We start from the raw sequence: 124318 nt of genomic DNA, 5'->3' as shown, positions 1-124318 counted from the left end.
AGCACAGTGCCTGGAGTGAATTAATGGATGGATGGAGGGATGGATGAATAAATACCGGAGGTTGACTAGAGATAAAGATGTGGCTGCCTTTCTGTGCGAATGTGAAGCTAAGGAAGTGGGTGAGATCTCAGAAGAGACTAGATATCTAAGGGAAAAGAAAAAAAAATGATGCACTTCCTTTTAAAATTGATAAAACAGACTCTGAGTATGTCTATGTAAAAATATATGCCTATGGACCAGATTTAGAAGGGAACATTTAAAAGTAAAAATAATCGTGTTGAAATGAATCGATTGGGGGTGACTTAAAAAAAAAAACCTTCAACATCTGTTACATTGTCTCTTCGATTAAAAACTCCTCTATGCAGACACAGACTCAGAAACTTGAGAGAATGCTGCCCAAGATCATTCCATGCAGAGAAAAAATCCACACTAGAAGCAGTAATATTTATAATGTGTGTTAAATAGCAAAAAGAAATCGGAGCAAGAGGCAAATTGTGAGGTGCAAGCCACTCCTTGGTATGAAAAGCTGTTGTAACTGTAGCAAAACTTGCTAATTACAAATTGGCCACATCAGTCGCTTTGGAATGCAGAAATTAATCACCAAAACGGCTCTCTTTTCGGTTGGGGTTTGTGGTTATTTTGAGTCGTCGGAAAGGGTTTCTCACTTTGCTCTCTGTGAGTTGTGGTGGTGCCACCTGCCGGTCAGAACTGGACACTGCCCTGGCATTGACTGAACCTTGAAAGCCCATCTCAGGCACCTCCTCTGAGCCCACTGTTCTGAGTTTTCTTTAGTGGGAAAGAACCAGGCAGCCAGTGACAACCAAAATTGGTCATTGAAATTCTACACTCACTTGCTCCATTGATCTTGGAAGTTCTTATCTTAGAATCTCCTCTGTTCTAGCACACCTCTCAAGCTTTGAGGGTGGCCTCTGATGCTGAACCTACCACCGGGACACCAAGTCCTGTGACTTCCCTTCCTCTACCTTCTGACTCTGTTTCCATCACCTGACCTGGTCCACACACCACCATCCTTACTGGGGAGCTCACCGATCATCCTGCCCCCTTCCAAGTCACTACAATGCAGCCAGAGTGGGCTCTCTGAAATACAAATCAAATCAGGGGGTCACAGAGGAGGCCCTTAGCATGCCCCATATGGCCCTCATGGCTGGCCCCTGCCAGCAACTCCAGCCTCAGCCCTTTCAACTCTTCTACTGCCAAGCCCTCAGCTACTCTTCTGGATGACTTGCAGCTTCCTGAATGACTGTACAATTCTCTTACCTCCAAGTTTTTGTGCATACTGCCCCTTTGGGCTAGAATGCCTCCTCTCCCTGCCTTCCCTGCCATCGCCTGCCTCCCGTCTGTCCTCCAAATCTCAACGCAGTGCCACCTCCACAAGGAAGCCTCCCATGATGCTCTGGTCCCTCCAATGTGTTCTCATAGCACCCCGGCAACTCCATCATTCCTGTTTTCGTAAGACCATGTATGAGCCATCTGCTTCCTTGTCCTTCTCCCCTTTAGACCACAAGTTCCTCAAGGACAGGGACCATGTTTTGTTTTCTTGGTTCCTCACACCTAGTCTAATGCCTGTGTGGATGAAATTTATTGCCTGCCATATCAGTAAGCAAAGGATGTTGCAGCCATCAAGCCATCACATTTTAGCTGCCCCAGTGGTGAGCCCTGAGGGAACTCAGGATGGAAACAAACAGGCTGCCCACTGCCAAGCCCTCAGGTACTGCCGTCACCCCCAACTGTGCACCCTGAAGGGGTTCAGGATGGAGAAAAGCTGGAGACTGGCCCCAGATAGCCGAGGTGCATTTCAAAGGAATGATTTCCGTGAGCCCAGACTCCTGCCTCTTCCCATACACAGAAAAGTGCTAAATTCCTTAACTTGCGATATCTGGTTTTCTTTAATTAACAGTCATCTTTTGATGTTCTGACAACCTGGTCTTTGTTGCAAAAACTCCCGTATATCCTGGCTCCCCCCCATTCCCTCAGAGTGATCTGAGAGTCCTATCTCCTGGGCTTGAAGTCCTCAGAATGTCCGCTGAATAAAACATAATTCTTCACTTTAAGTTGTGCATTTTTTTCAATCGACACCTCGTAATTAACGTTTAGCAACCAAATGACAGGCCGGCTTAAGGTCTGGTAGGAGGATAGAGACACCTGAAACTAACATAACATTGAACATCAATTACAGTCTCATAAAAAAGTTTTTTTAAAAAGCAGGTAAGGGCTTCCCTGGTGGTGCAGTGGTTGAGAGTCCGCCTGCCGATGCAGGGGACGCGGGTTCGTGCCCCGGTCCGGGAAGATCCCACGTGCCACACAGCGGCTGGACCCGTAAGCCATGGCCGCTGCGCCTGCGCGTCCGGAGCCTGTGCTCCCCAATGGGAGAGGCCACAACAGTGAGAGGCCCGTGTACCGCAAAAAAAAAAAAAAAAAAGAGGGTAAATGGAAACAAGGGAGAGAAAGTAGATGAGAAATGCTGGAAAGGGAAAGGAGGAAAGGGGATATCACTAAGAGACATTTATGCCAAAACATCCTATCTTTTCTTAAAATATTGCTCGCTCTCCACTTTTCTTAGGCATTGACAGTCATAGTATAGTAACCAGCTATAATTCTGTAATTTCTTTCTTATCTGTCTCCTTTCTTCCACACTCTCGGCCGTCACTCCTCTTTTCTCTTTGGTCATTCGCCCAATCAGTTTTACCAAACAATATTCATTTATGTGACTAATTTTTATTGAACACTGTGTGCAAGATTGGGAACTAGAGACAACGGTGATGGGTAGAAAAATGAGTTTTTACAAGTCAGTGTCCCTAAGAACTTTATAAACTCCCGTGGTGATAAAGCCTGACTCCAAATAATGCAATACCACATAACAAGTGCTTTCGGAGCACTGGACTCAGGGTGAAGGGAGTCCAGGAGAGAGAACTTGGGGATAGGCAGTCCAGGAAGCCTTCATAGAGGATATAGTATCTGAGTTGTCTTGAAGAGTAGCTGGCATTCTAATAGGTAGAACCAAGTTGAGGCCCCTCTAGACCAAATAGCAAGTTTTTAAAATGGAGAAAAGGGCCAACAATTCTTCTCTAATGTAGCAGTGCTCACATTTTAATGCACAAGAGAATTGCCTGGCGACCTGTTTAAAATGCAAGCTCCAGTGACCCAGAGATATTCAACTCATTAGGTTTGGGAAGGGCTCAGAAATATGCATTTTAAATAAGCAGCTGCAGGTAATTCTTAGTCTGGTCATCTTTGGACCAGGCTTTGAGAGACGATACTTACGGAATAATTGAGTCGTGGGGATTCTGGGATCTTCCCAATGTATCCTTGATTAGAGGAATCAGGATGTGAGTTGCTATGGGCAGGAGAGAACTTGGGACTCTTTCCCCAGTGCACTCCCCTGGGTCTTAAGCTGCCTGGGGCTGAGAAATGCCAGTAAAGCCCATGGGTGTGGTCGAGGTCTGGGCGGGTGGGCACTTCTTAGCACCCCATTGTAAATAAATTTAAAAATAAAAGCCCCGATAAGCAAGTGGACTCTGATCCTGACAGCTCTCTGTAGCAATGTCAGAGTCAAGTTCAAGGAGGGTGGCTCTTCTCTATTCCTTCTGTTTCAGTTTCCATGTGGCTCTTTCATTAGAATACGTTCAGTTCATTAAGGAGATGAAGTCAATTCCATTTTGGTCTGAGCTAAATTGCAAGTGATGTATCCAAAGGGTGGAAATGTCCCCACCGTTCCTATGCCTGCGAGAAAGATGCATTAGCGATTTTAATATCTCATATATATATATGTATATATATATATATATATATATTTGCATGTTGAAAAGAATCTTTATTTCAATAACTTGACACTTAAAAGCATAATAAAGGTGCAGTTCTATTATCAGTAGTTATTGATGAGAAACACAAAAGCATATGAACCCAAAATACTTGCTTGATCAATCTCAATAAAGTAGTTTCAATGTGGGAGTTGTTTGGCTACTATAGAGATTATAATTTTTTTTGAAATTTATTCTATTTTTTTAATATACAGCAGGTTCTTATTAGTAATGTATTTTTAACATATTAGTGTGTATATGTCAATCCCAGTCTCCCAGTTCATCCCACTCCCCCCACTGCTTTCCCCCCTTGGTGTCCATACATTTGTTCTCTACATCTGTGTCTCCATTTCTGCCTTGCAAACTGGTTTATCTGTACCATTTTTCTAGATTCCACATATATGCGTTAATATACGCTATTTGTTTTTCTCTTTCTGACTTATTTCACTCTGTATGAGAGTCTCTAGATCCATCCACATCTCAACAAATGACCCAATTTTGTTCCTTTTAATGGCTGAGTAATATTCCATTGTATAATGTACCACATCTTCTTTATACATTCATCTGTTGATGGGCATTTAGGTTGCTTCCATGACCTGGCTATTGTAAATAGTGCTGCAATAAACATTGGGGTGCATGTGTCTTTTTGAATTATGGTTTTCCCTGGGTATATGCCCAGTAGTGGGATTGCTGGGTCATATGGTAATAATATTTTTAGGTTTTTTTTTTTTTTTTTTTTTTTTGCGGTACGCAGGCCTCTCACTGTCGCGGCCTCTCCCGTTGCGGAGCACAGGCTCCGGACGCACAGGCTCAGCGGCCATGGCTCACGGGCCCAGCAGCTCCGCGGCATGTGGAATCTTCCCGGACCTGGGCACGAACCCCTGTCCCCTGCACCGGCAGATGGACTCTCAACCACTGCGCCACCAGGGAAGCCCCTCCAATATTGGTTTTATTATATATATTTTTAAAATTAGGTATTCTGCATATGAGACTCTCCCTCTCCTTCTCCCTCAAAATTTCCCATTAAAAAAATTTTTATTTGAGTCTCTGATGTCCTTTTGCTTTTTAATGTTTTCCTTTTAAAAAAAAGTTATTTACTTATTTATTTTTGGTTGTGTCAGGTCTTAGTTGTGACACGTGGGATTTTTCATTGTGGCACATGGGCTCTTTGTTGTGGCATGCAGGCTTAGTTACCTCGTGGCATGTGGGATCTTAATTCCCTGACCAGGGATCGAAGCCACCTCCCCTGCATTGGAAGGCTGATTCTTAACCACTGGACCACCAGGGAACTCCCTAATTTTTTTTTTTTTTACAAACTAAGTTTTAATTAGACAAATATTACATGAACCCATCCTCCCATGAAAGATGAAAATATTATATTTAAGACTAGCTGGCAGGGACTGAGCACTAATTTGGGGCCAGGAAAAGTCTAAGGGCTTTATGTACGTTATTTCATTTAGTCCCTACAATAACAATACGTGGTACATATTATGACTATGTCCGGATGGCGAAATTAAGTGTTTCCATAAGGAGGGGATAGGCAGCTGTGTCCAATGTTGCTAGAGGATGGGTAAGATGAAAACTGAGTCAACCACTGGATTTAGAGAGATGGAGATTGTGGGTGATATTGACGAGAACAGTCTCAATAGCTGGTGGGGTGAGAGTCTGATGGAGGAGATTAGAGAAAGAATTGGGGGGAAAGAGAAGTAAGGAATGTAAGGAAGTGCAGGCAGTAAGTACAGATAATTCTTTGTAAGAGTTTTGCTATAAAACAGAGCAAAGAGTAGGATTTGGGGAACCCTCCTACACTGTTGGTGGGAACGTACATTGGTGCCGCCACTATGGAGAACAGTATGGAGGTTCCTCAAAAAACTAAAAATAGGGACTTCGCTGGAGGCCCAGTAGTTAAGACTCCCTGCTTCCACTGCAGGGGGCCTGGGTTCGATCCCTGGTCAGGGAACTAAGATCCCACATGCTGCAGGGCATGGCCAGAAAATAAAAAACAACCTAAAAATAGAGTTGCCATATGATCCAGCAATCCCACTTATGGGATTACATATCCAGACAAAACAATATAATTCAAAAAGACACATGCACCCCTCTGTTCATAGCAGCACTATTCACAATAGCCAGGACATGGAAACAACCTAAATGTCCATTGACAGGTGAACGGATAAAGAAGATGTGGTACATATATACAATGGAATATTACTCAGCCATAGAAAGGAATGAAATAATGCCATTTGCATTTGTGTTGTGTTCTCTGTAAGATGTGGATACAATACCTACCTCATGGGGCTTCCATGAGAAACAGTTGAAATAATGTATGTGATGTGTAGCGCAGTGCTCAGCAAACTGTCCAATAAATAGTAGATATTAGTCTAAAGAAAGAAAATGGACTTAGAGATTATTATACTAAATGAAGTAAGTCAGAGAAAGACAAATACCATATCACTTATGTGTGGAATCTAAAATAGGACATAAATGAACTTATCTATGAAACAGAAACAGACTCACAGACATAGAGAACAGATTTGTGGTTGCCAAGGGGGAGGGGAGAGGGGGAGGGAAGGATGGGGAACTTGGGGTTAGCAGATGCAAACTATTATATATAGGGTGGATAAACAACAAGGTCCTACTGTATAGCACAGGGAACTGTATTCAATATCCTGCGATACACCATTATGGAAAAGAATATGGGGGCTTCCCTGGTGGCGCAGTGGTTAAAAATCCACCTGCCAATGCAGGGGACATGGGTTCAATCCTTGGTCCAGGAAGATCCCACATGCCCTGGAACAACTAAGCCCATGCGCCACAACTACTGAGCCCGCATGCCACAACTACTGAAGCCCACTCGCCTAGAGCCCGTGCTCTGCAACAAGAGAAGCCACTGCAATGAGAAGCCTGCACACTGCAATGTAGAGTAGCCCCCGCTCGCCGCAACTAGAGAAAGCCCACGCGCAGCAACGAAGACCCAACCCAGACAAAAAGAAAAGAAAAGAAAAAGAAAAGAATATGAAAAAGAATGTATATATATGTATAACTGAATCACTTTGCTGTACAGCAGAAGTTAACACAACATTGTAAATCAACTATACTTCGATAAAATAAAATTTTTAAAAAAGAGTGGGATTTGGATGGCCACGGAAGAGATTTTAAATATAGGACCTATTAGGGCATGCTTTGTGTGCTGAAAGGAACTATCTAGTAGAGAGGGAAACTTTAGGATACAGGAGAGAGAAGGGAACTGAGGGGCAAAGTCCTAGCAATTCGTCCATTTTCATGGACAAGTAGTGGCATAAGTGAAAACAGATGTAGGTGGGTGGATGGCAGTGGTGGTGGGCTGTTGCAGTCTTTCTACACTGACGGCTTCTGTTCTCTCAGTTAAATGCAAGGGGTTGACACCTGAGGTGGGGGCGGGGTGGGGGGGTGGGGGGGAAGAGTGCAGGAGGTTTTGTTTTTTGTTGTTGTTTTTTTTTTTTAGGAGGTTTGTTTTGATCAGAAGGTATGAAACTGAACTTTTGGACTGGGGGGATCAAGTGGATTTAGGTAACACTGCAGGTAGTGCTAAGGTCCCACTCCGATTTGTGAGTGTAAATTTAAAAGAGGCCACTCAGCCTGGTTGCCTGCTTTTAACAAGTTACATTCAGCTGCCTGGTTGCAGACATGGGGCAGGTGAAGAACCTGGTTTTGCCCGTTTGGGATTTGCCAGGCCAATACCACCAAAGAGGGGAGGGGTCGGGGTGTGGAGGGTGCATGCAAGGCACCAGATACAGTGATGGGTCTTGGAGTCTCAGCCAGGCAAAAAAGAAAGGGGGAAGGGAAGTGAGTATTTGTTGGGGACTGAGTTTCAGTTTGGAGAGATAAGCAAGTTCTTATCTTACCTTATGGATGGTGATGATGGTTGCATACTGCATTGTACACTTGAAAATGGTTAAAACAGTAAATTTATGTTATGTATGTATATTTAACCATAATGAAAAAAGAGAAAGAAAAAAGAGAAGAAAGGGAGAAATAAGTGTGAGAGTGTGTTTGTGTGTGTGTGCGTGTGTGTAAAAGCAGTAGGGTGAATAGACTAAAGCTTCCCTGGAGCCAAAGGATTGTTGGGGTGGGGAAACGAGAGAAAAAAGGAGCTGGGAAGATAGAAGATGGGGCTTAGACAATTGGACACTCGAAATGCGGATGGTCAGCCTGGCTGGTAGTGATGACAGGCTGTAGGGTCTGACCAAGGCAATGGGTGGCTGAGGTGGGGTGGAGGGAAAGATGGCTGGAAGTCAGGAGGGTAGCCAAGGGCCTGAAAGACAGGGGACTGGTTGGATTGTCTGTGCACGGTTCTCAATTCTGACCTTACGTTAGAATCTGCTAGCTGGGAGTTCCCTGATGGTCCAGTGGTTAACTCAGCACTTTCACTTCCGTGGCCCAGGCTCAATCCCTGGTCCCTAAGATCCTGCAAGCCTCACACAGAGCCACCAAAAGAAAAAAAAAAAGGAATCTGCTAGGGGGCTGTAAAAAAATATAATGAATATTTATAAACATTTACAAGTATGAATATTTAAAAATATTGAATAGTGGTTACCAGAGACTGAGGGGAGGGGGAGGGGAGAGTTTCCGTTTGGGAAGATGAAAAATGTTCTGGAGATGGATGGTGGTGATGGTTGCACCATGACGTGAATGTAGTTAATGCCACTGAACTGTACACTTTTAAAATTTTATTTATTTATTTATTTATTTATTTGGCTGCTCCGGGTCTTAGTTGCAGCACAAGGGATCTTCATTGCTGCATGCGGGATCTTTAGTTGTGGAATTCGGGATCTAGTTCCCCGACCAGGGATGGAACCCAGGCCCCCTGCACTGGGAGCGAGGAGTCTTACCCACTGGACCACCAGGGAAGTCCTAAAAAATACTATCTTGATACCTGTCCCCAACCCAGATAAATTAAAATCTCTGGGGTTGGGACTTCCCTGGTGGTGCGGTAGTTAAGAATCTCCCTGCTAATGCAGGCACACGGGTTCGAGCCCTGGTCGGGTAAGATCCCACATGCCGCGGAGCAACCGAGCCCATGCACCACAACTACTGAGCCTGCCCTCTAGAGCCCGTGAGCCACAACTACTGAGCCCGCACACCACAACTACTGAGCCTGTGTGCCGCAACTACTGAAGCCCACGCGCCTAGAGCCCGTGCTCTGCAACAAGAGAAGCCATTGCAAGGAGAAGCCCGTGCACCGCAGCGAAGAGTAGCCCCCACTCGCCACAACTAGAGAAAGCCTGTGGGCAGCAACAGAGACCCAACGCAGCCCCCCAAATTAATTAATTAATTAATTACATTAAATCTTTAAAAAAGAAAAGAAAAGAAAATCTCTGGTGTTTGGGCTCTAGACATGAGTATTTTAATAGGCTTTGGAATTGCTGAATTAGCATGTTGTCTTTCACTCATTCATATCACAAACACATTGAATGAGCATTATGAGGTTGGCCATGGGGGTTCTTTGGTGAATTTAAAAGGATAAGGTTCCTGCTCTCATGGAGCTTATGATCCGCGGGGAAAGGTAGACAACAAATCAGTCAACAAATAAATATGTAACAACAATTTCAGAAGCGTGTTTCAACCATCTAAGTGACTTTGGACTAGGATGACGTGTAGGAGATGGATGGAAAGGCTGTGGGATGGACAGACCTGAGACGTTCACTGCAGGGAGAAACCTCAGGCTGCAGACGGATTGTGGAGACACGTGGTTGCATCTTGCTGATGGGTTGAAAGTGAGAGGTGAGTGAGAGCGAGGAATGAGGGATGACACCCCAGCTTCCAGCTTGAGGTTGGGAGGACTGACCCAGGAGACACAGCGTATAAATAAACACAGGATTTAAGGCGAGAGAGGCAGTTCCAGGGCTAGCCTTTCTGTCACTGTAATTTCTGTTATGTGGTATCACCTGTTTGTGACTTAATTTCCTTACCAGGGAGAAACTGGGTAAAATAATACATCTCCAAACAGAGTTGTCGTGAAACTAGCAAATAAGCAAAATAAGATAATGCATCGTAAACGTGTTGCAAAATGTTTGAGTCATAACCTTTCAGACACACATCTCAGTTTTCCCCGTGTTCATTTTAACTCTCCCACATGGATCCATTTCCCATAGGTATTAAAAATGCATCAGCAGCGAAGACCCAACCCAGCCAAAAATAAATAAAATAAATAAACTTTCAAAATAAATAAATAATTGATTAAAACAAAAACGCATCAGGCCGTATCTTTTAGCTGCTGGCTCCTGAGTAGACCCACCTATACTACCAACCGTCCAACGATCTCAAGACAGTTTGTAGATTATCACCATTATTTTTCCTATAAAGTCTTAAGGCCTCTCTAGAGAGAAAACGCTCACTGCCACCCTGTGACCAGGCAGGCTGCACCCCTGGCCGGTGGACAAGTGTCTCATTCCAATGCAGGGTGATCACTGCCACGGTCGGAAGGTTGGGAACATTCAAACATTCAGGGCCTCTGTGTTTCACATGAAAGCATACTTCATGGTTTTGATTAGCAAGTGGGATGACTTCAACTTGCTTACGTTGCCAGCACTACCTGTCATCACCTCCACGGGGCAATTAGTGAGGAAAAGAAGGAAGGGGCCTCTCTTGTCACAAGGAGTCCAATATTTATAGGGGGATTCTTCCATAGGCTGGAAAATCGGGCAACTCCTGTGGTCATCACTAGAGGTCACTCGAGGGAAGCGCTACCTCGAGGTTGCGGAACTCACCGCAAAAGAATGCTGGCGTTTGGCTCCAAAAATGGATTCGACCTCGCTGCTGTCGGGACTCGTTGTTTCCGAGTGCCAGGAAATGCCGTTTGCCAGGTCCCGGCGATGAAACATGGAGGAAATATCCCGTTGCACCCTACGCAATGAAAACCCCAATTCCCTGGGATCAGAACACAAATCAGGAAGAAACAAGACTACCCTCCCCTCTCGCTCTCCTTAACCCCTAAATCTTTAACCGCACGTTTCAATTCTTTGTGGTTACCAGCAAACAGAAGTCATATTTCCCCATTTATTGAGTAAACCACAAAGCTGCATTTTCCCTGCCTTCTCGTGTGAAATATCTTTCGTCTCTGCTAGTCTATTCTTTCGGTTTTCTGGTTTTTGGTTTTTTAAAATTCTTTTGGTTTTATGACCCAAGGGCAGAGCGTTATGGAATGTATTCTCTCTTTCTCAAACTTTTTCAGATTTTGATAGCTTAGCGGCCAGGTTTCTGGTGTCCTCCCTTCTGGCAAGGATCCTCGGTGTCTGAACATTTTGTCTTAGGAGCCTCAATGAAATAATGCATGGAGTGTGTTGAAGTCAGAGCCTGGCCCCCAGTAAACTCTTAAGAAATGTTCACTGTTGTTATTATTACTGTTATCATGGCATCTGGACTGTGACACTAAGATAACTGTCAGGCCTGAGAGAAACAAGACTGGTTTCAGGGATTCAATGGAATCTCAAGGCCCCTCCCAAGGTGGCCAGACAACTTAAACCAGATTGTCACCGGGGAGGAAAAACCCTCCCTGGGCAGTTTGGCTACAGACGCAATTTACTGCCTGTGTTTTATATGACAATATAGCTGAGGGTTTAATTGGCAACTAGCAGAACGTCAACTCCATTACTCCTTTAACCCTTCTTGTTAATAGCAATACAATTAGGAAGAGAACGAACTTGTCCTGACTTCCAACTATGTTTCAGGCACTGTATGAGGCGCTTGGTACAAGTGATCTCATCTAACTAAGCTGCAGGGTCCTCAGCCATAATAACAGTAGGGTGTTGTGAGAAATCGTAATGTACATTTACCTGCTTTCTTAAGGTTCATTTTATTTGAAAATAGGATAGGATTGCTTGTAAATCAATTCTAATGCTTTTTGCTTTTCCAATTTTGCCTCATCCCCCCACCCCACCCCACCCCACTTCTTGTACTTCTTTTTTGTCCAGCTGAGTGTTTTATGAGACTTTACCTAGTCACAAAATCCCTGGAAGTTTACTAAGGCAATCTCTGTTCTTCTGCTCTGAGCTCCGAAATAATAAATCAACTTGTTTCACAGTGTTGCCAGCAGACTTTCTGGGTCTAGGAATCAACTCCGTCCCTCAGTCTTTGGCTCAACTCAAGAAATCAAACCTCCACTCTCTCCCAAATTAACGTGAATGTTTGGGCTTTAGGAAAATTAACACTCTACAAGCATCATTATGGGTTCAGATCAATATAAACACCAGAACTGCCTACAGACCAGAAGGGGGTGTCATTTATTCACTCACTCTGATGTTTAGGAATGTCAGATGGGGAAAATCTGCTTTATATAGCTGAGCTTATACACATGCAGACTGAAAATGAACCAGGCAAGCAGCTCCAAAGGCTTGGAGGATGCAGGGGAAGCGAAAAATGGAGTAAAAGATGCTATGTCAGGGGTCTTTCCTGATATTCTGAACAGAGAAAGTTCTGGCCTGGTTTGGAGGCCAAGAAAGGAGAGCATACAGACAGTCACAGCGGTAACTGAGAGGTTAGAAATTGAATGTAAATGGAAGATGAAAGAACCTGGATGGACTTTCATTAGTATTAAAGGGACAAAGGCTAACGAATGTCTTCAAGTCCAGGGAAGATGATCACTGCCATTTTCCTTCATGACTGGATACCACACAAATTTCAGCCTAGTGAATTCAGGTTAGACCCAAGTGGGAACTTTTTGATGTCGACTTAAGTGCCGGAATGTGTTACCGAGGTCGCAGAATCTCGTTCAGTTGGGTGATTCAATACCCATTTGCTCAACAGAAGATTGGAGACATATATATATACCTTGATTCCATATATATGCACAGATACCCCGTTAACAAATAACCCTGTTTATCCACTAAACAGGTGCATTTTGGGACTTGAGCAGGTTTAAATTTCCCCAGTGGATCCTGGATAAATATAAGATCTGTGCATTTTACAGAATAGAAACTGGACTCCAGCAGGCCAGGGGGAGAATGCAAGAAAGGATCCTTGGTTTCGGATCATTGTCTCCGCTAACCTGTCCTCTGGCCCCTCCAGCAGCTGAAGGCAAAGCTATGTGACCCCGAGGATCCCTGTCCGAGAGGAGAGCAGAGGACCTAAGCCCAAGGGGAATGTCGACAATGCGGGCTTGGCACATGGGGAATGTCGGGAATGAATCTGCAGTCCAGAGCTCAGATCTCACAGTGTGGCTTTGCCCTGCCCTGACGTCCTCCACCAAACATGAGGGGCTCTGCTTCGGGAGCTGTGAATCCTGCTTCTGAATCATATTGCTTTTCTGAGCCCATGTGTCTTATTATAGCTAGAAAGACTTCACCCAGTCTGGCTCAGGCTGCAGAGAACTAAATATGCTTTCAAAATACTCCCTCCACTTGGGGTCCAACACGACACACAGGCAGCTGTCTTTATTATATCAAAGTCTTCTGCCCTTCAAAACTCATTTCCCTCCAAAGTAATTTTTTTAAAATTGAAGTATAGTTGATTTACAATGTTGTGTTAGTTTCAGGTATAGAGCAAAGTGATTCAGATATATAGATAGATAGATCCACACACACACACACATACATATATATATTCTTTTTCAGCTTCTTTTCCATTGTACGTTATTACAAGATCTTGAATATAGTTCCCTGTGCTCTACAGTAGGTCCTTGTTGGTTATCTATTTTAGATACAGTAGCGTATATGTGTTAATTCCAAACTCCTAATTTATCCAAACACACACCCCTTCCCCCCTTTGGTAACCATAAGTTTGTTTTCTATGTCTGTGAGTCTATTTCAAAGTAATTTTTTCAATACTGAAAATTTCTGGGAGGATTCTCAGGAAATTGGTATATTAGTTGCCTAGAGAAGGGGAACTGGGAGGTAAGGGGTAGGAGGGAGACCTATTTTTCATCCCTCTTTGTCTCTTTTGCATTATTTATGTGCACGGATTACCTATTCCAAAATAAATACGGTAATTTTTTTTTTTTTCGGTACGCGGGCCTCTCACCGCTGTGGTCCCTCCCGTTGCGGAGCACAGGCTCCGGACGCGCAGGCTCAGCGGCCATGGCTCACGGGCCCAGCCGCTCCGCGGCACGTGGGAATCTTCCCGGACCGGGACACGAACCCGCGTCCCCTGAATCGTCAGACGGACTCTCAACCACTGCGCCACCAGGGAAGCCCAATAATTTTTTTTAAACATAAGATTTGTACAAATCTGTGTGGAATTTCACTTAGCTCCTTTTCTTCCAAATCACGTTTTTCCCCCTGTCTTACTCACCTCCCCATTTCACTAACAATCACAAGGACCACATCTACCTTTGACTGAACACTCGTTATGTCCTAGGCACCGGGCTCAGCATCTTCTGTTCATGATCTCATTATCTCACTTAACAAGCTAGGGAATTCCTTGGCGGTCCAGTGGTTGGGACTCTGCACCCTCACTGCTGGGGGCCCGGGTTCAATCCTTGGTCGGGGAACTAAGATCCCACAAGCTGTGTAGTGCCGCCAAAATCAACAACAACAGCAACCCCCCCCCCAAATCCCACAAGCCAATGAGAAGGTTCTCTTGTTACCCAAATTCTACAGATAAGGAAACTGAAGCTTCAAGAGAGGTACCACTTTGAGAGAGCCAGTAAGTATCAGATCTGCAATCCAAACTTGAGTTTATCTGACTGGGCCCCACTTGTAACCCTCACAGCCTGCTGTCTCAGTAACTGTAAGGATACTGATGTGTCAACTGTATCAAACATATTAGGAACTTTCTCACAAATTCCTTTGTCAACCAAACCCTTAAAAGGCGCAAAAGTGATGCAACATATATAATGCACATTCTCTGCACGAGAGCAAAGCTGGGTTCTCAGTACATGTGCCTTTTTATGTTAGAGGCACTGATTATTCTGCAGAATGACTGACTCTCTGGCTTATCCAAGTATGAAGCCTCTAATCCCCCAGGACCAAATCCTGAGCCAGGCCCCTCTCAGTGGGACACATCTTAGGCAGCATTCAAATGGAAAAGGGGACGCTTTGGGTTTGACTTAGAAGACACCACCAGTACATGCACCAGCCCTATTTCTGGCTAAAGGGGCAAAGCTCTCTCGGGCTCAGAGCAAAGCTGTGAGAATCTTAGAGGCCCCGTGAGAGGACAAGTCCCCGCATCACTGGTAGTTTCTATGGACACAAGAAGAAAGGTCAGGATTGTAATGAAAAATAACTAAGCATCCAGCAATTCGAGATGAGGCCGCAGAAGACCAGGTGGGCTAACAGCCGATAACATATCACACACTCTCACGGAGCCCCTGTCACCCAAAGATAGAGGAGTTTCATAAACGTCCATCAATTATTCCAAGTTTTTGTGTTGAAATCAAGTCAGGGATCTGTTCATCACCCTTAAATAAACCTGCCTTTATTCATGTAGCTTATTCACGTCTTTAGGGGGAGGATTTACAAAATACTTTATATACTTTGCAGTCTGGTGGTTAGGATTCCTCACTTCCACTGCAGGGGGCACGGGTTCCATCCCTGGCTGGGGAACTAAGATCCTGTACAGAAAACACCTTCACATGCATTATGTCATCTAATCACGATATTCACATATATTATCTCATTTGATCAAGCCAGGGTCCTTGTCTTTCTCTAGTCCCGGTCAGGTTCTGTCCAAGGTCGAGTATTTGGGGACATACACTTGATTTTAAATAATGAGAGTCACAGTGATTCAGTTTTAGCACCAGCACAAAAAGAGATTCTCCTACATTCCTTCTCAAAGTTTGCATTCATGATGCTCTTGAAATTAACCACTTGCAAGGGAGAGCAACCGCCGGAGTGAACCACGTGGCCAGGAAGCACAGGGGATGGAGACAGCCGGAGCCCCGAGACCCTCTTCTTTCCCAGCGCTCGCCCATCTCTGCCCGGCAAATCCCAGCACGATGCCATCCTCCAGATTATGCAGGACTGACTGCCTTCATTGCAATGATGTGACCCTGGGAATCTGACTCGCAATTAATAATTGACTTCTAGAAAAAAATCAGAGCTAAAGATGTGCTGTGCCTGATGGAATCTTTCCATGAGAAAGGGGACCTTCTCTTGGAGCAGTGTTTAAAATTTTTTAAAAATTTTCACTATTTCCCCCAAAAGGGAAAAAGTAAGTGAAATTCTCCTTCATGATGGAAATTAAATACTAAGAAATAAGATTGTGTTGGGTAGAGTTAAGTTTTGGAAGACCACAAACTCTTACAAAATTTCATTTTTTTCATCTTCCAAGAACCAATTTTTTTTTAACATCTTTATTGGAGTATAATTGCTTTACAATGGTGTGCTAGTTTCTGCTGTATAACAAAGTGAATCAGATATAAGTATGCAAATATCCCCATATCCCCTCCCTCTTGAGTCTCCCTCCCACCCTCTCTATCCCACCCTTCTAGGTGGTCACAGAGCACTGAGCTGATCTCCCTGTGCTATGCGGCTGCTTCCCACTAGCTATCTAGTTTACATTTGGTAGCGTATATATGTCAATGCTACTCTCTCACTTCGTCCCAGCTTACCCTTCCCCCTCCCCGTGTCCTCAAGTCCATTCTCTACATCTGCATCTTTATTCCTGTCCTGCCCCTAGGTTCTTCAGAACCTTGTAATAGCCAGGACATGGAGGCAACCTAAGTGTCCATCGACAGATGAATGGATAAAGAAGATGTGGTACATATATACAATGGAATATTACTCAGCCATAAAAGGAAACAAAATTGAGTTATTTGTAGTGAGGTGGATGGATGTAGAGTCTGTCATACAGAGTGAAGTAAGTCAGAAAGAGAAAAACAAATACCATATGCTAACATATATATATGGAATCTAAAAAAAAAAAAAAAAGAACAGATTATTTTTTTCCCCTCTAGGGGCAATACCGCCTCCACTGAGAATGCATTTCATAGAGGAAATTCACATTTTTACCATTTAGGAACATAATTTTTCTCCCCAGCTGGCCTCTTAAACATCATTCTTAACTTGGGAATTATGAGTTATATCCAGCAACTAATATTACAGTGCTGAATATAAAAATACAAAAATGTGTATCTTTTCTTATTTAAAGTTTTTTCCCTTTTTTTCCCATCAGGTAAATTTGGTCTTCATAACTTTTCAGTTTTTAAATCTGTGGACTACACATCCATAGCTTGAGCCGAATTGTTCCTCTGCGACCCTGGAATCGCCTGCTTATCGAGGATAAAGACAAATAAAACCCAGCTACATACCGTACCTTTAAGTTAAGCTGGGATTTTCCCTTCTAGTCCGGAAGCTGGAAGGGCACGTTCGAATGGGCTGGGATCCGGGGCGTGTGCGGGCGCACGCAGTAGGCATCTGCTCCTACACCTCGTGCCCCTTCCCCTCGCAAGCTCGGCTTACGCTCTCCGGCTGTGGGAAGGGTGTGATGAATGACAAGCTTAGGGCTTGTTTTCCGCTTCATCCCACAGCCCATTTATTATGGGATCCTGAGCAAAACCGCTTAGCCCGGTTGTCCTACATTTCTGCCTTTTAGGCTCTGTATACGATAAGATGTTACTGACTCTGCGGCCCATTTCACAGGGATGTCCTAGGTCATCAGTAAAAAGCTCTTTGAGGACCCAAAGGAGAGGTGGTGAGTGAGTTCAAGGGTTTACTATGAGGACTGCAAACAGACCTGAACTTCCGTCCAATAAAGACACTCGGGGACGGGCTTCCCTGGTGGCGCAGTGGTTGAGAATCCGCCTACCGATGCAGGGGACGCGGGTTCGTGCCCCGGTCCGGGAAGATCCCACATGCCGCAGAGCTGCTGGGCCCGTGAGCCATGGCCGCTGAGCCTGGGCGTCCGGAGCCTGTGCTCCGCAATGGGAGAGGCCACAACAGTGAGAGGCCCGCAAAAAAAAAAAAAAAAAAAAAGACACTCGGGGAATACTAAAGTTCCTTTGGTTCTGGACTGCACGCTCGCCACACCCATGATAACATCAAAACAAAAGCAAGGCAACAACCTGTGTTTGTTGGCCTTTACACCCCAGATGAACTGCTCAGCCATGGGGCTGTCTTCTCCTGAGCCCCGGAGTGCCTCCCTAGGAAGGGCACCTGTGTTTATGAGCTGACATTTTTTTTTTTTTTTTTTTTTTTTAAATTCAGGGCTGTGTTAGGTCTTTGTTTCTGTGCGAGGGCTTTCTCTAGTTGTGGTAAGCTCAGCAGACACCTGAATGGGAAGTCCCAGGTGTTGCCCTCAGGCAAATCCATCCTGCCGCTTCTTTAAGGCTGGCGGGTCTTGTGGATTGCATAGCTAACTTCCTTTCATCTGTGCATCCTGATCCGGAAGCTGGAACAAGCTCCCTGGGGAGAAAGACCCACCACTGCGAGTGGACGCAGCCTCGCTCCTAAGGGGCTGAAAGGTGGTCTGAGCCTGAGCTGAAGGGCTGGGGAAAACCTCAGCCGAACTTGATCTCTAAAATGACCAATTTTGGGGCTTCCCTGGTGGCGCAGTGGTTGAGAGTCCGCCTGCCGATGCAGGAGACACAGGTTCGTGCCCCGGTCCGGGAAGGTCCCACGTGCCGCGGAGCGGCTGGGCCCGTGGGCCATGGTCTCTGAGCCTGCGCGTCCGGAGCCTGTGCTCCGCAACGGGAGAGGCCACAACAGTGAGAGGCCCGCGTACCACACACACACACAAAAATATATATATATATATGTGTGTATATATATATATATATATATATATATATATATATAAAATGACCAATTTTTTTTGGAACAGGAATATTCTATTTCCAGGTATTGACAGCACCTCCAGACACTAACCTGTCACCTCTCAACTTTCTGCCTTTGATCAGAAAAAGCCATGGATGAGAAGATGGCAGGTGAGTGGATACAAACCCATTTCTCGCCTTAGAAAAGGAAGTGGGGAAGGACCTTAGGTAGGAATCTGCAGCTGGCAATAGTTTTTCCTCTGGGGGAATTTTGTCATTCTCAGGCCAACCCCTCACCGCTTGGGTTTTAGGTCACACAGAAGTGATCAGGCCCAAGGGTCTGGCAGGTGTCAGTTGTGCTAAGACCCTCAAGACTGATAGAGTTTAAGCCAAACTGACCATTTGGTTCAAGGTATTCATTTGCTACAGGAGGCTGTACAGCAAAGCATTTAAGGGCCTGGTCTCTGTATCCACATGACCCAGCAATTTCACTCCTAGGTGTCTATCTACTCAAGAAATGAAAACACACATCCACACAAAAATGAACACACATGTTCATAGCAACATTATTCATAATAGCCAAAGCGTGGAAATAACTCAAATGGCCGCCAACTGATGAATGGATAAACAAAATGTGGTCTATCCATACTAGAATATTACTCAGTAATTAAAAGGAATGGAGGGACTTCCCTGGTGGTGCAGTGGTTAAGACTCCATGCTCCCCGTGCAGGGGGCCCGGGTTTGATCCCTGGCCAGGGAACTAGATCCCACATGCATGCCGCAACTAAGAGTTCACATGCCACAACTAAGGAGCCCGCATACCGCAACTGAGACCCGGCACAAACAAATAAATAAATAAATATTAAAGAAGAAAAAAAGGAATGGAGTGCTGAGTGAAATAAGCCAGTCACAAAAGATCACAGGTTATGTGATTCCATTTATATGAAATGTCCAGAATAGACAAATCCATAAAGATAGAAAGTAGATTAGGGGTTACCTACGACTGGGGGAGGAGGTTGGGGACAAATGGAATTGAGTGCTAGGGGGTAACAGGGTTTCTTTTTGATAAGTTTTTTAAAAATTTATTTATTTTGTTTATTTATTTTTGACTGCGTTGGGTGTTCGTTGCCGCGTGCAGGCTCTCCTTAGTTGCGGCGAGCGGGGGCCACTCCTCATTGCGGTGCGCGGGCTTCTCACTGCAGTGGCATCTCTTGTTGCGGAGCACAGGCTCTAGGGTGCGCGGGCTTCAGTAGTTGTGGCATGCGGGCTCAGTAGCTGTGGTTCGCAGGCTCTAGAGCACAGGCTCAGCAGTTGTGGTGCGTGGGCTTAGTTGCTCTGCAGCATGTGGGATCTTCCCGGACCAGGGCTTGAACCCGTGTCCCCTGCGTTGGCAGGCGGATTCTTAACCACTGAGCTACCAGGGAAGGCCCAGGTTTTCTTTCTGAGGTGCTGAAAATGTTCTCTAATTGGTGTGGTGATGGTTGCACAACTCTGTGAATATACTAAAAGCCATTGAATGATACCCTTTAAATGGTTGAATTCCATGACATATAAATTACATCTCAATAAAGCTGTTTGAAAAAAAAAACCCAAAAAACTTGGCCTCTGGAGACAGACTGCCTTGCTAGAATCCTGCTCTATCACTTATTAGCTAGGTGATCTGATGGTAAGCTACTTGGACCCTCTGGGCCTCACTTTTCTCACCTCTGAAATGGGAATGATAGTATTTCTATCCTCATAGGGTTATTATGAGTTATATAGAGAACTTCAAACAATGCACAGTACATAGTAAACCCTATGCAAGGGTTAACTATTACTAATATTCTTATTAGTCACATGTGGCTCCCTGGACATCCCCTAGCTGGTTCTGAGACTCAAGAAGCTGTCAGAAGGATGCTTAGAAAGCATGAAGTCAGAAGCAGGTGGATATTCTTGTGGATACTTCATCAGACCTTGGAAAGCCCTTCATTCACTCATTTCTCAAAGTCATGACTATGTGCCAGGCACTGTTCTAAGTGCTGGGAAGGCAGTGATGACCAAAATAGATTCAATTTCCTGTTCAGATGAGGCATGTATCCTAGTGGAGGAGACTGACAATGAACAAATAAACAAGAAAATATAGCAGATAGAGATCAGTACTCCAAAAAAAAAATTAAAAAGCTAGTGGGATAGTGACTGGGAGCATGTTAAATTGGGGGTCAGGGGAGTCCCCTCAGAGAAAGGGACATTCTGATTATGAAAACCTCTTGGGGGGCTTCCCTGGTGGTGCAGTGGTTAAGAATCCGCCTGCCAATGCAGGGGACACGGGTTCGAGCCCTGGTCCAGAAAGATCCCACATGCTGCGGAGCGACTAAGCCAGTGCACCACAACTACTGAGCCCGCGCTCTGGAGCCCATGAGCCACAACTACTGAGCCCACGTGCCATGACTACTGAAGTCTGTGCGCCTAGACCCTGTGCTCCGCAACAAGAGAAGCCACCACAATGAGAAGCCCACGCACCACAACAAAGAGTGGCCCCCACTTGCTGCAACTAGAGAAAAGCCTGCGTGCAGCAATGAAGACCCAATGTAGCCAAAAATAAATATAAATAAGTAAATTTATAAAAGAAAACCTCTTGGGGAAGGGCATTCTGGGAACAGCAAGTGCAAAGGTCCTGAAGCAGGAACATACCAGGTGTGTTGGAGGAAAAGAAAGAAGGCCAGTGTGGCTGGAGCATGCTGAGCAGCAAGGTGGCAGTGGTAGGAAATAAATTGGAAATATAAGTAGGGGTCAGATTATGTAAGGTCTTGTAGGACATGTGTGACAGCCAGCCTCTAAGGTGGTCCCTGGTGATCACTGCTTCTTGGTATGAACTTCCTGTGTGGTCCCCCTCCACACTGAGTGGGGCTATCTTGTGTAACCTGTAGGCTATTGTAGAAATGATGGAGCATGACTTCCAAGGAGAGGTCACAAAAGACATTGGAGCTTCTGCCTTGTTCTGCCTTGGATCATTTGCTCTGGGGAGAAGCCAGCAGCCATGTCCTGAGGCCACTCATACAGCCCTATGGAGGGTCCATGTGATGAGGAGCTGAGGTCTCCTGCCAACAACCAGCATTAACTTACCAGACACATGAGTCAGGCACCTTGGGTCTTGTAGCCCCGGTCAAGCCTTCAGATGACTGGCCAGCATCTTGACTGCAACATCATGAGAGACCCCAGAGTCAGAATCATGCAGCCAAGCTTCTCCCATAGTGCCAACTCATAGAAACTGTCTGAGATAATAGATGCTTATTGTTTTCAAAATACCAAATTTGAGGGAAATTTGTTACACAGCAATAGATAACTAATACATCATAGTCAGGACATGAGATTTTAGTCTAAGTATGATGGAAAGCCATTCAAGGAGTTCAAGCAAGAGAGCAACATGTTGTGACTTACGTTGTAAAAAGATCCCTCTAGGGATTTCCCTCTTGGTCCAGTGGGTAAGACTCTGCGCTCGCAATGCAGGGGGTCTGGGTTTGATCCCTGGTCAGGGAACTAGATCCCTCATGCATGCTGCAACTAAGAAGTCCACATGCCACAACTAAAGAGCCCTCATGCCACAACGAAAATCCCGCATGCCACAACTAAGACCCAGCACAGCCTAAATAAATAAATATTAAAAAAAAAAAAAAGATCCCTCTAGCCACTGTGCAGAGACTGGATTGGTGCGGGCAGCCGGAGAAGAAACAGGGTCCTATCAATAATTAGGAGCTGTTGCAGTAGTACAGCAGGTGTTGATAGCGGCCTGAACCAGGGTGGTAAAGTTGGAAGTGAGAAGTAGACAGATTAGGGTTATAGTTTGGAGTTCGAGCCCATAAAGCTTGCTGATAATCAAATACAGAAAGCAAGGAAAGGGAAGGAATCAAAGGTGATAGGTTTTGGCTGGAGCAGCTGGGTATTTGCTAGTGCCACTTACTGCACGGTGGTGGTGGGGGGGACTGGAAGAAGGAAGCTGGTATAGGGAAGAGGCTATGAACTTGACTTTGGAGCCTTTATTATTTTTTTTTCCATAAATTTATTTGTTTATTTCTGGCTGCGTTGGGTCTGCGTTGCTACGCGCGGGCTTCTTTTGTTGCAGTGAGAGGGGGCTACTCTTTGTTGCGGTGCGCAGGCTTCTCATTGCGGTGGCTTCTCTTGTTGCAGAGCATGGGCTCTAGGCGTGCTGGCTTCAGTAGTTGCGGCTCGCGGGCTCTAGAGCGCAGGCTCAGTAGTTGTAGCACACGGGCTTAGTTGCTCCGCAACATGTGGGATCTTCCCGAACCAGGGCTTGAACCCGTGTCCCCTGCATTGCAGGCGGATTCTTAACCACTGCACCACCAGGGAAGTCCCTGGATGCTTTAAAATTGAGATGCCTATTAGACATCCAAGTGAAGGTGTCAAGTAAGTGAATCTGGGATTAAGAGTAGAGATTAAGATATAAGTGTGGGACTCATCAGCATGTCCCTGGTATTTAGGACCATAAGACAGAATTTGGCCACCTAGAGAGATACCCTAGCAGAGAAGAGAGGAGGCCCTCCCCACTCCAATATCTGGAGGCTGATCAGAGGAGGAGCTGGTAAGGGGGATTGAGAAGGAGTAACAAGTGAGGCGGGAGGTAAACCAGAGTGACCCAGAAGCCAGCAGAAAAATGTATTCTTCCGAGAGAGAGGAGAGGGCCAGGAGTAGCTGTTTATGTTCTGGGAAGCATGTCTGTTATCCTCTGCAGTCCTGACTGCTCACTAACAAAGAGCACTCTTCTGCAGGATGTTTTACTGTTTCTTTAATGGGCTCCACCCTGTTTGACTAATATGGCCCCTCTGTAGGTAAGCCAATGTTCTCTTGGTCTGGGTGGAAGCTGGCTGCGTTCTCCTGTGAGCATACCTACCAGAGTAGAGGACCCCTGTGACAGAGATGTAAATGTAGTTCAGATATCAGCAGGGGGCTTCCTTGGTCCTTTTAGATCTAGACAACATTAACTTGAACCCCATTCGAAAGAATTCTCTGCAGGGTCTTATGTTCTCATGACCCTTTCTGGTTCCCAGCTGAACTGGTTTACTTCAGGGATTCTCCCACAATCCCACTGGTGTACTTCCTGTTACCCATACACTTGTGCCTTAATTTTCACTAAAACACACACTCACACAGGCATCTGTATGAGTAGATCTCTCTGTTGACAGACTGGGGAGATGCAGTGGTTTACTCTGTAGAAACACAAGCAACTTAATTTAATTTAATTTATTTATTTATTGGCCTCACCATGCGGCTTGCAAGATCTTAGTTCCCCGAGCAGGGATTGAACCGGGCCCTCAGCAGTGAGAGCGCGGAGTCCTAACCACTGGACCGCCAGGAAAGTCCCGAAACACAAGCAACTTTAAATCCATACCAGGGTATGTTTTTTTTCCCTAAAAGCCCTCTGCCGTTTCCACAATTCAGGCTCCAACCTCCCTTCACATTGTTCAGCCTTCCTCTCTGCTCTTTCCTCTCTTTCTCATCCAGCTCCAATTTTGGTGTTCACTTGTTTCATGCAGAGCATTTAGGCTCATTCTCTCATTGTTTGGCCTTGCTGACCTAGGTCTTTCGGATCTCATCGTTCCTTAAAATATTTATCAAGTATTTTCCTAAACAAAGACAGTTTCCTTCCTTTTCGGGACTTTTGGTGTCACTGTAAGGACATGAATGTACATGTAAACAGTCACTCTGATAATCTGTGAGGAATTGTAAAGCAGTAAGGTGCTGTCCATGCTCTCAGAGAGCTTAAAAGTTAGTTAATGACATGATATTTACACCTAAAGTGCTAAGAAGCAGTGCAAAAAGGAGTCTAGAATGCCAGAGAAGCCTGGAGTTGGTGTTTGGGAAGTAAAGTGCTGGCGATGGTGCCTGGGGTTGGGGTTGGGGGTAAGGATGGTGGCTGCCCTGTCACCTGGCATCTGGACCACCTCCGATGGCTTCCTGTCTCCACCGGCTCCTCTTTCGAGTTCATCTTCTACAAATTCATCTTTCTTCCTCCCAAACCTGACCGTCTCATTTCCCTATTTAAAAGCTTGAGAGGAGGGAGCATTCTCCTTCTGCTTCAGGTAATTATAACTTTCATGGATTCTCAGAAAACGGACCCAACCTCCTCTAACAGGATTTTCTGCTGCAGCCCCTCCATGGAACGCACCAGACTCTCTGACCACAACAGGCAGAGTAGATCTGTCTCAATTCCCACCAATAAGCAGTGAAATATGCCTTTCACTCTGGAAGATTAAAATGGCTGCTTTGTGGCACACAGAAGACCTGGATGTCAGTGAACTGCTGTTATTTCTGGAAAGCAAACAACATAGAGGCCTCTCTTATGTGGAAACCCAAAGATCAGTAAGATGATACAATGATGGTTTTTCACCTAAGGCTACATGGGATTTCTCAGCCTTGGTACCACTGACGTTTTGGACCAGATAACTCTTTGTTTTGGGGGCTGTCCTGTGCCTTGTGGCTTGTTTAGCAACATTTCTGGCCTCTACACGTTAGATGCCAATAGCAGTCCCCAATGGTGACAACCAAAAATGTCTCCAGACATTGCTAAATGACCCTGGGGGTCACACCCAGTTGAGGAGATTGTTTTATATATATATACTTATACATATGTATATATATATATATATATATACATATACCTCTATCTATATTGGTATATTTGTATTTAAAGATATAGATATGTATATATCTATAATGTGTCTTTATCTATAGATACATATATATCTATATATGTATATATCTATAATGTATCTTTATCTATAGATACATATATATCTATATATATTAAATTATACCTCAATAAGAATATATACATATATGTATTTCTTACTGAGGTATAATTTAGATACACTAAAACATACAGATTTTAAGTGTATAGTTTGATGAGTTTTGATAGATAAACCTATGTAACTCTGTACTCTAATCCAGATATAGAACATTTGCTTCATTGCCCCCCAAATTTCCCTCATGCCCCTTTGAAGACGGTCCTCATCCACACCCCCACCCCTGTCCTAGATGTTCATATAAGTGGAATTGTATGGTATATAATCTTCTCTGTCTGACTTCTTGCCTTCACTGTAACGTCGGTGAAATTCATTTATATTGTGTATCGGTGGTTTGTTTATTTTACTGCTGCAGGCTGTTCCCTTTTGTGAACATTGCACCATTGTTTATCCGTTCTCCTGCTGATGGACATTTGAGTAGTCTCCCATTTGGAGCTACAGTAAGTCCCCTGCATACAAACCTTCACGTTGTTTGCAACTTTCAAAGATGCGAACATGCCCCTGTATGCCCGCTGTCGTACTGTACTACTGTACTTTTCAAGGTACTCTACTGTAAGATTAAAAATGTTTTATTTTTTCGGGCTTCCCTGGTGGCGCAGTGGTTGAGAATCCGCCTGCCGATGCAGGGGACACGGGTTCGTGCCCCGGTCCGGGAAGATCCCACATGCCGCGGAGCAACTGGGCCCGTGAGCCATGGCCGTTGAGCCTGCGCGTCCGGAGCCTGTGCTCCGCAACGGGAGAGGCCACAGCAGTGAGAGGCCCGCGTACCGCAAAAAAAAAAAAAAAAAAAGTTTTATTTTTTGTGTTTGTTTTTTATGTATTTTGCGTGTGAAAAGTGTTATAAACCTATAAACCTACAGTACAGTACTATATAGCCGATTGTGTTAGTTGGGTACCTAAGCTAGCTTTGCTGGATTTACGAAGAAATCGGATTTACGAATGCACTCTCAGAAAGGAACTTGTTCGTATGTAGGGGATTTACTGTATTACGAACCAAGCGTTTGTGTGGATACTCACCGTCATCCGGAGACTTAAGTCTCAGGAAGGTAATGCAGCCAGATGCTCATATTGTGTTGTAAAGTTGTGTCCCTGTTTCAGGATTGCTCTTCAGGAGGACAAACAAGTGTCAGAATTGCCTCATTCTCAGTATTTACAACAAAGTTTCCCCAGAGGATCTCTCGAGTGAGTCAAAGGGCTCAAGAGAAGGTCCTTGGCAGTGAGACGTCACTACGGCTTTCTGCAGATATTAGAGGAGCAGCTTCTCCTAAAAATATCACTCACAGCTTAAAGGCAAAAGGCTCTTGGCAGCTGAGGAAGGAACATAGGAGCTGCCCACTCAAGAATCAACATCCCAGATAATTTCACCTGGCCTCACATCCCAGTTATCCTCAGGCATGACCCCCAAATACCAGTCTGGGCCATTTCCTCCACTGCTACTTCCCTCCAAACCTTCCTCCTGTGTGATCTGAAGCCCTTGTTTCTTTGAGAAGAAAAATCTCTAACAGCCTCAGCATCTTCAAAGGATACTCCTGCTAACCCCTCCTTCACCCAGGGAGTGGCTTTCCCATGAAGAGGCCGCTTCTCCTGCAGCTCTTGACGGGAGGGGTAATTCTCCCAAACTCAAGTTGGGAAGGGAAGCAGCTGCGTGGTTTTCCTTGCTTTTGTGACTCCTTCCAGACCATTCTGGTTCCTTCCTCATGAAAACTCCCTCTCTCGAGGTGCATGCCATCTGGCAATCCTCTGTGACCCCACTTTTCATACTCTGCTCCAAGTTCTACCATGACCCTGTATGGACAACCCATCCAAGAGCTTAGATGTCAAGTTTTTTTTGTTGTTAATTGAGATATACTTGACAAATGACACTGTGTAAGTTTAAAGGGTACAACATGTTGATTTAATACATTTATATATTGCGATGATGATCACCATAGTGGCGTTACTTAATACCTCTATCAACTCACATAATTTTCATTTCTTTTTTTGTGTTGAGAACATTTAAGATCTTGTCTCTTAGAGAATTCCCTGGCGGTCCAGTGGTTAGGACTCTTCGCTTTCAGTGCCAAGGGCCTGGGTTCAACCTCTGGTTGGGGAACTAGGATCCTGCAAGCTGTGCAGCTCGGCCAAAAGAAAAAAAAAGGATCTAGTCTCTTAGCCATTTGAATTACATGACACAGTGTTGCTGGCTATGATCGCGGTGCTGTGCTTTCGATGTCTAGAACTCAACTACCTTGTAGTTGCAGGTCAGCTACTAAGTTTCCTGACCTCTTAGATGAAAAGAATCCCTAACATCATGTTATTTCAGCCCTTGACTCCCATGCCACTCCCCGGACTTTGTCATCATTTGAATAAGCAAAGAAACAAAAAAACACATATATTTAGGAGTTGAGACATATCAAGCTCCCACTTATCCTACAAGCCCCCCACTTATATCCACCCCACTCTGCTAACAGATTCAAGGTGTTGGCCATCAGATTCTGCAAGAGAAACGACTATGTTAAAACACACACACACATACACACAGTTCAAAATAACTTCTAATAAAGTCCAGAAGGTTGTAAAAGTTATCCAGAGAATTCAGGTGGGGGCTGAATCATATTCCCAAAGTCCAGACCAACATCATTCAGAGCCCTGCTGTATATACGATGATACTTATAGATGAGTGTAAGTGCAAAATGCATTAAATCAGGTGTTTGCTCAAATGTATGTTCTCAGTGAAGCCTTCTCTTGTCACCACGTCTCAAACTATCCCACCCCTTGGTGTTCTCCATACACCTCCCCAACCATTTTTCTGTATATCATTTACCATCATCTGACACACTATTTTACTTACTTGTGTTTTCATCTGTCAGCAACTCTCCCCCATGTCTCCAACTACAAGGGGAGCTCCGTGAGGGGAGGGATTTTTATCTACTTGTTCATTGCTATATCTGCCACCCACCCACCCAAAGCTTTGGGATTATTTCCTAAAGCTGTACTGCCATAAAAAGAGGTAATCAAGAGTTGATCCTTTTATGGTTATCACCTGCTGTCAGATTGCCCAGTACAGATATTATAACAATGTAGATTTCAATCAAAAAGTAATGTTTAGGGCTTCCCTGGTGGCGCAGTGGTTGAGAGTCCGCCTGCCGGTACAGGAGACACGGGTTCGTGCCCCGGTCCGGGAAGATCCCGCATGCCCCGGAGCGGCTGGGCCCGTGAGCCATGGCCGCTGCGCCTGCGCGTCCGGAGCCTGTGCTCCGCGACGGGAGAGGCCACAACAGTGAGAGGCCCGCGTACCGCAAAAAACAACAACAAGAAAAACCTGAAATCAGCCCTACTGAGTTACTTAGGTTTTCTGACTCACCTCTCATGTTTCCATCTAGGTGAAGTGAAGTCATAAATAAACAGGAGTGTTTTCTGGCTGATGTTTTGTTCAGTCCTTTGCTCTGAATTAGTCTTTCTGAAGCACCTGGAGCTGAACAGGTGCTTTGTCATTATAACTGACACTGTATGAGGTCAAGGATGTAGAAACCTAGGAGTCACCCTTCCTTCCCTCTTTCTCCCCAGACCTCAAGTCCAATCAATCACTAAGTTTTGCCTAGTTTACCTGCTGAAGATCTCTTAAGACGTCTACTCACCACCCAGGCAGCCAGCAGTTTAGCACAGGGACTCACATTACTACCAGGCTTCCTCTCTGGGCCTCTCAGAGCCGTTCTTGCTTCCTTATGGTCCATTGTCTACTCAGTAGCCAACCTGAGTATTTTTATAAACACCAATCAGATCGCAGATACTCTTTCACTTAAAACACTCCAATGGGGCTTCCCTGGTGGTGCAGTGGTTGAGAATCCGCCTGCCGATGCAGGAGACACGGGTTCGTGCCCTGGTCCGGGAAGATCCCACGTGCCGCGGAGCAACTAAGCCCGTGAGCCATGGCCGCTGGGCCTGTGTGTCCGGAGCCTGTGCTCCGCAACGGGAGAGGCCACAACAGTGAGAGGCCCGCATACCGCAAAAAAAAAAAAACACTCCAATGGCTTTTCCTTTTAAAAATTAATTAATTAATTTATGGCTGCGTTGGGTCTTCGTTGCTGCGCCCGGGCTTTCTCTAGTTGCGGCGAGCGGGGGCTGCTCTTTGTTGCCGCGTGCGGGCTTCTCATTGCGGTGGCTTCTCTTGTTGAGGAGCACAGGATCTAGGCACATGGGCTTCAGTAGCTGTGGCATGTGGGATCAGTAGCTGTGGCACATGGGCCCTAGAGCACAGGCTCAGTAGTTGTGGCTCTTGGGCTTAGTTGCTCCGCGGCATGTGGGATCTTCCCGGACCAGGGCTCGAACCCGTGTCCCCTGCATTGGCAGGTGGATTCTTAACCACTGCGCCACCAGGGAAGCCCACATTGGTCAGTCTTGAAGGAGTTTATTCCAGGCTGATTTAACAATATTTGAAACATGGTTCTAAGAGTCACACGACATTGAGTTTTTCAGCTACGTCTCTTAAATATTCCCCAGGGCCACAAAATATAATAAATGAAGCAGTGATTCTCTGTTGACTGTAGCATCTAAGGTGAAGTCATCAGGTGTTACTACACTGGCTAGTCTAACAGAGACATAACATCACTGACAGAGAGGGGTTTTTTTTTTTGGTTTTTTTTTTTGGCTCTTCTGTGAACCTGTGCCCCCTGCCGTGGAAGCATGGAGTCTTAACCACTGGACTGGCAGGGAAGTCCCCTTTTTTTCTAATTAATTTTTTATTAGGATTTCGTATTTTTACAGCAGTTTTAGGTTCACAGAGAGGGAGCTTCTTGCTTGTTGATTCGTTAACTATATGGCAGAGGAGTGTCACATAGACCAGACCATTTAGTATTGAAGGCCTCTTCTTCCTCCTCTTTCTTCCTCTCTTGCTTTCTTCTCCCCTTTTCCTTCTCTTTTCCCTCTACCGTTCCCCCTCCCTCTTTTCCCTCTACCGTTCCCCCTCCCTCTTTTGTTCTAAGGAGAGATGAGAACTCTGAATGTTTATATAGCTAGGGGAAAGGATCCAATGGACGGGAAGCAACTAAAGATGCTAGAGAGGATAACTGAGCACCAGCTCATTTATTCAACAAACATTTATCAGACACCTACTGTGTGCCAGGCACTCTGTTAATCAACGGTGACACAAAGATGAAGAAGACATTGTCCTTGGACACAAGGGGCTCACAGGAAGAGAAATGACATATAATTAGACAATGTTATTAACTACGTAAGGCCTAGGGATGGATATGTCCAGTATCAATACAGAATCATATACAAAGAAATGATAATTGGCATCCAAAAGTAATTGCAAAGCAACTTCAGATCTTATTGTAGTCTCTTGAGAAAAATGTCAAAGGGGGAATTACATAAATGATTTACGAGAAACCTTCCTAAAATCCTATTCTTCGTTTCTCCTTCCCTCCTCCTCTCTGCTAAGGGGGATTCTGTCTTTACCTGTTAGGTTCCCAGGTCATTCACTGTACAGTATCAGACTAACAGGGGAAAGGTATGCCACCTACTCCGCTAAGGCATTTCTCACTCTGCTCTAAAGCTTCTCTCTCTCCTCTCTCCAAACTTCCTCCAGCTGTTCCCTAACCCGCACCATCCTGGCTCTTCTCTCTTCACTTTCTCCTGCTCCCTTTTCAAACCCAACTGCTCTCATTTGCCGGTAACTCTGCATCCTGTCCGAAGTAAACCCAATCACTCAAGGCTTGCCTTTCTCAGTCCTACCTTTCCTCTATTCTTCTGATACTGTGCCATGATCTGGCAACCTAACAGGCACAGACAGAATCCAGGAGGAGAAAAAGAGACCTTGGATACTAATGTGTTACTAACATTATTTTGCTGTCAGAGATATAAAACAATGTGGTAAGTGAAATGATACAGTTATCTACAGAGCAGGGACAAGCCAATCTGATCTTAAAGGATGACTGGGAATTCGAAAGAAAGGAGAAGGGCATTTCAGGCACTGCAAACAGCATAAGCTAAGCCTCGAGATGCGAAATAGGCTGGGGTGAGGCAAGGGATTGAGGGTACAGATGGGGAAAGGAAGAGGAGTCTCTTCCCTGGAGGAATGTTGAAAGGGGAATAGGAGTAGATGAAGTGGGTGAGACATCTCCACTGGAAGGCCTTGGTCTTCCCATCAAGGTCATTTTGGTAAAAGGAGAGATAGGGAAAGCTCCAGAAAAGTGAAGAAGGATTGGTACAGTTGCCTGGGGTTACTAGACAACCAAGAAGACATGGCCATAGAGACCTCAGAGCCACAAAAAGTCTAGCCAGGGTGAATTTAGAATGGGTGTATCAGTATGTTTTGGATCGAGTGATTTGATTTACTTCTTAGGCAAAGTTTTTTTTTTTTTTTAATTTTTATTTTTTAGGCCATGCTGCGCAGCATGCTGGATCCTAGTTCCCTAACCAGGGATGGAACCTGTGCCCCCTGCAGTAGAAGCAAGGAGTCTTAACCACTGGAACGCCAGGCAAGTCCCATCTTAGGCAAAGTTTTATAGCTGGGGGGATTGACAGAGGGGATGGTCGATGCACAGTGAAGGACGGTGGCACAGCCTCTGAAACTGGTAGGCACTCAGTTCAAATTTGTTGAGTGATATTCATAAAACCCAACGGAGCAGAGAAACAAGTATGGCCAGAGGTGACTGGGGTACAAAGTGGAGCAGGGCAGGATGACTACGTTACACCTGCTAACCTTCCAAATGCAGCCATATACGCCTTCTGGGATGAAGTGGAAAGACATTAGATACAGGCAATTGACTAGTTCGGTTCAGCAAACATTTACTGGGTACCAGCCTCCAAATAAGGTGCTGTGTGGACTGCCAGGATAAGCCAGCTGCCTTCGGGTTGCTTGAAGTCTTACAAAGATAATTCTGCGCAAAGCATACTTTTGTAAAGGCAGTAGTGGAGACACAAAGAATAGCTCAGTGCTACAGAGTTTCAATGACTAAAAGTCAGGGAAGGCTTTTGGGCAGGTAGTGTTTGGGGTAGACCTTTAGGATGGGTGTGGATTTGAACATTGATTTTATTGGTAGGAAGGAAACTGCAAAGCACAGGGAAACTCTTGGGCAAAGAAGCAGAGGTGGGAGGGTCCCAGAGGCATTTAGGGGATGTGGTGAATCTATGTGGCTGCAGGAGTAGTTTGGTTTGTGGGGAGTTAAGCCTGGAAAGGTATGTCTGAGTCGATTTATGAGCGGCTTTGAATGTCAGGCAGAGAGATTTGGACTTTTTCTACTGGCGAAGATAAACAGCAGAAGATTTTTGTATGCAGGAAAGGGACATGATTCTACCAGTTTTAGACAACAGCTAAAACAGTTCAAACATACAAGATTAGGCACTAAAATGGCACCTTCTGGTCCAGCTGAAGAGAAAGAGAGATTTAATTACATAATCAAATTCATTAACAGGGAGAAGGGGCTCTTACTTCCCAGGACCAGCCATGACCTTCTTCCAGTTTTATAAACAGCCTAAAAAACAAAAAACCAACTCTCCAGACTTAGAACTCTGGGAAAACAGAAGTAAATACTGACACAGGCTTGCTCTGTTTTCCCAAGAGAGGTCTCCAAGGCGACTTCTCTAATTATCTAGAAAAAAAATTTTTTTAAACTTGTTTTTCCTTTTAGATTTCAGCCGAGCTGAGGAGAAAAACTGCAGTATTGCCTTAGATTCTCCAGCTTTGGTTTGGAGGCAGTATTGGTCCCAGAGGGACTCCCTCCAAGGTCTCTGAGCGAGGTGTCTTGAGGCATTTGTTCCCAGCAACAAGGAGGGAGCTTTGGAGACACAGGAGCTCTGCAAAGGGCTTATTTAAAAAGAAAGGCGGGGGGCGGGACGGCCCGTTGATCTTTTTAGGATAATTCCATAGGAAAACTAACCTAGGTGAAAGCCGTACCCTCGCCTCTGGTCAGGAACTTTGGATCAGAAAACGCTACGGCGTGACGTTCAAGGATGGACAGTGGTTGTGCGCTCTCCCGCCGGCATCACTTGGCATTTAATTCCGCCAGGCTCCCGGAGGGGAGGTTGTGACTACAGCCTAGTGCTCCGCTCAGCCAATAAGAAGCCACAAATCCTCGCCCGTCTCGGATTGCGACCAATCGACGCCCAGGACTTTAGCTAGCGAGCCGGCGACTCCGTTGTCCGAGAAAGGAGGCAAACCCCCTTGGAGTTGCCAGTAATGGGTATGGCTGCGGCCCCTGGAGGAGGGGACGCGAAGTGAGGAGGGGGCAGGGAGGGGAGAGGACGCAGGCGAGGAAGACTGGTCCCCGGGCCCCGGTAAGTACTAGAAGGCCCGTGGCCCGAAGCAAGGGGAGCAAAGGGGCGTGGGGCTCGGCCTTCCGCGACCTCGGGATTCTTGGGCGAGGGGAGGGGAGTCTGGGGTCTGCATCCAGGTAACGGTCTCGGGGGAATCCCTTCGGTGGTGGAGTCAAGGGACTGGCTCTTGCCTCCAGCTCTTGGCCATTTCCTTCCCCCAGGTGCTCACACTTGCCCTCGGCCCTGGCTTGGCCCTCTGGGGGTCCCGCGTCGGAAATCGAAGCCTCCCGCCAACAAAGACTCCCTGCCCCAGGATTGCGGTGCCTGGGCCCCGGCCCAGAAGGCTTCCAGCGCTGATGTTCAGTTTATTTATAGGTCTCTGGGAGTCCCCATCCCGGCCCCAATTCAGACGGTTGCCTCCCCTGCGCGCGCTCTCAGCTGCCGTCCGGGCCCTCGTGCTGACCACGTCCCCTGTGTCCAGGTGGATGGAGCCGGAGGGGCTTTTCAACCCTGAGCAGCGACGTTGCAGTTCGGAGCATGCCCTGCCTGCCCCCCCCAGCCCCCGCCCCCTTCCGCCTTTACGGAAAGTTGTTTAAAGACTTCTCAGAAGCAACCAGAGGAACATTACTTCCTACCCTATAAGCTGATCTCTCTGCTGTGCTCTCGTTCCTCGGCCGCTCACCGTTGAAGCCAGTTCTTAAAGTCCCTCGTGTGCTGCTGTGTGAGCCCCTGCCCGGTGCCAGTTACGAGGGAAACCCTGCTCTTTCATTGGTGTGTGACCACGGGCTGCACTTTGGCGTGTTCATTGATTTGGTCACGTGCTGCTACATCCCACCCTCTTTTTGTGTGTGTGTGGCTCCTGGGAAAGAAAAGGAGGGAGCTCTGTATCGAATCCCTTTTCCTTCTTGTGTGTGATTTTGTGTACTGGGGACGATGATAGTTTTCTCATGCTTTATCCAAGACCCTCACCTCAGCTGTAGTGACACAGTTCAGTTAAGCCTGGGTACTCTTAGAAGATGGAAGTCAGGAGGGAATTTTAACGTTTTATTTTACAGATGTGGAGACTAACTGTTGGGAGAGGCAAAGGGCCAAGGCCAGTGTCATCAAGGTCCCAGGACTGGAACTCTGAAGTCCAGATTCTTGAGTCCTTTATCCACTAGAGCCGGTTGTTTCCTAGGTGTGATCTGAGAAAACCAAGTTCCCTAACTTCTCTCAGCCTTTGCAGGGAGGTTTTGAGCATTAAATGATGGGGTCTAGGACTTACTAGGTTCTCAATATATTTTCGCATTTTTAAATTTTAAGTAACCAGCAGGTAGTTCACTGGCTGATTTCTTGCATTAATATTTATTGTGGTCTCTATTTGTGGGTGTAAATTAGTGGTTCTCAGGAAAGGCAGGGAGGGGCAGAGTCAGGACAAGTTAGCCCTTCCTCCCTTTGGGGGAACCACTGTAGTGTCATTAGAAGTGTTATGAATGAGAGTGGGATTGTGTTTAAGAATAGTGCAGAGACAGAAAAAGGTTAAGAAGCACTGAAGAAAGGAGAAATACCATGGTGGTATGTCTTTATGGTGACCTTGGTAAAAGAAGAGCTGATCTTAGTAATCCAACAAGGTCGTTTTAATTTTTTTTTAAATGGCACAAGTAAGGTTCATTTTCTAAAAAGTCAAATAAAAATGATCCATGGAGTTTAAGAAAAATAACTGTAAAGATCAGAAGACATCCGAACGTAGACTGTCCTTAATTGGAACTGCAACTGGGGGTAGATGTTGACATAAAATCCACATACTGTATGTACTCTGCAAGGCTTATCTCAACTGCCATGTCAGCTGTAACTTCCTTGCTCGCTGGTTTTTGTCAGAACGACAAACAGGGAAACTGGTGGAGACCATGGAGAAGTGCATTGGCCAGGGAGTTGGAGTACAGGCCATCCCCTTGGATAACCAGCCACCAAAGAATTGAGAGTTAACTGCCCTTGAACCCCTACCCTACCCCCCACTCCCACCCCTTGTTTGTGGTGACCCGACATCAGAAGATTAGTCCGGGAGAGCCAGGGCTGGGCGGTGAGATGGAAGAAAACAGAAAGCCCTTCACATTTCTATTTTGAGAAGTTGCTAGGGAGTGCCAGCTCCCAGTGCTGAAAATCAGCCTTTCGGAAAGCTTAACTCCTGCAGAACTCATGAGAAATGAAAGTCGCTATCCTCCGGTTCCTCCCACTGCTGCTTCCCCAGTGTTGGGCTCGGGAAACAATTTCTGTGGGGCGAGGGAGGAGCGCTATTGTAAATGTGACCTACACCCAAGGCTGGGCTTAACCTCACCTGAGTCGAGTCTGAGCTCTGAGAATAGCCCTTCTCAAATCCATTCCTGGTGTTTAAGTGAGAAGGTTCCCAGTCGTTGTTGGCACTTCTCTGCCGGTCAACGTGTGCTAATCTTTTTTATCTGGTTATTGGGTCAGCGTTGGTTTCACGAGAGCATCTTTCTTGACCTAAAAGATAGGCTCCTTTAAAAATATTGTTTGAACTCTGGTTTCTGAGCAGGCCCAGATTTGTTTACAGTACACAGGTGAACTAAAGGCTAAGCCTCGGCTGCAGCAGGAATGTTTTTCTTCCGAAGAGACAGGCCAGCCAGTAATGTGTGGTTTGGTGACCAGGGGCTTGTGTAATAATAAGCTTTGCCTGTGGTTGCCAAGCCAGTAGTAAACAGGATCACATGGCTGGCAAGTAGGTTAAGGACCAGATTTAGACCCGGCCTGATGCCTGCATCCAAAGGCCTAGAGTGATGGGGGATGAGGGGTGCCCACGGGAAGGAGACCCTTTCAGGGCTCACAGCAGCCTTTGGGAAACTAGAAATAGTGTAATGATATGAACCCAGTTTTCTTAATTTCAGGATCATCTTGAAAAAGAGATTCCTGATAGCAGTCTTCCTTAGTAGGAAGGTGAAGAGAAAAATATTGGGAAACACCTGCAAAAAGATATATACTGGAGAGAGACTCAAAGGTGTACTGAAAAGAGCATAGAGACTTCCCTGGTGGTCCAGTGGGTAGGACTCCACGATCCCAAGGCAGGGGGCCTGGGTTCAATCCCTGGTCGGGGAACTAGATCCTGCATGCATGCCTCAACTAAGAAGTTCTCATGCCCCAACTAAGACCAGGAGCAGCCAAATTAAATAAATAAATAAATATTTTTTTAAAAAATAAAAAGAGCATAAACATCCCTAAAGTTGACGTGGAATGCAGTGGGTGAATATTCCTTGTAATGTAAGCCAGAACCAATTGCAAAATCAGAAGTTGCTGCTTTTTTTTTTTTTTTTTTTTGCCACACCGTGTGGCTTTTGGGATCTTAGTTCCACAACCAGGGATCGAACCTTGGCCTCGGCATGAAAGCGCCAAGTCCTAACCACTGGACCGCCAGGGAATTCCCAGAAGTTGCTGATTTTTTTTACTGTGGTAAAATATACGTAATACAAAACTTACCATTTTAACCAGTTATGCGGCATTAAGTACATTCACAATGTAACTTACACAGCCATCACCGCCGTCCATCACCAGACCTTTTTTATTTTCCCAAACTGAAACTCTGTCCCCATTAAACGCTTAATTTCCCATTTCCCCCCTCCTCTAGGCCCCGGCAACCACCATTCTACTTTCTGTCTCTAGGAATTTGACTACTCTAGGACCCTCAAGTAAGAGGAATCATACAATATTTGTCCTTTTGTGACTGGCTTATTTCACTTAGCGTAAGGCCTTCACAGTTCATCCATGTTACAGCATGTGTCAGAATTGTCTTCCTTTTGAAGGCTGAATAATATTCCACTGTATGGATAGGCCACATTTTGTTTATCCATTCATCTGTCGATGGACACTTAGGTTGCTTCCACCTTTGCTATTGTGAGTAGTGCTGCTGTGAGCATGAGTGCACAGATGTCTGTTTCGGTCCCTGTTGTCACTTCTTGTGGGTATATATCCCCAGGAGTGAGAGGTTGCTGATTCTTTAAAGATACATTTGGTACATTCGTATGGTTTGAAAATCAAAAGGCACAAAAGTACATACAGTGGAAATTCTTCCTCCCAGTCCTATCCTCAGCCAGTCAGTTCCAGTTTATTAATATCTGCTTTTGTAGGTTATGCTCTTGGTATTGATTCTAAGAAATCCAACCCAAAGTTACAAAGATTTTCTCCCATTATTTCTTCTAGAAATCACAGTTTCACTTTTCCATTTAGGTCTATGGTCCATTTTTAGTTAACTCTTGTATGTGGTGCAAGCTATATTTACAAGGTTGTTTATTTTTTTGCATCTGAATATTCAGTTGTTCCAGCACAACTTGTTGAAGAGACTTTTTTTCCACTGAATTGCCTTTATACCTTTTTGCGAAAATCAATTGACCACATATGTCTGGGTCTATTTCTAGACTCTATTACCAGGCCAATACCACACTGCATCGATTACTGTAGCTTTATAAAACCTTGATGTCCAGTGGTGAAAATATTCCAGCTTTGTTCCCCTGGGGTAGTCTAATTTGAATGTCTCTTATTGTGGGTAGAGTTGAGCATCTTTTCATGGGTAGATGCTACTGGATTTCTTGATTTCATAGTCTGTCGGGGTTCGAAGAGACCATAAAAAGCCATCTCTTTCTTATTTGCTACCTGATGTATTTATTAGCTCCATAATTCCCCACCTCTGCATGGATCCCTCTAGTGATGGGGGAGCTCATTGCCTCTCAGGGTGGCCTCTTCCATTTTTTTTATACAGTTCTAATATGTATAAAAGATATTGCTTGGGCTTCCCTAGTGGCGCAGTGGTTGAGCGTCCGCCTGCCAATGCAGGGGACACGGGTTCGTGCCCCGGTCCGGGAAGATCCCATATGCTGCGGATCGGGTGGGCCTGTGAGCCATGGCCACTGAGCCTGCGCATCCGGAGCCTGTGCTCTGAAGTGGGAGAGGCTGCAACAGTGAGAGGCCCACGTACCACAAAAAAAAAAAAAAAGATATTGCTTGGGAGTTCCCTGGTGGCCTAGTGGTTAGGATTCCAGGCTTTCACTGCCATGGCACGGGTTCAATCCCTGACGGGGACTGAGATCCCACAAGCCACACGGCCAAAAAAAAAAAAAAAAAAAAAAGATATTGCTCATATTAAGTCCCAGTCGGCCTCCGTGTAGCTTCCTCCCCCTAATCTAGTCCCTGTTTTTGGAGCCTCCCAGAGTAAGCCTGGCCCTTCTTTCCCCTGGCAGCCATCATGCCCTTCTGTCCCTGCTCTAACCTGGTGTGTTTTTGGTGTCCTGGCCAAGCATCTTCTGTCCCTTCCATTATTTCTCATGTGATAGTTTCTCCAACCTGGTTGCTGTTTTCTGGAAGCCTTCCAGTTTAGTCAGTGTCCTTCTTAAAGTGTGTGGTGCACAAATGAACAAAATATTTCAGGTGTGCTCTGAAATGTACAGGAATGAGACTTAGCCCTGTGTTTTGGGGGGACTTGGCATATCTGTTAATGCAGCCTAAATGTGAGTGAACTCTGGGCGGCCATGCCGTTTATTTTGAAAATGCATTTAATTAAGCCATTTGTAGTAGTTTACTACAGTAGATTTTGAATCTAAGTGCAGGAGTTAATATCGAATCTCTTACGGTTAAATTGAACCTATTAGATTTGGCCCAGCATTTCTGCCTGTTGAGCTCTTCCTGGAGCTTGACTTTGATCTCCTTTCCAGGTTTGTGCTATCCAAGAATTTGATTAGCATACCATCTGTTTCCTCACCCAAGTTATTGATAAAGATATTGACTAGGATGCCACCAAGGATAGAACCCCGAGACTTGTGATTAAAAACCTCCCTCCCACTGAATATCCATGCGTCCATCAGCACATTTTCAGCTGAGTAGAGTCTACCAAATTGTGTTTTTGGTGTGTTGGGCGTGTCTAGAATGCCAGCAGAGCTCATGAAGATTGCGTTGGAAGAGGTAAGGACAGCCAACTCCTCAGCTCGCCCTCAACCTGAACCTTGGGCACCCATTCTTTTTTCTTTGTTTTCTTTTTTTAAAAAGATATTTATTTATTTGGCTGCACTGGGTCTTAGTTGTAGCAGGCGGGCTCCTTAGTTGTGGCTTACAAACTTAGTTGCAGCATGCATGTGGGATCTAGTTCCCTGACTAGGGATCAAACCCAGGCCCCCTGCATTGGGAGGGTGGAGTCTTACCCACTGCACCACCAGGGAAGTCCCCATGCTAGTTTTTTTTTTTTTAAATTAATTAATTTATTTATTTTTGGCTGTGTTGGGTCTTCGTTTCTGCGTGAGGGCTTTCTCTAGTTGTGGCGAGTGAGGGCCACTCTTCATCGCGGTGCGCGGGCCTCTCACTATCGCGGCCTCTCCCGTCGCGGAGCACAGGCTCCAGACGTGCAGGCTCAGTAGTTGTGGCTCACGGGCCTAGTTGCTCCACGGCATGTGGGATCTTCCCAGACCAGGGCTCGAACCCGTGTCCCCTGCGTTGGCAGGCAGACTCTCAACCACTGCGCCACCAGGGAAGCCCTATGTGTGGCTTCTTTCATTCATCAAATGTTTTTGAGATTCAGCCATATTGTTGTGTGTATCAGTACTTTATTCTCTTTTGTTGCTGGGTAGAATTCCATTGTATGGATTTACTACAGTGTGTCATCCATTCACCTGAGTGGACATTTGGATTATTTCCAGTTTGGGGCTATTTTGAATAAAATTGCTATGAACATGTGTAGGTAATTCTCTTTGAGGACATATGTTTCCATTACTGGGTCATATAATAAGTGTATATAGTTGACCCTTGAACTGCATGAGTCCACTTATATGTGGATTTCTTTCACTGAATATGTACCAGAATGCTACACGATCCATGTTTGCTTGAATCCACAAATGCAGAACTGTAGATTTGGAGGGCTGACTGTAAAGTTATATGTGGATTTTCCACTGCGCTTGGGGGGTGGGAGGGTGGTGTCAGGGGTCCGGTGTCTCTAATCCCCGCCTTGTTAAAGAGTCACCTGCACTTTATCAGAAATAGCCAAAATGGTTTTCTAAATGGTTATGCTGTGTTATAGTCCCACCAGCAATTTATCAGTTCATATCCTCACCAACACTAGGTACTGTCGGTCGTTTTCATTTTAGTCATTCTGATGGGTGCCTATTAAAATTAATACTGATAAATGGAAATGTATGAATATGAATATTATTTAATTTAAATATTAAAACATTAATGTTAACATTAAGTCTTCCATTCCATGAACGTGGTATAGCTCTCTCTTTGTTTAGGTCTTCTTTAATTTCTCTCAGCAGTGTATAGGACGTAAGTGTATTTTCATTAAAGTCATCTCTAAGTATTTCTTTTTTTTGGTACTATAAGTGATATTTACACATTTTAATTTTCCTATATTTCATTATGGCATATAGAAATTTAATTTATATTTGCATTTTATATTTTGACCTTGTATCATGCAACCTTGCACACTTATTTGTTCTAATATCTTATCTGTAGATTCCTTAGGATTTTCTACGTGTATGATCGAGTCTTCCGCAAATAAAGACAGTTTTACGTATTTCTCTACAATCTTTTTTTTTTTTCTTTGGCCATGCCCGCAGCTTGCAGGATCTTAGTTCCCGACCAGGGATTGAACCCAGGCCCTGGCAGTGAAAGCGCCAAGTCCTAACCACTGCCCCCTCCAGGGAATTCCCTCTTTACAATTTTTATGCCTTTTATTTCTTTTTTTTCTCCTTACTTTTGAGTTCTCATTCTTTTTTTTTTTTTTTTTTTTTTTTTTTTTTTTTTTTTTTTTGAGTTCTCATTCTTGACTTCGGTGACTCCTTCTTCATATTTCTTGTTTGCTGATGATAGTAGTTGATAGTAATGGTGACTATTAAGACCTACCATGTACCAAATACTGTATTAGGCCCTTTGCATACAGTCGTTTACATAATTCCTGTTGCATAGCTGTGAAATAGGTATCATCACTTCCATTCAATGAACAAGGACCCCGAGGCTCAGAGAGACAAGTGATTTGCCAAGGTCATTTGGCACTTGATACAGGATGGAGCCAGGATTTGAACCCACGAGTGTTTGGCTTTGAAGCCTGTGCTTTTTTTCCACAATGGGCGGGGAGTGGACCTGGCCCCTTAAGGATACAGCTGCTGGTTTCAGTTCAGACAGCTAAGGACAACTTTCTCCCAGAATCCCATGTATGGAGTGATGGGAAAACAGAGACTCTTAGAAAAATGTCGTGCTCCTGGCTGCCCTTTTGGAACTGCTGTGGTTCCACCCTGCCTCAGAGTCATTTCACTCCTGTAGTGTTGGCAGGAGTCAAGCATAATCCCCCCTCTGGCTCCTGGTGCCTTGTGGTGACTGCCTCACCCAGCCCCTGCCGGCATGGGATGTCATGGGGACCTTGAGCTGTACTTGTAAACAGGGCCAGGGTGCCTGAGTCAGAGCAGCCTTAGGCAGAAGTGCATTCAGCCTCTCAAGATCCCATTTCAGTCGGCTGCCCAAAACCACATGTCGCTGGGCTGCTCCCAGCGCCACTGTCTGTCTCTGACCCTCCGGGGCTACAGCTCAGCTGTGAGGGCCCTGGTTGGAAAAGCAGAGGTAGGGACAGACCTGGCAGTGCAGGGCTGTGACGTCTTGCGAGGAATTGGACGGGATCGTGGGTCAGATTTAGTGCCTGCAGAGCCCGGGCCTCCTGCCTGGGGTCCTCTAGACACAGCTTTTTTTTTTTTTTTTAAATTGTTTCTAGACAGCTCTTTTATGGATCAGTTCTCCTGGGCTTCTGACCAGCTCCTCTTAACGTAGGTTTGGCTGCAGGCCCTCAAAAGAACTGCCCCAGTCAGCAGGTTAGTTCTTTCTCCTCAAGTAGTCACCTGGCACCGAACCAGATTACTCAGCAGCACTCTTTACCCAGACTCTGATCTGAAATCATTTCAGGTGTGTTGGCCGCCAGGACGGATGGGTGAGAGTCGGGGTTATGTGGGGAGGGAGTGGTGGGTGGGGAGGTTAGGCTAATCTTCATTTTCTAGATTGCTGTCGCCTTGGATCTCCCATTCTCGTGGACACCCGTCCAGGTCCCTGTTGAGCACTCCTTGTTGGCCAACCGCTCGAGAGGCCCGCTGGCTGTGGGCATGTACGCGTTGGCATGTGTGGCGTGTGTTTCCCAGCTGTGCTCCTGGTGGTGGTGAAGTGAGCACGTCTCTACTTTGATCATCTCTGCTGCTCTTCCCACCATTTGCCTGATTATTCAAGTTGTATCTAGATTCCAATTTACCTTCACTTTTTTTTTTTTTTTGGCCGCGCCGTGCCCAGCTTGTGGGATTTTAGTTCCCCGACCAGGGATCGAACCCGTGCCCCCTGCAGTGGAAGCGTGGAGTCTTAACCACTGGACCGCCAGGGAAGTCCCTCATCACCTCGTTAAAAGTGAAGATATGGGACTTCCCTGGCGGTCCAGTGGTTAGGACTCCGCGCTTCCACTGCAGGGGGCACGGGTTCGATCCCTGGTCGGGGAACTAAGATCCCACGTGTGGCCAAAATAAATAAAGAGCTGATGAGCCATGGCTTTTCCTGCTTGCTGGAAGTCAGCAAGTCAAAGAGTACCATGGAACAAAACATACGTGCCTCCAAAAATTAGGGTTAAAAGAGGGAAAGCGGGCTTCCCTGGTGGCGCAGTGGTTGAGAGTCCGCCTGCCGATGCAGGGGACGTGGGTTCGTGCCCCGGTCCGGGAAGATCCCACGTGCCGCGGAGCGGCTGGGCCCGTGAGCCGTGGCCGCTGAACCTGCGCGTCCGGAGCCTGTGCTCTGCAACGGGAGGGACCACAACGGTGAGAGGCCCGCGTACTACAAAAAAAAAAAAAAAAAAAGAGGGAAAGCTTGCAGCCCTCCAGCATCCCTGCTGTAGCCCTCTCCCTCCTGGCCACAGAGTGGAATTTGTAAAGCTGACCGCTGCCAGGGCAGGCCGGGGCCCTGGAGGTCACCAGCACCGTCTTCTCCACGTCCTGCTCGACTGTTCAGATGATACTGTTGTGTTTCACGATACCTGCCCCTTCCAGCAACCCAGCCTTACGGGACCCCTTTCTTTTTTTTCCCCAGATGCTGTGACTGTGACAGAGTCACTGGGGTTCGTACATGTTGGGGAGGAGCCTTCCTTTCGGGGGTGACCACCTTCCTCTGGGCATGCCTGCAGTACCCTGGGCCCATGGACCTGAAGGAGAAGCGCACGGTAGGCCATGATCGGTTCCCTAACGGGGATTGTCTGTGTGTCTCTGTTGGACTCTCCCTACCTGTGTTTGCCTGGGGGGTCCTCATGTGGAGGCTTTACACCAGGAGTGAGGGAGGGGGCGCAGCTCTGAGGCTTGGGCTACGTGATCTGATCCCTGGACGGTGCTATTGCTTGGGTGGAACACACAGGCTCAGGGAGCTGGGGCTCAAGGACAAAGGGTGGACCGGTTAACACGGCCGCGTGGGAGCCGGTTTCTGATTGGGGTTGGCTCTGAGCCAGTCTAGCACTCCTTGCCCAGGGGTGTGTAATTTCACTTATTTGCCCTTTGCTGGGCTCTGCCCCAACCTGCTGAGCTGGGTTGAGTACTCAGTTGGGTACCCTCTCTGTGGTTAGAGAGGAGCTCCCCAGTCAGACTCCAGAGACGGCTGCTGAATCAGCTGGGGGTAAGCAGCCCAGGGGTCCAGGCATCCTCCCCCAGCCTGACTCAGGCACCCCAGCCTCCAGGCCTACCATCTTTACGTGGAGTTAGATTTGTCATCCAACAGAGCGTCCCTCTCCTGGGACGAGGATTGCCCTAGGGGATGTCCTTCCCCTAGGTCTCGGCCTGGCCTTTTTTTTTTTGGCTGCACCGCACAGCATGTGGGATCGTAGTTCCCCAACGAGGGATCGAACCCGTGCCCCTTGCAGTGGAAGCGCGGAGTCTGAACCGCTGGACCGCCAGGGAAGTCCCCACCTTGCCTGGCCTTCTGTCACACCTTCCTAACAGGTCCCTCTGTCTCTGACCCCTTGCCTCCTCTCGGCGGGCAGGGAAGGCTATCCAAAACTCAGAGCTGACCTTTGGTTGCCCCCGCTTAAAAGGCATCACAGCACCTGCCGAAACCTCTAGCGTGGGGTCCAGAGCCCTCCATAATCCCTCTCCTGCACATTGCCTCAGCAGCCCTCACCTCCCCTGCCTCAGCCTTTACCACTGCTAATTCTGAACGCTTCAGAGTTTGGGCTGTTACCCAAAAATCCCCCACCATCCTTTTTCCTGCCAAACTCCTACTTTTCTTTCTTCAGGACCCAGTTTAGGGACTTCCCTGGTGCTCCAGTGGCTGAGACTCCACGCTCCCCATGCAGGGGACCCGGGTTCGATCCCTGGTCAGGGAACTAGATCCCACATGCCGCAACTAAGACCCGGCGCGGCCAAATTAAAAAAAAAAACAGAGCCCCGGTTTAGGCATGACCTTCTCTGGATACGTCCTCCTCGTCCCTCCAGGGTCCCTCCTTTCAACATCCACAGCACCTCCACCATCATACATGCTACGCTGTGTGGGCACCGTCTGTCTGTCCCACTTGATCTCAGTGTCCCTGGCTCCTCGCACAGAGCCTGGCATGTAGCAAGGGCTTAGTAAATATTTATTGACTTGAACTTATGGATAGTGATCTTCCTGCCAAAGAGATCTGGGGAGGTCTGGGGAAGGAGCTGAGGGTCCACACAGACCTGGTGCCTGGCTGACTGCCGAGATGTTCAGCTCCACGTTTCACGTGCCTCTGGATCGGCTGTGGACCTGAACTTGAAGCAGGTGTGTTCAGCCTCCTGTTCACAGATGCCTCTGGCTGCTCTGCAGGTGTCCATCCTAGCAGTGATTGGCGCGCAGGGAAAGCTACACTTGCCCGTCCCCTAGCCTGGGTGCAGGGCTGCTGCATACAGTTGCAAGAGCTGTGCCCTGCTCAGTTCCAGGGAGCACCCCCCGCAAGGGCTATGATGTTGTGCAATGTGGTGGCCGGCCTAGGGTGGGGCTGAATGTCCCGAAAACAGAGGACAGTGTTGTCCTCCGGTTCCAGCCTGTGGCTGAAACACCCATTCCTAGTGAATCGGGAAAACAAAGTTCTGTGGTCCAGCAGCTGGCTTCTCTCTCAAGCCCGAGGAAGAACACTTGTGAACCCAGGCTGGATATCTCTCAGGGGCGTTTGTCGGGGAAGGTTTTTCTTCATCCTTTTCTTTTTCTTTCTGGATAGATGCTTTCCTGACCTAGAAAGCACCATTACCACCATCGTCAGCCATATTTATGGAATGTTTCCTTCGGGTGGTAGAACTCTAGGCCCTGGGGGATGGCCTCTGGCTTGGAGAGGCTTACTGTCTAGATGAGGAGTTAATAGGACAAGCAGCTCAGTAATAGATCTGACAGCACTTCTACCTTAGGTACCTTGCGAGTTGTGTAAATATAGACTTCTAAAGTGGATCCCTGGGGCCTCCAACAGTGGAAGCCTTGGAGGCGTAGGAGTGGGCAAGCTGGCATGCTGGGAGTTGATGGTTAGGTGGCCTGTTGTCACCTGGCTACAGCCCAGGATCAGTTTGGCTGTTGCTGGTTGATGCTTTGCACCTTGCCCCCCTTCTCTTTGTGACCTACCTGTCCTCAGTGTCCCCTGCAGACCCTCCTCTCCCGTCTCCAGTCCTCCAGCCCATGGTGGATGTGCCATGGCAGTGATGCTCTGGGTTTCTCCCCAGATGCAGAGCGTCCCTTTTCACTCGCTGAAGCCGGCAGTGTCAGAGGGGGGCCAGATGCCAGAGGGCTGTGTTGGGGGGCGCTGCGGAATACCTGGGTTAGACCCTATGAGCTGTTCTTCTAGGGCCTGTTGCACAGGAGGGAGAGTGTTTGCTTAGTTTTGGTTCCCCCAGAGCAGTGCCTTGGTAGAAAGCTAAAGGGGAATGTGACCTGGGAGCAAGGGACAGGAGTCTCCTTGGCAGTTTGCCGAGGCTGCAGCCCAACTACACAGGTGGTAGCCGTCCTCAGAGTGACTGTCTCGGAAGCCGACCCCTCCTTCCCTGGCCTCACGGAGGGAGACTTCCTGCCCTTAACCTCTGGACTGCCCGGGCCCCTCCTTTTCTGTGCTGGAGAAGGGGGAGGGGAGAGGCCGGCTGGAACTCGGCCGAGGCTCTCTCTTCCCTTCCCTGCTGATGAGATGGTGTCGTCTAGGAAACAAGGCCCCCGGAGAAATAGTCTCAGGCTCTAGCCTGTGCTCCGGTTATTGGACCTGTTAGGCCATTTCGTCTCCCTCGAGGTTTTCCAGCCCCATCCTCAGGGCGACCTGGATGGAGCCAGAGAAGTTTCCTGCCCCAGCATCACCCAGGGGGTCTGTTCTGACAGCTTCCTCAAACCCGGGGGTCGCAGAGTGACGCCCAGGCTCTGCTTGAAGCCCCGGGAGGAGACGGGGGCCCAGGTCACCAGCCTCCTCTTTCTTCCTGGGATGAGGCCCGGCGTCCGCAGGCAGTGTCCTGGTCCCAGCAGCACCTGGGCAGGTGTGTCTGGATGCGGCTGGGCGGTAGCGGCTCCTGGCTGAGCTCTGCACTCGCCTTGATTAGCAGCGGCTCTTGGAGCCCTCCGCCACCTGGCGGGAAGATGTTGGGTCCTGGGTGTTGGAAGAGCCCTTCCTTTCAGCTCTTCCCTCTTCCACTGGCTTCCTCTGCTTGCTCACTTCCCAGCCCCCTGCTCTGCCCTCAGAGAAGTCACTGCTCCAGTTTTCTCAATTGCCGGCCCTTCCCCCTCCACGTAGGACGTGCTGCTATTAATAAGACCACCACCCCCCCACCCCGCCTCACTTCCCGCAGCTCTGACTGTGCAGAGAGCTGTTGTTGGCGTGACTCCATGCTGGAGTCTCAAAGGGATCTGGGGGGCTCCCCCAAGTGGGGCTCCTCACCTTGCCCAGGAAAGGGAGTCGGGGGGGGGGCGTGGTGGGGGGAGGCCAAGTACTCCTCGATGCCGGCGGGTGCCCTCGGGGCTCCGGGCGGACAGCAGCCACTTCCTGCCCAGCTTCCCCTCCGGTGGGGGTGGGGGTGGGGGTGGGGGCGGGCGCATCCGAACCCCTGGGCAGCACCTCGCTCTCTGCTTACCCTCCAGCGGCGCCTCCTCTGATGAATGGGCCCAGCCCTTGGACAGCTGGCAGAGCCGCTACCAACTTTCTCCTCTCAACCCCTTCCCTCCTCGCTCCCTCTGCGCAGCCTCCCTCCTTCCGTCCTTCCCTCCTGCACCAGCGGCCCCGTCTCCTCCTCCTCCCTCCCTAAATCTGCAGCGTGACTGGAAATAGGCTAAATTAATCAGCAGATTGAGGCTCCACGCCGCCGCCGCCGCCGCCCCGCCCCGCCCCTCGCGCACACGCGCTCCCGCTCTCTTCTCTCTTCTCTTTCTTCACTCTTTCCCTCTCTGTCTTTCTCTGTGTCCCCCTCTCCCTCTCCGAGGGCAGTGTTGGCAGTTCTGTGGCTGCCTCGCTGCGGCTCAGGCTCTACCCCATGCTCTTTAAACGGGCAGAGCTGTGGAGTACCCATCAGGGCAAAGGCAGCAAAGTGAGTATGCCAGCTGGGCTCGACGGCCCCGTTCCACCCGCCCGCTTCCCCGCTTTGTGTCGGAGGCTTTGGGTTAACGGTTGAAGATGGAAGCTGGGCCGGAGGCAGCTTGGATTACGAGGTAGCGAGGACCCTGGAAGGAGGCTGGGGATGGGAGCCAGAAAGCCCGTGTGTGTAGCTGCCTGCCAGGCTCCTGAGTCACCCGAGCAGGACTGGAGCCCAAGTTTCCCCGTGGGGCATCCTGTCAAGGTGTGCTGGGACCCGGGTCGCCAGGCACAAGGCTTGGTTGCCAGCCCCTCCTCGGGGCCATGAAGGAGGCTTTTCTCGCCGGACCACATGGGTCACTGAGACAGGAGCTATGGGGCTGGGGTGATTTCTTCCTAGGTCTGGGCTGCAGGAGGTGAGAAAGAAGACAGGGGAAAGTGCCAAAGTCAGCGTGAGCCAGGAAGAGTGAGGAAGAGGAGGAGGTGCTTCTGCTTGAGGCTTTGAGCTGCTTGTCTGTAGACAGGGTCGATTTGTGTCTGGCCAAAGTCGGAAGAGATTTATGGTGCGCCTATAATAGACCCTGGTGGATAGTGGCCGAATCTCTGCTTCAGTGGTTCAGACCTCGTGGAGTCCAGCTGTGGGTCCCCGCTCACCTGCACCGGCCAAGGAGGCTGTGAGCGTGGGAACCTGACGAAGGGGCCGGCTGGTTCTAATTAGTGGTTCTCTGCTGCTGCCAAGGCCAAAGGCCGAGGCCAATTCACAGTCTGCCTACCTGAGCCTAGGGGACCTAGATTCCACTTTCTCCCGAAACAGGTAGAATAGGAAGGAAAACTTAGCTGCTGTGCTGAGGGAACCTCAGGGGAGTCCCGAAAGGACAGGGGCTGGGGCCTTCTGGTTCTGGGCCACCTGAGAAGCCTGACCGAGGTGGCCCAGGACAGCCCAGGCGGGTTTGGCTCTTAAAGCCTCATTAGACGGACCCAGATGCTTAGCTTTGGGCCCTGGGGAGCTGGTTCTGGTCGGTAGCAGATTCCTTGCAGTTCTGACTTAGCAGATAGAATTTTGTCACCACCTGCTGTCCCCTAGCCCCCAGGCCCTGCCCGTGTCCCCTCTGACGATGAAGCGGGGTGCGATGGGCGCGTGCTGGCAGCCTCTCCTGAGCGTTCACCTCCTATGGCCTCGAGTTCCTCTGTTGGGTTCAGTTGAGGCTGAGCACTTAAAACAGTGGGATGGGGTTGCTTCGGTGTCAGGGGAGAAGCAGGGCCATGCCTCCCCTCTGGTGTAGAGGCCTTGCTTAGCCTCGGCTCCTTGGCCCCAGGAATCTCGTGGAGGTGCCTGGTGGGGGGGGGCGTGGGAGTTTCTGAGCATCTGGGAAGTAGGAAGAATTGCTTCCTGCCTTTGGGTACTTACGTCCGGGGCAGACTTTCCTCATCCTTCTTGGCCCTGCTAGGCGAGAAGAGCAGACCTCAGATGGCACGTGTATGACAGACGTTCTTATTTCTCACACCATCCCCGTCCTTGCACAGACCGCCCCCCCCCACCCTGCCATGGGTGCCCGGGCACGCTGGGTGCCAGCCTAACTCTGTGCTTTGAGAAAGGCCACCTAGCCAGCTCACGCATGAGCCCTTTCTGAATTTCCTTTGGAAAGCGTGAATGTCTCTCACCAATTTCCTCAGCTTGGGTTCTCATACCGCATTGGGGGAAAAGCCATGGGGTAATGCGAGAAACAGTGATTTTACCCAAAGCCGGCACCCTCCTGCCGGAGACTGAGTGAAGAATTGCCATCAGGCCTCAGTGGGCGGCCACGGCAGTTGGATAAGTGGGGTTGGGGCCGTGGAGGGTTGGCTGGCCTTGAGGGCTGGCCCTCAAGGGGCCCCAGGGCGCTGTGCAGGCAGGCACTTTCTTCGGGAGGCATATAATTACAGAATGGCTTATTTTTCCTCTGTTGTGCTGTCTTTAATCTCCAGTCTGGAGTTGGTGCTCCAAGCCAGACACAACACACGGGGGCAGACGCACGCCCTCTGCTCCGCAGGCCCCCTCCCGCCTCTGCCGGCCCTGCCCCGGGAGCATCTCCAGCCTCTGGCCACTCCTCCCACACCTGGAGAGGAGCACGGGACAGGTTCTCAGACCCTGGAGGAAGAGAAGGAGCGAAACAGTTGCCGGGTGGGGTTGCCCAGGGGGCTTGGGGGTGCCCGAAATAAGGCAGCAGATGCAGGGCAGCCACAGGGCAAGCAGAGGGCAGTTCCAGAGTGTCCTAGGTCTGAAGGCCTTGGCTGGAGGAAGGCCGCCGCCGTGGCTCTCTGGCTGCTCCCCTTAGCCTTTCCCTGCTTTCCTGAGCCTGGCACTCATTCCAGACCGAGCAGCTTCCCTGGTGATTGTGCAGCCCCGCGGGATTCGTCAGCTCTTCCTTTCTCGCGCCCTTTGGCGTGCAGCCTTTCCACCTCTGCGGGCCAGCCCTTCCCTGCCCGCAGGAGGTCTGCTCACTTTATCATTTCTGGAGACCTGGCCTAGGCAAGTCCACCCTGGGGACCTGCACATCCCACTGCGGGGAGGGAGCTCGGCAGGTTGAGCCTGAGGGAGGAAGGGGAAAGGGGAGGGGAGGCTGGGCCTCCCAAATGCTATTCTTCTTGGGCCTTCTTGGGATGAGAGGGGCAGGCATCCGCCCTTGGACATGAGAAGGCCTGTGGTCCCCCTTTGCTTTTCTCTTCCTCCCTCCCGCCCCTGGAGACTTTCTTCCCTCGTGCCAGGAGCCAAGGAGGCAGAGATGCAGGCCTTGCCTGACACTACTTTGTCCTGGACCACGGCCTCTCAGGGAGGCCCCCGGATCCCTGCCAGAGGGAGGTGGGTGCTTTGGAGTACCGTATTTACCCTTGCGGGGTGTCGGCTCCCTGCCCGGAGGGCCATTTCTTCCCGAGCTGAAATAACCAGTTATCCCCTCGGAGAAGCAGCAGCTCTCATCCTCATAATCCCCCAAAGCCACCGTGGAGAGCAGGGATTAGGTGAGATTTAGGCAAGGGATCTGGGAGGTCTTTGGGCCGGGCCCACTCTGAAGCCTGTCCTCATCCCTCAGGCCGAGGGAGCTGGTGACAGGCCAGCATGGGGTCTCCACTCAGGGGCCTCCCACCATGCCAGGTCTGCAGCCAGGGGGTATGGCCCCCAGTCCGTCACCTCCTCGTCGTGGAGATGTGTGTCTGGCGAGGGTCAAGCCTGCCAAGGGGGCGGGTGGACGAGGAGGAAATCCAGAACGTTGGTGGGCAAAGCCGAGGCAGGGCCCCGGGGATAGGAGGGAAGACGGTAGGACGTGAGCCCAGGCAGCCAGGGCATCGCTGGCTCAGTGACCCTTGGCCAGGACTCAGTAGATAAGCCCAGTCCCTCTCTTGGAGCCCCAGGTCCAGGGCTTTGTGGAGAAAGACTCACTCCTCCCCCAGGCCCTGCCTCTCCTGGGGGCCTTCTTTTTCCAGGACCCCCAACTGGGGATCTGTGTTTTGATTCACTAGGTCTGGGTGGGGCCTGGACAGCCACGTTTGTAAAAGCGCCAGGTGTTTCTGCTGCAGATCCTGGGTTGACAACCCTGACGAAGGTGTCACTGGGACCAGTGAAACGACATGGGCATTCATTCCTTTATGCAGTCGGTCAGCAGGTATTCACTGAGCTGCTGCCCTGTGATAGGCACTGTCTCAGTGGTTGGTGGAGGGGTGTGGAGATGGAAGAGTTTAGTTCCCTTTTCAAGGCATTGGCAGTCTGGTGGGAGAGCCAGACAGGCAAATCTATGATGACAGTCCTCCGTGCTGTTGCCTGTGAGCGAGGTTGCCCGGGGTGCCCTTGGAATACAAACCTCCCCCTGTATGTGCAGCCCTGGGCTTTGGGAAGATTTCCCAGAGCGGGTGGTGTTTGAGCTGAGTCTCGAAGGAGAAGTAAGAGTTGTCTGGGGCAGGGAGTGTGTTCTTGGCTAGGAAAATCCATAAAGGTGCTGACACATGAGCTGGGGCAGCGTGGCATGTGACAGGAATGGCAGGAAAGGAGGCTGGAGAAGCTGGCGGATCCCAGACCACGCTCAGGAGTCCGGGCTAGGTTTTAAAGGTAAACAGGGTTGGTTCAGCAGACGTGCGCTCACTGGCTGGGGTGCAGCGGTTAGTTTGGAAAAGGTGGGGACTGGGGGGGGGTGTAGAGGTTGCGGGGAGGGGCTGGGGTGCCTGGGTGATGGTAACTGCAGGTAGGGATACTGGCTCGGGCGGGGAGGGCCGGGTGGCAGTTTCAGGGGTTTGGACGTATCAACTCATAGGTACCTATGAAACAGCTGTGCGGCAGTTTAGGGAACGGGTCAGAATTCGGGGTAGCGGTCAGGCTAGAGGTGAGATTTAGCAGTTGTAAGCTTATTGGTGGCAGATGAATCCATGTGGCTGAGGTTGCCCTGGAAACGTACATAAAGTTGTGGAGAAGATGTCGTAGGACGGACTGTGGGGTAGACAGACAGGACAAAACAGGAGAGAAGCCCAGGAACAAGGGGTCTCAATGGGAGAGGTCAGGCCATGGGGTCACCTAGGACAATGTGCGGGGAGCCACCCCTGTCCATGCCACGTTCCACCCACCCGCGGTGAGATGAGAGTGCGGTGCGGTCGGTGCAGGTCCTTTCCTGGCAGCAGCTGTCTTTTTTTCTGAGATTGTGTCCTTCCCAATGTTGTAGGGTTACAATAGCCTCCCTTTTATGAAATGGTGGTAACAGAAGTTGGTGGGGGTTTTTCCTTGATGTTTTTTACTAGGAACAACGTAAAGCCCGAATGTCCAGGTTAGTTCTCTTCTCCCCACTTAAACAATACATATTTTCTGGCCCGGGAAATCCGAAAGATGGACCCAGCGCGATAAGTTGGGGGCTCAGTGGTGAGCACGGTCTGAGTGGGGACGGGGGATGCTGTTGGTGGTGGGTTGGGAGTTGAGTGAAAGGTGAGTTCGAAGACACTGAGTAAAGAAAGGTTTGTTTCTGGTTTTGTTTTTTTGGTGTTTTCTTTTTATTTTATTTTATTTTATTTATTTATTTATTTATTTTTGGCTGTGTTGGGTCTTCGTTTCTGTGCGAGGGCTTTCCCTAGTTGTGGCAAGCGGGGGCCACTCTTCATCACGGTGCGCGGGCCTCCCACTATCGCGGCCTCTCCTGTTGCGGAGCACGGGCTCCAGACGCTCAGGCTCAGTAGTTGTGGCCCACGGGCCTTGTTGCTCCGCGGCACGTGGGATCTTCCCAGACCAGGGCTCGAACTCGTGTCCCCTGCATTGGCAGGCAGATTCTCAACCACTGCGCCCCCAGGGAAGCCCTTGTTTTGTTTTTAATTAATTAGTTTATTTTTGTTTTTGGCTGCCTTGGGTCTCTTGCTGCGCGTGGGCTTTTCTCTAGTTGTGGCGAGCGGGGCTACTCCTCATTGCGGTGCACGGGCTTCTCATTGTGGTGGCTTCTCTTGTTGCAGAGCACGGGCTCTAGGTGCGCGGGCTCAGTAGTTGTGGCACGCGGGCTCTAGAGTACAGGCTCAGTAGTTGTGGCTCACGGGCTTAGCTGCTCCACAGCATGTGGGATCTTCCCAGACCAGAGTTCAAACCCGTGTCCCCTGCATTGGCAGGCGGATTCTTAACCACTGCGCCACCAGGGAAAGCCCTCTGGTTTCGTTTTAGACTTGACTTTGAGGAGCAGGGCACTGTGCACTTGAACGTCTTTTAATTTGGTGGAGATCTGAACATGCTCAAGCCCTGAGGAGTCGGGGCTAGTGGAGGGAGGGAGGGTGAGGATTTGGGAGAAGGGAGGAAGGTTCTCGGGAGGTGGGAGGGGAGGGCCTCCCGAGAGATGCTGAGTACCTCCTGCTTCCCTCCAGGGCGAGGCCCCCTTGGCCCTGGGCCTGTCCACCCGGAAGGCCCTCAGCATCCTGAAGGAGCAGCTGGAGGCGGTGCTGGACGGCCACCTAAAAGAACGGAAGAAATGTCTCACATGGAAGGTGACATGTCCTCATGGGGGGCCCAGAGCCTAGTTGGGGCGGTGGAAAAGCTTGGAAAGCACATTCTCGGGGCCATGACTCTCCCTGTCACCCTGGACGGTGTGGCCCGACTGAGACACCACTAAAAATCAGAAAGAGGCCGGGGTTCCTTCCAGAGTGATGTCCTGACCCCAGCCGAGACCAAAGCGAGAAGACAGAGGTGGCCGCCCGGGCTCTCCATCGGGTGGGCGGGGGAGTAAGGCGGCTAGATCCTAGCGGGACAGAGAGTCTTGGCTCCTTCTTCCTCCCTTGGCCCCACCCCAGGCCTCTCACGCCCTGGCCTCCTGCCCCTCCCTCCTCAGGAGATGTGGAGAAGCAGCTTCCTGCACCACGGTAACCGCTGCTCCTGTTTCCACTGGCCCGGCGCCTCCCTCATGCTCCTGGCCGTGCTGCTGCTGCTGGGCTGCTACGGGGGCCAGCCGGCTGGCAGGTACGCGGCCCGAGGCCCTGGGAGGGGCTCCTCCCCACCTCTCGCAGCGCAGGGTCTGGGCTTGTCCCCCTCCTGCCTCCACACCCGCCTGGGACATCCCGGGGAGAGGGGAGCTGCCCCCAGAATCAGCGCCTGGGTCGTGTAGGAATCCACAGTCCCTTGGCCGGCTGATGTCAGAACCGGAAGGAGACACTCTTTTCAGAAGGGACTGGGGAGGGGAGTGTGGGGCCCCGGGCTGGCTGGGCTGGGGGCGCCCCGGCCCGCCCCTGCCGCCAGCGCCCCCTCTTCTCTCCCTGCCAGCCCCGGGGCGGAGCTGGTGAACGCCTCTGCGCTCTTCCTCTTGCTGCTTCTCGACCTCGTCCTCATTGGGCGGCAGGGTCGGCTGAAGCGTCGGGAGGTAGAACGGAGACTCCGAGGGATCATTGACCAAATCCAAGGTGAGGCCGAGGGGCAGGCGAGTCAGGTGGGAAAAGATGCCCTGGGACGTGTCAGAGCCCTGGAGCTCCCGTCCGGAGCCCCAGCCAGGAGCCCCAGCACATGGGCGTTGCCTGCGGCCGGCATTCAGGGATAAGGATGCCCTGCTTTCTTCTCAGTGGTGCAGCGAGAGCCGTGGGACGGCTGTGGGTACCCAGGCAGTGGCCTGGGGCGGGCAGGAAGGCTAATGGCTCCTCAAAGCCAGGGACCAAATCGGCTTAATCTGTGACGTTTGTACCCCTCACGAAGCTCAGCACACCCCTCAAAGCCCTTAGCAAAGTTAGCAAAATGTATTTGAATGGAAGGGGGGTACAAAGAATAGGAGCTTCAGGTGTTCAGAGGAGGTGCAAGTGCCTGCGCTGGGGTGGTTGGGAGGTGACCTTGTAGAGGGGAAGTGTTGGAATGAGCAGCGTGGGTTGATGCAGGCCTTCTGGGGAAGGGAGGAGAGCAGACACGGCTTCATAGCTGTGTGCTGGATCTGCCTGGTGTGTGGATCCAATGGGTGAGGCTGTTTCCCTCTTTCCATTCTCATCAGATGCCCTCAGGGATGGCAAGGAGATCAGGTGGCTAGATGCCATGTACCCAGACCTCCACATGCCCTTTGCACCATCCTGGTCCCTACACTGGGCCTACAGAGATGGACATCTGGTCAACCTGCCAGTTAGCCTGTTGGTAGAAGGAGACATCATAGCTCTGAGGCCTGGCCAAGAATCGTTTGCTTCTCTGAGGGGGATCAAGGTAGCTGGAGGCTTTTCTTCTTCCCTGGAAATGCTGTGGGAGTGTCCACCGGCAATGGTGGGAGGGTCCCTGGGCTTAATCCTGATGCTTCCTGCCCAGCTCATGGGTTTCTTGGCAAGGGCTGCAGGAGATTGGAGAAAAGCTGGAACATCTTTCTCCTTGTCCTGTTCCTTCTTCTGTGTGATCCTCAAGCTGCTAGGAATCCAGTCCCCCAGGCCCCACCCTAACTAACTCCTTGCTAATTGATGGTCCCTAACCCAATGAGGTGTCTCCACTTAGCTAGAACAGTCAAGGAAGAGTGGCTTCCATGGAACCCATTAATTACCCTCGACCTCCTCCCCTTCATCGCTGGCAGGATGATGAGCACATCGTCCTGGAGCCGGGAGACCTGTTTCCACCTTTCTCTCCGCCCCCCTCCCCCCGGGGAGAAGTGAAGAAAGGGCCACAGAACCCCCAGCAGCACCGGCTCTTCCGCGTCCTTGAGACCCCCGTGATCGACAACATCAGGTGAGGGCGCTGCCCTGCCTTCCTCCTGTCCCCTGACTTCTCCGTCCCGTGCCTCCTGCGAGCAGGGGGCGTGGTGGGGCCGGTGACAGGAAGGCGCCTTGTCCATACTGAGGTCCCTTAGCGCACGCATCTCCGGAGGGTCTTCTCGTCAGTGTCTTGTGAGAATTCTTCGACTGGGGGATTGACCCCCTCTCAGTCTGAACTCCGAGGGGGCAGCTTCAGAGGTTGCCACGAGCCGCTGGCCACAGTGACCAGGAGGCCACTCGGCCGGGGCCAAGGAATAGGAGGGAATTGCAGGACCCAGTGATGCTCGGTGAAGGGGTGGGCTTCCGGCCTCTCCCCTGAGCAGGGCTCGCCCGAGTATAGTATCACCTCTTTCTGCAGGTGGTGCCTGGACATGGCCCTGTCCCGCCCAGTCACCGCCCTGGACAACGAGAGGTTCACGGTGCAGTCAGTGATGCTGCACTATGCGGTGCCCGTGGTCCTGGTGCGTGAGGCGGGGCCGCACAGGGCAGGGGGGCGGGGCCAGGAGATGGGGGAGCCTGGGGGCCAGGCTCGGACGAGCGTGTTTGTGAAGAGTAGAGGGTCCCAGCGTGAGCCGGGCAGCGCCGGGGGCGGGGCTGTGAGTAGGCAGAAGACGGGGAGCCTTAGAGTCTGCGGGGGCTAAGGCAGCGTCTCTCCTGTTCCCGGCAGGCTGGCTTCCTCATCACCAACGCCCTGCGCTTTATGCTGAATGGCCCTGGCGTCACGACCTGGCAGTACACCCTCCTCCAGCTGCAGGTAACGACCGCCCTCTCCTCTCTGTGGCGCTCTTCTCTTTCCCCTGAGACCGCGTCCCCTCCCTCTCTGCAGCCCAGGGGTCTCTTAGGCTTAGCTTCAGGGCGCCTGCTTCCCCTCCTCCCTTCCTGCCCCCAGCTGTCCTTTTCACTCAGGGGAGGGCCCCAGGGCCGGGGAAGCCCTTCCCTCCCTCCCTCCCTCCCCCCGCCAGCAGATCTCAGGGAGCCTCCGTGTGGCTCGCTCTTTCCCAGGTGAATGGCGTCCTACCCATCCTCCCCTTGCTGTTCCCTGTCCTCTGGGTCCTGGCAACTGCCTGTGGAGAAGCCCGCGTCCTGGCCCAGATGAGCAAGGCTTCCCCCAGCTCCCTGGTAGGTTGTTCCGAGGCGTCGGGGCGGGTGGGGGTCGGGGGACAGTGCAAGAAGAACCAAAGACAGGAATGAAAAGTCGGCTGTGCCCCAGCAAACGGGGCAGAAGTCCACCCCCACCCCTGCCCCGTGGCCCGGCGACAGGCAGAGCCTGGGCAGTTCTCCGAGGGCTTGGCCCTCTCCAGCCAGAAGGGTCTCCAGACCAGGCCCCAGGGGTGGCTGAGTGTCCCCCCGGGCTGTCAGCAGATGGGAGGGGGGGGATTCAAGGGCTGCCTGGGAGTCCTTCACCAGAGGCGTCGGGAACCTTGCTGGCACGAGGCCCCACCCGCCGGCTCGGAGGCCTGTGAGAGGCTGGCAGTTTCCTCCCCGAGGCTCACACCCTCTTCTCCGCACAGCTGGCCAAGTTCTCGGAGGACACTCTGAGCAGCTACACCGAAGCCGTCTCCTCTCAGGTACGCTCACCCAGGATGGTTTCTGCTCCAGGCCCCCTACCCCCAGCCCGCGCTCCCTTGGGCCCCTTCTGGAACCCTGGGACTCCCCTACTTTATGGCCTTTGAGCCCCTCAGTCCACCCGTCCCACGTGGGTAATGTGTCACCGCCGTGCTGGACACAGGCTTTTCCACCCAACTTCCTGGTGCTCCCCGGACCGTTTCCTCTGTCGGCCCCAGAGGCCATCTCCAGGGACATACGGCCAAGCCCCAGCTGGCCTCACGGGCTTTGTCTCTGCCCTCAGGAAATGCTGCGCTGCATTTGGGGCCACTTCCTGCGGGTGATCCAGGGGACGTCTCCTACGCTGAGCCACAGCTCCAGCCTGCTGCACAGCCTGGGCTCCGTCACGGTGAGGGGGGCCCCACGGGAGGGACCGCGCCTCAACAGGCTGCTCTCTGGCCGTGTCTGGTCACTTACGCGGCCCCTGGCGGCTCGGGGACCTCCAAGGCCCCTTCCCGGTCCCCATCTCTCCCTGCAGGTCCTGTGCTGTGTGGACAAACAGGGCATCCTGTCGTGGCCCAACCCCAGCCCGGAGACCGTGCTGTTCTTCAGCGGAAAGGTGGAGCCCCCGCACAGCAGCCACGAGGACCTAACGGATGGCCTGTCCACCCGCTCCTTTTGCCATCCCGAGGTCGAGGAGGAGGTACGGCCCGGGCCCGGCTGGTAGCCTCAGGGAGGGCGAGGCGAGGCACGGGGAGGAGGGCTCAGGCCTCAGGATCTGCTTCGGAGATGACGCGCCGAGGGGACGAAAGAGCCCTGCCTCGCTGGCCCGTGGCAGCCGTCGGGACGCCAGTCCGAGGCCTGTGCTCCTTGCTCTCCTCAGCCCCATGAACTTGACGCCCTCCTGGCCGGCTCCCTGAACCCTACCCTGCACCTTTCCAACGAGCAGGAGCGTGGCACCTGGCCAGGCGACGGCCCCAAGGCCCCCGAGCCCTCCTCTCACCACAGAGCACACGGCCGCAGCAAACACCTGTCCGGCTCCAGCGTGAGCTTCAGCAGGGACACAGAGGGTGGTGAAGAAGACCCCGGCAAGGTGAGGGGAGAGGGTGGAGAGCAGCCCGCTGGTCAGCTGCAGGGCGTCCTGGCCTCCCCCGCCGAAGGGGCCACAGGGGGTGCAGCCCAGCCCGGATGGATGGAGCCCGAAGCACAGGCGTCTTGGCCTCTGTTCTCGGACCTCCTGAGGCCTCGCCCACAGCTTTTCCGCGAAGTAGGCCCTTCCCCATTTTCCGGGTTTCTCTGATGGTGGTAGTTGGTTGGGGCAAGACCCTTCCGCCTAATCACAACCTTCAAGAGACAGAAAGCTGGGACTTCCCTGGGGGTCCAGTGGTTCCAGGACTTCCACGGCAGGAGTCGCAGTTTCCATCGAACTAAGATCCTACATGCCACTCGGCCAAAACCAAAAAAAAAAACAGTACAAAAGACAGAAAGCCAGTGACTCCTTCTAAAAATGTTTCCCCTGGCTGAGAAAGGGGCTTCGTGGTTTCTTGCTTGGTCTGGACAGCCTCCTCTGAGCTGGTGGCAGTATTGCTGGGCACAGATCCTAGAAGCAGCCAGGAGCCGGGAAGGACGGGGAAGGGGTTTCGAGAGGGATGGGAGAGCATGAGCACGCCCTGCTGGGAGGTGGTGCCTTCTCTCGGGGGCGCCCGCCACATCCCTCCCAGTCTGAGGCCCCTCTCCCCACCCACGTTTCCTCCAGACCCAGCACGGGCTGGAGGGTGAGCCCTACGAAGCCGAGGACTTCGTGTGCGACTACCACCTGGAGATGCTGAGCCTGTCCCAGGACCAGCAGAATCCCTCCTGCATCCAGTTCGATGACTCCAACTGGCAGCTCCACCTCACCTCCCTCAAGCCCCTGGGCCTCAACGTGCTGCTGAACCTGTGCAACGCCAGCGTCACCGAGCGGCTGTGCCGGTTCTCAGACCACCTGTGCAACATCGCCCTGCAGGAGAGCCACAGCACCGTGCTGCCCGTGCACGTGCCCTGGGGCCTCTGCGAGCTCGCCCGCCTCATTGGTACGTGGCCACCGCAGGGGCGGCAGCTTGGCTAGCTGCCGGCCTCTTCTAAGAGGCTGGGCCCCCGGCTCCAAACATGCCAGGCCCGGGCGTGGCCTTGGTCAAGAGCACCAGCAACCCTTTGGGCTGCTGACCGGCCCCCTTTTTTGGGGGGCCGTGCCACGAGGCTTGTGGGATCTTAGTTCCCTGACCAGGGATTGAACCCGGGCCCTCAGCCGTGAGAACGCAGAGTCCTAGCCACTGGACCGCCAGGGAATTCCCTGATCATCCCCTTTAACCAGGCACCGCCGCTTGACGGCGCTTCCTCATCCGGGAAGATAACTGTCTGCGGGATGGACGCGTGGAGGGAAGCCGCCCAGCCTGCCTGGGGTTCCCTCCCCGCCGGGGAGGGTGGTGTGGGGGGGTGTGCTTCCTCCCAGAGGCCCCGTGCCGTCCCTCCTCCTGCAGGCTTCACTCCCGGGGCCAAGGAGCTCTTCAAGCAGGGGAACCACCTTGCGCTCTACCGCCTCCCCAGCGCCGAGACCATGAAGGAGACCTCACTGGGGAGGCTCTCCTGTGTCACCAAGCGGCGCCCCCCGCTCAGCCACATGATCAGCCTCTTCATCAAGGACACCACCACCAGTGAGCCTCCCCGGCTCTGCCCGCATCAGGCCAAACCTCCCAGGAGCTGGGCGGGGCGGGGCTCTTTTTAGGGTATCTTTTTTAGGGAGCTTGGGGCCGACGAGCGTTAGATTCTTCCCGAGATCTCACACGTGGCAGAGATTGGCTTCGGGGACGGGGGCTGGGATGGTGGTGGCCACGGATGCTGGGACTGTGTCTGGAGCACCGGCAGCTTAGAGCCTGCGTTATGCACCCAGTGGCCTTGCCTACAGGTTTGCTGCCATGAGGCCTGGGGAGTTCCCATCCCCCAGGGGCTCCTTTAGTGCCCTTCTCAAGGGTGGCAGTATGTCCCCAGAGGTGAGGTGGCTCGGGCACTCATGGCTTGGCCTTCCTCTCCCCACCACTGCCCTCAGGCACAGAACAGATGCTGTCCCACGGCACCGCAGACGTGGTCTTGGAGGCCTGCACAGACTTCTGGGACGGGGCCGACATCTACCCTCTTTCGGGTTCCGACAGGTCGGTAAGGAAGCAGATGCCGGGGGCGAGAGCAGTCAGCTCTGGTGGTCTGCCTGCCCGGCTCCCAGGGGCGGGGCATCCCAGGACCACCCACCTCACTTCCACCCCGGTTGCCCGGCAGGAAGAAAGTGCTGGATTTCTACCAGCGAGCCTGCCTGTCTGGTTACTGCTCGGCCTTCGCCTACAAGCCCATGAGCTGTGCCCTGTCGTCCCAGCTCAACGGCAAGTGCATCGAGCTGGTGCAGGCGCCCGGCCAGAGCAGCGTCTTCACCACGTGCGAGCTGCCCAGCACCATTCCCATCAAGCTGAGTGCCCGCCGCAGCAGCTGGAGCTCAGACGGTACCGTGGGCCCTGTCCCCGGGGGCCGGGGGCCGGGAGGGCTTCCGGCGGCCTGGACCAGATCGTAGCAGAGGGGACAGCAGGCAGCACTGGACCTGGAACGCCGCGGTGGCTCTCACTGTCTGGTGACGTGGGCGAGTCCCTTAGTCTCGTCTATAACCAGGTGCTTTGTCTGCCCTGCTCACTGGTTCATCGTGCTGTTCCGGTGGGATGACCTGTTAGCAAAGTGCTTCCTTCGAAGGTCATAAAGCAGTAGCGTGTGTAGAGCATTAACCTTATTTGAGTCAAAGGACCGGGTCACAAACCGGCTGGAGCAGAGGGACCCAGAGCTCCACCCACCCCTCCCCACTCCGCCAAACGCACAGCCTTCTGGGGTCTCATGGCCCAAGAGACCATGAACTGAAGCCATTGCTGAGGGTGGGGCCCGCCCCCGCCCCCGCCCCCTAGCCCTGGACCGGGGATTGTCACCTGACTGATGAGTACCTTTCCTTGTCTTTTTCCCCTGTGTCTGTTGGCTTCTTTATGTCTTGGTTGTGCATGTGTGTGGCTGCATGTGTGGTCCCCTGGGGCCCACGTGCTTACTGATTTGGGCATGGCATCTGCATGTGTGGCCCCGGGCTGCCTCCTGCAATCTGCCGGTTCCTGGGTGTCCTGCCTGGGCCGTGTCCTGGCCGGGCTCTGTGCCTTGTGCCTCCTGAAGAAGGGATCGGGGAGGTGCTGGAGAAGGAAGACTGCATGCAGGCCCTGAGCGGGCAGATCTTCATGGGCATGGTGTCCTCCCAGTACCAGGCCCGGCTGGACATCGTGCGTCTCATCGACGGGCTGGTCAATGCCTGCATCCGCTTCGTCTACTTCTCTTTGGAGGATGAGCTCAAAAGCAAGGTGGGGGAGGGGAGGGCCCCCCCCGGGGGAGGGCCCCCCCCCACTGCTCCCACTGACCCTTTTCCCCACGGCCTTTTGGGCCCATCTGTTTGTTGCCATTTACCCGGTGCAGGTGTTTGCAGAAAAGATGGGCCTGGAGACGGGCTGGAATTGTCACGTCTCCCTCACGCCCAATGGTGACATGCCCGGCTCTGAGATCCCCCCCTCCAGCCCTAGCCACGCTGGATCCCTGCACGATGACCTGAATCAGGGTGAGGGCAAAGGTTTGGTGTGGACACGAGGTGGGTGTGGGTCACTCCCCTTCCTTGGGGCTACAGCTAGCAAGAGCCTCCATGGATCCCCCCCTTGGAAAATGGCTCTGATCTCCCTGCGGCAACGGCCGTCGACGGGGTGGTGGGGAGAGGACACCTCGAAGCGGGAAGTTTTGCGTCATCTGCAAGGCAAGGAAAGGCCCCCGGAAGTCTGGCCTCAAGGTGAGGGACAGGCTTTTGTCCCCACAGTGTCCCGAGATGATGCGGAAGGGCTCCTCCTAATGGAGGAGGAGGGTCACTCGGACCTCATTAGCTTCCAGCCCACGGACAGCGACCTCCCCAGCTTCCTGGAGGACTGCAACCGGGTACGATGCGGGGGTGGGGGAGGGGGGGGCGGGTCTGTGCCCCCAGAGCCCTGGGGGTGGCCCGCGGCTTGTCCAGGACAGAGGAGTGAGGGAGGAGGGACCCTGAGGCAACTGGCACCTCTGCTCTCCGCAGGCCAAGCTGCCGCGGGGCATCCACCAGGTGCGGCCCCACCTGCAGAACATCGACAACGTGCCCCTGCTCGTGCCCCTCTTCACCGACTGCACCCCCGAGAGTGAGTACCGCGGTGGCGGCTGCTCGGCCGGCCCGGCCCTCGTGGGGAGCGCTGCCGGTGCGTGGGCACCCCGCGGGCTCTGGAGGGGTGTTGGTTTCCCACGCAGGGAGCAGAGGAACCTGGGTGGGGAGGAGCTGGGGGTCTGGCGGGCTGGAGCCTTGGGGGCCCCGTTCTAGGGAGTCAGAAGTGACAGTATTCACACGACGTTCACGAAATTGGGGGCAGGATGGTCCCAAAGAGGGCCCTGTTTTCCCTTGTCCCCTGCTTTGTCCTGTGGGTCTCTGCCCAGCACCCCACGTGGGGCTCGCCTGCCTGACTCTTGTGCCCCCCGACTGTGCCCCCTTCAGCCATGTGTGAGATGATCAAGATCATGCAGGAGTACGGGGAGGTGACCTGCTGCCTGGGCAGCTCTGCCAACCTGCGGAACAGCTGCCTCTTCCTCCAGAGCGATATCAGGTCAGGGTGACACCCCAGAGCCGGGGGCCAGCCTCTTCCTCCCGGAGACCCCACAACTGATTGCCCTGGTCGGGACCAGAGAACCTGCACTCGGTGGGGAGAAGAGGGAGCAGGTGCTCGCTCAGTCCCGTGGGAGACGGGGTCTCGGCTCGCTTCAGCTGATGGGTATGCTTCCCCCCCCACCCCTCTACTCTGAGCAGCATTGCCCTGGATCCCCTGTACCCCTCCCGCTGCTCCTGGGAGACCTTTGGCTACGCCACCAGCACCAGCATGGCCCAGGCCTCGGACGGCCTTTCTCCTCTGCAGCTCTCGGGGCAGCTCAACAGCCTGCCCTGCTCCCTGACCTTCCGCCAGGAGGAGACCATCAGCGTCATCCGGCTCATCGAGCAGGTGGGGGCTCGGGGGCAGGGGGGGCAGGTCCTGCTTGGGGTGGGCGGTCGCGACACAGGCCCGGCCTGAGCTCCCAAGGGTGGTTCACCCCCAGGCGAAGCTCTCCCAGGCAGTTGAGTTTGCCTCCGCCCCTCCCTAGCCTAGCGGGAACGCTGGGGGCCTCTGGCTCTTGGCTGAAGCTCATCAGCCGTGGGGCCTGGGAGAGACCACAACCTCTCCCTCCCGGTCCCTAGGCTCGGCACGCCACCTACGGCATTCGCAAGTGCTTCCTCTTCCTGCTGCAGTGCCAGCTGACTCTCGTGGCCATCCAGGTGAGGTGGGGCCAGCACGGGCATCGCCCCGCCCTGCTCACTCCTTCACTCAGGGGCCGGTTGAGAGGCTGGGAGGATGCTGCACAGCCTGGGGGGCCCCCAGGGCCTCTGTGAACCCCCTGGGCTTTTGGAGATGACCCCGCCGGCAGGATAGTGTCCCCCTCCAGCGCCGTCTCCCCTCAGCCAGGACGTGAGTCTCCGTCTGGGCACAGGGCGAGTCAGCCCTGGGGCTCCCAGTGTCTTACTCTTTGCCAGAATCGAATCGTGCTTCCTGGCTTCTCCTGGTTCAGTTCCTCTCTTGCCTCGTCCAGCTGCCGCCAATCCTGAGCACCACCGACATCCTGTGGCTGTCCTGCTTTTGCTACCCTCTGCTCAGGTGAGAGGCCGGGCCGCCCCTCCGTGCCCGGGCAGGCAGGGCTGGGATGTCACCGAGTGTCCCCAGGGGCCCAGGTTCAGGAAGCCATGCTCAGTGCTCACTTCTGGCCCAGGAGGCCTGGGGGCACTCTCTCCCTTGTCTTATCCCATCCGCCCGGCAGACTTGCCCTCACTCCCAGGACTCCCGAAATCCTTCCCACGTGGGAACTGGGGGACAGAGAGAGGGTCACAGTCACCACCCTTCACTGAAGTTCCTGCTTTTCAGCATCTCTTTGCTGGGGAAGCCCCCCCATAGCTCCATCATGTCTATGGCAACGGGGAAAAACCTTCAGTCCATTCCTAAGAAGGTAAGCAACGTGGAGCCCTGTGAGCCTGGGCTTTTCCTGAGGAATGTCGGTATGGAGGGGGCTGAGCCTTGGGGGAGGGAAGCGGGGCGGGGAGGGTGGGGGAGGAGGAGGAGGAATTCCGTCCGAACTTCCCCAGACCAAGGGGGAGGGATGGTACACAGCTGGGAAAGATCCTTGCTCCTCATCCCCCCGGGCCCGCCCACTGAGGACCCCGTTGAATCCGTGCGCCAGAGCGGCGGCTGCCACAGGAGTGACGGGCTTCCTCTTCCTGCAGACCCAGCACTACTTCCTGCTCTGCTTCTTGCTCAAGTTCAGCTTCACCATCAGCTCCTGCCTCGTCTGCTTTGGCTTCACACTGCAGAGCTTCTGCGACAGCTCCCGGGTCCGTAACCTCACCAACTGCTCCTCCATCATGCTGCCCAGGTGGGTCCCGTCCCGACGTCCCCCACCCGGGTTTCCCTCCCCGGGGCCCAGAGGAAGCTGAGCCCACGCCTTGCCTCGGCAGCCACGCCGACACGGCTCCGGCCTGGTTTGACGACTTCGCCAACGGGCTGCTGCCGGCTCAGAAGCTCGCTGCCGCCCTGACCGTCCTGCACACTGGTGAGGGGCTCCCCGGGGCTGGCGAGGCACCCCGGGGACCTGGCCTCTGGCCGTGCGAAGTCTGACACCCGCCACTGACCCCACTTTCTCCAGTCTTCATCTCCATCACCCACGTGCATCGCACCAAGCCCCTGTGGAGAAAGAGCCCCTTGACAAACCCCTGGTGGACGGTGGCCGTGCCCGTGGTGTGAGTCTCCCTGGGGTGGAGGGTGGGAGCAGGGGAGGGGCTGCGGCGGGGCAGTGATTTGAGGGCGGGCTTTGGGCCGGAGGTTGAAGGGTGCCCTCCTGAAGCTGTTCCTGCTGAGAAAAGCAGGGAAGGAAGCGAGAGACCCCCGCTGACGCGGGGCTGCCACCTCCGGCAGGTTGCTGGGGCAGGTGGTCCAGACAGCAGTGGACCTGCAGCTGTGGACACACAGGGACAGCCGCGTCCACTTTGGCCTGGAGGACGTGCCTCTGCTGACGTGGCTCCTGGGCTGCCTCTCCCTGCTCCTCGTGGTGGTCACCAACGAGATCGTGAAGCTGCACGAGATTCGGTGAGCCACCGGCTGGGTGCCCCCTCTGGGCCTGGGTGTGTTCCCTAAGCCCGTCACCTCCTGGGGCACCATTCCCCTGCCTTCCCACTGCCGTCCCGCCCTCCTCCTCCTCCTCCTCGGGTGCCCTGCCCGTCCCCTGGTCTGGAGGTCTGCGCTGACCTGGACTTTAATCTCCCGCCCCACCAGGGTCCGGGTCCGCTACCAGAAGCGACAGAAACTGCAGTTTGAAACTAAGCTGGGCATGAACTCTCCCTTCTGAGCCACTGGCCGTGGTGGTGGTAGTTGCCCTGGATCCTAGGGCTAAAGCCAGACCCACTTCTGAGTCTGGGGACTTGATATCGTGAATGTTCAGGGTTTGCTCTTGTGCCCCATGGCGTTGGAGGCCCAACTCCCGGCGCCAGACCCAGCTGTCGTCCTGCCCCCGGGGATTACTGAAGAGATGCTGAGCTGTGGCCTTGGCGTCAGGACGGTCTGGCTCTTCCTCCCCAGGGGGAGACCCCTGGGCTCTTGAATGTATGACCTTGTGCGCTTAATAGAGGGGGCCTCAGCCCCCTCCACCTGTGGGCCGCCCCCCCTTCAGGGTCACCGAAGGCAGCGCCCTCTGCTCTTGGGTTTTCAGGCAGAGCCATGAGCCATGGGCTGAGTGTCCATCTTTTGTGGGAGAGCAGCCGTGGGAGGTCTGAACAGCTCTCTAGGCCACTGTTGAAGGCAGGGGGGTTGGTTCCTCTTCCGTGTGCCCCCCTCATCCTGTATTCCTGGGGCCGGGCCTGCATTTGGCCCTGAGTACTTTCCCTCCCTTCCTCTGCGGGGGAGCCTCACACAGGGACCTGAAGATGAAGCAGAGGCCCCGCCTGGCCCTGGAACCTCCTCCCGTGCCGGCCCTCAAGCTGGCGGAGAGAGCCAGTCCTGGGGTACGGCCCCGGGCTCCTTTCAGCCCCGGCCCTAGTTATCCCGTGAGAATGTTTTCACCGGTGTTATTATTTTTTACTGGAAATGAGCCCTTTAGGAATGAATACAGACTGGTTTGTATTAAAACTGATAAATTCCTGAAGAAAAACCTGTGGCCGGTCCGTGAGGCGGCCACTAACGGACCCACCCAAGGCTTCGGCCAGTGATGGAGCCCCTCGGCAAAGGTGAGGAGGGGAGGGCCCAAGCCGTCCTCTTTGCGCATGAGTGGGAGCGCTCGGGTCCGGCTCGGGCGCGACCCCTGGCTCAGAGGTCCGCGGCGCAGATCCAAACACACAGCCCGATCACGTGGAATGACACTTTCATTGGTGTTAGTTGGGGGAAGAGGTTAATGGTTACAGAGCCGGGGCCTGGGCCAACCAGGTCAGGCTTCCAGCCCCAAGGCGGGCAGTGGGTGCTCTTGCTGTGGTCCGAAGCCCCTCCCCCACTGCGTCCTCTCAGGCAGTTATAGATAGAATAAATTCCATTTAAAATATATGCATTTCTCTCTGCTTAAAAAATAACATTTACAGTTGGGAAAGTCTGGACTTTGGGGGAACCTGTGACTCCCACAGCCCCCACCCCCGCCAGCTTTGCCTCACCGAGGGCAGGCAGGGGCGGCGCGGAGGCTGGCCTGGCCGCTTGTTTACGTGTCCTGTGAACACCTGCGGGGGACCAGGCCAGACACACCGCCTCCTCCAGCCTCTCGGTGCCGGGACAGCACAGTGGGTGGCCAGAGGACCTTGGCCCAGGGGCTCTAGACACTGGGGGGACAGAGGAGGTAACCCCGGAAGCCCGGCCACCACCTCTCTCTTCCTGGAGAGGAAGCTCTCACCAGGGTCCCTGTCCAAGAGGCGGGGCCGTCCCCTCAGGTTACACGCTGGGAGGGGGCCCTGCTGAGGTGTCAGGTTCTGACGAGTCCCCTCAGCTCCCCCCGGGGGCTGCCTCCCAGAGCCCTAGTGCCCACAGCCGCTGGCTTGGAGCAGCAGGAGGGACCCCGCTAGGGCGGCAGGGGCGGCGTCCGTGCCGGGGGAAAGGCGGTGGCTGAGGGAGATCACGGTGGGCACCGTTGCGGGCTGCCGGCAGGTCCGGCTCAATCCAGCATGGCATCCAGCTGGTTAGCCAGGGCGTCGAACATGGTGCTGATGTCGTCCAGGATGTGCTTGGTGGAGGTGCCCGGGGGGCTGCAGCAGGGGAAGGACCAGGTCAGATCAGCCAGCGGTCTGCACCCTGCCGGCCCTGGGCAAGGGGGCTGCTACCGAGAGCGTGGTTGGTACGCGCACTCTGGGTGCATCTTCTCCTAATTCTCACAACTTTCCGAGGCAGTAGGAGTTACCGTCCCCTTCCTTGCACAGAGACGCTGGGGCTCACAGGGAGAAGTGACTTGCCCAAGCTCACGTGCCTCTAAGTGGCGGCCACCAGGATTCCCTGCAGGTCAGATCCAGGTGACCCCAGGCCCAGGCTCCTCCCATCCCAATAGGGGCCCCCCCAGCCTGAGGATCTGCCCAACGCGAGGGTGACATCCCCCTCCCATCATTCCCGGAACCCTGGGAGAAGGATTCAGGACTCGGGAGGAGCTGCTCTGCCGCCTTCTCCCCCTCCGAAGCACCCAGCACCCCTCACCCCTCTCGCTCCTCAGCACCAATGCTCTTCTCCGCGGCCCGCAAGGCAGCTGCCAGGGATGAGCTGGTCTGCTCCAGTCTCTGCTGGGCCCGGCCTGGGCCCGTGGCCCCAGTGTTCTCTGGCCTTGGAGGGGGCACAGGGCGGGGGCCGAGCCGGGGAGCCAGCTTAGGGCCAGAAAATGCCAGCTGGGTGCAGGCCACAGACACAGGCTTGGGGGCTGTTCCTGCAGAGACAAAGAGGTTGTCTTGTGACTCAGCTGGGCTGGGCTGGGCACGAGCCCTGCCAACACACCACCCTCTCCCCGCAGGTCCCGCCTCATACCTGCTCCGGGCACCTTGAGGAGGGCAGCAGGGGGAGCCGGGGGCTCCATCTCCCCGGGCCGCCGACTGTTCTCCAGAGCCGGCCCCGGGCAGGGAGCCACGGGGGGCTGGGCCGGGGGGCTGGGAGAGAGAGGGGCTGGAGCCCCGGGGTTCGAGAGGCTGCTAGGGTCAGGCCGGGGAGGGCTGGCGGAGGCCGAGGGGGACTCGCCGGGGGTCTGCGAGGACAGGGGGACAGGGGGGCCGGGCGTGGCACCGGCCACCCCGAAGGCCAGGAGTGCCGTCTGCAGTGGCTCCCTCTCCCGGCATTTGGGCCTCCGCTTAACAGTGTCTGACTCTGTGAGGTTGAAGTCGAGGCCAGCAGGCACGGGCGTCTCCCGGGGTGGGGGGCCCGCCGGCTTGGGCCTCTGTTTGATCGTCAGGTTCCCCTCCTCCGCGAACGGGAGCCCCTCCCCTGAGCTGCCCCGAGACGGGGGTGTCCCCTCGGGCCCTGGGTCCTCCTCCTCCGTGTCCGATGCGGCGCCAGCCGGGGCGGGCAGGCCGGGGGGCTCCGAGGGGCCCGTGGGTTCACTGAGTGTTCGCCTCCGGGGCCCCGGGGGCCCCCCCTCCTTGGGCGCCGGGCTTCCATCTGGCGGCGGCGGCGGCGTCTCCAGGGTGGGGCCGGAGACGGAGCTGAGGCGCTTGGGGGGCGGGGGCGGGGGGCCTTTGCGGCGGGCCCGCAGGGCGAAGGACTGGCTGCGGGGCGCCCCTCGGGTTGGGGTCGGGCTGGGGCTGGTCCGGGCGAGGGCGCTGCGTCCTGGTCGCCGAGTGAGGGTGGCGTAGCTGCCCAAGGCGCTATCCACTGGCCCTTCGGCCTCCCCCTCGGCTTCCCCCTCGGCCGGGCTGGGGCGGCTCAGGCTGTGGGACCGGCGCTTGGGCCGAGGCGGGTCTGGAGGAGTGGTGGCCAGGGGGCCGGCCAAGTAGGAGAAGGCCCGGGGTGCGCCAGGAGGCGGCCCTGGGGCTGGGCTGGAGGGCGAGCCCTGGGGGTACATAAAAACATAAGGGGGGGCCCCTTGGCCAGGAAGTGGGGAACAGAGCTTAGGGGGCCGCTCTGTGCCCTCTGGAAGATTCCTCTCCTGTGGGGTGTTGGGGTCTCCGCCACTGGGCTGGGAGGCAGGCTGTTCCTGCGAGTGTCCGGACCCCCGTGAGCGTGCCCCGATGCTCTCCTGGCTTGGGGAACGGGCAGGGAGCAGGGGGAGCGGCTCAGGGCCACCCCCTGCCATGGCCGCCTGTAGCTCTGGGCTCAGCTCGCTGCCCTGGAAGGTGAGGAGGCGCGGGCCAGCCACAGCCGGACCGTCCCCATTCTCCAGCCCCTCGATGGCCATGAGCTCCGGGCCCCTGGCCAGCCGGCGGCCGCCGTCACCTGGGGCCTCGCCCTGCAGTAGGCCCCGCCGAAGCTCAGCCAGCCGCTTCACCCCCAGCATGAGCTTCTTCTGATGACCTGAGAGGGGTGGGTAGAGGCGGAAGGGTTGGCTGGGGCTGGAAAGGTTCACCCTCGTCCCTCCTGGACCCCCGAAACATTTTGGAGGCCCTCCAAGGCCCGCGGGGGCCCAGCCAGAAGGCCCAGGGCGGTCCTCACCGAGCTTGTTGACGCCGATCTCCTGCAGCTCCTCCCAAGTGAGGTCGGCCACCAGCCCCATGGAATCGTAGCCGCTGCTCACCAGCTGCTTGTGGTACTGCGGCAGCCCCAGCGCGCACAGCCACTCCAGCAGGTCTGCCTGCAAGAGCAGCACCACCGTCGGCCCCCAAGCCAGGAAGGCACTGCAAAGCCGCAGCTGCAGGTGGGAGCCCGTGCCCGTCGCCCACTCACCGGGATGTAGTTGGGTAACCACTCGGCGATGCTGAGCTGGGCGATCTCTGAGGCGATCTTCTTCCTGTGCCCGGGCTTGGTCACCCCGATGGCCGTCAGGTCCTGCCACACAGAGTCGTGCCATCAGGCCCCCTCCTCTGCCCACTGGTTCCTGCACTGCCCTCCCACTGCAGCACCTACCTCGGGTGTCATGCGGCTGATAGTTGGCACGTCATAGCCAGCCTGCAGAAAGTGGGCAGTGTAGCCCTCCAGCTGGAACTCGCTGAGCCAGTTATGAATGGCCTGAGCGTCCTGTGGTGTGGGCGGAGGGGTGAAGTTAATGGAGCTGAGTCTGCGGGGGCGGGGGCGGGGGCGGGGTGCCAAGGCCACAGACCAGCCACTGACCCCAGCCTCCCCAGGGGCCTGGTCTGAGCAGGGACTTAAGTCCACACTGAGGCCCATTCCCAACCCCTACCCTGGGCTCACAGCCCACTCCCCAGTGCAGGTCACACCTTCCCCTCCAGCAGCTGCTCCGGCCTCACGTCCTGGGTGAAGAGCTGCTCCCCGGAGCGGTAGTTGGCCAGAGGGTGGTGGCTTGGGTTGTCTTCAGGGAGGGAGAGAAATGGAATCAGGGTGGCAGGGCGAAGGTGTGCCAAGCCCTCAGCCTCCCCACCTGCACCTCTCCTAGCCCACCCAGGTCCCAGCCTCCCTTCCTACCTGCCAGGGGCGGGGGCTGCAGTCCTGGCGGCACCTGGTCCTCTCCAGCAGAGGGCAGTGGCTGGAGACAGGGAAGGAGCTGACTCTCACTTGGGGAACTGGCAGTGGGTTGTGGGGGGCCCGGCCCTGGTCCCAACCAACGCCGCCCCCCCACCCGTCCCCGCACCTGGGCATTCTCAATCAGGAGGCCGGTGCCGTGGCCGTTGGTGCCCTCGGAACTCTGTCCGCTGCCGGCACTGCGGATGCTTCCCACGCTGCCCTCACTGCCCACGCTGTTCCTGTCACCTGCTGCAGGGGGCAGAAGCCAAGGGGTTAGAGCCCCCAGGTGGCCCTGCCAGCAGCTGACTGGCAGCTTGCCAGAGCCAGATGTCTACCCCGGTACCCAGCACTGCCCCCGCCCTGGGAGGAGGTACCTGGGCTGTCTGGGCTGAGGCCCACCCGAGGCAACTGGCCATAGGTAAGGGGGTGCAGGGGGTCATCGGCAGGGGGCTGCGGTGTCCTGGAGAGGCCTGGGCGCAGGGTGGTGGACGCAGAGGGGAGGCGGGGTGCAAGGACGCCCACTCGCTTGCTGACCACTTCAACGATGCCCGGGGGAAAGTAGCCCACACGGTCCGTGCCCCTCTGGCTCTCGTGGATGTGGCCCTTCCAGCGGCCGTCGGGGTGCTGCTCAAGCACCTGTGGCAGGTGGGCGGGGACGCGGATGATGCCGTGGTCACGTGCTGCACCAGTGCTCGGCCCTGCAGCTGCGGTCCAGCTCTTCCCCTCCCCCCGGGGAGCCGGCCTCTGGTGCCCAAGTCGGCCCACACTTCTGGCCCTGCCACCAGCATCCAGCCCAATCCGCTGGGTGCCTCCAGGGCATACCAACAAGAGTCTGGAGTCAGCCTGGGTTCAGGTCCCAGCTCCACTGCTTGCTAGCTTGTGGCTTTGGACAAACTGCTTTCATTCTCTAAGCCTCTATTTTGTCAGCTCCGAACAGGAAATGGTAAGAGCACCTACCTTACCTGGATTGGGAAGAGTTCAACGAGATCGTGCATATAAAGACCCTGACACAGAGCCTGATCCGCAGTAGGTGCCCAAGTAAGTGACAGCAATCATCTGTGTTCTCACCGTGATCACGTCCCCTGCCCGGACATTGAGGGCCGTGGGATCGTGGAGGTTCCAGAAATCCTTGAGCGCCCGGACCTTCAGGATCCCTGAGGCCTCTAAGAGGAGGAGGAGAACAGTGTCACCTGAGGGTCCTTAGGGCATCTTGCCCCCACTCCAGTCCCGTTCATGACCCTCCCCCAGGTCCCTGCCGCAGCAGCCCCGCAGACCAGCCTGGGGCCCAGGAGCGCGACACCCGCTCCTGCTCCACTTCCTGGGACCCTCTGGAGTGGCTCCGCGTTCCCTGGGCTGGGTCTTCTCCCCCACGCGCTCACCCCGCAGTAGCTGCTTGATTTCCCGGCTGGCCTGGGAGGTGGTGAACTGATTCACGATGTCCAGCGCCGTCTGGTTATACGTGTTCCGGATGTTCACGTCCACCCCACCCTGGGCGTACAGTGCGGGGTAAGCCTGTGCTGAGCGCCTGGTTTGTCACTTCTCCCAATTCTCACAGCTACCCAGCAGGTAGTTACTATTTTCAGGTTTTACAGGTGAGGGAGTGGAAGCTCAGAGACAGGGTCAAGGATGAGCTCAAGGTCACTCAGCTAGTAAAAGGCAGAACGGGGCTCGAACCAGGTCCGTCTCCTCTCCAGCCACTTTGCACGGCCCCCACCCATGCAAAACACCACATTGCCAGTGGAGACCCCCTCCCTTGCCTCCCCAGCCGCTCTAGGACCCGGCACCCGCTGGGGACCCGTCCACACCTGTGGGCTGACCAGGGGCCCACACCCGCCGGCCCACCAGGGGCCCACACGCACCTCCAGGAGTAGCCGCACCACCTCGGTCTTGCCGTACAGCGCGGCCTCGTGGAGCGCCGTGCCGGTCTTGGTCTGGCGGTTGATCTCAATCCCAGCTCTCAGGAGCTGCCTGTGGAGGGGAGGGTGAGTTACTGGGGCAGAGGGCATGGGGTGGGGAAGGAGAGGAAGCCGATTGCTGGGGGCTGGGAGAGAGATCCAGAGCGAGGGTGAAGAGGGCAGCGGGGCAGGGCACTGAGGGGATGTCACCAGTCCCACCGGAAGAGGATGAGGATGTTGGGGGGGCCCCGGTGGGTACCTGATGACCTCTCTGTGGCCGTTCTTGGCAGCCAAGTGCAGGGGTGTGGTATAGTTGGGGTCACACGGGTCCTTGGCCTCACCCTCCAGCAGTGCCACACATAAGTGGCTGTTCAGTAACAGCTGGGCCACCTGCAGCAACCAGCACTCAGGTAGGGCCTCCTCCTGAGACCCCAGCGACGCCCAGAACCCGGTACCCCGAGGGCAGCAGGCCCCACCTTGAGCCGTCCAAATTCGCAGGCCAGGTCCAAGGGCGTCTTCTTGGCCTTGTTGACCAGGCACGGGTTGGACTGATGCTGGAGGAGCATTTCTGACTGGGGTGGAGGGAGCCAAGTGAGGGGTCTGGCCTGGCCGGCCCCCCCGTGCCAGCCCCCCTCTCCCTGCCCCGGCGTCCCTGTAGGCTGGCAGGGTCACGTACCACTTCATAGTGTCCGTACTGGGCAGCCAGGTGCAGCGGGATCTGCCCGTCCAGCGAGGCGGCGTTCACGGCCGCAGAGGCCCGCAGTAGCAGCCTCACGGGCTCCAGCCGGCCCTGCCAGGCTGCATAGTGCAGCGGGCGCATGCCTGCCAGAGGGAAGGGCCTTCTAAAGGAGGTCGAGGGATGGCGTGGGGCCGGAGGAGGGAACTGAGCAGAGTCTGGGGCCACCCCAGCTGGAGGGGAAAAGTGAAGCTGGCTTCACCTGGGTTTGGTCAGGGAGAGGTCCAGCTGTCTGGGGCTGAAGCCAGAATCCCACCTTGTCCACCACGGATGATCTGGTGAACTTGTAACGGTGCTGTAACCTCAACTTCCCTACCTGGATAATGGGATGTCAGTACCACCCACTACCCCAGAAGGCAGTGAAGACTGAAGAGATAAAGCATTTGCAAGTTCATAGAAGCTATGCCAACATCTATTGGCGCTGCTACGATGTAGCAGGGGCAGACTCTGACCACAGGGTCTGGGGTGCGGGTACACTGGGCTCTCACCATTGCTGTCCTTGATGTCAACGGTGGCCTGAGCCTCCAGCAGCAAGGCTATGAGCTCCAGGCTGCCCCCCAGGGCGGCGTGGTGGAGAGCCGAGAACCTGGTGTGGTGGGACACGAGGTTGGGGGTGTCAGTGAGCGGCCCCCTGCCCCCAAATCCTGGTCTTCCACAGCAGGCCCATCCTGGGGGCTGTCAGGGATGAGTTATTTGCCCACTGCACCCCCGGCCCCCCACCCTGCCAGCCCTGCCACGGGAGCACAGAGCAGCCGGGCTGCAGCATGAAAGGGCTCAGTGTCTGCGCTGAGAGGCCTGTTTGTCTGGCCTCCCTCACAGCCGGCCCCGGGGAGGGGGCCGTGGGAGCAGGAGCCCGAGGGCTCCTACCCTCCAGGGAGAAAAGGGGGCCCAGCAGGAATCTGACCCAAGGAGGCCCCTCAGAGAGGCACCAGGGCCCCCTCCCCTCCCTCAGGGATAGCTCCACGGGCAGGCACGCAGGCAGGGCCCTGAGCTCTCGGCAAACACGCTTCAAGGGCCAACTTCGAGAGGGGAAGGGACTCTAGGCCCCAGGTCTTTCCACTGCCCCTCCCCCCCTCCCCCAGATTTCAAGAGGGACGGGGGGCTCCCGCTCACCCGTCAGCATCCTGGTAGTTGACGTTGAGTCTCTTCGTGGAGCCAAGGAGCTCTGGGGGTCAGAGCGGGAGGCATCAGGGCACCCCTCAAATGATCCGCCCTTACCCACACCTAACCCAGTGCTCCCTCCCTGCCCACCTCCCGCCTCCAGCTGACCTCTTGGAGTGCAGGAAAGCACCTGCCCCATGGCGCTTTAGCTGTCAGTCCCTATGGCTTCCCACTCTGCAGCAGTGGCCTGGCTTCCCTGGGCCCCCAGCCCCGCTTGTTTATAGGGTCAAAGGGGGGCGGAGATGGGGGGGACTGGCATGCTGTGCCCTCAAAGGACAGTCCCACGAGCACATGCTTGGCATTCCTGCTTGAATGGGCCGAGGAGTGAGCCTCATCGTCCCACGGGCCGAGGGGGCTGGGAGAGAAAGGAGAGGGCACCAGAAGCTGGACGGCAGAGGGCGGATGCCCCGGCCAGACTCAAAGGCCACACTGCCCAGCCCTGGGTCATCCCCGAGCGGGGCATAGTGGGGAAGGAAGGTGGCGTCACACAGACCTCACCGTGCCCTGGCTCTGCCACATACTAGTGGTGTGACCTTGGATAAGTCACTTGACCTCTCGGGTTGTGTCCTCATCTGTAAAATGGGCTGATCACAGAAGCTGCTCACGGGGGGGTGTGAGTACAATGCCTGACGCTTGTGAAAGATGGGAGCCCTCACCATGCAGCACTCCTTACGTGTTAGCCATTATCACCGAGAGGCTGTCCTCCAGCAAAAGCCGGTCCAGTCCCCCCAGGGCCCCTGTCAGGGGAGTAACTGCTGACTCTGCACCCACAGGCTCCTAGCAGAGAGCTCTGTGCCCCGGGGAGCAAGGGGAGGATGCTGGTTCATCCCCCTCTGGGGGACAGGGACGGGGTTCAGACAGGTGTGCTCCACGTGTGAACCAGGGCGTGGGAGGGGGTGGGCCCTGAGGGGTGTTGCGGAGGGAAAGGAGTGCCTGTCACAGGCGGGCCCCCGGCCTCCTGCTGGAACCCACCCCTGCCGGGAAGGAGGAGTCCTGGCTCAACCCGGCTGGGCAGGGTGCCAAGCATGCTGGTCCAGGCCTGCCCCCCAGGCCCTGGTGGGCCCCTGAATACCCCAGCAAGACAGGGCCTCATTCCAATAGGGAGGGACCAAGCCTGCAGTGAGGGGGAGACAGCTACACTTAGGGCTGAGCCGAACACGCTACAGTGAAAAGGTAGATACCGAGTCAAAGAGTGACGGAAGAGGTGAGGGGGTGGGGGCCGCAGGAAAGAAACCCAGGCCTCCCAGCCTTCCTGTAGCCCCCTTGGAAAGTCCTTGTCACACAGAACCATTCAGGGCAGTGGAAAGAACAGGGGCCCTAGAAGCAGGAAGTGCGTGATTCCAATTCTTCTCCCTCTTACTGGCTGTGCGACCTTGGCCAGCCCTGGTACCTCTCTGAGCCTCAGCGAAATCAACGAGGTCAAGCAGGGAAGAGGCACAGCAAGTCCCTCCACCGGCTGCCAGCCTGGACAGTCTGGGCTGGGGCAGCTCGGCAGGGAGATGCAGCCCCTCCGGGGAGTGGTAGACAACATGACAGAAGGGACAGGAACAGGGGCAGGGCCGGGCTGGGTGGCTCTGTTCTTTCCAGAACAATGGCCGGAAAGGCGGTGGGGAGAGGCTCAGAGTGACTGAACTGGGGACCTTGGTGGGAGGGTGGAGGGTCCTAGGCTCTTGGCAGTGGCTCCCGGCACTTCCCCTGCGGTACAACCTTCTTCCCAGGCCTGGCTCTGCGGGTGGAAGGGTCGCTCCTCCTGATTTAGGCTGGGCAGAGGATGTGAGCTCAGCAGGCCGCCCCCAGCCCACTCCATTTCCTCTGGCCAGAGAAGGAGACAGCTCAGAAAAGGGAGCAGGGGAGGGAGGGAGGGCAGAGGCAAGGCCCGGGCAAACCGTAGCCCTCTCCTCCCAGCCACCTGCCCCCTGAAGAGGACCCGGGTAGGCGGGGAAGGCCGGCCCCCAGTGACCAGATATCAGGTGCAGCAGGCTGAAGGAGCGCCCTTCTTTGGACAGCCAGAAAGCTTTAGCCACTGCCCAGAGGGAGAAAAGGGAGCCCTGACACCTCCCTTCCAGCAGTTTCCTTTGCCTTTCTGGGTATGGAGCAGGCGTTTCCAGCCTCCCTTCTCAGAACTGCTTCAGAATCACCTGAAGAACTTTCGGATTTGCAGAGTCCCAGGCTCTCTGTGATGATTCTGTAGTTCTGGGAGAGACCAGGGAGTCTGTACTTTCAGAACTATCCCTGCGTAATTCTGACCGGCAGCCGAGTGTGGCAGCACAGGGCAGAGGGCTCAGGCTTTTCTTTGATCTGCCACACAATGGCCGTGTGACCTTGAGCAGGTCACTAACCCTCTCTGGCGGTCAGTTTCCTTATCTGTAAAGTGCATGTAGGAGTCCCCATCTCCCAGGCAATAGAGGAGATTACAATATTTCATAAACTGTAGGGTCTGCAAAGGGCACCTTGTGATCTCCTTTTTGTCACCAGCTTTCCCAGCTTCTCAGAGGACTGGGAGGGGGGACAGCTGGCTCCAGGACCCTATCGCTCTGTGCCTGTGCCTACACTCTGTGCAAGTTCCCTGGGGAGTGGGGGGAAGGATCATCTCCCTCCACAGATGTTTCCCCCGCTGGGCACAGGGGACCTTCCCGGAGCCTAGGAGCCTGGCTGCAAGGTTTCTGCCACCAGCCTCCAGCCACTTGCCCTCCTGAGGGCCTCACTTTGAGGTCTGAGGCCCCAGGGCTGTGAGGCCAGCAGCAGCTCAACCAAGGCCCTACTGGGCAGGTTGCCAAAAGCAACACAGAGGTGAGGGGAGGAGGGGCAGTGGCTCCCACCCTGGGGCCTCCAGGGGCCTCCCCGGCCCCTCCTTGGCACCTTCCCCCATCGGGCTCACCGTGCATCCACTCCCCCAGGGCACAGAGAGCACCCCTCACGATTCCATCTCCCTACACCCCGGGTGTGCTGGCATGTAAGTGGGGACACACACACGTGCACAACTCCCAGGCCCTTAAAATCCTTCCTTCTGGCACCCCACACTCCCAGGTGTGGGTGGGGATAATTGGACCTCTTCAGCTAGCCTGGGGGACTCCTTCCTGTGCAAAGGGCCAAGCTGTGTCTTGGGCTAGAGCCCCAGCACTCCAGAAGGACCCTCTCTCCCCCAGCCCGAATCTGGTGGCAGGAGCCATCTCCTGTCCCTGCTGGTCCAGGGACTCAAGGGGACAAGTCCAGTGTCCTCCTGGGACAGTCCAGAGAGCTTGCCCTGAAGCCCAGAGATCTACTCTCCTTGCAGGGTCTCACTGCAGAGGTACTCAGGAGATGGAAGTCAGGTGTGGCCACCTGTGCACAGAGCTCCCACAACCTTGTCGACTAGAGACCCCAGGCTGCAGAGAGACCTCTAGAAAATTAACTTTGGACACACACACCCCAGGGGACACAAGCAGATAAGTCAGGGGGATGGGGGCTTTAGTAAGCAGTTAGATAATGTTGAACTTTGTTTTAAGCACAATTCCCTTTAAAAAGCTATCTTACAGATATCTCCATCAAGCTGACAAAAACACAGAGATGCTCTGGTTGAACTGGGGGGTGGGCGTGGAGGTTGAGCTCTAGCTATTCAGTCTTTCCCAACTCACTGCCAGAAACCCCACGGCTCCAAAGAACAAATTGGAAAAACCACCTGCTAAAGGCAACTCCATGAAGGCAGGACTTTTAGTTTGTCTTGTTCACTGCTGTGGCTCAGTGCTTAGGGCCTGGCACACGATAGGCACTCAAAAAAACTAGAATGAATGTACTTCAATCCTTTTACTTTACAGGTGTGGAAACTGAAGCCCAGAGCGGTAAAGTGATTTGCCTAAGGGTGCACAGCAAGGGGGACCCAACTTCCTCACTGGCTCTCCCACACAGAGGCACTCCCACCCCAAGTCCCCAGATCAGAGTGAACACCCAGGCCTCTCTCCACAGCCTGGCACTCAGGGGAGGGTCTCAGCTGGATAGTCACCCCGTCAAGTACTCACTTGTCTTCGTGGCCTTGACCTTAGCCACCAGTTTCTGCACACCAGTCACATCTCCATTCTTGACGGCGAGGATCAGGTCCTGTTCTCGACCCATGCTGGTCCCTGGGCTGGGCTCTGAGCTCAGGAGTCCAGGGCAGAGGCAGGGAAACGGGTCTAAGCCGAGGTGTCAGGGTGCCATCCCTTGGCCCTCTGGAGGGCCAGGCGTCCAGGGGGAGTGTGTCTGGTGTCCCAGGCAGTGGACTTCTTGTCAGGCACCGACGGGTACCCGCTCAAGGTGCTTCGTGAGCTGCCGCCACAAGCAGGAAAGCTGATCTCTGAGGGGGCAGAGGCTGTGTGGAAATCTGAACGGATATCAGCTTGCAGCTTCCGACAGCCCAGGGATGGGCCGGGACTGGGGGCGCCAATCTTTCCAACGTGGCTCAGGGGCACCAGTGCCCACCCAGAGAGCAGCCAGCATTCCCTCACACCTCAGCCAGCAGCGGTGGACATGTCGCAGGGGTCTGCAAAAGGTGTGGTCCGCTGAAGGTCTGCTGAAGGCTGGGCCAGAGTCTGTAAGGGTCCCAGAAGCGGGGCTCAGAGAAAGAACAGGACAGGGCTTCCAGGGAGTCCCCCAATCACCCTGGCCGCCCTTCTGAGTCAAGGGAGGGGTTGAGCCACTCAAAAGGGAAGGGAGCCGCCATGCATGAGAGGAGTATTTGGAAGCGGGGAGGTGGTGTTCTGGGAGGGGGAGGCTGAGTCACTGAGGCCCTAGGGCACCTGGCAGCACCTCAACCTGGGGCAGGAGGGGCCCTGGCAGCACGACACTGGGGCAGGTCGACACTGGGGCAGGTCGGGCCAGCAGCCTGTTCTCCACAGCCTGAGGCTCTGACACCCACAGACAACTGGTGGGCCAAGAGGTGGGGCCTGGGAGGGTCAGGCACAGAGAGACGGGCAGGGGTCACTCCCTGTGGAAGGTTCCTGCCCCCAGACTCTTCCCTATCCAAGCTTTGCTGTAATAGTTGGATGCCCTAGCCCCAGGGCTCTTTATGAATTCAGAGGGTGGAATGGGCAGTTAGGGCCCCCCATCTCTGGCGGGGTGTCTGCCTGCAGGACAGGGAGGCTTTACAGCACCTGTTGTTGACCCATCCTCACCCCTTGAGTGGGATGGGGAAGCAGCTGGGCGGAGAACAGAGGTGAGAGCCGGGGCACTGCTGGTAAATGGGGCTGCCTGCCCTCCCAAGCTTGAATCTGAGGCCCAGAGCCCAGACTTCACTTTGGAAAAGCTTACGTCAGTTCCTAGGTGGCCGAGAATTTGTTGCCCGAGTCCTGTGGCATGAGACCTGTGCAGGCCTGGGGCCCTAGCTGGGGTCCTCTTATTCCCCAAAAGTCCCAAGCCCAAACCAGATTGGCACTCCAGCTCAAGGCCCGCGGCCGACATTGGGGGAGGGCGCCCCTGGCAGTGCATGGGGTCGGGCTGGCTCCCCCGCCCCCCGGAATGCCAGTCCAGCGCCGCGCAACCCCCCAACCCAGCCCAGCCCAGGCGGACCGGGGAACAAAGCGGCGGGAGGGACCGGGAGGGCCAAGCGCCGGAGGGATTGATGCGGCAAGACGGTACAGGGGAGCGAGGAGGACGGAAGGACACGACAGATGAAGGCGCCCGCGGATCCCGCAAGAAAAGTTAGTTTGTGCCCGCCTTCAAGGGTGCTGACCCCCAGATCAGTCCCCGCAGTCTCACCTCTCCCAGCCTCCCCGCCGGGGGTCCGCCAGGTCCTGCTCGGTCCCTGGCACTCTGGACGGTGGCTCCCACAGCCCCCCCTTACCCTTTTTCTCCTCCTCCTTTTCCAAGGCCGGCTCGGCGCCTCCCGCAGGAAATCCCGCCCCTCCCCCCTCCCTCCGGCCGGATCGGGAGCGGAGGGACCGTCCCGGCAGCGCAGTCGGACTGTCAGTCAGTGCCTACGGCCCCGCCCCGATCCGCGTCATGCCCCGCCCCCTCTCTCTGGTCCGGACCGAGGCCGCCGGCCGGGTCAGCGCATGCGCCCAGGTGAAGCGGCGTGGGTGGGGCTGAGGGTGTGCGCAGCTGCCTTCTGGCTGTGGCGCCCCGGGTGACCCGGGGCTTTAGAGTTCAGACCGAATGGTGAGATGCCCTGTTTGTGACTGGGTGGGACAGAAGACGTGATGTGAAGGAATTTGGGAACCGAGACCCAGGAATCCCACTTGGGAAGCCCCCCTTCCTCTTTGACCCTCGCCCTTCCGGGACTCCCGCGGCGACCTCCGCCCGCGGCCGGAGTCGCCGACCTACAGCCACTGGTCGGAGCAATGGTGCCACCTAGCGGACAGTGTCGGAACGACCCACGGTGGCGGCGGCGGGGACCCCAGCCTTGAGGAGGTGCTAATGACGGGCTGGGGTGGCGCTTCAGCACCATCGTGGGTCGGACAGCGCCTCCCCCCCAACCCGCCCCGGCCCTGAAAACCTGGCTTCCGACCCCTTCGGAAGGGACCCAACAGAAGACCCTGAAGGAACTCCGAACCTCCCTAGATTGTACCTGACAGCCCTCGGTGACCTTCAGTCTGTGAAGGTGGAATTCAGGAACCCAAAGCTCTCCCTTCTCTAAACCCCCTCTTCTAACCTCCCTGTCCAGCCTGGGTGGTGGGGACTAAGCAGCCCAGGGCTGCGGAGGGGAGGGTCACGCATTTGACTCTTCATACTACACTTTTCTAACGCCGGGCTCCTCAAGTTTTACTAGAGAGAAGCCCAGAGGCGGGCTGAGGATAGGAGAGGGGAGCGCCTCCAATTCCAGAACCTGCAAGCTCTCCGCCCCCGGAATCGAGGCACATGTTTGTGGGCAGCCTCTAGGACCCAGGACACCCAGGAAGGTGGAAAGCAGGTGGGTTGATCCGGAGACCCGAGGAGCAGAGGTAGGATCCGCGGGCGCTAGGGCCGCGCGGAGTTCCGGCGGTGGGCGGGGTGTGGGCGGGGCGCGCGAGCGCGCGCGCGCAGCGGCAGACGGCAACCCCATGGAGCCCGAACCCGAGTCAGCCTCTGTGGAGGTGCCTGCCGGGCGCGTGCTCAGGTGCGGCGCGGCCCGGCCCGGGGGAGGCGCCGGGACCGCGGAGTGGGCGCCGGGAAGGCCCCGGGCACCCGGGACGGGGATCCAGGCCTGGGCCGAGCAGCCCCGACTGCGCGGCCCTAACCCCGCGTCCCTTCCTTCCCCAGTGCCCCGGAGCTCTTCGCTGCCCGTTCCAGGTCCCAGAAGCTGCCCCAGCGCTCGCATGGCCCCAAGGACTTCCTCCCCGACGGCTCAGCGGCCCAGGCTGAGCGACTGCGAGTGTGCCGCGAGGAGCTCTGGCAGCTGCTGGCGGAGGAGCGCGTGGAGCGCCTGTGAGGGGGCCGGGCCGGGGCGGGGGCGAAGCCGGGGCGGACGGACCCGGTAGACTAAGTCCGTAGACTGAGACGGACCCCTCCCTACGCTTCGCCAGGGGCAGTTTGGTGGCCGCCGAGTGGAGACCGGAAGAAGGCTTCGTGGAGTTGAAGTCTCCTGCGGTGAGCGGTGGGGTTCAGAGACAGGGGACCCGCCTTCTCTGCCCTCCTGGCTCCTTTGTGACATTTGCTCTGGGTCCCACGCAGGGTAAATTCTGGCAGACCATGGGCTTCTCAGAGCAGGGCCGGCAGCGGCTTCACCCGGAAGAGGCCTTGTATCTGCTGGAGTGTGTGAGTGGGGCCCTGGGAGAGTGGAGAAGGGGTTGGGACCAAGGAACCGGAAGGACGTTTTTATTGGAGAAAAAGTATATACAACTGAGTATTCAGGGAACTTGAAACCTGATTTCTAGAGCAGGAGACAAGAATACCTCGCAGGGAGCAGGCATTCCAGTCGAAGTTAAGTGATGCTGCCTCCCTCTCCCCCCTCCGCTTCCTGGTTGGCCCTATTCTCGCTGTGATGAGGGGAGCGTAGCACGCAGATATCAGAGCAGGGAAGTTGCCTCATTGGCTGTGCCGCTGCAGGGACGGTTCACAAGCCGAGCTGTTGGCCCCGCTTCCAGGGCTCTATCCAGCTCTTCCACCAAGACCTTCCGCTGTCTATCCAAGAGGCCTACCAGCTGCTGCTGACTGAGGACACCGTGACTTTCCTGCAGTACCAGGTATCTGCCACCCTCTCGCGGGAGAGAAGCCACCCATCCACTGAACTAATGAGTATTTATAAGTACCTCCGAGGTGCTAGGCACAGAGCCATGTGCTAAGGCTACAAGACCTGCAAAGGCTCTGTTGTCACGGTGCTTACATCCTAGTGGCGGCACTTGGGTAATATATAAGTAAGCAAGCAAACAGATGATTGACTTCACAGTTGAGTGCCAGGAAGAAGACAAAGAGGAGGAGGGGCACCAGGCTAGAGACAGAAATGTGGACACCATGATGGCATGGATGGTATTTCAAACCCCACTGGGCTGTACGGAGGTGTGGCCAGAGTAGAGGGCTGTGTCTGAGACCTGGGGCACTCTAGCCTGAGGAGGTCAGGGGGAAGATAAGGGACCTGAAGAGGGTCTGGCAATGCAGGAGAAAAACCAGGAGAGGTGGCATCACAGACTCCAAGAGAAGGTCTTGGCAGGAAGAAGTGCTTGGCTATGTTGAAGGCTTGAGAGATCAAGCAAGCTGGGGGCATTCCTGCCTACATCTCTCAGATATGGATACAGGGACACAAGGAGGAACATGTGGTTCATCCAAAGACCATTCCCCCCATCCCACTCATCTGTGGAGGTGCTGCGGGGTGGTCAGGTGTCCACCACCTTCTGCTATCTTGTCTTTATCATAGTCAGGAGCTTCACCGGTGACAGCTTTGGTATCAGAATATTCTAGGGTGTAGTTTTTTTCGTGGTCCATCAATTATCAGCTTTTTGGGATTTGTGTTTAAATTAAGAAACCGCTAAATGTCATTTGTGCCCACAGAAAGGTAAGTGAGAGACAGGAATTCGGAGACTTGAGACCTTAGTTTGGGGAAAGCGTTTATAATGGAGTATGGTCCTACCAGTCCCAGGGTTTGGAATCTGGGGGTGTGGTGAATGGCTTCTGTCTGGAGAAACTATTTGTTTTCAAAAGTGGACGTCTGACCTCTACTTTTCTATCTTTTGAGGTCTTCAGCCACCTGAAGAGACTGGGCTATGTGCTTCGACGATTCCAAGCGAGGTAAATCCCTATCTTATTTCCCTCGAATTTATTCTAGTCCTGGAACCAGGCTGACTGGTCCCAAAGCAGAAAGTGGCCTCTCCTTACCTGGATTCCTTGGGGAACTGCAGCTCTCTGAACAGGCTGGAGGTGCTCTATTGAGAGGCATGTTGGGACAAATCTGGGTCATTTCACCTTATCCTGGGCTATCAGATTGAGCCCCATCTTTAGCCCGTTCACTCCACAGATAACAACTGAGCACCCACAGCTCAGCGTGAGAATGGAGATATAGTACCGGAACAGTGCCTGGCACTTAGTAGGTGTGCAAGCAGATGTGTTAAGTGAAAATATGAATGAAGGGCCAAGTGAGGAATTCACAGTTGAGTCGGGTTTCACATTCCTTTCGCTAGGTTAAATGTTCTTTCCTTCTGGGGTGTCTGAGGACCAACACCTTAGTAATCCAGCATAGCTGAGAGCCACAGAGACTTTCAGACTCAGGAGGAGAAACTGGTACAGCCTTTGCAGGTTCACAGTATGTCACAAATGCTCTAGAACAAGCACATCCTTTAATTCCTGAAAGTGGAACATATCTTAAGGAAACAGTCACAGATGTGAAACGTGTTTATTCATTCAGTCATTTGTGCAACGATATTTATTGACTACCTACTGGGTGCCAGGCCCTATGCTGGTTGCTGAGGAATAGCAGAGAGCAAAATCACTGCCCCCACAGAACTTGTAGTTAGTGGGGAGCTTACATGAAACACCATCACTTTGTGAAATCAGTGATCTTGGAAACATACTACAAGCTCAACAGGGAAAGCGTGGTCACACAGATTAAAGTTTATCCCTTAGAGCAGTGCTATTTGATAGAACTTTCTGTAGTGCTAAAAATGGTCTGTGTCTGTGTTATCCAGTATACGTGGCTTGTGTAAGCATGGGACTGAATTTTTAATTTTGTTTAATTTTAATAGATTTAAATTTAACTTAAATAGCCCCTTTTGTCTAGGGCTACCATATTGGACAGTACAGCCTCACAGCCATAAAGAAATCATGGCAGGGAAGAATGAATAATGTCCATAACATACCGTTGAGTGTAAAAAAAGACTACACAGTAGTATGTTAGTACAATGTCATTTTTGAGAGGGAAAAACGTGGAGAAAGACAATATGCGTGTTTATAAGAAATAACGTTAGAAAGACAGTATGTGTGTTTGTGAGAAACGTTGCAGTAGTATCTATGGGCTTTATTTTCATTTTTCTTGATTTTCCAAGTTTTTTTGTCCTGATTTTTCTCACTAGGGGTTAATTATTTATTGCTGGCTCTGCAGGAGCCCTGGTTTCAGGGAACCTCTGTTCAAAGGTGCCATTGGTGAGACCCAGAGGCCTGGACAAAGATGCATGGGCAGGCCCCTGTGTCTGCCCCCATGTACCCCGTGTGCAGGTCTGCCTGGGGCCTTAGCCCTTGGTTATGGCTCTAGCCCTGGCCCATGACTTACTCGGAGCCAGTCCCTCACACATTCCATGGGGAGCACCAGACTGAGGAGGTGGATCTCTTGCCTGCCCCATCCTCACCCACAGCTCCGTCCTGTCCCCTTACGAGAGGCAGCTGAACTTGGATGGCCGTGTCCAGTGCTTGGAGGATCGGAACGGCAAGAGGAAGAGGAGGAGCTCCAGCTCTCAGTAATGCTCCCCACATGGCCACTCCCCAGGGAGAGCTTTGAGGGAGTGCTGGTGTTTGGGCCTTGGAGAATGCCCGGGCTTAAGAGCTGGGCTTGGGCTCAGGGAGGCAGTAGGGCACGTGTGGGTCGCGTGCACCTCAACAGTCAGGAGCAGATGTGCTGCATTTCCTCCCCACGTCCCTCAGGTCCATTTATAAGAAGCCCAAGGCCCTGGAGAACCCCCTGCAGGGGGTGGATGGGACACCCGAGAGCCTGGCAACCTCCAGCCCACCTCCCCGAAACCAGAACAGCCGATGCCCAGAGGAGAAATCCCAGGAGTCAAGCCCCGTAAAGGGCCCCATGGGCCCCTTTCAGCTTCTGGGGTCCCTGGAGCCCTGCCCTGGGCTGGCCAGGGAGTGGGTGCGGTGCAGCCAGGAGAGTGGCAAAATGGAGAACGGGGTCAAGGGGGCTTGCAAGCCACGCTGGAACTTTGAGCAGATCTCCTTCCCCAACATGGCTTCAGATAGTCGCCATACCCTCCTGCTTGCCCCCGCCCCAGAGCTGCTCCCGGCCAACGTGGCAGGGCGGGAGACAGACGCGGAGTCCTGGTGCCAGAAGCTAAACCAGAGGAAGGAGAAGCTCTCCAGGCGGGAACGGGAGCAACAGGCAGAGGCCCAGCACTTCCGGGAGGATGTAAACTCGGATCCCGAGGTGCAGCGCTGCTCCAGCTGGCAGGAGTACAAGCAGCTGCTGCAGAGGCGGCACCTGCAGAAGACCCAGAGCCGCCCCCCACACCTGTGGGACCAGCCTGTCACGCCCTTGCTGAGTCCCGGTCAGGCAGACTCCCCAGGTACCCCCTCATCCCGCCATAGGCCACAAGACTTTGAAAGGAAAATGGATTGACCACAACTGGTGGAGGCTTAAGAACGATGGGGGAGGAGAGAGCTGTCAGTGGAGTGGAACCCACAAGGATAGCCCGTTCTGGGAGGCAGCAAAGAGACCCAGGTGGGAAGGTTTAGAAATGGCAAGTCAGTGCCCAAGGAGAGGCGAGGAGGAATGAAAACTACAACCACATCCTTAAAATCATAAACGAGCTGCATGTGGAGTGGCTCTGCCACCAACTGGCTGTGGCTCCCCGTTCTCCCACCTCTGTCAGAGGAGAACAAGGGGGTGATATATTGGTCAAATAAAAGGAAAGCTTCTTGTATGCCCTGCATGTTAAAAATAGAGAACTAATAGGCAAGAATTGTGTTAACGAATTCAGAACTACAGTCCTTAGTGGGAACATGGTGAGTTGTAAGTAACTAGAGTAGTGTTGTCAGAGCAGTTAAATTTGAATCTCAGATAAACAACTAATTTTTTTAGTATATGTATACTCCAAAAGTTGCATGGGGCACACCTATACTGAAAAAAAGAAATCTGCTAAATCTGGCAACCCTAAACTAGATGGCAGATTCAGAAATGTCAGGGGGAGTCTGGATGGTTGACTCCCCTCACCAACGCCTTACTGCCCCCATCCTTGTAGCCACAGTCCTTCAGCGTATCTCTGTGCTGCAGACGACACACCTTGCTGATGGAGGTGCGCGGTGAGTTTCCAGGTAGTGCCTGTCTCCACAGTACTTTGGGTGCCGGCAGGAGTTGGCAGCTGGGATTTTACTCCTGAAGTTGGGCATGAGCAGGGGGAATCATTCTAGGGACCCCTACCCTGGCTAATATTCATGTATATCTAGGAGAGAGGGAGGAGTGAGAGACAAGAGTAGATTTTTCCCCAGGTTCTCAGATAAGGTAGCCATCCCTCCTTAGTCCCCCTGGAGGAACTGGGGGAGGGAAAGGGTGGTGTGGAAAGAAAAGATGGGGGAGGAGAGCCCCTGTTTGCTAAGGTTTCTCACTCTGTCCTCAGGCTGGTGGAGAAGTCTGGGGGCTTGGAGATCAGCTTTGATGTTTACCAGGCCGACGCCGTGGCCACCTTCCGAAAGAATAACCCTGGCAAGCCCTATGTCCGGATGTGCATTAGTGGGTACGAGACCAGTGAGCACTACCCCTAGGCGCTGCCAGTTCTCTCGTAAACCAGGTGGACCTCCTCTCCATGCCCCTGGCTAGTTCGTCAGTCCCTGAGAAGAACCAGCGGTCCAGAGAGAGGCCCCATAACCAGTTAGTGCTACAGGAACGCAGGCTTCCCGATCCTCACCTCTCATTCCTGGCATTTTCGAGTAGTCTCTCTCCTGTGCCACTTTAGTCCCAGGCTCACCCAGCCGAAGGGATGTGAATCAGAGGGATTTCCAGGCTAAGAGTGGTGAGAAGCTTACTCTTCCTAGTCCCCTTACCCAACCAGGGCTCTGGGTGTTACTTGGAGAACCTAATCAGAGCCGTGCAGTTTGCAGACAGGAGAGCCCAGGGCCCAGACTTCTTGTACCCCCAACTCCTGTCTTAAATTGCCCTTCCCTGGGAGCCTCAGAGGGCTGGGTGCTCAAAGCCTATGGGTGGGCTCTGTTCAGGTCTCAGTCTAACCTTGATTCTCGCAGATTTGATGAGCCAGTCCCAGACCTCTGCACCCTCAAGCGGTTGTCCTACCAGAGTGGGGATGTTCCTCTGATCTTTGCCCTGGTGGACCACGGAGACATCTCCTTCTACAGCTTCAGGGACTTCACGCTACCCAGGGATCTGGAGCACTGACCACGCAGCTGTGGCAGGACCTGGGGTCTGCTCTGAGGGACCCGGACTGTCTACTCTCAGGGACCATATCAGTTGCCTCCTACACCCAGACTCTGACCTGTAGCTTCAGAGGCTAGTCTGGGCCTTGGCCCTGGGTGTCTGATGCTTGCAGGAGAGGGGAGCTTTGCCGCCTCTACCTGACTGCTGCAGCGCTTCCATGCCCCAGGCCTGAGATTGCTGCCTTGCAGTAAATCCCCTTGGAACTCAGGACTAGATTTCAGAGACCAGCGAGGCGGGGCAGAAGAGAGGACTCCGTGCCTTTAAATGAGAGGGTGCCTGCTTCTTGCGATAAAGCCAAAGCCATTAAAAAAATAGATCCCGGGCTTCCCTGGTGGCGCAGTGGTTGAGAGTCCGCCTGCCCTGCCGATGCAGGGGACACGGGTTCGTGCCCTGGTCCGGGAGGATCCCACATGCCGCGCAGCGGCTGGGCCCGTGAGCCATGGCCGCTGAGCCTGCGCGTCCCGAGCCTGTGCTCCACAATGGGAGAGGCCACAACAGTGGGGGGCCCGCGTACCCCCCCAAAAAATAAAATAAAATAAAAAATAGATCCCTTTTCTGCTGTGGCTGGATATACTGGACGAATCCTCCCTACCCACCATCCCACTGTCCGTGGAATTGGCCCCCAGGCACTCACCCCTGCTTTACCCACCCACAGAGAGCGCTGCGTTCTCTGGTGCTAGAGCTAAGAGCAGCCCTCGGGAGGGCGGGAATGCGACCCGACCCTTTCTCTGGGAAGTCACTGACTTCTAGCTAGTTTGGCTTTCAGAAGGGTAGTCCGAGGAGGGAAGATGGCACTCCACTGGTCCTTCCCTGAACGCAGCCAGGTCCGGGTAGAGGGGCGGCCGAGAGGCGACAAGTCGGTGTGGCTTGAACCCTAGTCTTTCTAAGCTGTGCGGTGCAGAGTGCAGTTCACGCCCAGGCCTCGGGCCTGGCCTCCGCGCCCCTTCTTCTCCTGTCTCTCGTCGTTCCTAATCCCCTCCCTCGTCGTGCTGAAAACTCCGGTCGCTGTTGCTGCCGGTGACTGGGAGGAAGGTCCAGGCTTGGGGGCCGCCCAAAGAGGAGGCGCCTCGGCGACGCCCCAGTCCCCAAACCACCTAGTTCTTGGGTCCCGAAACTTGGCCCTGTGTTCGCCGGTCACCCTCTAGGATTGGGTTGGGCGCTTTCAGGATGAGCCGGCCGGGCTATGCCCCTCCCTCCGGGGCAGCTCGGGGCCAGGTTGTGGGAGGGACCGCTCCCCGGGCTTAGGAGGTGGCCCGGGGCCGCCGCGCGTTCCGGGAACTATTTCCTCCTCCGGGAGGCGGCGGGACACTGGGCGCGGCGCGGAGTCCTGCGACCAGGTACGCCCAGGTGAGGCCGAGGGCGGGCCGGCAGTGCCTCGTGCATATTCACTCGGGCTTCGGCCCCGCCCCCGCGGTCCATGGAGCCGCGGACTGGCGGAGCACGGCCCCCGCCCTCCCCGAGGGCGCCCGCGCTGCGCTCGGCCTCTAAGGCTTTGCGCTACCGGGGGCGGGGCCAGGCCCGGGGGGCGGGCCGCTGGGGCACTGAGCTCCGGGTTCCGCGGGCCCGGCCGGCTCACCCTTTATGTAAATAGTGGCGGCTCCGCCCCCTGCTCGCCGCGCCGGAGGTGAGCAGGAAGGAGACTGCCGCCCAGCAGCCCGTGGGCCCGCGGAGGAGCGGGCGGAGCCGGCGGCCGGCGCCGAGGGACGCGGAGGCCTCGGACGGGGGCTGGCCTGGAGTTCCAGGTGAGGTGAGGGCCGGGACCCACCTAGTCGAGCCCGCCCCCTCGGGGCGCCCGCCCCTTGGGGCGCCCGTCACTCGGGGCGGGGAGGCAGGGGAGGGCCGGGACCCCTGGCTTCTCCGGGCTGGGCGGGGAGGGCTGCGCGCAGATCCGCTCGCCTCGCTCCGGATTCCGTTGCTCCGCTCGTCTGGGAGAAAGACACCTGTAGAAAGTGCCGCTGGGAACTTTTCTGTGCCTGATCCGCCCGCGATTACAGAATTTGGGTTTCGGGTTTGCACAACAGAGTGTTGGCTTTGGAGAGCAGGGAAACAGGTGCTCGGCCCGGCTGGGTGCGAGGGTCAATGCGGGCGGAGACGGAGTCCCCCAGTCTCGGGCCCCACGTGTAAGGCGCCTGGCCGGAAAGGCAGGCGACGCGCGTCTCCAGAGTGGCCCTCTCTCCGCGAGCGGGGGCCGGAGCGCTTTACGTTGGCGGCTTAGCCCCTGCTCCTGCCATCTGGGCCTTCTCCCTGCCGGCCCTTTGTGCCTCCTAATCCCCGGACACAGGAAGCCCGCGGAAGGGACTTGGGACTAGGGGTGTTTCTCCGCCTCAGGCGGCTTTGGATACCTTTAGGGGACGTTACGGAGACCCAGTCTCTTTTCCAAGACCACGGGGGTGGGGTTGCGCTGCGGGTCACTGCGACTTGGCAAGAAGTGAAACATTCCGTCTTGCCAAAGAAAGTGTGCAAAGTTTGCTCTTGGTTTGCTCAGGCTGGACGGTTCGCAGAAACACCGAGCTTTGGCTGTGGGGAGAAGTGACTGTAACTGGGAGAGCTGTGGTGTGGCCCCCTGAGGCTCTCACCTGCGACAGGTGAGCTTTGGGTGAGGTGGGCGGGGCGTAGACTCGGCGCCGTTCCCATGGGGATCCATGTGCCAGATGCAGGGCGTCTTAACCTGGGCTCTAGGGAGCCTCTGCAGAGTTTTCAACTCAAGGTCCTGTCAGGCTTCAGAGGGGATCCTGAGCAGGGAGGGGAGGAGTGTGTCAGGGAGACAGGAAACCCCAGGTGGGAGGAACAGAGCTACTAGTAGTACAGAAGAGCCCAAGCCCAGCCCAGGGGAAGCCAAGGTCAGAAGTGGCTTCTGAGGAACAGTCTGGGTCTTTGTGAGCTGAAGCATGGGAATGGTCCAGCTTCTTTATTTTATGCACAGGGGATTCGGATTTGGTTTTCTTCAGCTGTCTGCCTACAGTGCTCACTTATGTCAGTGAGGGCTCAAACCCAGCTCTGGGGGCTCTGACCAGTGCTTGCTCCTATTCTCTGAAGTTAGACTGGGCCACTGTCTGTGGGAGCCACTGGGCAGTGTTTCCAAGGTCTAGGGTCATCCTGCATCCCTACTCTTCCCTGAGGCAATGGAGTATCCCCTTTAGCAGCAGATTAATATAATTTTTTTAAATTTATTTATTTCTTTTTGGCTGCACTGGGTCTTTGTTGCTGTGTGTGGCCTTTCTCTAGCTGCGGCGAGCGGGGGCTACTCTTTGTTGGTGCGCGGGCTTCTCATTGCAGTGGCTTCTGTTGTTGCGGAGCTCAGGCTATAGGCACGCGGGCTCAGTCGTTGTGGCACACGGGCTTAGTTGCTCCGCAGCATGTGGGATCTTTCCGGACCAGGGATTGAACCCGTGTCCCCTGCATTGGCAGGTGGATTCTTAACCACTGCCCCACCAGGGAAATTCCAGATTAATATAATTTTAATAACTTAGTACTTAGTAGCGCTTTAATGCACAATAGCATTAAAAGAAAGAAAAAGGCCCTTAATCCCAGATGACCCCATTGGTTTAAAAAATAAAAAAGGTAATAGGAGCCTACTGGGGCAAATGAAGTGTTTTAGAAAGTGTAAAATAAGACAGAAAAAAAACTTCTCCCTCGAGCCTCACAGTCTTTCCTCAGATATAGTGCTTGTTAAGTTTTTTAGTGTCTTTCCAGACTCAGGTGTAGATTTTTTTTTTTTTTTTTTGCGGTACGCGGGCCTCTCACTGCCGTGGCCTCTCCCGTTGTGGAGCATAGGCTCCAGACGCACAGGCTCAGCGGCCACGGCTCACGGGCCCAGCCACTCCGCGGCATGTGGGATCTTCCCGGACCGGGACACGAACCCATGTCCCCTGCATCGGCCAGCGGACTCTCAAGCACTGCGCCACCAGGGAAGCCCTCAGGTGTAGTTTTGAATTGTACCTTGCCTATTTCTTGCTGGATGACCCTGGCTGTGTCACTTAACCAAACCTCAGCGAGCTTTGTTTTTACAGTCGTTGCCGAGAGGATGAAAAATGTCATAAACACGTGTGGCCTGGCACACAGCTGGCGCCAAGTGAGGGTGGGCTGCTTAGCGTCCCCACGAAGCATAAAAAGTGTGGTCACTTGCGGGAAGTTGGGCAGATGCCTAGGCCTTTTGGATGCGCCTGACGGGTTGTGAGGGAATTTGGCTTCTCCGTCCGGAAATAGTGGTTTCGGAAAGCCTCTGGAGATCAGAACTTTTAGAATGAGGATGTTGCTCCTTGGAGAGCAGAGGTAGAGGGCAGTGGCCTCTCCTAACCTCACTTCGGGTTCCGGTGGCCCTTGGGACTAATGCCGCTCCTTGGAAAGGCCAGGGGTGTGGCCTAACGGCCAGACCCCAGCTGGGAGGCCTTTCCTGGGAGGCGTGTGTGTGTGTGTGTGTGTGTGTGTGTGTGTGTGTGTGTGTGTGTGTGTGTGTACACACAATCTAATCTGCTTTGCTTTCTGCTCAGGGGAAGGCTTGGCTGTACACATTCTGCACCCTGGTGGGCAGATAGGTTGGGGTAGCACATTCCTGTGCTGCTCTGTTGTCATTAAGGAGATTTTCTGCGAACTCCATGATGCCTCCTTTCAACCTCATTTAGGGAAGGGGTATCCTCTCCTGCCAGGACTTCCTGGCTCCTGGCCCCTCCCTCCCATAGAGAAAATGGCACACGGAGCTGGAAAGTTTGGCTTCTCTGCCGTCAGCCCGTGACCCCCTATCTACCGCATCGGAGACGTTGGGCACCGCTGGCAAGAGTCCCCGGGGGCAGCGTGGTGTCCCCTGAAGGGTTCTTCCTCACGCGTCAGAGGCAGCTTTTGAGACACCTGAATCGGGGGGCCAGGGTGGAGGCCCGAGAAGCCAGTGGCCCTTGCTCCTGGGTTGGCTGCCTTGAGCAGCACTGGCTGCCTGGACTCACTTATCCTGAGTACTCAGCTCGGAGAGGCCTTCTTATCTCATCAGGCGATATCACTATCAGGGCTCCTCCTGGGTCTCCTGAGGCATGCCAGGTCTGTTTGGCAACTTTGTTTTCCCCTGCCCAGGAGTAGTTTCCAGGGAGAAGTGGGGTATGGGATGGAAGATGGGCGCCCCCCCCCCAGTAGGGCCACCAGTACTGTTCGCTCTTCTCCAGCCCTGGCTCCCTAGGGTCCCCCAGGAAAGCCTCCTGTCCCTGTGCCCTGTCACCATGGGACTTGCCCGGCTCTCTTGGGGGTGGCCTTCCCTCCCCGCCCTGCCTCTCAGAGGAAACTGGTCCTTTGAAGAGTCACCCCACTCCTTCCCCTTCCCCTTCCCCTTCCCAGGAACCACAGTGAATTCTTGAGCTAGGAGAGGCTCCTCTGGGTGTGGGGACAGGGAAGCTGCTAGGTACCTGACTCCACCCTTCAGGAATTCAGGAGAGACGGGAGACTTTTCTCGATACACCCGACTCAGTGTTCCCGGGGTTTGATGAGAGGGACTGGGCACAGGACTGTTCGATTCTAGTAAATAATGTTATTGTTGCATCTGCTTGCCAAGGAGCTGGGTGTCCTGGAGCCTGGGGCTGAGGCAGGACCTGTAAGGCTATCCCCAAGCAGGATGTCAGACATGATAGGCACATGGCCCTGGCCTTGGTCAGAGACTTGAGAACAGGACAGGGAAGTTCCCTGAGGACCCCATGGGGCCCCAGCGCGGTGCTCTTTAGGGTCAGTGGCTCCTGACTGGAGAACACCTTTGCCTAACTGATCCCCATTCAGTCCCAGCTGTTCATTGATTCAACAAGTATTTATTGGTGCCTCTGCATGTGCGGTGTGGTTTAGACACCAGGCATAATCCTTGCACCAAGCAAAGGTCTCTGCCGTCACAGGACTCAGATTCTAAAGGACGGGAAGCGTGAGTGACCGGAAATGAGTGTAGGTAATAAATCATCTGTTAAAAGGCGATACGAGCTATAGAGTAAGAACCAAAGCCGGAGATCAAGACCCCTTGGGAGGAGGGCACGTTGCAACTTTAAACAGTGGTCAGGATGGGCCTCGTCAAAAAGGTCACATTTGGGCACAGACTTGCAGGAGGTGAGGGAGTTCTTTAAATAAATTTTGGGTACCTCTCAGGTGTGAGGGCACCAAGCGCTGGAGATACAGCCGTGGACAGGTCAGGCGGGGCCCAGTCCCTTCCTCTCAGAGGTGACGTAGCCTGGAAGCTGCTTGGGTCAGCCGTTCAAGTCTCGAGGCAAGTCGGAGGCCGTGGGATGGAGCTTGATGGCCTGAGCCAGGCAGCCTACCCACCCCCACCCACGCCCGCCCCGGGCAGGTCGTCAGCGTTCTCCCCAGAGCTGCTTTGCTTTTCCTTGTGCTTGACCACATCAGTCTGTCACTTCCCTGAGAGAGGCTGGTGTTGGATTGCAGAAGGGGACTGAGGCCCCCAGGATGGGGATGTGGGGAGGACGCACGCGTTCGACTTCCCACTCCGCCCTGCAGGACGAGCCGGGGGTGGCAGGAGGGCCCTCCCAGGGTTGTGGGCCTGGCCCGTGGCTCCGTGGGACGGACAGTTGTGGGGGTGGAGGGCCAGGACAGGCTCTGGCTGCTGACCCCAGGTGGTCCCATCCAGCCTGCTCTTGGCAAGCCCCTTTGTCCGGGGAGGGAGGCTTGAACCGAGCAGACGGTCTGCAGCCTGGTTGGCGTTCAGACTGGGACGTGGGCTCTTACTGCCCGGGCTCCATAGCTCTCAGAATTGGCTATTTCGTACGTAATTGTAAGAATGACATGAGATGATGCTTGTAAAGTGCTTCAAGTAGCAGCTGGCCACAGTCCCTCTCAGTCCCTTTTATGACCTGACAACAGCAGCGACAGTTCTGTGGCTTCCTCACACCCCCTCTCTCTGTGTGTTCCAGTCCCACCTCCACGGAGGTGCCCTTCCTGCCAAGGTTTGGTTGCTAAGCTGCTGGCCAGGGGCTGCCCGGCGCCTCTGGGAGATTGGGTTTCCCGGGATAACTCAGGCGCTGGCAAATCAGCCGTGGGCATCTGAGTTGGGACGGACAGGTGCCCAAGGGTCAGCAGCTGCCCCAGCTGCTTACGGCCCTCTCTTAGCACTCCCCACCGCGGGAGGTGCAGGGGCGTACTCATACCCGGCAGACGGAGGCCAAAGCCACACACAGGATGTCGGGGAAGGGAGGGCAGCTTAGCAGCAGCCGGCTGTGGGAAGCGCGGGCAGAGGGGAGCCTGGGACTGCGCCTCGTGCCGTGCGTGCTCCCGGAGATCGTGAACACGAGCAGGTGCCAGTGTGGCCCCAAGAGCCTTCTCTCCCGTGGGCCTGAGATGTCCAGAGTCCTGCTTCCGGATGTAGCCTCTCTTAGCAGCTCAGTGGAAATGCCCAGGCTGTGGAGGGACCTGCTAGGGGGCTGGCCCATCACACACCTCCAGGACGGGCTGACGCAGCTTGGCCAAGCCTTGGTCTCCTGGGGATAGATTAGCCCAGGCACCCCAAACAGTGCCTGTGTGGGACGAGCCGTTTGCTCTAGGGGGCCCCCTTCTTCCTCCCTGTGACACAGTCAGACCTGCTGCTTAGAGCGGGGAGCCGAGACAAGCCCGCTCGCCTGCATTTATTTCTTCTCTGCCTCCACTGGTCTCTGCCCTGAGCTCCTGAGATGGCAGGGGTGGGGGCAGGGTCCATGTGCGTCCCTGCCGCAGGGTCTGAGCAGAGGATGGGAAAGGAAGACAGGGTGTGAATTTGCTAGCCTGTTGCCAAGTACGCGGCTCCCCTGTTTTTTTTCCAGGGTGGGCATCAGGGTGTGGGGAGACCAATTCTAGGCCCTGGTACGTTTCACTGGCGGGCAGCAGTGTTGGATGATTAGAGCAGTGAGAGCGAAGGGACTCGCCAGGTCAGCTGCCCGCGGGGGACCCTTCAGGCCGGCTCCACGCACGCGGCACAGACCTGTGGGGAGAATGAGTACAGAGCAGCCACGGGTCAGCAAGCCTCATGGCCCGGCCCGCCCTGTACCCTGAGCGCCCGCCCGCAAAGGACCAGAGAGCCCGACAGAGCAGGGAGGGCGGCTCAGAGGTAGGTCTGGAAATGGACAGAGGGCGCAGTGGACAGGAATGGAGGCCGGGGTCGGGCAATCTTTAGAAGTTCAGCGGATGGAGAAGGTGTTTCTTCTCAGGAAGCCCCCCGCCACGGGTTGTGCTCTAGCCAGGTGGCACCCTCAGCGCAGGAAGCCGGGACCCCCGGAGCTCCTTCCTTCCCCAGTCTTTGCCTCAGACCCTTCTTGGCGTCAGACATGGGGGGCCCCTCAGCCTGGGGGGCCCCTGAACTCTCTTGCCCCACATCCCTCGCAGTAAAAGCGGCATTGAAGCATACAGCACCTGAGAGCTTGCCAGCCCCTCCCAGGCCTTCCTGTTGAAGCTCACAGCCGCCCCACCGGTCACAGCCTGCAAAGTAGTAACATCCTTTCGCCCCGGGGCCCAGGGCCCCTGAAGCCTGAGGTCACACAGCTGGTTCCACCCACCTGTCTGCTCCCTGCCTCTGTGCCCATTTGGTGTCCGTAGCCGTGGGCGGGGCGGGGAGGTGGTCGGCGGCAGGAGCGATCCTCCAGCAGGACTGAGTGCCAACTGTGAGCGCAGAGCCGCCCGCACACCTGACCACCACCTGGGCCCCTCCCATGTGATCCGCTTATTTCCCCTGCCTGGGAGGCAGATAAACAGAAAGAAGAAAAAGCATCACCAGTAATCCTATAACCCTTCCACTGTGTTGTCGACTTACGTAAATATTTTGAATAGATTCTGCCTGTCTCTTGGATACATTGGACATACGTTTCCATGGCCATCGTCTCCTGCCCTTTTCATGACTGTACCCTTTCCATCCTCGGACTGAGCACCCTTCACCTGCCCCCTGTTGTTGGCCGCTTAGGTTGCTTCTGATTTTTCGTAGCAGCTTAATGACCAGCACGACAAGGCGGGGGAGACCGTCCACAGAGCTAGACGAGTGCCCGAGTCCACAGTGGTTTTAGGCATCATTTTAGCATAAGGCACAGTCGAGCTCTGAGGGCGCACGGTGAGTGTGGTCCAGAGGGGCTCGGGGGGAGACGATTTGGGGAAGGTGATTTTTTTTGTATGCTGCTTGAGGGGGCAAGGTTATTTCAGAGAGAAACGTGGAGACAAAAGCACGGAGACCACAGTGAATGGGGCTGGTGCGGGGGCTGAGGAGGTGGACACGGGGCCAAGCAGCGGGGGACATGGGGTGGGGGAGGGGAGGGCCGACCACATCAGGCCCCTGCCCAGGACCGTCAGGGGGTTCCCAGTAGAGTCAAACCGAAGCTCTTCGTTGTGGCCCACCAGGCCCCCCTTCCGACCCCCGTCATCCCTCCTTGTTGCCCCCGCCCAGCCCCTCGTGGCACGTGGAGCCCGCTCCAGCTGCCTGACACGCCCTGCCCCAGTCCTCCCGTGGCTGACCACTTCCTACCATTCAGGACTGGGCGGAGGTATCATCACCTCTGTTCGTTCATTCAGCGTGCGCACGTTGGAGTGGAGGCGAGGGAGGGAGCTCGTGTGTATCTGGAGGAAAAGAACCCCAGGCGGAAGGGACGGCAGATGCGCAGACCAGGCTCGGGAAGGCTCACCAAACCCTGGTCACTCTATCTGAGCTGCTTCCCTTATTTTCTCGTACGCTCTGAGCTTTCTCTGAAGCCACCCCGCTGACTGATTTGTGTACCTCTCAGTCATCGCCCTGCCCTGCGAGGATGTAAGCTTGGAGGAGCCGAGCTGTGGTGCTTGAGCCCTGGCTGTGGGTCCCAAGCCCTGGGCTCTTTCCCTTACATGTCCCCGCCCCCGTCAGGAGTGGGTTGAGTAGGTAGGATCTGTTCCACACCGGGAAGCTCCAGGCCCAGGTTCCTGAAGCTTCTCCGCAGAGAACCTCTTGCCTGGGGTGAGTGGAGCTGAGGGTTTGCTTGGAGGTAAGTCCAGCCAGTCCCAGACCTGTCTGCCTTCAAGAAGGGATGGCACTTTTTTATGCCTTGACGTGGGCAGTTTTTCTGTACCGGGAGCTACACTGAAGGTCCTGGCTCCGTCGCCCCAGGCCAGTGGGGTTCCAGCCCCCGGCTGGAATGAGTGGCAGGTCCAGGCAAGGGCCCCCGGCCCTGCCCAGCCAGACCTCACCAGAGGCCAGGACCCACGCTGCTTGCCTGGCTCTGAGCTGCAGGCACGTGGGAGTGTGTGTGTGTGTGCATGTGTCTGCGCCTTTGGACTGCACGGCTGTAACTAGGCATCCTCTGTCCTGTCTGTGCGTCCTCTGCTGCCTCCCAGAGCCCTAAGATTGGGGAATTCGCCACACCTGGGGTCAAGTCTCCGTTCCGTTGGTACCTGCTTAGGGACTTGGATGAGTTGCCCGGCTTCTGTGGTCTTCTTTCCATGTCTGCCACGTGGGGATGTGCCACTCACCTTCCAGGGAGGCTTCTGGAAGGAGAACGAACATCCAGGATGAGGTTTAGGTGCACCTTGTTCGAACGCACAAAGGTTTGGCTCAGTGCCTGCTAGGCAGCAGGGGCTCCAAGGGGCAGCCGGGTGGATGGAGTGCCCGCCCTCCATCCCCCACCGAGTGGGGCTTTCTCCCACCCAGCTCCGCACCCTGTCTCCCTCCCTCCTACCTGCACGTCTGCCCCTGGGACTGTGCCGTGTCACCCTTGAGCCTGTGTGGGTCCTTGGCACAGACAGCCCTGTGCCCTCTTGCCCCCACCCCGCAGCCTGAGAGGGTCCCCAGGGCAGAGCCCAGGGTGGCCTCTCCCTGGAGTCTGCAGGCCTGTTTCCTCCTCCAGGGCGTCCCTCCCAGCTTCCTCTGGCTTCTGACCCAGTGACCTGGGCCGGGAGAGGGAGAGGGGGCATCGCCAGGAGCCTGGGGTGGCAGATTGATGAGCTGGCGCTACCCTCCCCCATGGCTGGAATGCGAGGCCACCAGCCCAGCTGTTTGTCCAGGAGGCCGAGGTCGCTGCAGGCCCCGAGTCTGTTTTCACTCCCAGGCCCAGGAGCCTCCGGGACTTTCCCGTGTTTGTTCCCTGAACCCACTGCGGGGCCTCGGGTCAAGCGAGCACCTGGGAGTTTCCCGACTACCTGCTGTTCCTTGGCGAAGTGGGGCTCCCCGTTCTGCTCTGGCTCCCCCAAAACGTGAAGGCACAGACCTCTACTCTCCAACCCTCTCACAAGTGGTGGCCTTTTTGGTGTCCCCAGAAGGTGAGGGGCTCAGAGGGCTGGTCTCCGCCCGTTCCCTGCTGGAGATGTTTGGATTGCCCTGGGACATGCGAACACACGTGCCTGCCAGGGTCCATTCGTATGCAAAGTCCTGGCCTGATGGTTAATTTTTGTCACCTTTCAAGAAGCCAGAAACTTCAGGGCATCCTTCGGGTCTCAGCTTAACTACCTTCTTCTCACGTAGGACACTCCGCTGCCGCCCAGTCTGGGCCGGGTGCCCCTGTGCCTCCCCGTCACAGGGCACTCGGCACTGTGCACCGTCCTGTCTTTACCTGCCCCTACCCCAGAGTGAGCTCCTCCAGGGCAGGGGCTGGCTCTGCCTCCTTCCTTTACAGCGTCAGGCGCGAGTGGAGCCATTTCCGGGGTGGGCCTGAGCCCCTGAGTTCCCGAGCACGGGCCTTGGTGTCCTGTGGCCAGTGGGAGGTTGTGCTCCTGGAAGCCGGAATCTGGAGCACATGTGATCCCACCCCCTTCCCCCAAGGATGAGCCAGAAATAGTTCCCCTTGGATTGGGAATGCATTCTATGGTGGGAGGACAGTTTGGGGGCCTTCAGCTGGTTTCTTTATTGGGAGCAGATTTCTTCCCCTGATTAGTCTCCGTTGGGCCCATGGGAAAGGGAGCCTTTCCGAGCACACCCCATCAGAGCCCAGGGGACTGGAACTGGAGAGCCAGAGCTGAGGGTGGGAGGTGGGGCAGCCTGGAAGCCTGGGCTTCCAGAGAGAGACCCCCCAGCAGCCGTGGGGGCGGACCCAGCTCCACCGTGGGCCCCGGCTGTGGGGTGGGATGGGCCAGCACCCCCCGACTGTGCTCTGCACCTCAATCACTCAGGTTCCGGACGGCTGTGGCGGGGGGAGCAGCCTAAGCCCAGAGTCGCCGGAGAGCCTTCCCTGAAGTTAGAAGGAAGAATCTGCCCAGGTGTGCTGACCCCACCGCCCCCGCCCCCGCCCCCCACCCCCCCGAGGAAGTTCTGCTGGGCCCTGGCCTGGAGTTGTCGGGGCATTTCCCCTCCCCCGCCGGGGTTCTGATCTGGGAGCCCAGGTGGACAGCCTTTGCATTCCCACCTTCCAGCCGCCTCTGGAGACAGAGGCTTGTGAAGTTGCCCGTTCTGTTTAGCCAGAGTTTTATGGTTTTTCAGAAAACAGGTTAACAATTAAGCTTTAAAACCTCAGAGCCTCTGGCCCTCCTTGTTCCCGTAAAGCCGGGCTAAATGGCTTCCTCCCCCAGCTTCTCCTGTTGGCTTTATTAGGCCACAGGTGGCGGGGGGCAAGCGTCAGAGCATTAACCAGCTCCGGCCTCCAGGCCCAGAGCTCCCTCCGGTTTCCTCTCAGGGAACGGCGCTCCGCAGCTGGGGCGTGAGGCGTGGGGAAGCCGAGGGTGAAGCTGGCCGGGCCCGGGGGCGGCCGCCTGCCGTGCTTGGGGAGAGGCTGCCTGAGCTGGGCGAGCGGCTCTGGCTCTGGGGCGCCGGGACTTCTTTGCCCGGTGCTCAGCAGCTGCCCCCCTTTCCCCAGGGGGCTGCACGCAGCAAGATGAGGAGGTTCCTGAGGCCGGGACATGACCCTGCGAGGGAGAGGCTCAAGCGGGACCTCTTCCAGTTTAACAAGGTAAGGGGAGGGGAGGGCCAGCCCTGCGCTTATGGCAAGCACGAAGGTGTCACGTGCCCAGGGGATTCCATGGCAGTCCAGTGGTTAGGACACCACGCTCTCAGTGCCGAGGGCGCGGGTTCGATCCCTGGTTGGAGAACTAAGATTCCGCAAGCTGCGCCGCGTGGCCGAACAAACAAACGAAAGGTATCGCCCTCCCCACAGTCTGGGGGCTGGCGCTGGGGTCGCTTTTACCTGGACTAAGGTACTTACTTGGCGCTGCCTGCTATGCCTCCTGGGAATTGGATTTTGGAGATGGGGTCTGACGGGATGCCCAGGAGTCGGCTCTCCTTGTCCCATGTCTCTCGCTGGCTGTGTGACCTCTGCAGGTCACCCCGCCTCTTCCAGCCTAGGTTTCCCCACCTGTAAAATGGAGATAAAACAACCTGTCCTGCCTCCCTCCTCAGGGGGTTATGGAGGAGGCCTAGGGCCGGGAAAGGTGAAAGTGCATTGAACCCTGCAGAGTATAACAATGTTCCTGTGATGCCAGTTTCCTTGGAGCCCTGGGGCCACAGGCCATGGCCCCTCCCTCCTCAAATTACCCTCAAAGGAAAATACAGCTTTCCCTGCAGGCAGAACACATGATTCCTTCTGGCTGGCTCTAGGCCTGGGGGAGTGGGGAGAGGCACCTGGGAGAAGGTGCCGGGGTTGGCATTTGACCACCCCAACTCCACACCTGCTCCTAAGGCCCCCCCAAGCGGGTGTCCCCTTCCCCACGATCATGGGGCTTCCCTGGGGGCTGGCCTGTAAAGGGGAAGGAACACAGGGTGGTTTATTAGCTCCTTGAGGCCATCTAGCAATCCGCAGCCAGCCGGTTCAGGGTAATTAGCTCCTCTCACCTCTGCTTTGATCTAGGCCCTGGGCCTCCGTGCCCGAGCTCCCCTCCACCCTGGGAGGTGGACTGCAAGAAGGGGGGCAGCAAGATGCTCTTCCCCCCAGGGGTCCCGCGAGCCCTCCGGGACATGCTGGCGGGTGGGCTTCAAATCCAGCTTAGCCACTTAGAAGCTGGGTGACCCTGTGCCCATCGCCCACTGCATAGGCTTTTGCTATGAGGATTACGCGGAATGAGATCGTTGAAGTGCTAGGCACAGTGGTCCGGGAGTGTCAGGCGCTGTTTTCGGGGCTTCCTGCCTCCCAGGGAGAGAGAGAGCTCCCCGGGGCTTGTTCAAGGCGAGTCAGGGTCCCAACCTGCTCTGCCGGTTTCCTCTGATTTTCTTGACCTGTGGCTGAGAGGCTACTGCCTCTGGGATCAGGGCTTCCCTAAATGAACACCTCCTCCCACCAGGGGAAGGAAGCTGTGGGCATGGCTTTGGGGCCTTGGGATGTGGGCGCGCGTATGTTATGAATGGGGGATCTCTGGGCCCCGGTGGCCTGCCATCCTCACTTCCAAGGGAGCAGCCCATGGGTGTTGGGTGTGGGTTTCAGAACCTCAGCATCCGCCACGGCACCTGGGTGACCCCTGTCGCCTTCCAGTGCCCCTGATGATGCTGGGATCTCACACCCCAAAAACGTGGCCAATTCCAGTGGAAACCGGATAGACAGGCTCAGTGAAGAGGGATGAACCCCCGCCCCAAGTTCCAACTGCGCAGCAGCAGGGTGGGGCTGGGGTGGGGCTGGGGCAGAAGAATCATGCCCTTCCCCCCGCCGCACCCCCTCCCGCCCCCCGGCCCAGTGCCCCCAAACTAGACTGCCCCACCCCCAGGCCTGGCTGGGGAGGGGGAGGGGAGGCTCCTGGAATTCCTTCTTCTTCCCATTCACTTCCGAGAAGCATGCATTGAGTACCTACACAGCCCAGCGCTGGGGCTTTGGGAACCTCAGACAAGACCTTTGCCCTCCAGGACATTTATAGTCTGGAGGAAGGAAGGGGGCTGATGGTCTAAAATTCCACTTCCTGGGAGGGGAATGTCTTGGGGGGTGGGGTGGGGAGGGGAGGGGCTTAGACTCATCTCATCTAGGTTCTGGGTGAATGGTGGAGCCCGAAGGGTTGGGCTTGGAGGGTGAGTCCAGATCCTGGAAGGTTTGGGAGCCTCGGTGGTCCTACCCACGCCAGCCCTGCCCCGGCCCCCTGGCTGTGAGGTCAGCTGTGGGATCAAGGGAGGCCGGAACCTGGGAATCTGGGTCTGACACACACCGGAGCCTGGTGAGTTTTGAGCAGGGGAGTTGTGAGAGATCTCATTTATGACTTAGAGGAGGTAACGGTGGGACCTTTTTTTTTTTTTTTCCCCCTTTCAGTCAGGAGCAGGTAAGCTCAGAGCACTCAGGAAACGTTACATTGAGTGACTGGGGCCCAGCAGTGGGGGTGGGGCTCAGGGCTTGACCGCTGACATGTGGGGCCTTTGGGGCCCCCACTGAGTGGTGAGGCTGTCGAGCTGCATCCCTCGCCCTGCCTCCCCAAGAAGTGACAACCAAAGATGTTCCAGACACTGCCCAGTGTCCCCTGGCCAGTAAAACAGCCCCTGGTTGAGAGCTATTTAGGGCGAGAGGTTGATGAAACCTGGTGATAGACGGAGCGTAGGAGGGAAGGGAGGTGGGTGTCCTGCATCCTGGCTGGGCAGTGGTGCCACCCACTGGGTTGGGGAGCCCAGGAGGGGCGAGGAGCAGGGTTGAGGAAAGTGATACATTCGATGTGGACAGAATAGCAGCAGTGATGACCATCCACTTACCCGGAGGCAGTCTTGCCCAGGGGTGGGTGGTGCCACCCTCGGCACCTGACTGCCTGGGCTCACCAGCTGGGTGGCCTGGGACAGGTTACTCACGTCTAAGCGGAGAGGGTGACAGAAGCCACCCACAGTGTTGGTGTGCGGGTTAGAGTTAATGTATGAGTTGAAGGGCCTGAGTGGCTAGTGGTTCCAGTATCAGCACAGCTCTGTGAATGTTATCTGGCCCGAGGTTCAGTTTGGAGAATCTTGGCACCCTCAGGCGAGGGCGGGTCCCAGCAGACAGTGGGATACGCAGAGCTGGAGCTCTGAGCCTCACGCCGGGGGAAGCAGGCAGTGTCCGTCCCGGAAGTGCAGGGCGGTGAAGTGGGACGGTGGCACTATCATAGGCCAGTCCAAGGGGCTTGCAGACACCGGCTGGGCCTCTCCCTCCAGTACCTTCTGGCCAAACTCCTTGACACCCACACCAAGCGAGGTGCCTCAGAGAGAGCAGGGACGTGGCCCCTGGGGGGCCGAGAGCAGCATGTCCTGTTTCTTCAGCTTCGGTACCTGGGAAGGAGCTGTGTCTGTGGACAGATGCTCTGAACCCCCTGCTGGGGACTGATTGTCCGAGGGGCAGCTCCGGTTCACCAAAGGCTCCGTGCCAAGCAGCAAAGGGGCCAGGTGGTGCAGTGGTTGGGGCGGGGACCCTGGAGCCACGCGGCCTGGGTCTGGATGCCAGATGCGGTGCTTCCTCACCGAGTGACTGCAGAAACGTTACTTAACCTCCCTGCTCCTCAGTTTCCTCATCTGTAAAGTGGGCGTTAGAATCACCCCTACACCCAGATTGGTGGGCTGAGTGAGTTAAATTGCTTTGAATGGCACCCACCCACAGCTGATGCCCTACAGGGTCTGCCTCGCCTTCGCCTCAGCTTCCTGACGACTCACACGTGGGCGCTGTTCCCGCTCTGCAGGTGAGGAAACTGAGGCCTCCAGGCTTGCACAGCCCGAGTACCTGCAGGGGGCACCGGCTGGGGATGCGGCGGCAGGTTCCATCTGCCCACAGCCGTGTGGCCTCAGGGTGCGGCCTTCCGTCTCTTCACCTGTGCCGGGTGCCGGGTCCTCAGGCCTGTTGGGAAGACAGAGAGGTCAGCTGGCCGTGCCAGCAGGGCAACTGAGGACCAAATGAGGGGACCGCGGGGCCCACTGGGCGCCTCAGGGGGGAGGAAGTGACTCCGAGGGGACAAGGGGACGGGGACTCAGGCTCATGTTAAATTAAAACCCCTTCCTTGAAAATACCCTCAAGGCCCTGCCTCCCCTGGTGAAACCCGCTGGCCGCCCTTCCTGCCTGGGCCACCCTCCCCCACCCCAGGCCCTGAACAAACAGTGTGTTCCTGACCAGCTGCCCCGTCCTGGGCCAGGCGGATCGGTCTTGGCTTTTGCATGGCTGGGCCCCTGGTGTCAGGTGACAGCCGCACAGGGAGGGCCAGGTTGCTGCCACCGCCAGGAATCTGGGCTGACCACACCCAGTACGAGGCAGTGCCTCCCTGTCCCCCCAGCCCACCCCCTGCGCACCCTCCCACCCCGTGCCCCTGGGCAGCCTTCCTTCCCGCGCCCGCCCAGCAAGTGCTAGGGACTCCTCAGCCCTCGATCTTGGACAGGGTCCCCCCTTGCCCACAAAGGGCTCCCTCGCCCTCAGACAAACTACCTTTGCCCTCTCCCTTCCGGGAACCTGAAATGGGGTCCCGGAGCCGGTGTGAGACAGACGGGCTTTTCTCTCTCTCCCACACCGGGCTAATGTTGCAGTTTGGCGGCTCCTAGAAATCTCTCCTTTCCCACTCTCTGTCAAAAGAGTTCATTGTTCTCTCTTCCCTTGGCAGAGGTCACCTGAGCCAGGTAGCAGGGTGGGGGCAGTGCCAGGTAGGCTGGATGCTGAGCTCAGGAGGTAGGGGAGGACACCCCCACTTTGGTCAGCCTCCTAGCCTGAACCTGAGCTGGAGGCGGCTGGGGTCTCTGGCTGGGAGGGCCGGCCCTGGAACCCGGGCCCGCTGTCCTGGGTGGAGGGCTGATGGGAATCGCTGTGTGCCTTGGAAGTCCACAGCAGGACCCCCCCCTGGGGCTGAGCACCTCCTGTGCCCCGGGGGCTGCTTTCTTTAAGAGAGGTCAGATGCCTTCTATGCTCCGGGGTCCTGGAACTGTGCCTAAACCCTAAACCAGCCTGGAGGGGTCCCTGTCCACGTGGACCTGCTGCTCCAGTGGGGGGAACCACGTCTTAAAAGGCTGTTAAGAGTCGGAGGGAGGGGGATCCAGGGGATGGGAAGGGCGCCCCACCTTGGGAGGCGGCCGGAGTGCAGGCAGAGGGGCCTCGTGGAAACTTCCTGCTTCCCCAGGCTTCTCGGGCCCTGGGTGTCCAGCTCCCCCCTGTTCCCCTCAATTAACTGACCTCTGTTCTCTCCCGGTATCCAAATCACTCCCTTCCTCATTCCCAGCAAGACCCCCTGGGCCTCTCGTCACTGGCCTGGGGTCCCCACGCCTCCTTGCTCGACCAGTTCCCTGAGCTCATGACTGGCTTTACCTCATCGTATCATGTTGCCTCATTCAGAGATTGTGGGTCTTATTTGCATGTTGAAGCAGGGTTGCTTCCCCCCCCTCCCCCGCCGCCCCCCTTCCCCAGACCTGGGGACTCCCCTGTCACCACACTATTTACATTTGAATCCACCCTCTTGGGCCCAGCCAGTTAGGGTCACCATGAAGTTCCCTCCCCTTATTTTGTTTTTGAGGGAGCCTTGGTCAACTTGGAGAAGATGCCCTGAGGGGTACGAGGGAATGTGGGAGGACCTTTGAAGGAAGGCAAGGCTCGTGTGCGCCGTGAGGCCAGCTGAGCCCTCCGGCCGAGGTCAGGTGGTTGTCCTGAGGCTCCTCCCCTTGGAGCCAAGGACGGCCCCCCGCTGCGTGCAGTCATTAGCAGCATCCCCATTACCGCCCGTGAAATGAGGCAAAGCAGCTAGTCCAAGCCCGGTCACCTTTTAAGTGGTACTGGGGATTCTAAGTTTCATGGGCCTGACTCAGTTCCTGTTCTTTCTAAACCAGCCTGTGGAGAAGAAGGTGGTTCGGGAGTTAGGGGTGGCGTAGTGTCCTCCGGACCCTGAAGAAATGAGGGATGAGTATGGGTGACTGAACGATGGGCCTGACCTTTGTCTCCCTCTAGGTTAGGGAAGAGAGCTGATCCGCAGCAGGTGTGACTCAGGTGAGATGTTAGGAGAGCTTCCTGCCAGTGAGTTTGATAGGATAACGTGTGGCCTGTGCACCTGACAAAAAGCTGCAGACTGTTTCCTCTGTGGCTTGACTTTTCTGCTGATGCCCAAGGTAAAAATGTCTAGGGTAGCACCTCGGTCCCACAGGAATATAATAGGAGACATAGGTAATTTAAAATGTTGTAGAAGCGCATTATAAAATTTTTTAAACAAGTAACATTATTTTGATAACATATTCTGTTTAATCCAGTATATCCAAAATATTATTGTTTCGACATGTAGTCAATAGATACTAGATTTTTTTCTTAGTAATTTTTTTTTTAATACAAAGGTACATTTTTTACTTACAGCACATCTCAATTCGGCCATTAAATTTTCTTTAGGAATATGTGATCTATATTTAGAGTTTGGAAGATTTACAGTTGAAAAAGGAGTTTCAAAGCTTTGGTCTGCCTGACTCCAGCCCCTGTTCCTTTGGAACCCAAGAACATACCTGGGAAGTTTTCTAATTACTGAGTTAAGGGTCTATCCTTGAATTTAAGTTAATGGAAATTAAATAAAATTAAAAGTTCAGTTCCTTTGTGGCACTTGCCACATTGCAGGTGCTCAGGGTCTACACACGGCTTGTGGCTGTTATACTGGGCATCAGGGTTTGGGCGCCTGCTGGCCACCAGGCTCCTCCTGCTGGGTGTTTCCCCCAGAGTCCTCCAAATTCCAGACACTGTGATCCTGAGTTGCGGCTGCTGGGAATGATGGGAGAACTTTGTCATCCCAGGAACCTTCTCTGGAGCTTGGGCCTCTGACTTCCCAAGACCCCAGCAGCCTGGGGCCAGCCGAGGCCTAGTGGGGGCTCCTGGGGAAGCTCGTCCCACACACCAAGTCACGAGCCCTGCCCTCCTTTTCCTGGGAAATGTTTACATTCCAGATACCCTGCTATCTCCCCAAGGCTTTTCCAGGCTCTGCATTTTTTACATAGCTGAACAGGAACCTGGGGGGCCAGGCCGGCCGGGGAGGACTCCTGCTGGCTTGCTGCTGCCCTCCCAGCTGACCCTTCCAGGTACAGCCATTTGCAGGGCAGACTGTGTTCCTGGCAGAGAACCAAGCCTGCGGGGGCCCTCACACCTACGTGTCCCCAGAATAGGCACTCTTTGGAGCTCTCATCCCGGGGCCAGCCCCAGCACAGGGCCCCCTTCCGCGAGCCACTGGCCTGGATGGGCAGGCGTGCAGCAAAGCAGTTGGGTCTGCTAAGCTGTCGCTCCAGCTGTCACCAGGACTTATCTCTTTCTGCTCCTTGGAGGCCAAGTGAAGCCCAGAGTAGAGCCTTGGGCCTAAGGAGAGCTGGCTCATTGGGGCACCCTTTTTCTGCAGGGCAGTCTCCATGGTTTAAAAAAAAACACACAAAACTTTGAAATCGGTGGCTGGCATCCTCTGTCCTGCTGGAATCTATAGCTCTACAGGTTCAGTATCCCCTGGCGGGGGATGGCGGGGGGCAGTGGGGTTAGCTGACTGAGAAACAACCTGAAAACCTTCCCGAAGACGGTTTGTCAATCTCAGTCTCTAGTGCTTCCATCCATACCTCTTTAACCTGTAATTCCACCCCTGGGACACCTGCCTAAGGAAATACTGAGTTGCAGGCAGAGATAGGAGCCCAAGAATAGTCATCGATGCAACTGGAAATTACAAAACCTCTAAAAACAAAGTAAATGTTCAATAACAGAGGCCTGGTGAGTTAGGGCACCTCCCCCCGAGGAACATTCTTTTAAAAGTCGTATTAGGGAGTTCCTTGGTGGTCTAGTGGTTAGGACTCGGCACTGCCTGTGGGCCGGGTTCAATCCCTGGTTGGCAAACTGAGATCCCGCAAGCCATACCGTGCGATGAAAAAAAAAAAAGTCGTTTTATTGCTTTTAACAGCCTGGGCTGGCTATGGGTGGAAAGACAGACCACAGAGCTGTGTGTCTGTATGTATATTCATGTGGCATGGTCCCAGTTAGGTCTCTGGGGGGTTTTTTGGTCCTTTCCTATATGTTTTTATTTTATTTTATTCATATTTTTTATTTAAAACATTAAACAATTATATATATACATATATATAATTTTTTTTTTTTTTTTGGCCATACCGCGCTGCATGCAGGATCTTAGTTCAGGGATTGAACCTTCACCCCCTGCAGTGGAAGCGCCGAATCTTAACTACTGGACCACCAGGGAAGTCCCAAAATCTAAAAAAAATTTTAACACCCTTCCCCACTGGTAATCACTAGTTTGTTTGCTATATACTGTGGGTCTGCTTCTTTTTTGTTATATTCACTAGTTTGTTGTATTTTTTAGATCCCACATACAAGTGATATCATACAGCATTTGTCTTTCTCTGAGGTGTCTGTTTTTAAGTATAGGCCCATACACGCTTACAGTTGGATACACACCCTTGCTAGGAAGAAGGGTTACTCCAGTTGTGGGAGTGTGGGTGATTTTTGTCTTCTTTTTCAAACTCCTTTATATGTTCCAAGTTTTCTACAATGTGTATTATTTCTATAATAAGAACTGAGCCAAAGCATGTGTCTGCAACAACACTCCAGAAGCTTCCTCCCTGGGAAGATGGTGGAAGAGAACTCATAGTGGCAACGAGGCACCTGAGACAGAGCAGATGTTCAGTGCTGGAGGAGCCTCGGGTGGCCCAGAGTCGGGAAGGGCAGCTGTGGGTTCCGTCGGACCCCAGGGGCCCGCCTGGAGCTGCAGTGCGGCTGGGCTTCCTGAGCCACCTGGTGCCTCCCCTGTGCCAGCCCCCCAGAGCTTCCCCCCGCACCCCTGTAGGAGGGCTGGGTGGGTGGCCCACAGTTTGGGTGGTGGAGGAACCAGGTCAGAGTTCCTGGAGAGCAAGGGGCCAGGACGGTGTCCCGGGAGAATGAGCTCCCAGGGAGGACCATGTGGCCAAGGACCGCGCGCCGGACCGCGCGCCAGGAATGGACTGAGGGTGGGGCCCAGGTGTGTCTGGGTGAGGACCTGAACGAGACTGAATTCCTTCTTCCTGCTGGGGGTGGCTCTCTGCTGCGGCTCCTCCCTCCGGCACTGACCCCCTGCCCCCGGCCACGGAGGGGCAGAGGGGACGTGTCTACAGGCCCACGCCTGCCTGGTTCTCGTTGCAGACGGTGGAGCATGGCTTCCCGCACCAGCCCAGCGCCCTCGGCTACAGCCCCTCCCTGCGCATCCTGGCCATCGGCACCCGCTCCGGAGCCATCAAGCTGTATCCTTTCCGTTCTCCCAGCTGCCACCCAGGGGTGCCATGGAAGGGCCAGGGGCCTTGGCATTGGTGAGATTCAGGAAGGACTCCCCCACCTCTCCATAGAAAAGCAAGTTGCAGATGACCCCTCTTGTTCCCGGGACGTACCAAATACCCTCTTAGGAGTCAGCCCCGAATGCAGTAAGTGGAGGCCGGGGATGGGCCCCACCCCCAAAGGATCAGTAGACTGGACTCAGGGCTCTGTCCAAACCAGAGGAGCTGCGCTAAGGCAGCTGCTCTTCCAGATTCTACCCCCGACCCTGCACGCCCCCCGCGTACACGCACACACGCACGCACACACACACCGGAGAGGAGAGTGGACTCCTAGTTGGTGGGGACAGTCCTTCCCTGGCCTGAGGCTGGACGTGGTCCCGTGGGTCCATTTCAGAGGCAAGTCCACAGGTTCCAGGATGGGGAATCGCTGCTTGGGTCCTCTGGCCTAGGCTGGGCTACGAGTCTGGGAGTCCCACCCTTGAATCTGACCTGAGCCCCCAGGGTACGCCAGGGTGGGACCTAGGGGAATTGGGAGGTGGGGCACCACCCGTGGAGAGCCCAGCCGGCACCTCCTCCAGTAAAGCTGTAACTCCCTCCTCTGCTGCAGGGCAGGTGCGGGGAGCCCGGGGGTGCAAGTCAGCAGCACTAGGCTGCAGCGGGTGTGTACACAGGAGGGCAGAGGCCCAGCTTCCGCCGGCTCAGCCCTCCCTCAGCTGGTTAATCATTGCCAGGCCACGGCCATATCCTGGTTACATTCTCAGCACCAAGGCTCACGGCCATGGCCATGGCCATGGCTGCCGTAGGTGGGCCCACGAGTGCCCTGTGTGTCTTCTCACAGGTGCCACCATGTGGTAGCTGACAGTCTGTTGCAGTTCAGGTTATGGGTTTCGGTGAGGCGGGGGACAGGGTGACAGTGAACAGCCTAACGGTTGCCAAGATAATGCTTCACCCCTCCTGGCTGTGACAGCTGTCCCTGGTTGGCTGGCTTTACCCTCAGGGGTAGTTTACTGGCCCGGTGCCTTCAGGCCAGGCCCCCTGCTCTCTCCTCCCCACCCTAAACAACCCCCCACCTGGCTGCCTGGGGAGACGGCGAGCCCTTCTCTGCTGCTGGCCATTTACACTCCTTGCCACGTGGGCCCAGAGGGCAGGCCAAGGGGTGGTGTCGTGCCTTCTGGAGCTTTTCCTGAGCCTGCTACTCCTAGCTATGGTGCCCCAGGGGTGGAGTTCATGGGGCTGCACCGTGAGAACAATGCAGTAGTGCAGATCCGCTTCCTGCCTGGCCAGGTGAGGCCCCCCGCCCCCATGCCCTTCTTACTTCCACATCTTCCAGAAAGGACGTATGGAAAGGCAGGCATTTGGTGGCCCTGGGTTTGGTGCTGATGGGAGGACCCGGGACAAACCTGCCTTTCCACAGCTGTGATTCAGGGCCACCCTAACAGCAGCCAGGGGTCTCTTGGTTCTGGGGCTCTTTGAAATGACCCGCACAGGCTGGGCCGCCCCGGTGTGTAAAGGTCACGGTGAATGCTGTACCTCCCTGGTGGACGAGACAGCACGCTTTTGCCCCGTTTCCTGCCTAGTGCCAGCTGGTCACCCTGCTGGATGACAACAGCCTGCACCTCTGGTGCCTGAAGGTCAAAGGCGGGGTGTCAGAGCTGCAGGAGGATGAGAGTTTCACGCTCCGTGGTCCCCCAGGGTAAGAACTCGGTCTTCTTGCTCTCCTAACCAGCCTGACCCGTGCACCAACTCCAGGGTGCCCTGGGAGGAGCTGGCAGGGCTGCGGCCCGCCTCCCCCCATCCCCACACAGAGCCTACGTGGGAGGCGCCAAGGGATTTTTTTTCCTGCTTCTTAGCCCCAGCTCTCTGCCATCTGTCTCCTGTCTTGGCAGAAAAAAAAAACAGTATGTTTGTCGGGGCCTGAGTTGCTGGACCCCATCAAAGGACCTCACGGGCCTGCTTCCCCCCCCGCAGGCCTGGCCTTCCCTGGGGCCGCTGAGGGAGTCAGGGGATCCTATCTGTGGGTCCCCCCCTGGCTGGGCAGAGCCAGTTCACGGGCCATCATCCCCATCTGCAGGGCCGCTCCCAGCGCCACACAGATCACCGTGGTCCTGCCGCATTCCTCCTGCCAGCTGCTTTACCTGGGCACCGAGAGCGGCAGTGTGTTCGGGGTGCAGCTGCCGGCTTTCCGCGCGCTGGAGGACCGGACGATCAGCTCGGATGCCGTGCTGCAGCGGTGAGCCCCGGGCCTGGAGACCCGCGCGCCCTGAGGAACCTGTCCCCTCGAGTGGCCTTCTCCCTTCCATCCCGGTTATGCCTCAGGAGCTTATAATTTCTCTCCTGGGACATCTGCAGGGACAGGAGGGCAGACTCTCAGCTCTCCACCTGTCCCCCAAATTGAGAACCTCACCCCCAAAAAAGAGTTAGCATCCTAGCACTAAAAGGGGTCTTGGGAGTAACTTGTCACCTCACTTAAAAGGAAAACAAGGCTCAGAATGATCGTGCAACGACACCAACTCTCAGTCCAGCGTTCTTGGCACGGATACCACCTCTCTCGAAGCCCCGGGGCTCCACAGTGGGGCAGACGGGGCCCAAACCTCCCTGCATCAGCTGGGCAGCTTCTGCTGATGCTTGTGTTTTGGAGTCTCTGCCACATGTTCGTTTGCATGCAGGCTCCATGGCCCCCAGTCCCTGGCGGCCACAACCTGTAGGTTTCTTGAGATCGTTTCAGAATCTTCGCTCCTTAATGGTGGTGCCCGTGGGAGAGAGGGAGTCAGATCAGGTCTGGGTGTGGAGGGGGGCCGGGGCCCCAAACAGGAGGGGGCGGAGGAGTCCGGCAGGAGCTCACGGGAGCCAGGTTGATGGCCGTGGAGTGTTCTGCGGTGAAGAAGGGCAGGGAGGAGGCCGGGGTGCTGGGCTGTGGAGCTGCTTCCGGCCCGACCTTCCTAAGGGCTCTGGACCAGGCTTGTAACACTCATGGTCGTCAGGCTGGCCCCGGGTGATGGTCAAGCAGGGCTGGGCATTGCTGGGTTGGGAGGATTCCTGCTTGGGGCCGGGTCCCTCTGAGCACCGGGCTCGGTAGAGTCAGGGCAGTGTGCCCATGGTCAGAGCAGGACTGTCTGCAGGGTGGCAGGCACGGCTGGTGCTCAGCCGGGACGCCTGGCCTGTGGGCAGGATGGCGGAAGGACCTGCTCCTCACTGTGTGGCCGTACCAGTGCCCACCTTACCCGTGCCGGTGGGAGTCTAGTCGAGGAGGAGCTCCTGCTGGGCTTTCCCAGCCTGGGTGCCCTGGAAACCCCTCCTGTTGGTCCAAATCTGTGTTCTAAATGTAGAGGGTTTGGTTTGGGTTTGAGCGTAGAAATGCCCTTGGGATCCAGGCTGTTTCCATTTCCTACTCGCCCTCCTCGGTATTGGCTCTTGGTCCTGTGCCTGCCACCTCATGGTCTTCTGTTGGCTGTAGCACCTCCAAACTTCACATCAGCATTCCAGGCCCAGAAAAGGAGGAGGGGGTCAAGGCTCAAGGCCAGGCCAACTGATATAGAGAGTTTTGTTTTGTAGGTTTTAAAAACTTTTTTTTTTTTATGAAACACCAACACCTTACCGGAATGCACTGAGTTTGAATGTACAGTTTAATGGATTCTTGTTAAGTGAGCGTCTGTGTAGCCAACTCTGGGTAAACACAAAATTTTGCCAGCCCCCCAGGGTCCCCCACCTGCCCTTCTCTGTCACAGCTCCCTCCCTCCCCCAGAGGTAACCACCACATGGACTTTTCTGGAAATCACTTCCTTGCTTTTCCTTATAGTTGTGCCACCTGCGTTTGCATCCTTAGGGGGTTTTCTCTGTCGCTGCCCTGTTCTATGCGTTGCTTCTCTCTCCCCTTGATGATGTGTCCTGGCGGCCTGCTGCCCGCTGCTTCGGGGATGCCGGACGTGGCTGTGCCACGCTCTCAGCCACGCCCCATCGGTGGACGGTGACGTGGGCTCACGCTGCTCCCCTTGCCCAGGTTGCCAGAGGAGGTCCGCCACAGGCGGGCATTTGAGATGGTGGAGGCTCTGCAGGAACATCCCCGGGACCCCAACCAGATCCTCATGGGCTACAGCCGGGGCCTTGTCGTCATCTGGGACCTCCAGGGCAGCTGTGTTCTCTGTCATTTCCTCAGCAGCCAGGTAGGGGTGCTACGTGGTTCTCCCAGGCCCCACATAACACATCCAGCCCCCGTCTGAGGCGTGGGGTGCAGGCGATGGAACCGCACCCCTGATCCCAGCCTTTGCGCCCTCTCTCTCCTTTCCCACCGTGAAGCAACTGGAGAACGTCTGCTGGCAGCGGGACGGCCATCTAATTGTCAGCTGCCATTCTGACGGTAGCTACTGCCAGTGGCCCGTGTCCAGTGACACCCTGCAACCGGAGCCCCTGCGCAGCTGTGTGCCTTACGGTCAGTGCTCGCCCGCCACCTGGGCCCGCCTTCCAGTGCGCAAGGCGGTGTCCTCTCTGGCCCCAGTCGGTCTCTCCTGCTTTCGGGTGCAGGTGTCCAACTCATAGAAGCAAAACCTGGGGCCCAGAGATGGTGAAGGCTGTGTCCAAAGCCACACAGCGGGTTTTCTGACACCCACTGTGACTTTCTCTGGGAATTGCTCAGAGCGAGACCCCCGAGCCTAGATCTGCTCCGTGGGTATGCGGGAGCTGTGCTGCAGACCCACGGGCCCCTGAGAGCGGGAGGACCGTTCAAGGTATTTCCTTTCCTTTTAGGCCCTTTTCCTTGCAAAGCTATTACGAAAATCTTCTGGCTGACCACCAAGCAGGGGTAGGTATCAGTGCTCTGTCCTGTTCCCTTTCTAGAGCTTTCCTGGGGAGCTGGAAAGGCTGCCCAAACCTCTGCCTGGGGGAGATGGTGCCTAGTGAGGGTGCCGGGGAGGGGCGGGGGGCCATTCATACCTCTCTCTGACTAATTCCTGAAAACTCATTCCCATTCTTTCCCTTCCACCCTCCTGGAGAGATGACTCAGATCAGCAGGTTCCAAACTCTGTCTTGGGAGCAGACCTGTTTCTTCAGACAGAATCATACAGGGAGACATGATGTATAAGCAGAAAAGGGGGACAGAGGGCACTCCGGTTGAAACGGGAGTGGCGGCAGAGACTCAGAGCCTGCAGCCCGTGTGCTCCGTTGCTGGCTCCCAAGTTCTCCGGGGCTGTTGAGTTGGGAAGAGACGGGGGTCCGCCCCAGCCCCCCCTGGGGACCTTGAGTGAGCACTTGCACTGAGGCCAGCCCTCATCCCAGGCCCTGCTGCAGAGGCCAGTCACAGGGCCACCCCACGGCCGGCTCAGCCCCTGGCTTCTGGGGCGGCGTCAGCAGCCCGCCCCCCGCTCTTCTGTGCCTGCCAGGTTGTCCTTCACCATCTTCCAGGGCGGCATGCCGCGGGCCAGCTATGGAGACCGCCACTGCATCTCAGTGGTCCACAACGGCCAGCACACAGCCTTTGACTTCACCTCCCGTGTCATCGACTTCACTGTCCTCGTTGAGGCGAACCCCGAGGCCGGTAGGCGAGCGGGAGTGAGTGTGGAGGGCAGGCCACCAGGGCGGGTGGGGATCGGGCCCAGCCCCATCCATAAACACAGAGGAAGGGCCTGCAGGCGTTCCCAAAGCTGCCACCCCTGAGTCCCTAAGTCCCATTGCACCTCTTCTTTGTGTCCCCGAGGCTGCTCCTTTCCTTCCCTGCTGGCCTGTGGCTTGTCCTTTCTGGCCACACCTCCCATCCACCCCAAGCTCTCTTTGCCCTTCCCCAGCTCAGCTGGGACTTGGCCCAGAGGTGGACAGATCCGCACTGTTGGGCTTAACACCCACCCAGCTGAGGCAAAGGGCTCCTGGCCTGGACATGGTGAAGCCCTCCTTGTGGGGTGGGGCAGGTAGCAGTGTGTGCCAGCTGAGCTGGTCTCCTGGAACTCAGCCAGGCCAACAAAGCCCTGAGTCAGCTTTCTAAATTGGGTGACAGGCAAGACCAGAAAGGGCTGGTGTCGAAACCTAGAGAGGAGGACTGGCGGGAGATCTCCAGGAGGGCGGGCCTCCTCCCTAGATGACTCTGACCTGACAGGCCCAAGGCCTCCAGGTGAGGGAGGCAGGCCTGCTCAGGACACCCTGGGCTGTGTTCTCCCAGCCTTGCCAGTGGCCCTTTGGAGGGAGACTCTGAACCTGCTTTTCCTCCTTTCTCAGCCTCTTCTTCCCTCCTCACACCTGACAGCATGCTGGGAGCCAGGGCCAGATTTTGGTCAATTCTTTTAGATTTTCTACACTGATGAGGCAGTTCCCCTCTAGTCCTACTTTACCGAGAGTTTTTTTTTTTAATCATAAATGGATGTTGGGTTTTGTCAAATAGTTTTTCTGCATCTATCGCTATGATCATGTGATTTTTCTTTTTTTTTGGCCACACCACACGGCTTGTGGGATCTTAGTTCCCCTACCAGGAATTGAACCCAGACCCTTGGTGGTGAGAGCATGGAGTCCCAACCACTGGACCTCCAGGGAGTTCCCCATTTCTCTTTTTTAGCCTCTTGATGCAATGGGTTTCATTAATTGATTTTCGAAAGTTGACGCAGCCTTGCATACCTGGGATAAATCCTACTTAGTCGTGGCATGTAATTCTTTTTATGCATTGTTGGATTCGGAGCTTGCTTTTAAAATGTGGGTTCCCTGGCTCCAACCCTAGAGCCTCAGATTCTACAGGGCCAGGCTGGACAGACTGCTTCCCAGTGGCTCCTGCAGCCCCTGACCCTTGGCCTGTCCCCACAGCCTTTGATGACCCCTATGCCCTGGTAGTGCTGGCTGAGGAGGAGCTGGTCGTGATTGACCTGCAGACGGCTGGTTGGCCTCCGGTCCAGCCTCCCTACCTGGCCTCCCTGCACTGCTCCGCCATCACCTGCTCCCACCACGTCTCCAACATCCCCCTGAAGCTGTGGGAGCGCGTCATCGCTGCCGGCAGCCGGCAGAACACACACTTCTCCACCATGGTAGGTCTGGCCCCAGCCCCGCCCCAGCCCCGCCCCAGCCCAGAGCCAGGCTCGCCCATGAACTTCTCCTCCAGGAGTGGCCCATTAACGGTGGCACCAGCCTGGCCCCGGCCCCACCCCAGAGGGACCTGCTGCTCACAGGGTAGGTGACGTTGATCGTACTCGCCTGCCTAGTGGGACGTGTGGGGTGGGAGCAGAGCTCGGGCGGGGGTGGGGTGGGGTGCGTGCCAGTCCCGGGCACCTCTGGCCCGGCATCCTTCTCACGGGCGGCAGGCGGGCTGTGCCCACAGGCACGAGGACGGCACAGTGCGGTTCTGGGATGCCTCGGGCGTCTGCTTGCGGCTGCTCTACAAACTCAGCACGGTACGGGTGTTCCTCACCGACACAGACCCCAACGAGAGCCTCAGTGCGCAGGGTGAGGACGAGTGGCCCCCCCTCCGCAAGGTGAGGCCCGGAGCCTGGGAACCAGGGAGTGCGGGGACGGGCCAGGTCCAGCGCTTATGGCCCCTCACGGAGCTCTTCTCCCTTGTCAGGTGGGCTCCTTCGACCCCTACAGTGATGATCCTCGGCTGGGCATCCAGAAGATTTTCCTCTGCAAATACAGTGGCTACCTGGCTGTGGCCGGCACAGCAGGGCAGGTAGCAGGCCGGGCCGGGCGTGGGGAGCGGTGGGGAGGGCTGATCAGGTGACTTCGGGCAGCGTCCAGGCCCACGGGCTTCCTTCTCAGTATTGGGGGGCAGCAGGGCCAGGAACCAGCTTCCTGAGCGCCGCCCCCCTGGTGCGTCACCTGCCCCGTGGCTCTGACTTCTCCCAGTGAATAGAAGTTCCCTGACCCCATTAGAGGGAGGCCTTTCTCCTCTAGAAATCAGGATTAAGAGCCAGAGGTTGGGCACTTCTGACCCTTGGCCTTGGCGTGGATCTTGGGTCCTTTGCCGCCCCTGCCCTTAGGGTCCCCGAGGTCCTGCTGTCCCTTGGTGCCGGGGGTGGTTCAGCCCGTCTGCCGCCCCACCCAGGTGCTGGTGCTGGAGCTGAATGACGAGGAGGCGGAGCACGCCGTGGAGCAGGTGGAGGCCGACCTGCTGCAGGACCAGGAGGGCTACCGCTGGAAGGGGCACGAGCGGCTGTGTGCCCGCCCGGGGCCCGTGCACTTCGAGCCCGGCTTCCAGCCCTTTGTGCTGGTGCAGTGCCAGCCCCCGGCTGTGGTCACCTCCTTGGCCCTGCACTCCGAGTGGCGGCTCGTGGCCTTCGGCACCAGCCACGGCTTTGGCCTCTTTGACCACCAGCAGCGGCGGCAGGTCTTTGTCAAGTGAGCAGACCTCCCGGGGTGGCCGGGGCCCTCGCCTGGGATTGGCGCCTGGATTGGCAAGGTCCCTCAGGCCCCGGCCACGCTGATGGCCCGACGTCCCCCCAGGTGCACGCTGCACCCCAACGACCAGCTAGCCTTGGAGGGCCCGCTGTCCCGTGTGAAGTCCCTGAAGAAGTCCCTGCGCCAGTCCTTCCGCCGGATACGGCGCAGCCGGGTGTCCAGCAGGAAGCGGCGGCCTGCTGGCCCTCCGGGAGAGGTGAGGCCGAGGCTGGCCACGAGCCCGGGCAGAGCCCGGAGCAGCCAGCGGCAGGTCCCGCCCGCCCCTCCCTGCCCCGCCTGCTTTGGCCACAGACACGGGCTCTGGGCCACCCCCGACCCCCACCAACCCTGTGACCTCGGATCCGTCACACTGCTCCTCTGTGCCTCGGCTTCCCTAAGTGTGAAAGGCAGTCATTGTAATGCCTCAGGGTCGCGGCCTCGGTCAGGATCACCAGGGAGGTGGTGGCAGGGGCTGTGGCCAGTCTTCCCGGAAGGCTCGCTGTTGAGCAATCCGATGCCCCCGGGAAGGAAGGCCAGAGCCCACCCTCAGGCCTGGCCCGCTCCACTGCAGGCGCAGGAGGGGAGAAGCAGGGCGGAGAGGACCGGCCTGCAGAACGTGGAGCTGGCGCCCGTGCAGCGCAAGATCGAGGCCCGCTCGGCGGAGGACTCCTTCACGGGCTTTGTCCGGACCCTCTACTTCGCTGACACCTACCTGAGGGACAGTGAGTGGCCAGCTTGAGGTGGGGGCCCTCTGGCGTGAGGGTGTGTAGGAGGCTGCCGGCTGGTGCACCCCTGAGAGGGGCTTCCCCCGTGAGCAAGGGGAGACTGGAGCCCCCGCCTACCCCTTGCCCCCCCGTGCCTGGGTCTCCGAGTCTGATCGCCCTGGCTTCGTATCCAGGCTCCACCACTCTCTAGAAGGGTGACCTTGGACGTGTCACTTAGCCTTTCTGGGTCTCGCTTCTCCCGCTGTAAAATGGAGGGATAGCTTCCTCCTAGAGTGGCTGCGAGCGTTGGGACCTGCCGCGTGCCTGCTGGTACCCAGTAGGCCCTCTAGAAGCCCTCTGGCTGTTTCTCTTCTCCTGCCAGGGCAGGGGTGGGCCGAGGGCTGTCTGCTGCTGTATCTCGAGGGCCGAGCTGTCCCGGGTTTGGGGTCATCTGCGCGGGGCTCTTGGTTGTCAGCGAGCCTCCCCAGCCTTTCCCGTGCACACCCAGGAGGTAGGCAGGGCCCACCGCAGCTCCATTTTACAGCGGAAGGAATGGCGGTCTATGAAAGTTCTCTGACTTGACCTAGGAGTCCCACAGGTAGTGAGCCAGGCCTCCTGGCTCCCCCTGACCCCCAGAGCCAGGGGTTCGATGTAAACCTTTGCCTCCCGGCAGGCTTCCGCCACTGCCCCTCGCTGTGGGCTGGCACCAACGGAGGCACCGTCTACGCCTTCGCGCTGCGCGTGCCCCCCGCCGAGCGGAGGCTGGATGAGCCGGTGCGGGCGGAGCAGGGTGAGTGCCGGGCAGGGCAGGGGCCCTTGTCCGCCTCGGCTGGGAGCGGGGTGGTGTCTCCAGCCTTGTCCTCCGCCCAGCCAGCAGCCCCACCGCCTCCCTCCGTCCCTGCAGCCAAGGAGATCCAGCTGATGCACCGAGCGCCCGTGGTGGGCATCCTGGTGCTGGACGGACACAGTGTGCCCCTTCCCGAGCCCCTGGAAGTGGCCCACGACCTGTCAAAGAGCCCCGACATGCAGGGAAGCCACCAGCTGCTTGTCGTGTCGGAGGAGCAGTTCAAGGTGCCTTATGGGAGGAGGCGGGGTCCCCCGGGAATCCCCGGCACAAACGACAATGTATGGGACCCACTTAAAGTTGTGCTTGTAGTTGCTGTGTGAGGGCTGCGGAGGCACAGGAAAGAAGCGGGGTCTTGTTGGAGCCCCCGGGCCCCAGGGCCAGTGGTGGGGATACTGAAGCAGGACCTGTGTCTGGGGAAGGGACCGGAAACACAGACGGGGAAAGCAGAGGCCCCGGCGTCCTCACAGCCTGAGTGCAGCGGCCACCCGTCTGAGGGCCAGGCCCAGCGGCGGCCTCGCGCAGGGAAGCGGGAAGCGCTCGCTGGACCGGAAGGAGCTCTGCCAACGGGTCTGGCTGCGGGTGTGAGCGGCTGCCCTGTGCCCTAGGTGTTCACGCTGCCCAAGGTCAGTGCCAGGCTGAAGCTGAAGCTGACCGCCCTGGAGGGCTCGCGGGTGCGGCGGGTCGGCGCGGCCCACTTCGGGAGCTGTCGGGCCGAGCGCTACAGAGAGCATCACCTGGCTGTCCTCACCAACCTGGGTGACATCCAGGTGGTCTCGCTGCCCCTGCTCAAGCCCCAGGTGCGGTACAGCTGCATCCGCCGGGAGGACGTCAGCGGCATCGCCTCCTGCGTCTTCACCAAGCACGGCCAAGGTGTGCAGGCGGTGGGCGCGTCGGGACCTCTGCCCGCAGGGCCGCGTTTGGGGCTCCTGCTGTGCCGCGAGGCCTGCTGGGAAGGGCAGTCGGGGGTATTCGGGTCAAGGCCAGGCTCCTCAGGCAGAGAACTTTGGGAGGCTCTGGCCCCAACCCCCCCCCGCCCCGGGCGGGCAGCTCTGTTGGCAGCCACAAGGCCCGGCAGACTCTGGCTGGCCTCACCTGCCAGGCTTCTCCACCCCCCAGGTTTCTACCTGATCTCACCCTCCGAGTTTGAGCGCTTCTCCCTCTCCACCAAGTGGCTGGTTGAGCCCCGGTGCCTGGTGGATTCAGCAGGAACGAAGAACCACAGCCGTCTCTGCGACAGACCGGGCCCTGAGAAGGCCTCAGGCCGAGCCAGGTGGGTAAACGGGCAGGTGGCCTTTGCTCCAGCCCCTCCTCACCCCACCCTCCCTGGGGTGCCCCCTGGGGGCTGGTCAGAGTCCCCTTCCCCCGTGAACTCAGCCCACCCTCCCAGCTCTGCCTCCTTGCCCCCCTTTGTATGCCCCACCCTCCCATGCTAGCTGGTCAGTCGACCTCATTCTTCACGGGACCAGGGCTCTCCAGAACGGGGAGCCTAGTGGCCCCCGATCCTTACTGTGTCTTCTCCACAGGAACTCAGGGAGCCAGAGTGATGGAGAGGGTAAGACAGGTCTCTCTGGGGCCAGGGGCGTGGGGGGGCCGAGGCCTTGTGAGCACACCTGGGGAGGGAAGGGGATCCCCGGTGAGCAGGTGGTGGTCGGGCTGGGGGTCGAAACAGCTTCCCTTCCAGTCCTGGGCTCAGGCTTCAGCAACCCCGCCCCCAGAAGCAGGGAGCTGGGGCAGAGGAGGGCCCAAGGCTCACCTGGCCTGGCCTCTGCCTTCCAGAGAGGAGGTCGGGCCCCGTGATGGAGCACGCTCTGCTCAATGACGAGAGTGAGTCAGGGCAGGGGCTGGCGGGCGGGCTGGCGGGAGGGATGTGCGGGGTGGGGGGGGGGGGGAGCGTGCTTGGAAGGCCAGGGTGGGAACGAGGGCCGTTTTCCTGAAGGGGGGCAGGCCCGTTCACCCCATCAGTAGAAGGGGCAGAAAGGGGAGTGTCTGCTGGCCTCACCACGCCTCTGCTCCCCACCCCTGCCCCCTGCCCTGCAGGAGTCCTGAAGGAGGTCCAGAGCACGCTGGAGGGAGACCAAGGGTGAGTGTGGCTCCCAGGCTTGCAGGGCTGGGCCCCCGGTGCCGGGAGACTTTCCAGGAGCGCTCTGGGAATGAGGGTCCTTGTCTGCAGCCCCCGTGGACAGTGACGGCCCTGTCTTTGCCCACGCAGGAGCTGTGGTGATTGGCGTTCTCAGAGAGTGGCCGTGGGGTACGGCCTCAGCAATGGGGGAGGTAGGGGCTCTGGGTGCTGCTGCGCGGCGGGGTGGGGCACGCTCCTGGAGAGGGATAGGAGGGACAGGAGCCCCCGTCCCCGCTCCCCAAGGCCCTCAGGCCCGTCCCAGCCCTGACACACAAGCCCCACTTGCCCGAAAACCCCCGTGTCTGGGCTCAGGCGGGTGACTGAGGCCCCGTCCCGCCAGGGTGCTCCTGAGTTGCCGTGGCTCTGTCTCCTCTGCGCGATGAACACACACTACTGACGGCCCTTCCTGGGAGCACGGCCCCGCCTGGAGAGGCCCGTGCACTGGGCCGTGCAGGGGCTGGGGGCACCCGCAGTGCCCGCCCTGCCGCTGCTCCTGGCCTTGGGAGAGGAGGGACCCCAGGCCCCTGGGGCTCTCCCTCCTCGGGCCTTGACTCTCTCGGTCCTTTTGTCAATGTTGCACAGTTTTTAATCCCATTCTCCCCCCTTTTTGTAGCGGGCTGGGTTTTAAATTATAAATGTTAACTGCCTCCGGGTGAAAAAGGTTTTAATAAACACCTTATTACCTCTTCACTGGACTGGCCCAACGACTTTAATTTTTGAATTGTGCAGAGATTTTCCATGTAGATAGACATGATCGTTAGCTGGTTCCTTGCCTTTGCCCCTTGGGTCCGTCCCCTGGACCAGGCTGGCGCTCAGGAGAATCTGTTTTTTAAGCTATTTGAATCAGATCAAACCGTATCTGGTTGTGTCTGAACGCTATATGCCTTTTCTCTTTGGGAATAAGTGGTAAAAGCTAACCGAATTGAATCTGTCTGACTGCATCCGGGGGGGCGGGGGGCGGCAGTGGGAGGCCCCTAGCTGCCCCCGGCTGGCCTTCCCTTGCTGTTAGTGGGGGAAGATGCACACAGTATCTCAGGCCTGATGGCCTCTTCCGGACTTCAGGGAAGAACTATGAGGTGCTGCCGAGCTGGGGGGCAGTTAAGGTCTTTATAAGCCAGGGGGTTGATTCTACTTGGGCTACATCGTTATTCACCTGTCTTCACTGAGCATCAACTATATGCCAGGTGCTTGGGGTTCAGAGGTGGCCAAGACCATGTGATCCCTGCCCTTGTGGGGTCCTTACAAGTTCAGGAAGTGTTAAGATGAGGGAGATCCGGGGGCTTGTGAGAAATGTGCCTGGGGAGGTGACGTGAAGCGCGACGGGAGAGGTGACCAGGAGCTGGCCGGGCAGACTGTTCTGTGCAGAGGACGGGGGGGCGGACTGAGATGGAGCCCCAAGAACCGCGAGGAGCGGGAGGGACAGCTCCCCAAAGGAAGAAAATGCTGTCCCTGGAAGAAGTAGAGAAAAGATGCTGGGCAGATAAAGACAAAGCCACGGG

At 55.5% G+C, this 124318-nt stretch overlaps 4 protein-coding genes and 1 long non-coding RNA gene across 33 annotated transcripts; 3 read left to right on the top strand and 2 right to left on the bottom strand.

Annotated features, from left to right (window-relative positions):
• The first annotated feature begins 33030 nt into the window (after nt 1-33030).
• Nucleotides 33031-67472, top strand: TMEM94 (transmembrane protein 94). 18 transcript variants are annotated; one of them, XM_067021870.1, is made up of 32 exons: nt 33031-33539; nt 43590-43719; nt 53881-54000; nt 54342-54469; nt 54770-54906; nt 55479-55681; nt 56037-56188; nt 56573-56675; nt 56882-56968; nt 57217-57333; nt 57726-57782; nt 58064-58168; nt 58298-58462; nt 58643-58852; nt 59516-59831; nt 60279-60452; nt 60845-60947; nt 61069-61286; nt 61987-62168; nt 62281-62419; nt 62669-62784; nt 62918-63017; nt 63365-63473; nt 63674-63863; nt 64097-64174; nt 64465-64550; nt 64815-64896; nt 65171-65319; nt 65402-65496; nt 65590-65683; nt 65859-66029; nt 66216-67472. In XM_067021870.1, exons 2-32 carry the CDS (start codon nt 43696-43698, stop codon nt 66286-66288), a joined length of 4083 nt encoding a protein of 1360 aa, XP_066877971.1. In that variant the 5' UTR covers nt 33031-33539; nt 43590-43695; the 3' UTR covers nt 66289-67472. The 18 variants fall into 18 exon arrangements, 13 of the variants coding, with proteins under 13 accessions (XP_066877971.1, XP_066877973.1, XP_066877972.1 ...); XM_067021872.1 differs by having other exon boundaries at nt 33407-33539; nt 61990-62168; nt 64486-64550; XR_010838289.1 differs by having other exon boundaries at nt 33414-33539; nt 64430-64550.
• On the bottom strand, nt 45102-47698 carry LOC136793255 (uncharacterized). The gene is made up of 3 exons (XR_010838293.1): nt 47401-47698; nt 46113-47091; nt 45102-45733 (listed from the first exon to the last, which is right to left on the bottom strand). It is a non-coding gene; the product is annotated as an uncharacterized lncRNA (long non-coding RNA).
• Nucleotides 67280-81127, bottom strand: CASKIN2 (CASK interacting protein 2). Of its 3 annotated transcripts, XM_067021879.1 has the most exons (21): nt 81000-81127; nt 79753-79834; nt 79286-79599; nt 75243-75294; nt 74618-74715; nt 74070-74215; nt 73870-73965; nt 73653-73783; nt 73358-73466; nt 72878-72986; nt 72567-72661; nt 71873-72134; nt 71626-71747; nt 71460-71520; nt 71255-71346; nt 70944-71054; nt 70764-70865; nt 70533-70671; nt 68919-70394; nt 68598-68820; nt 67280-68158 (listed from the first exon to the last, which is right to left on the bottom strand). In XM_067021879.1, exons 3-21 carry the CDS (start codon nt 79377-79379, stop codon nt 68068-68070), a joined length of 3609 nt encoding a protein of 1202 aa, XP_066877980.1. In that variant the 5' UTR covers nt 79380-79599; nt 79753-79834; nt 81000-81127; the 3' UTR covers nt 67280-68067. The 3 variants fall into 3 exon arrangements, with proteins under 3 accessions (XP_066877980.1, XP_058904009.1, XP_066877981.1); XM_059048026.2 differs by having other exon boundaries at nt 79286-79834; nt 81000-81089; XM_067021880.1 differs by lacking the exon at nt 67280-68158 and adding an exon at nt 68291-68402 and having other exon boundaries at nt 79286-79834; nt 81000-81089.
• A 165-nt stretch (nt 81128-81292) lies between these two features.
• On the top strand, nt 81293-89335 carry TSEN54 (tRNA splicing endonuclease subunit 54). Of its 4 annotated transcripts, none has more exons than XM_059048092.2 (11): nt 81293-82149; nt 82479-82643; nt 82742-82805; nt 82890-82973; nt 83303-83401; nt 84388-84440; nt 85997-86098; nt 86283-86926; nt 87602-87662; nt 87977-88093; nt 88599-89335. In XM_059048092.2, exons 4-11 carry the CDS (start codon nt 82908-82910, stop codon nt 88747-88749), a joined length of 1293 nt encoding a protein of 430 aa, XP_058904075.1. In that variant the 5' UTR covers nt 81293-82149; nt 82479-82643; nt 82742-82805; nt 82890-82907; the 3' UTR covers nt 88750-89335. The 4 variants fall into 4 exon arrangements, 3 of the variants coding, with proteins under 3 accessions (XP_058904075.1, XP_058904070.1, XP_066877113.1); XR_010838139.1 differs by lacking the exon at nt 81293-82149 and adding an exon at nt 82238-82335 and having other exon boundaries at nt 87602-87674; XM_059048087.2 differs by lacking the exon at nt 81293-82149 and adding an exon at nt 82238-82335.
• A 1065-nt stretch (nt 89336-90400) lies between these two features.
• Nucleotides 90401-123509, top strand: LLGL2 (LLGL scribble cell polarity complex component 2). 7 transcript variants are annotated; one of them, XM_059048041.2, is made up of 28 exons: nt 90401-90530; nt 91274-91373; nt 100843-100929; nt 101523-101615; nt 110685-110782; nt 112015-112096; nt 112390-112505; nt 112884-113042; nt 114810-114972; nt 115106-115238; nt 115553-115607; nt 116185-116339; nt 117587-117804; nt 117879-117946; nt 118095-118248; nt 118338-118442; nt 118818-119110; nt 119216-119366; nt 119721-119871; nt 120527-120643; nt 120758-120924; nt 121306-121570; nt 121817-121970; nt 122224-122252; nt 122477-122524; nt 122738-122780; nt 122910-122971; nt 123160-123509. In XM_059048041.2, the coding sequence occupies exons 4-28, from the start codon at nt 101541-101543 to the stop codon at nt 123168-123170; spliced, it is 3072 nt and encodes a 1023-aa protein (XP_058904024.1). In that variant the 5' UTR covers nt 90401-90530; nt 91274-91373; nt 100843-100929; nt 101523-101540; the 3' UTR covers nt 123171-123509. The 7 variants fall into 7 exon arrangements, with proteins under 7 accessions (XP_058904024.1, XP_066876999.1, XP_066877002.1 ...); XM_059048040.2 differs by having other exon boundaries at nt 90440-90530; nt 122910-122948; XM_067020898.1 differs by lacking the exon at nt 91274-91373 and having other exon boundaries at nt 90405-90530.
• The last annotated feature ends 809 nt before the right edge of the window (nt 123510-124318 follow it).

This window comes from Kogia breviceps, chromosome 19 (assembly GCF_026419965.1).
Source record: "Kogia breviceps isolate mKogBre1 chromosome 19, mKogBre1 haplotype 1, whole genome shotgun sequence".
Classification (NCBI taxonomy): domain Eukaryota; kingdom Metazoa; phylum Chordata; class Mammalia; order Artiodactyla; family Physeteridae; genus Kogia; species Kogia breviceps.
Note: the sequence above shows the minus strand (reverse complement) of the source record. Positions and strands in the feature narration are given on the sequence as shown.

Excerpts from the sequence above, each read along its gene's own strand:
- LLGL2 (XM_067020897.1), top strand. The coding sequence starts at position 101,541 with ATGAGGAGGTTCCTGAGGCCGGGACATGACCCTGCGAGGGAGAGGCTC. Across the intron at positions 115,239-115,552 it reads GCGCAGCTGTGTGCCTTACG|GCCCTTTTCCTTGCAAAGCT; the intron begins GTCAGTGCTCGC and ends CTTTCCTTTTAG. Across the intron at positions 120,925-121,305 it reads TGTCGGAGGAGCAGTTCAAG|GTGTTCACGCTGCCCAAGGT; the intron begins GTGCCTTATGGG and ends CCTGTGCCCTAG.
- TMEM94 (XM_059048022.2), top strand. The coding sequence starts at position 47,990 with ATGCTCTTTAAACGGGCAGAGCTGTGGAGTACCCATCAGGGCAAAGGC. Across the intron at positions 64,551-64,814 it reads TTTTGCTACCCTCTGCTCAG|CATCTCTTTGCTGGGGAAGC; the intron begins GTGAGAGGCCGG and ends CCTGCTTTTCAG. Across the intron at positions 65,320-65,401 it reads TCCTCCATCATGCTGCCCAG|CCACGCCGACACGGCTCCGG; the intron begins GTGGGTCCCGTC and ends TTGCCTCGGCAG.
- CASKIN2 (XM_067021879.1), bottom strand. The coding sequence starts at position 79,379 with ATGGGTCGAGAACAGGACCTGATCCTCGCCGTCAAGAATGGAGATGTG. Across the intron at positions 73,966-74,069 it reads AGTACGGACACTATGAAGTG|TCAGAAATGCTCCTCCAGCA; the intron begins GTACGTGACCCT and ends CCTCCACCCCAG. Across the intron at positions 68,821-68,918 it reads CCTCAAGGTGCCCGGAGCAG|GAACAGCCCCCAAGCCTGTG; the intron begins GTATGAGGCGGG and ends TTGTCTCTGCAG.
- TSEN54 (XM_059048087.2), top strand. The coding sequence starts at position 82,280 with ATGGAGCCCGAACCCGAGTCAGCCTCTGTGGAGGTGCCTGCCGGGCGC. Across the intron at positions 86,099-86,282 it reads AGGAGGAGCTCCAGCTCTCA|GTCCATTTATAAGAAGCCCA; the intron begins GTAATGCTCCCC and ends CACGTCCCTCAG. Across the intron at positions 88,094-88,598 it reads GTCCGGATGTGCATTAGTGG|ATTTGATGAGCCAGTCCCAG; the intron begins GTACGAGACCAG and ends TGATTCTCGCAG.